The sequence below is a fragment of the Apteryx mantelli genome, chromosome 9 (genome assembly GCF_036417845.1).
Source record: "Apteryx mantelli isolate bAptMan1 chromosome 9, bAptMan1.hap1, whole genome shotgun sequence".
NCBI classification, from domain to species: domain Eukaryota; kingdom Metazoa; phylum Chordata; class Aves; order Apterygiformes; family Apterygidae; genus Apteryx; species Apteryx mantelli.
Window position 1 is genome coordinate 30,281,210 of NC_089986.1, and position 137,076 is coordinate 30,418,285.

General features: G+C 54.0%; 6 protein-coding genes across 10 annotated transcripts; 2 read left to right on the forward strand and 4 right to left on the reverse strand.

Moving 5' to 3' along the window:
* Positions 1–26,523: 26,523 nt before the first annotated feature.
* Positions 26,524–35,256, reverse strand: CRYGS (crystallin gamma S). Of its 3 annotated transcripts, none has more exons than XM_013953818.2 (3): positions 34,919–35,256; positions 29,240–29,482; positions 26,524–26,877 (listed from the first exon to the last, which is right to left on the reverse strand). In XM_013953818.2, exons 1-3 carry the CDS (start codon positions 34,937–34,939, stop codon positions 26,605–26,607), a joined length of 537 nt encoding a protein of 178 aa, XP_013809272.1. In that variant the 5' UTR covers positions 34,940–35,256; the 3' UTR covers positions 26,524–26,604. The 3 variants fall into 3 exon arrangements, with proteins under 3 accessions (XP_013809272.1, XP_067158168.1, XP_067158169.1); XM_067302068.1 differs by lacking the exon at positions 34,919–35,256 and adding an exon at positions 28,937–29,039 and having other exon boundaries at positions 26,749–26,877; positions 29,240–33,077; XM_067302067.1 differs by lacking the exon at positions 34,919–35,256 and having other exon boundaries at positions 29,240–33,077.
* Positions 35,257–37,269: 2,013 nt separating this feature from the next.
* TBCCD1 (TBCC domain containing 1) lies at positions 37,270–47,381 on the reverse strand. Of its 2 annotated transcripts, XM_067302069.1 has the most exons (7): positions 46,936–47,378; positions 46,701–46,850; positions 44,547–44,913; positions 43,391–43,577; positions 42,747–43,244; positions 38,387–38,550; positions 37,270–37,798 (listed from the first exon to the last, which is right to left on the reverse strand). In XM_067302069.1, the coding sequence occupies exons 1-6, from the start codon at positions 47,272–47,274 to the stop codon at positions 38,421–38,423; spliced, it is 1,671 nt and encodes a 556-aa protein (XP_067158170.1). In that variant the 5' UTR covers positions 47,275–47,378; the 3' UTR covers positions 37,270–37,798; positions 38,387–38,420. The 2 variants fall into 2 exon arrangements, with proteins under 2 accessions (XP_067158170.1, XP_067158171.1); XM_067302070.1 differs by lacking the exon at positions 37,270–37,798 and having other exon boundaries at positions 38,393–38,550; positions 42,791–43,244; positions 46,936–47,381.
* A 334-nt stretch (positions 47,382–47,715) lies between these two features.
* DNAJB11 (DnaJ heat shock protein family (Hsp40) member B11) lies at positions 47,716–60,442 on the forward strand. Its single transcript, XM_067302071.1, has 10 exons — positions 47,716–47,940; positions 48,156–48,312; positions 49,935–50,032; positions 50,782–50,914; positions 51,912–52,054; positions 52,630–52,712; positions 53,296–53,353; positions 53,910–54,021; positions 54,446–54,605; positions 59,508–60,442. The coding sequence occupies exons 1-10, from the start codon at positions 47,753–47,755 to the stop codon at positions 59,570–59,572; spliced, it is 1,197 nt and encodes a 398-aa protein (XP_067158172.1). The 5' UTR covers positions 47,716–47,752; the 3' UTR covers positions 59,573–60,442.
* A 9,943-nt stretch (positions 60,443–70,385) lies between these two features.
* PROCR (protein C receptor) lies at positions 70,386–73,820 on the reverse strand. Its single transcript, XM_067302073.1, has 4 exons — positions 73,360–73,820; positions 72,956–73,192; positions 71,311–71,577; positions 70,386–71,194 (listed from the first exon to the last, which is right to left on the reverse strand). The coding sequence occupies exons 1-4, from the start codon at positions 73,412–73,414 to the stop codon at positions 71,082–71,084; spliced, it is 672 nt and encodes a 223-aa protein (XP_067158174.1). The 5' UTR covers positions 73,415–73,820; the 3' UTR covers positions 70,386–71,081.
* A 150-nt stretch (positions 73,821–73,970) lies between these two features.
* Positions 73,971–90,779, forward strand: PFKL (phosphofructokinase, liver type). The gene is made up of 22 exons (XM_067302074.1): positions 73,971–74,099; positions 77,074–77,147; positions 77,836–77,913; positions 79,436–79,625; positions 80,915–81,080; positions 81,177–81,221; positions 81,506–81,614; positions 82,275–82,370; positions 82,469–82,561; positions 83,069–83,194; positions 83,529–83,593; positions 84,280–84,343; positions 84,759–84,905; positions 85,194–85,264; positions 85,463–85,550; positions 86,577–86,729; positions 87,387–87,551; positions 87,933–87,994; positions 88,413–88,524; positions 88,725–88,824; positions 89,413–89,518; positions 89,681–90,779. Exons 1-22 carry the CDS (start codon positions 74,009–74,011, stop codon positions 89,826–89,828), a joined length of 2,349 nt encoding a protein of 782 aa, XP_067158175.1. The 5' UTR covers positions 73,971–74,008; the 3' UTR covers positions 89,829–90,779.
* Positions 90,780–94,757: 3,978 nt separating this feature from the next.
* On the reverse strand, positions 94,758–101,446 carry CFAP410 (cilia and flagella associated protein 410). Of its 2 annotated transcripts, XM_067302076.1 has the most exons (7): positions 101,323–101,446; positions 100,517–100,535; positions 99,694–99,740; positions 98,634–98,863; positions 97,754–97,925; positions 97,009–97,102; positions 94,758–95,882 (listed from the first exon to the last, which is right to left on the reverse strand). In XM_067302076.1, the coding sequence occupies exons 1-7, from the start codon at positions 101,397–101,399 to the stop codon at positions 95,757–95,759; spliced, it is 765 nt and encodes a 254-aa protein (XP_067158177.1). In that variant the 5' UTR covers positions 101,400–101,446; the 3' UTR covers positions 94,758–95,756. The 2 variants fall into 2 exon arrangements, with proteins under 2 accessions (XP_067158177.1, XP_067158176.1); XM_067302075.1 differs by lacking the exons at positions 100,517–100,535; positions 101,323–101,446 and adding an exon at positions 99,960–100,493.
* Positions 101,447–137,076: the final 35,630 nt, after the last annotated feature.

Sequence of the window (137,076 nt, forward strand, 5' to 3'; positions counted from 1 at the left end):
TAGAACATAGCTGGTTACTTACAGATTTTTTCCTAACACGCATTGGTGTCCTAACTAGTCAATAACCGCCTTTGCAAAGCAGCATTAAACCCCACTGGAAGATGTATTACTTATAAGCTGGATCTGCTTGAAAACATGACAGCATAGACCCATGTCCAGTTCCAGGTGTGCAATACCCGTACAGAGCGTTCCCGTCAAATGCTCTGCTCGCATGGTGCTTTGCAGCATGGACACTACTAACAAAACCACCTTGTTTCATCAGCTCAGAGCTGCTGACTTGCATTTCCACCAGCCATGCCTCTCTCTCTCGTGCTCCAGGTCTCCCTTATCTATCTCATCTGATATTTTGGGCACCTTTCTTATTTCTTTCCTCTTAAAGGAAAACAGACCCGAGACTCTGTCAAAATGGGATTTTTTTTCTGGCCTCTACAGTTGTTTTTATGGGCTGCCTCTGAACTTTGTATTCCCCACCATCTTCTACCTGTGGCAAGCATCCAAACTGACAACTCCATTTCAGAGTGAGAGCAACAATGTGGCTGTTCTAAGGGTGGTTTAATCTTTTCAGATGCTTTCCAAGTAGTCTTCAGCTGAGCAAGAAAGCCTGGTTTCTTGATTTTTCTAGATGTGTTTCAGCCACAACTCCCACTTCCAGCCATTTTCCCCTCTCTGAGAATCTTGAAGGAGCCTTCTAGAGTCTCATAACTTGTGTTAAAACAAATCAACTCTTTGTCCTATTTGCTGTTACGTTTCTTAAAGTGACTGCTTTCATTCTTGTTTCACTGTCTTCTTCCAGAGTAGCCCATGAGCAGAGAGGCTTTGGACGTGAAAGCCCACCCAGCTTTGAACAGGACATTGGACTAAAGACCCCCAAAAGCCCATTCCAGCCTGAATTATTTTATGACTCTCTCAATCACCAAGTTGTATCATCAAATGAGAAAAAAAAAAAACAGAGAAAGTCCCTCTGTAAGTTCAGGTACTCCGCTTTCACTCTGTCTCTTCTAGATCACTATCAATCCCATCTTTCTAATGCTGAGAGTATTTCAAGGCACAGGGGAAGCAACTGGCTATAATGAGAACACACTTGGTGAAGCTTCCCCACTGCAAAGCTAGCTCTGAACCAATACAGCAGCTAAGCCCCATCCAGGGGTTTAGGCAGAGCTTTTGTGTTGCATATAGCTTGTATTGAACCTCCAGAAGGATGTCTTCAGAGAGGAAATGCACTGCAAGGTTCACGCTTCAAAGTGCTCACAGTCTGGCTTCAGAGATCTCCTGGCATTACCTGCAGCCTCTCCATCCAGGTCTTTACCTTTCATGCCCTATAATATATCAACACACAAATTAGCATCAGCTTCTCCTGTCCACTAAGGAGTTAATCGAGATCATCAGAATATAGCATGCATGCAAACACAAAAAGAACCATTAATGGCCAAACTCAGAAAAGATCCCAGACTCTGTTACTGCAGTTTTGACCTTTTCTATTTCCTCCATCTTCCTCCACCTCCAAAACATTCATTTTGCTCTTCTCTTTGATGGAACAACTAGCTCAAGCAGTGAAAGGGATAAAATAAACCCAAATAAAAAAAATAAAGAAAATAAAAATAAATCCATAACAAACCCCTTTCAAATATTCACCCTCCAAAGGATAAAGTGATTTCAGTTTTGGTCTGTCTCATTCACTTCCCTCCCCCCCCCCCCCAGGTGTATATACATATCTATATATTTAGAGAGAGGTTTTTTTAGTATTATTATTTAGTTAATATGAATTACAGGCCTCAAGCTGCCTCCCCTCTAAACCCAAAATGAAGAAGCTCTCTTTTTTTTCTCTTTTTTTTCCCTCTTCTTTCCCCCTCACCAACACGATTTACATTCTCAATGTAATGTATTAAAAAGTTGACAGGGCCGAAAGGATTCACATGATGTCGGCTAAGAAACCCAATTTCCATGATGAATTGCCCGGAGCCCCTGAATCACAAACCATTTTTTCCGCTGCTCAGAAGTTGATTTTTTTTTTTTTTAAATCTTCTTAAAGCTTCTCTCCTAATCTTCGGCTAGAAGAGATGGGTGAAAGGATTTTTTTTTCTAAACTAAGGAAAGTATTAGCATCTTGGTTGTTGTGCATCAAATTTGAAAATGCAAGGTTAGTAATATTTCAAATCGGCTACGGTCCAAGCCACTTGATAAGTATGCTTGCTGTCTCTCTCTCTCTCTCTCTCCCCCTCTCTCTAAGTTTGTGTTGGCAGGAGTGCAGCACTACTGCAGTGACTGTGTGCATGTGTGTGCGCATGTGTGTGCGCACTGTGTGCACAGGTAGGGCAGTGGGAAGGGAGTTTCAGACACCCCCCACGTTTACTCTTCATCCCCTCTTTCAGGGGTGGATGATTTCCAGTACAGGAGACCCATCAATTCCCGTTCAATGCTTGCATGATTTGGGACCAGGCAAATGAAGCAACAGCAAAATCCTAACACAAGTACCTACCACATTTCCCTTTTGGAAAAGACCGTTGAACTCTTCCCTGGATGCTGGGATGGGAGCCTGTACTAAAACAGTGTGCCCTGGAGGCAAACTGGTATGTACATTTGTTTTTAAATGAACTCCTTTCCTCCATGGAGCTCCTGGAAAAAAACCTACAGAGAGAAAACTAGTCCTTTTGCCCACCCTAATAAGACATCCAGCCATTCCCGACACTAGGGTCTTTAATGAGATTTTCCTCCCTGGTCCCCTCCTTCCTCAGCACATGGAAAACAAGATGATCAGTGGAGCTGCCTCTGTGCATTAAAGGAAGGACAGTTTCTTCCCCCAACACTGCCACTTCCAGACCATGGCACTCCCATCTCCATCATTTGTAGAGCATCCCTACTGCTTATCCACAAAGGGGGAGTATGTTGGCAGCCAGGGGGTGCAAACATGCTGTAACCAGCTGCCCAGATGCTTGAGGCTTTCAGGAAATGGCTCACTCTGCAAGTGCCGGGTGCAAACCCCAGGAAGATGAAGCAGCGCAAACATTAAGAACTCCCAGGAGCAAGTTCCGCATAAAGTGTGGGGTCAGAGGCAGGGTAAGCAGAGCAAGGTTGCTTCCAGGTAATGCATTGCATTTTTCCCCTTTATGCTCCAAGAGAAAAGGTGTTTGCAACTCTCGGATGCTCAGATAATACTAGTGGGACATGCAGTTGGGTCACAGCACCATGGCCAGGGTCAGCCATGCCTCTTTATCATTGAAGTCGAACAGGACAACAGTCGACAAAAGTAGCCCAGCCATGGTCTCTTAGTGAATAAGAGAGGGAATCTGCAGATCCCCCCAGAGAGTCAGTCTCTGCTTTCCAGGGGCAGGAAAGCCGTCACCAGATCAGACACAGTAATCATACTTCCAGGCACCACTCTCAGCACCAGGAGTCGATCCAGAACACCCAGCATGTGCATGGGATCATCACTGAGCGCTAACAGAGCCAGTAGCTTAAAGATTCGCTGTGCAAAGAAACAAATCCTTCTGTCCATCTTGAATTTGTCTCCTTACCAGTGTCATTTGATGCCCGCTAGATCTTGTAGTGGAAGGGTCCCCAGCCTTCCTTGCCTCTGGGAATATAAAGTTTTTGTAAAGCTGCTTTTGCAGTGATATGACTCATCTTTGCAGACCTCAGTTCTCCGTGCTTGCCTTCTTTGGCATTCTCCATCTCTTTTACTATTTCTCCAGATGCCTAAAGGCAGGGAGTCAATTGTATCCATCATTTTGCATACAAATTCTTCCTGCTGAGAAAAACTCTGCTCTGTAGCCAGAAAAGAAGCTGCCTCAAATGCCAGGTTTTTCTTGCTGGAAGTGGTTCTGTTATAGGTTATTGCCAGAGAGATGCTGGAAGCAGTGAGTCTCTCTTGACCTTGGCAGAGCTACTGCGTGTGCCTCCACTGGCTCTGTGTCATGATTATTCTGTCTCAGCACAGATTCCAGTAGCCTACTTGATTTTTATTCATAAAATCTCTCCCAAAAACCAGAGGAAAGAGTTCAGGAGGTCACTATCAGTGCTCAGAGACCCGAGACCATCATACATTCACTAACAGCTGTTGGAAACAGGTTTGCATCTAGGAGAGATGAGAGAAACCATGGCAGACTAAATGCCTCTAGGATCTGCTTGCAATTGAGTGGGAGGGATTAGAATCAATGGCCCTGGAGTCCTGTGCCTACTGAGTGTGTGACCTACTAGTCAAATGGCTGAAAAGTAAATATCCAGCCATCCCTAGCTATAATCCATCCCAAGCGTGTGGCCTCAGGCCCTCAGGTTTTTTACCTGCTGTTTTCCCACCTACCCTGCCAATTTACACTCCAAGATATCCCTCTCACTTCAAATACCAGCCCTCTTAATTAGAAAAACTATCTCCTTTTCTCCCAGATTCAGCCTCTACCTCGTGCCACCTCAGCACCCATTTCCACCCTTACCTCCAAAAAGCCCACTTTTTAGAGATTATTGCCTTAATCATGAATTTTATCAACACGCTCCAGAAATTCTAGTCCCTTAAGAAAAGCACAGTTTTCTTTGCTGGAGCCATGTTCGTTAGCCCCATCTCATGCACAGCTGTAGGATTTGTGTCTGACAGTCGTCACAATCACTTTCCCTGGTGCTAACATTACTTTCTTTGATGGAGGTGATCCTAAAAATTATAGACCAAAGGCAAGCCTGACACTGGTACAGCAGCTGATGTTAATGAACAACTGCACAAGCGTCAGGCACATTTTAAACTCAGGAGTGCCTTGAGAGCCTCCAGCCTTTAAAGGTTTAGGAAAAACATAGGACAGCAGCAACAGAGCTTAGTAGCCAAGCCCTGTTCTTGCAATCACATCACCAGACTTTGCTTCCCTGGATTTAGCACCAGGAACAAGTATTCGAAGCAGCAGCAGGAGAGGGCTGACCTAGCAAGAACTGATAGGAGCTAATCCAGTCTACTCAGTCTGATGAAGGCCTCCTCCTGTGTCCTGAGCTCTCAATCCCTGCATGGTTCTGCCTCGCCCAGGAGGTGCCGAGGGAGATCCCACATCCCATTGCCCCTCTCCTCCTTCCCTGCTGCTGTCAGTCCTAGAGATGCCCAAAATGATACGCAGCCTCCCTGCCCAGTGAGTGCCCACTGGTCTTAATACCAGCCTTGGTTTTTAACCCACCTGCAAGGTGTCCATCACTGATTTATGCCCCTACCTACTGCCTCCAGCCCAGGCACCTGTGTGCCGAGTCCTGGCCTACTGCCAGCTGCCATCCCAGCCCCGCATCCCAATTCTGTTGTCGACCTTTGACTCTTACGCACAGACTTGGCTGCTCCAGCCCAAGCTCACCTCACAGCTTCACCACCAGACCTCGGTCCTGACCTGGAGCTCCCTGACGCTCTTCACCAGCTCCCTGCATGCCAACCCTGCTGGCGCTTTTTCTGTTGTTTCTGCAGGCTCCCACAACACACCTGTGGGCTCACTGCCACTGAGCACACGTCCAGCAACCGTATCTCCATCATGCTGGGCCCAGGCAGGGCGATGAGGCACACCTGAAGGAGCTGGTTACAGCCCAGGCCAAGATGATGCAGGGAGGCTGAAGGAGAGGTGGGGAGGGCTACCAGGACTCTTAAGAGGGGAGAAACGCTACCTGTGGCTGCTGAAATCTTGCCAGAATCCAGAGGGCAAAGGCATTTGGGTGTGAGACACAGGCCCTGTGTAACTTTAAAAGTTTTCTGATGCATTCCAAGCGCTTGATCAAATTATAACAGGCAGAAAAAGCCCAGAGGATTGGTTTAAAAAAAATCACCAAAACCCAAGTTATAACAGTTCCAGAAGACACCAGGTCAGTTATTGGCACCTTTAGAAGGTACATACTCTTCCCAATACTTGTCCTCTGTGGCTGAAACAATTACTGGCTGTTTTTTATGATATGACTGCTCTGGAATCACCATGTCTGTGAAAACTATTACAACAGGGAGCGCTGACAACCTGCATTTCCCACAGGCATGGACTACTAGTCACAGGATTGACCAGTTCTCACGAGACCTTTGGTAACTGTCAAGTTGCTAGGAAAACACCTTATATTTCGTTCTGTCATCTCACAGACTGGGCAAGTTTAAAGCAGGAGGCCACTGAGATGCCACCAGAAGCCTCAGCTTTTGGATGATGCACGCATGGAAAACAGCAAGAGCATGAAAGCATGAGTCCACTTCCTTCAGCACAGGATAATCAGGGTGCTCCACGTTGGATGTTCAACTTGGAGTTTGCTTCACACCCCAGATTTAAATCTAGTGGCTTTCAGAGCGAGTGCTATCTAGACTTTCTTCCTCATCCAAGAACTCAAAAATGGGGAACAGTAAGTATAGGGAACTGCTCAGGGTTGAAGGAAGGCTGAGGTCCGTACATTACCACATTCCTCAGCAGTGAGCTGTATTCATCTGGGATGCTGCAATTAGGTTGTATTTAGTACTATACATCAGAGAGCAGGAAGAGCAGAGCTGCCCTGTGAGGGGGGGGGGGGGGGGGGGGGATGATCCAGGAGCTATGGATGGTCTCAGCATAGGCAGTGCCCTCACTGAGGAGACACAGTCCTGCAGCACCCGAACACAGCAGGCAATGGAGTCTGCTGGTAATGGGGTCCAGCCACAGTCCCAGACAAGGCAAGGGAACGAACAGGTCCCAGATCCATCCAGGGGGTCCCACCTGGAGCAGCAGAAGAGGGGGCCGGAGGCAGGGCTGGAGACAAGGCAGGGGATCTATCCAGGAGACAAGCTACACACAACATAGGTTCAAGGTCTACCAGGAGACAGGCCAGAGACAGGACTGGAGACAGGCACACCTACAATACAGTTCAGGCCAGGACTGAAGGCCCAGGCCTGAGCTTAAATGGAGCTCCTGGGCCCATGGGCAGAGGGGGTGTTTGTTGGGGTCCCAGGTGAGGCTGCTCAGGGCAATTACAGCCTGTTAGTGCCCTCAGGGCCTGACATTATATCAGGGGTGCCTATAATACTATGACTGAGGATCTTTTTTTCCTTTTTTTTTTTTTTTTTTTAGCAGCTTCTAAATCTAAAGAAATATACAGAGAACACCAAAAAGCATGTATTTGACATAAAACGTACCCAGGCAGTGATTCATCAAGAAGATCACCCTGCTTTTTCAAACTGCAGAGCAGAGACACCTTTCCCATCCTAGGGTCTTCCCCATAGGCTTTTGCCTTTGTTTCTATGAAGGCAAGAAAGATAAGGGAGATACCTCCTGCAGGCTTGTTGCCTATATCCTGCCCAAGGAAATTACCAAGGTGGAAGTGGAAAAAACCCTGTGGACACCTCAGAAGTCACACAGCTGTTAAAAAAAGAGGTCCTTCAGAGCTCCCAGAGCTACATCTGTCTTCTCCACAGGGAGGATTGGTGGGTGCAATCACACCTTTGGAACAGGCTGGTCATTCAACCCATTACAGGCCTTTAAAAGGGACAACAGAAACTGCTTCTCTCTTTGTCAGTTCATGTACCTTCCTGGCAGAGTTTCTGGACAGACCCATCTCTTGCAGAGCCCAGTGCGTGGCTAGGAAAGCGCTGACAAACACCCTTCCTGCTGAAGGCTCCTTTCAAACCTTCTCTCCTTGGGGTCTTCCCAAGCACCTTCCCTCCATCCCATCCTCCTGCCAGAACTCAAACCACACCAGCACTTGGTGCCCCGTTGACACTGCAAAAAACATAGCTCCAACACTGGCTCCTTCCTCACCCCTCTGTCCCACGGTAGGGCCCCCTGCTCCATGCACTAGAGAAGCTGGTTTCCCTGCCTTGCTCAGCCAGTGGATTCGAGGAAGGAGGGAATGAGCTGGTGGACAAGGCCCAGCTAGCTGTTCACGATGTCTCATGTCTACAGTGTGTTGGCTGGGCAGAGCTCATGGTGGATGCACAGGGATTGCAGGCAGCTGCCAGTGACTGCAAAGACAGCAGCAGCCTCCAGCGGCCAGCTGGTAAACAACAGCAGTGTGGCCTCATATCCAGTGTCCTACGGCAAATTCCAGCATGGCCTTGTGTCTGGTGTCCCATGGCAAACACCAGCATGGCCTCGTGTCCAGTGTCCCACAGCAAACACTGGTGTGACCTAACATCTGGCGTCCCACAGCAAACACCAGCATGGCTGTGCATCCAGTGTCCTTGCATGACACAACAGCATGTAGAAGTGTGTGTCACCAAGCCCTACATCAGATCTGAACCCACTGGGATTTGCAGTTGGCCCAAAGCCAGAAGGACACAAATGATATATTTTTTACCAAAAAAGCAGGTTTTTGACAGCAATGGTGTGCTTACCCTTGTGTGAGCAGGAACCAGCCATTTCCCTCTCTGTCTCGGCAGAGCTGAGGTTTAGATGCACAGGGGATGCCCTCGTTTCCTGGGTGTGACCCATGACAACTTCAACCCAGTAACAAGGCACCAAGGCGTGAGCAAGGGCTGTGCAGTGCCTTTGCCAGCCGAGCCCACCCCCAGCAGGGAGGATGACCCCATGTTTCACCATGGTGCAATAAGCCAGCTGGCAGGACCCATGGAAATCTCAGCTGACTTGACCCGGAGAAGAGATCAGGCTCAGCCATCAGCAGGATACGCTCTCGAAGGCAAAATACTCATAAGGGAGTGTCATTACTAGGCTCTGCAATACGTGCCAGGCCTGCTCACTGCAATAGCATACAAGCTCACTGCTCTCACACTGCCTGAGCAGTACTCTGGCCCAACCTAGAGAAATCCTTGCCTTTTTGTCTGGCCCGTCACCTGACATGGATAATTTGGAGGTTCTTGCTCCGAGAATAATGGATAATTTCAGCATCTCGGCTAGCAACTTCAGTTTGCCTGCCTGCCGCCCTTCCTTAGGGTGCTGGCACCTGCCTCCCCTCACCCTTACCAGCTCTCCGCTCTTCAGCCCACCAGAAGTAATCCCAGTTTCACTGCCCTTCACCCTGGTGCAAATGTACGACAGCATTGTCCTTGGCCCCTCTCCTAGGCCAAGCGTGGCCATGTGGGTGGCTGTGGGACCTGGGGTCTCCTCACCCTCGCACAGGACCTCCCGCAGCAGGCAGGAACAGAGACTGCCACCATTGCTGGCTAACCCTATTCTTCCCTCTCCCCCAAGAGGTTGGCCCTTTGGTCCTTGGCATCACCATCCGACTGAGAACCTTCCTCAGTCTTGAGCAAGCCTCATGACAACACCTTACCTGCCCTGGATCCCCAGGTCCTCACACCTTCCCCAGTAGTTTGGGCACCTACCCTTTGTGTTTGCTGGTTGTCCTCCATGAACTGCTCCACAGAGAACATCCCATGGAGGAGAAGCCCACCCAGATGCCTGGAGAAGCTGCAAAAATAGGAGTGGATGAGCTGGTTTTCTTGTTGTCTCATTTTTCTTAGTCCTTTGAAATAATCACAAACATGGCAATTATTGCAAAGATAAAATAGCAAGGATTATGAAATCCTCACAGGCAAAGCTCTCCATCAATTAACTAAATCAATTCTTGCTTTAGAATATAATCCACAACAAGAAGCCACAGCAACAATTAAAAAAAAAACCCCTGACAAATAAATATATTTGTGGAAGAGAAAGGTGGGGAGGAGAGAGAAGAGATTTTATCAGAGAGCAGAATAGTTTTTGGTGGTTGCATGTGAAGCAGAAGTATCACAAAATATCTCAGCAAGGAACATACTAAAACATACTGCTATGCCTGGTGCTCTGGTAGAGGGGTTTCTCCAGAACTTCCTCACTCTGCAATTGGAAACTCGTTACCAATGCTCAGCATAAATTTCTCCCTAGTCAGTTCAGCCCCATTTCTTCCAGTGTCAAAACCTCTTTTAACTTTAATAGCTGCAAACCACTCCAGTGCCTCTGTTTTGGGAGTAAAATAAGCAGCCTGATTCTCAGCCATTCCAAGTCTCCCGCAGCACCTGCAGATGAGGTTGAGTGCTTGCTTGATTGATTAATTACTATTTAAATTAAAGTTATGCCTAGTGACTCCAGGCAGGGATCAAACCTTAACGTCACACGTAGCTGTAATGAACCCGTTCCTCTGCTCTGAGTCACTCCTGTTCATACCGTCCCAAGCTCTTCTGCGACATGGAGCTCAGGGCTTGAATTTCAAAGTGCTTGCCGTGAAACCCATGGCACCTATGTTCTTATATGCAACAGTTGTTGGGTCAAGTCCTTATTTTTGCACTGTTTTTGTCTACCTTCTACCTTTCAGCCCACCCCAGTAGATCTCATCTTTGCTGCATCCTGCCCTGTGATCCAAATGGCACCCGGGAATGATGGGTGCAGCCGAGAAAGGAGCCCTGCTCCTTCCTCCTCCTCCTGGTGTCTGCCAGCAGCTCAAGCAGAGTGCACAGGCTCCCAGGTGAGATTGCAGAGCAGTCATGCCAGCAAGGTGCAGGATGGCAGGATCTCCAGATGAGGAAGACGAGAGCAAGAGATGTCCCCCACACTGCAGGCCCAGGTGGAGATGGCCTCAGAACAGCACCTGTACAATTTACCCACAAAACTATTTAGGCAGCTGATTGGGACCAATGACTAATTCCTTGACTGGATCTTGTTGTCCTCAGGACTCAAGGCTCTGGTGCTTGATCCCAGCTGTCCTTCCTGATGCAGGCAATCCCATTGCCTGGGTGCCTTCTCCTGCCTGCCTGCCCCAGCGCTCCTCAGGCAGTAGCGCCTCCTGCCCTGCTCTGGGCAGGACCCACCAGCAGCAGCCCCTAGCACAAGCCCTCTTCTCTTCCCCAGCCAGGCCTGATGCAAAAAAAAAAAAAAAAAAAAAGCTTTTCACATGAGAAAGCCAACAAAAGGGAATGACCTCGCTTCCTTCCTAGACCTGGCGCATCTTTCAAGTACCGCTCACAGCAAGTTGGTACTCACCAGCCCGGCAGAGGAAAGGCAGGAGAGGAAAGTCTGTGTGCGTCTGCATAAATGCAAGTATGAAAGCAGCTGCGTGAAGCGCAGGTTTCCAGTGCCTCCCATTCAGCCAAGATCGGCCCAGAAAGGGCCAGCGATTTCAACACTGGTTCGGAGACAAGGCCCCAGCAAGGAGGGGAGCCTCTTCCCAGGGTTGCGGTGGGGGTCTGATGGCAGGAGCTCCCATGGATGGGGCAAATGCCAACATGAGGTCAATGACAGGATGCGTGTCCTTGTGGGGCGCCCTGCCACCAACATGCATGAGAAGGACATGGGGGGTGGTGGGCATTGATGAGCCCCATACAGACCCTCGCATCCTCCTCTTTGCTGGAGATGTGCCCACCAAAAGCCGTAGCTCCACATGACACTTGCATTTGCCTCTCTAAAATGGAAGCAAACTGCAGTTCACATGCTTTAGCCTGGCTGGGCACGGAGTTGGTGCCTTCAATAAGGATAAATAGCCATGTTCAGCCAGGTCACTCCCTTGCAGATTAGGGTTTATCACTCATACGAGGCTCTCGTTCCTCTTCACTCACTGCTTCTCTGTCCTTGCTGGGTAACTCACCACGTGAGGCAAGTGTGCTCGCTCCCCACGCATGGTGCAGCACCGGGCACAAAAAAGACTGCAGTCCTAGAAGTGTTGAGACAGCCCTGGGCTAGTCAGGCAGGCAGAGCTGCGTTTCAACCCCCTTTTTCTCCAGTGCTTTGCCTTCCTTTTGAGTTTCAGAGCTCTTCCGCTGTGGTGGAGAGAAACCGTAAGGGACAATCAAAAAGGTTGAGAAAAAGTTGAAAACATTCTTAAATGACAGTTCAGGCTTGAAATGTGAGTCTTCTGTTTGTTTTTCTTTGTAGCTGCACTTGAATATCCCCGCTAATTTTTTTGAATATTGCTGTAGTGTACAGAAGAATTGCTGATGACACATTTTCCTAACGCGCATTACACAAAAGGAGATTATATTTTAGCCTCTTTTAGAGACTATAAAATCAGATTCATCCTAATGAAACAGCAAATAAAAAGGGTTTTCCCTTTTCTTTTTCAATCTCTTGGCATTCTTCCTCTTGTGGTTTTATTCTTCTCCTCCCCCCTCCTCTTTCTTATGTTATCTGTGTTTTCTGCTCATTTCAACTTGATGACATGTTGCTGGGACAACTAAGTCTCGTAACCTTCTTAACTTTGCCATTGTTACTGCCTGGAGTGTATTTAGGAGGAGTGTTTTAATTTCTTTTCGAACGCACAGCGCCTGCCCCGTAGAAAGATATTAGAAACGGAGCAGGGGGGTGGGGGGGGAATCTTTTCTTCTATAAATGTATGCTATTCAAATCATCTCTTTTTTTATTTCCTTTAAGCCCATCATTTGTATGCTGTAGGTCGCTACTTTAAAACCCGGCTCGCGGTTGCTGAAAGGATCACCCGTATAATGATGTCATCCATATTCAGCTGAAATCTCGGCGCTGCTGGAGCCGAGCGCTTCCCTCCCCTCCCCCTGGAAATCCAGCCGCAGGCTCCCAACCGGTCTGCGCTCACCCGTTTTCCCCTAAAATTTCCCTGCAGGAAAGAGCAGGCTCCCTTCACGCGGCGGAGGGACACGGAGGAGGGGGTCCTGGCAGGAGGTGCATGTGTGCCAGCGGGATGGAAAGTCGCCACAAGGCACAACATATGCAGGAATGAGCAGTGAAACCGGCCGTTTTGGAGACACTTCTTATTCCGATTTTGAAAGAAAGGGCCGGTCCTTCCCTGGGGTAGTCCCACACAAGAGAGATGACTGCACTCACCAGGACCAAAGGACCAGCCTTGCTGGTGCTGGGTCCAGCCTGACCGTCCTGGCTCCCTTGCTGCCCAGGGAGAGCCAAGGCCCGCAAACAGGGTTTCGTGGCATCGTGCAAGAAGGTCCCGCGCTCCTAAACCCATGGTTGAGTGCCAGCCAGATGCATCCGCGTCCTTTACAGTTTGACTATATTAAAAATCTAATTGTACACGTGTTGTTCCTGCAATCTCCCACTCTCTTCAGTGTCAGCTTGATGTCTCCCTGACACACTTATTGTACCTGGATCAATGCTCTTTTAACAGCTAATTGATCTTTTATTAACATATAATAAGTTACTTATTAAATCTAAATTAAAGACTTAATTGAGACACTTAATCTAGAGTGGCTCAGTATATCACCCTCATAAGCATAATGTATAATTTAATTAATTGACAGAGCTGATAATAGCATGTCATCTGTCACCATTTCTACTGACCTGGGAGCTGGTTGCAGCCCGAGGATTTTGCCACAGATGCAAATACGGGGCTCTCCCAGGAACGGTGCTATGGGGTTTGGGTTATTCTGCTCAATACACCAGGCATGGACATCTGATTCCCCCTGCTACCAAAATGCATGCGGGGCAAGGGGCTGACCACGCAGGGCTTTATTTCCCCAGTGGTCACTATTTCTTCTGCTCTGGCCAAAATTTGGGCCCATGCACCATTTTTCCAGAACTGGGCACTTAAGTTCCCTCCTGCTGCCACCATCTCACAGCAATGAAGAATTTCATTTTAAAAACTAAAAGATTTAATTTAAAAATATAAAATGGCAAAGGGAGGGCTTTTTAAATAAAAAAATAAAGGTAAAGAGATGATGGTTGGAACAAAATATTCTAGAAGAAAGCTGTTCCCTTGGGGTTTCTTTTCTTTAAGCTTTGCATATTACAATTTGAAATTTTTGTAAAGAGATCCCCATTTTATATTCACATTGGTAGCCTGAATTTAAATATCTCTCTCACCTGAGATTAATACAGGCTTCACCCTGAATTACTTCCCAGCTCTGAAGTACAGCTCTGGAGAGCTCAACTCTCTACAAATTCACTTCTCTTTTAGAGGCATAAAAGCTTATGAAATATAAGAAATATTAAAATAGTGTGTGTGTTGGGGTAGAGAGTGAGGGAAGGGAACCCAGGGTCAGTGAAGGGGGGCTCCTTTGATATGAAAACATACTTTCCTTTAAATGAAATCACAGATCTGTTAGCACAGGACAAGAGACCCTTTAAACTCCAAAGGCAAAAATTTCAGCCTGAAAGATGACAGTCTTTTTTTTTTTTAATTGTCAAGTGCTACAAATGGAGCAGAATGCAATCTGTGTTGTGCATGAATCATTATTTCTGTAGGTAACAGAAAATATCAAGTTTCTCCAGAGCAAAACAACATATTCCCAGCAAATGAGGTTATAAACAAAGCTGAAAATGCTAGCTCCTTATTATGCTAACTCAATATTAACCAAATCCACCTGATGGGGGAAAAGTACCTTGTTTTACATGCTGAGGGCCCATTAGCTAATTGCCATAGAAATCCAGCATTTTATATAATTATTTAACCCTTGTGAAGCCATCAGGCTTTTGGAAGAAGTCCCCTGGGGCAGAAGAGCCACCATCACGGCCGTGGTGTTTGCAAGGGCAGAGACAGGAGAGCATCTCACCCCCCCTCCACCGAGGCCAGCCTGTCCTTGTGGGCATTCGTGAATCCCCCGGCTGCTTTTTCCAGCACTCATTTTTTGACTGGAGCAGTTCGGTGCCATGAAAACAGGCCCCCGCTCACCCTGCTTTCATTCTCTACAGCTGCAGAGAAATCAACCCTACCGGGAAATTTAAGTTGTTGACTTCAACGGGTGATGCTCGAAGACCTGCTGGTCCCAGGTAGCCCCCTCGCACTGTCCCCTGCTACTTCCACACCACCTTCTCCTCCCATTCCCCTCTCTCCTCTTCCCTCCTGGGCATTTTCCTACATCCTCACTCCATCCCTCACCTTGCTCCTAATGGGCAGCATCGCCATCTCCATCCCACCCCGGACCCCACAGCCGCACCGCACCACCACCCTCTCCCAGCTTCTCTCCTCCTCCTGCCATCATGGGTGCTCATGTGCACGGCTCCTGTCCGCTGTCACCAGCTGGCACAGTCCAAAACAGCACCTGTCCCCACCAGGGCTGGGTCAGGAAGGAGAGGAAGCGCGAAGCGATGCTGGAGCAAGGTATTGCAAGATGGGATGTTCTGGAGAGCCAGGTTGGAGAGGGAAGCATTGCCAGCTGGACAGAGTTGCCCAAGTAAGTAATCGGGAGCAGACACATGCTGCAAAACCCCTCTTGCTTGCGAGCCGCGAGCAGAAGATGCTGAGATGGAAATTGTTGGAATCCAATAAGGATGGCAGAGATGGCTCGGCAGAGGCAGCTGGAGCAAAGGCCCCTCATGCTGCCAGCCCCATCCCGGTTCCTCTCCCTGCTCATACTGTGCAGGCTTCCTCCAAGCACCGCTGGTCCATGGCTGATGCTTTAACTCCTGCTGCCAGCCCCTCTAGTTCCGCACCTTCATTCCTGCTCAGATTTTCCTCCCTACATCCTTGTTTTAGAAAGAAAGTTCATTCAGGTCCTACAGAAGTTTTGAGCCAACCATTTTCAGGTGCTACTTCATTATCATAGCTTGACTTGGAAACGCTCTGCAGAGGTATCATCCCACCTTGGAGTTTTGGCGGGAGGGTCTGCTGTGGGCACCACCTGCATGCAGCGGGCTCAGGGATGCCCCAAAGCGCTGCATATGCTTCAGGGCTGTGGTCATAACTGTCACAGCAACCTGCTGGTCTCATGAACTGCTAGCATAGAAGATCTCTCTTCAAACATATCGCTCCAGTAAGAACATTTCTCAAAGGATCCTCAGCATAAAAATCCACCAACCTTTTCCTTGCAGGCACCTGCAGTCTCCAGGGCTGCAGGGCCCCCAGCGCTGCTAAAGCCCCATAAGACACTCCAGTTCACAGGCACTACCAGGCCAAACCCAAAGGGATTGACATGTTCCACACAGGCAGCCCACTGCTACCCTCGCACATCTGGAAGGGGCAGTGCTAGCGTGGAGGAACCTCAGTCCTACCAGGTCCTGCAAATTCTCAGGCCAGTCTGAGATGCACGAGTGGGGTCCTGCTCCTGGATGTCCCGGTGACAAGCATCACTGCCGACCCTGAAGCCTGGCAGTCGCGCTCGGTCTGCAATTCGCCACGTGAGCACCTGGCCTCCCAGAGCTGCTGGAATTAACTGGACAGTCACGTCTTGTAATATTTGGTTAATGATCAATGAAAGATTTGGTCATAGTGCTTTCTCTTTGCAACCACTTTTTTTTATGTATACTATGTATGTATATGTGTGTGTGTGTTTGTGTGTGTGTGTGCATATATGTGTATATATACTGTTTTGAAAGGCACTCATTGCTACGATAGAAGGACTTCTGTGCAGCTGCTCCATTCTGCCAGCTGCAATAAATTTCTTTGCTAGCACTGCTCGTTTGAATCGAATATAGTTTATTTCATTTTAAGAAGTCTTTTTTTTTTCATTTCAGGAAAATGAATGTTAGAGCCAGATAAGAAACTATAGTCTGCTTTCAAGAAGGTTACAAGAAAACTGCATCTTGCATTACTAATCCTTTATCTTTCATGTTAACAAAAAGATTACTGACATATTTTTGAATGAAAGAAAATAAAATAGCAAATGCATCTAAAGAACTGTGTAACTTTCATGCAACACACAAATCAGTTGTTAAACGTGGAAAAAAAAAAGGAGGGGAATGAAGGGAAAACTCATAATACATTTCCCTTTGTAAAGTGAGCAAACCAACTTTCTATAATAAGAGAAACTACTGGAGGACTAGAAGATGCTCTTTTCATAAAGCAAGAACAACGTTATTTTTAACTGGAGGCTGGATTCTGGCGGCAGAGGAGAAAGTCTCCCTCGCCGAGGTCCCTGCCTGGGGTCTCTGCGCGGAGCTCCTGTCCTCCCGCGCGCCCAGGAGCTGCTTCCCCCAGCTCCTTCCACCAGCTTTGGGACACCCGGGAAGCCTTCGTGTCGGCACGTCGCAGCACGGCTGTGGCCAGGTGGCGGATGAGGGAGAAGGTCCCACAGCTCCCAAAACGAGAGCTGTCCTGGGGACGTGGCCCGTGCTGCACCACCTCAGGAGTTACCCTCCACAGTCCCTCTGCGCCCAAAGCTGTCCAGGACGAGTCTTTTGGGGCTTCCTCTCCAAGCGTCCCTGGAAATCACATCCCTGCTCCTCAGCTCTGCTCTTCCGTGAGAAAACAGCCCGCTGCCTTGGCACGCAGCGGTTCATTAGGAAACCCGGGATCGAACTCCCTGACCATTCGGTTCTAAAACCCCTTTGACCAAGAATTCGTTAATCGCCTTGGGCCCAGGACATTCCTTGTTACAAATTTCGCCCGTGTCCCCCAGATAGGCGATGGCGGGTGCCGCTCGCGTCGTGTCCTCGGCAATGCGCTCACGAGCCTGTGAAGCTCTCCCGCCCTTTTAACGACGCTTTGCTCGTTAATAAGTCGCCTGCAACGTTTCCCCGTTAGGAAAGAGCTGTCTGCGACTCGCTTTGGCTTGAGTGAGTAATGATGATCCAAACGCAACCGATAACGTTAGCGAATACGCGGGAGACGCGTTCTGCCCGGAGGACGTGCTGGAGAAGGCCCGAGAGGGAGCGAGTGAGGTGCCTCGCCGCGCCCCGCGCGCCCTCCTCGCCGCTCCCCCGCCGCCGACCTCGGCTCCGACCGCCGCTCTCATCCGGCGCAGAAATCCATTTGACTTTGGGACGTGTTGGTTCGAACCCCCCCCCCCCCCCCGGTCGGCCGATAAGAGCCGGAGCGATCGCAGGCAGCGGCTCGAGGCGGAAGCGGGCAGTCATCGCTGCTTCCGAGGGAGAAAGCGGGAGAAACGCACCTGGCTCATGGGGCAGGTGAGAGGAGATAAGAAGCATCTGGAAGCGTCGGCGGGAGAGAAGGCCGATGGGGAGATAACGCTGAGATGGTGGAGATTGCGCATCGCTTGTGTCAGCAGGGAGGGTTTTAACGAGGAAACAGCACCAGTTCTGGGGCTCTGCAGAGCACCAGGCTGCAGGTGGAGCAAAGGTGATGTGCCACACTGCTGCCGACGACGACGCGGGCGCTGGAGGTGGGCCGTTCCCCGCGTCTTGCCCACGGTCCCAGGGAGACCCCACTCACCCAGCTCCGCATCTCTGCCGCCCCCTTCAAGCAGCTCTCCCCTCGTAACGTGCCCTTGCGCCTGGGCACCCACATGCACCCTCTCCAGCCAGCACCATCTCCAGGAAAAGGCCCGTCCCAGCCTCTCCGAAAGCCCTCCTTTCCCCCGAAGCTTTCACCCAGGACACGGGTGGGAGCGGCAGGGTGTGTGCAGCCACAGCAGCACCGTGGTGTGGGCCTCTGCCAAATGACCTCCTCATCTCCACGGCCTGGGTGTCCGGGCCCCCTAGACACCCTGCGCTCCAGCAGGATGCTGGATATCTTCGCCCGAGGGCTCACAACTCCCTGCCACACTGGTTTTGCCCTTCCTTTTGCACTAGTTGCATTTTTTTTCCCCAAAAAAAGACCGTGTCTCAGCTCTGCACCCAGGTGGGAATACTGTCAACAAAAGGCTCCCCACTGTTGTCTGTGCAGACGTCTCTGCTATGGCCAGGAGGGGATCTGTGGGATCGTGGCTCCTGGAATGGGAATCTTTCCTTGCTAAAACATTCCTGTGCGATTTCAAGGAGGTTGGGACAAAAAGGCGTTGAAACCATATGTAGGAAACCTGCAAAGGAGTCACTTTGGGTGAAAATACTCACCAAACCAGGCAGGAACTCCTTGGGAGCGGTAACACAACAGGTCAGAGGCTCCCAGTGCTTTGCAGGGATGAAGGAGGAGCCCCCACAGTACCGCTCCGAGGCCATTTTTCCTTTCCAGAAAAACAAGTGCTATCTGCTGTGGCTTTCCCTTTGCCCAGGCCAGTCTCTGCCTGTCCACCGGCATGGCGCCCAGCCCAGCATACCCCTTTGGGCAGCACGGAGGCCACAGCTGAAGGTCTTCAGGCACCATGCAGCTATGGAAGAATTTGTTCTTCGAGAAACCACAAGCTCAGGAGACCCAGGAACTGAGCTCATGTCCACTACAGTGAATTGGCTGGCCAAAATCTCATCGGCGCTGGAGACTATCAGAGTGTTTCTTTCTAGAACCGTTCAATGGAGGTCTTCAGCTGTGCCTGTCATGGCAGCACTTTTCACCTAAAAATTGACCTAAATTCAAAGCAGAAAATTTAAACATAGGGGTTAAATAACTCCACTTGTTCTCCTCCCTCCAGATCCAAAGCAATTAGTTTTGGACCCATGAAACAGTCGTTTTGGTTTAAGTTCTCCCAAAATATCCTTGAATTACTCTGTTTTGCCCTTCCCTCATGCTGGCACATTGCTCTGCTTGCACATTGCTCCTCTTGCACATTACTCCACTTGCCCATCACTCCACTTACACAGCAGTTTGCTTGCACATTGCTCCGTTTGCTTGTTGCTCCACTTGCACATCACTCTGCTTGCATGTTGCTTTGCTTGCACATTGCTCCGCTTGCATATCACTCCATTTTTTACATCACTTTGCTTCTGCACATTCCTCCTCTTCCACACTGCTCCACTTGCACATCTCCCTGCTTGTATATTGCTTCACTTGCACACCACTCCTCCTGCACATCGCTCTTCTCATGCATCACTCCTGCTTGAAAATTGCTCCTCTTGCACATCACTTGCGAAGTCTTGTCTGTTCCATTTGCTTCTATTGCCCTCTGCTGGGGACTTTCAAAGGGAAGGCTGATCCCCCGGTCTGTGTTTTTCCCTCTCCATCTCCCTTTGCTGCTTCCAGGGAGCCCCAGAGCCCCAGGATGGACCCAGCCTCCTGTCAGCAGGCTGACTCTTCTCAGCCACCACTACAGGTCCCAGTGAGGCAGCCTTGCACCCGTGGCACCACATGCACACACATGGAAATCTCCAATCCAGAATATGGCCAGCACATTTGGTGGGGAGAGGGATAGCAACGTCTACGAAGGATGGTAAGCAGATATCAGAGTGGGCATCCAGGACATACACGTGAGTACATGGACACATGTGAGACATGAGGCAACTCGGCTCTGTTGTTATTCTACATGAATGATTATACACAGCTTGAAAGCTGTGTGCTCCCAGAGCAGGGGCATACTTGACCCACAAGTTCAAACCAGGACAGACAGAGCCAGTCTTTATCACCTCTTCCTGAAAGACTTTGCTCTGTGCAATTTTTGCATTTCAGCTATTGCAAATGGGAGATATGTAGGGTGGTACGCACATGAGAGGAGAAGAGGCAATGTCTGGAAAGGCCGCATTGGCAAAATCAGTGCGCATGCCATAATCACCTGTGAGGACCTTCAAAGATTGCCAAGATACAATCCAAGGAACTGGGTGAACCTGCAGGGCTGCTGGATTTCAGCAAGGAGGAGTGGAAATGTAGGAGCTGAGGTGGCAGGCCTCCCCAGATCCAGCAGGGTGGAAATGGAAGCTGTGATTTCTCAGGTGGCAGATCTCTGCAGTCCATCTTCCTCCTGCCCCCAGCGTCCACAATCACTGGAAGAGGAGCATTAGTACATCTTTGCCTTGTCTCATTTTATGGACCTGTTGTACATGAATATGTCTAACCTCCTTTTGAACGTGCTGATGCTGTCTGCTGCACCCAAAGTAGAGCATGCTACACTGATAGACCTCTTTGACAAGATCATTGATTTCCAGACAACTGAGTGCAGGAGACCTGGCCTGTGCAGCCTTAGGTGCAGCGTTTGATGCTGAGGTGAGAAGGAAGTTATTAGTGCAAGTGGGGAAGAGAATGACCGGCACAAGACCAGTACAGCAAGCATGGAGTTAAGGTGGAGATGGCAAAGAAGTGTTTCACGAAAGGGAGGTTGCTTGGGTCATTAGTGACCCCATTCATTGATGACCTTCACCAGAGAAGGAAGGGTGAGCGCATTAAATCTTCTCTTGACTCAAAGATGAAGAGCATCAGCAACACAGAGAGAAGAGCCACATAACCCTGAGGATGGGTGTCCCAGGGAAAGGATGAGGCTCCTACACAGAAAGCTCAGGCCATGCATGCAGTGAGTGACAGGGAGGATTTCTGCTGCAAATCTCAAAAGAGGAGGAGAAACATGGGAGCTTGGACTGATCTTGCCATGACTGCGAGTCACCAGAGCTGCGTCACCCTGAAAAAAAGACAAATACAACCCTTGGCTGCATCAAAGCCAATTTTTATTTATTTCCAATATTTTCAATCAATAGAGGAAAAGCAACTGTGTGCCAGGCTGAGGCGGGAGCTCTGACAGAGCTCTCTAAACAGCTTGTGCCTGAGGAGGATGAACAGAAACAAGAGCCACTTCAGAGAGGGACAGCAAAGACACAGTGGTACTGTCAGAGAGTGGAGCCTGAAGCAAGCAGGGTCTGGCCACCTGGCAAAATGACAGGACGCGAGATTTGCTTGTGGGCACACTGAGGAGGCAAATGCCAGGGCCAGAGAGGACAATCTTCATTAAGGGATCACGAAAGGAAGGAGTTTCAAACTGGTCCCGAGATACTTCATTGCTGGTGTCCTAGTGAGCTGGAGCCACACAGATGAGCACCCGTTTTCAGCTGGCAGCTGGTCTGTGTCTGGCAGCAGCTCAGTTATACTGGCGTTTCCTCCAATGAATGCGGTCCTGCACCCACGTGAGAGCAGCTTGGACTGGCTAGGGCACAGGAGAAGGCACCCCTGGGTGTCAGTGATGGGGTGGGGGGACAGCACGTGCTCCAGTCTCATGTGCTTGGGGCTCAGCGGGGATGTGGGCACTTAGGACCCCCTGTCTGCTGCAGCTGGCGGACCCTCGCCCACGAGGCCGGGTGAGGACAGCCTGCAGGGCCCCCCAGCCACACTCCGCTGGTCGCAGGCCAAAACCCCCCGCTGCGGCCCCCATGCTGTCCTGCTCGCTCCATTAGGGCCTGGGAGCAATCTGAGACTTCTGGGGCAAACACGAGTGCGAGTGTCCCGCTGGGGCTGTGCAGCAATCACATCGAGCCCAGGCAGAAACCCGAAGGTGTGATGCTCCGTCACAGAGATAACCGTGCCCCATGCTGGGCTGCCACCAGCCATCTCAGAAAAGGAACAAATGGACAGCCTTCAGAGGAATAGTCTTCATTTCCAACCACATCATTTCTGTCCTCTGGCATAAAGCACCCCCCCCCCCATCTTGTTAATGGCTTTTACATTTTGTCGGCGAAAAGGGGGAGGGAGGAGGGAAGAAAAGTGACTGGAGACCAGTTTCCCTTGAGAATGGAGGGAGTTCAGTGGCAGAGACGCGCTGCAGGGTCAGAAATAGGCTCTTGCTCCATTGCAGGTCTGCACTTTGAGCTGGGGGCTGCCCTCAGCCAGGAAGGGACGGGGGTCTCGGTGGCCACAGGTCCAGCTCTGGTGAGGTGGCAGCCCTGACCCGTCCATGGTCATCCCAGCCAAAGAAGTGCCCCTCTGGTTCAATCAGAGAAGGAGACCTGGGGACAGCAGCTCACCAAGCTCAAGGGGAGGTCGGAGAGAGGAGAAAGGGAAGCCACCAGCATCACGTCCTGCACCGTCACCCCCCAGCACACATGCGGGGTGTTGCAAGGGCCCGGTGCTGGGAACAGTCTGTGGACAGCCAGCCTCGAGGGTGACAGTCCTACCTCCTTCCTAGCAGTGTCACCTCCTGCATGACAGCGGCCTGCTGTTTCTTCCCATCTGGACCTGCTTCTACCAAGCAATGGGAGAAAAAGTTTGGAGAAAAAGCACATAGAAAGCAAGTGGGGAACGAATAGCAGCTGGTCTTTAAGGAGGGTTAAATTGGCTGAGGGGATGGAAATGAGTGTGACTTTAAGATTTCAGCCCTCAGAGGGTGGTTAGGCCCAGCCAGTGATGCACGCTCCAAAAAAGCCATTGGTGCTGGCCAGCTGGCCCAGGTGACAGCTGGCACGTCCTGGCTTTTCCAGAGACCATTTCGCCCCACTTGCAAGGAGATGCATGCCCCAGAGCTGGCGGGGACGGGAACACTTCACCCAGCCCTGGCAGCACAACCACTGCAGGGGGAAAACTCCACTTCTCCGCCTTTCCCCCTCACCCACAGCCAGGGCTGGCCAATGGACCAAGGAGGGGAGACGGACGCCAACATCGCAATTTCTGCTTCGAGACCTCCTCGCACGCCCGATGGATTACAGATGATGGAGGAGAGGGACGCCTTATACCAATTAATTCCCAAAGTGTAATTAACATCTGGGCCAGCTCCGAAGGATCCCCAGCTGCTAACGAAGCATGGCACTGCTTTAATTCCTGTGATGCCCCATCATCTTATTATTAAATCCAGGAATGGGTTCCATCACATTTTCCCTTAAAGGGAAAAAGGAAACAGGGAGAAATGGAGCAGGATTTGTCTCAATGAAATAAGATAGATTAGAGTTTGCGGATAAAGAAAGTAGGGGTGGAGGGGGAGGGGGGTGCAAAATGTGAAATTCCATATGTGTGGGTGCACGCGCATGGGTGTCCGTATATTCTCTTTCGCAATGACCTCCTTCTGCCCCATCCATCAGCCTCGGGTTGGCTTATTCTAACTAGCAGATTCTTTTCTTGTGTATAACAGGCCCATCAGACACAATCTGCATGCCAATTACTGGAGCAGACCCCCTGATACTGAAAAATGGAAATTAGCTGTCAAGCACCGGCATCAGCAGTCTGGGTTGGATTGCCTGCTCTCGCTCGCTCGCTCGCTCGCGCTGTGGCTCATATACATATGCACTCTGTTCTGCGTGCAGCCGCGGCAAGGGAGCCCCCGATGGAAAAAGTAATCTAGAATAATAATAAAAAAGAAATAGCATATTTTATTGTTATTCGCATCGGTTGCCAACATTTGGGGCACAATGCAAAATTCACCAGAGGGCAAGAGCCATTCGGAGAAGGGGAAAAAAAGAAGAAAAAAAAAAAAACAGAGTTGTGATAATTGCATTTTAGTGGTGGGTAGATCAAACGATGTAATGGAAGGACACGCAAAGGAAACGTTACTGTAAGGGCAAACCAAGCAGGCCAGCAGGCGCTTCCTGCCTAGAACGATCCTCCGACTTTCCCCCATCCTTTGTGGACATGCTCAGCCTCAGTAGGGGCACAGGGTGGGCGCAGGCACCCGGACCCTGCAGGGCAGCGGCTGCTGTGCCACCCCTACCTAAAAAAGTCATTCCTTCAAAAAGGGGGCTGGCAATGAGCTCACCGCAAAAAAACGACGGCCAGGCCATGCTCGAGTCAGCACTTTGCCCAAAAAAGTAGCAGGCTCATGGAGGCTCTTGGAGAGCTTTGAGAGGCACCAGCCAGAGAAGGGGAGCTGGAGAGGGTTATCGACAGGGCATATGGGTCATGTACAAACACTCCCAGACCCGGTGCCTTTGGAACTGGCATTGCCTCTTGGAGACCTTCATCCCTCTGCGCTTTCCTGAACTTCTCTGCACTTTGGTCCCTGCAAGAAATACAGCCAGTGGGGCCAGGTCGTTACCTGCTGGTTATGACTGGGCTCTTCCTGCCCGCAGGCTTTTGCTCTGGTTTTGCTCTGACCGGCTGGAGATGGTGGTGGGGAAACAAGAAAGGAGGCACGTGAAAATATCCCCACATTCCTGCTGTCTGGGCTTTAATCAGCTAAGCTCTTCCGAGCCAAATTTCCAGGTTTTGGAACTTTCTTTGCCCTTCTTAATCCACTCCGCACAACCGCACTAAGCCCCCTGTCCCTCAGAGCTAACCGTAATGCAAAATCGTCCTCAGGCTGCGTCACTCAGGACAGAGCAATGGAGAAGAGAGGTGTCCATGGCCCATCTGATTTCCTAGTAACGCTGAGAAAGGAGGCTGAATTTAACCACAGAGGAAAGGACCAAGGTGGGGAGAGAGGCAAAGGAAGGCTGGGGGACACAGGCAGGACGGGGAGATGCACCATCCTCTGCAGGGAAGGAGCGGAAAGGGCAGGGAGCAGGGCAGGGAGCTGCGGCTGGGGTGGTGGCTTAAACTACGGGGTCCTGGCAGCGTTTAAGGAGGAAGAGGAGGAGGAGGAAGGCTCCCTCCAGCCCCACCTTTGCGGATGAAGACGGTCCCGTCTCACCCGTGGCCTCCGCAGCATCCCTGTGCCCATCCGTTGCCCAGCCGGAGAGCCCGTGGGGCTGGAGCTGCCCCTCTCTGCAGCCCCTGCCCCAAGTCCCGCTGGCGGCTCTGCTCACGGGGGGTGGGCTGTAGCGCGGCGGTTTGACAAGCATCACTTAACCTGCCTCCCTGCTCCGTAATAACCTCATACATCAAGCGGGAGGAGACTGCAGAGCATGGCTAGAAGGGCTCTGTTTCTACATCCAATATCATTATCCCAAGTCCCCCGGCCCCTCTGCTTGATATGCAAACAGGCCGCGCATCCCCAGGGTGCCCGGGAGGAGAGGGCCCCGCACCGCGGACATTAGTTATAGCTGCGCGGGGCGGCTGTGCGTGGGCGCGCGGCCGAGGCGCGGGCCCAGCCTGACATCTAGCGGCACTGGGCAAAACGGGGCGCTCCAGCTGGCAGCGACTGGTCCGACTGGGAGCCCCGGCGAGCCCCACGGCAGCCGCCGCGGGCCGCAGCAGGCTGGGGGAGCAGGGTGCCGCGAGCGCAGACACCGCAGCCCCGGTCCCACCGGGAGCTCAGCCCAGCCAAACACGTGCATACCTTGGGGTGCTGCCTGCAGACATCCCCAATTTCCCAGCAAGGCCCTGGCTAGACTGCAGCTCTCCTCTACCCGCAGCTGTGGCTTGGTCTCCTCAGCGCTCCCAGAAGTTGGTGCACTCGCCTACTCTTCCTACACCTTGGCTTTCACTCCTTTCTTTTCACTTTCCCCCCTTCCCCTCTTTCCCTGCATCTCTCGGCAGCCCAGGGACCTCTTCCTTCCTTTCCCCTGCTGCGCTTTGAGATATTTTGTCTCAGGGCAATCCAAAAAGCCTTGCAACAGTGCTTGGTCTAAGCCCTCAGCCCAACACATTCCCAGAGGCAACCACTGCTTCTGTCCGCGTCCCTCTTCTTTCTCCCTTTTAGCTACCCAGATGAATGTGGTGCTTATCCCCATTTTCAGTGCCTGGCTCCTCCGTCTCAGGCCTATAAGGGGTATCCCATTCCTTACGCACTGGATTGCCAGGGCTACAACATCCCCTGTGGAGGCTGCAGCCACCTCCCCTTGCCCTGTCTGGGATACCTGCCTCTAACCTTCGCTTTCCCCTCTGGTCCCTGCGCACCGCCGTCCCCATTGCCCTGTGTATCACGAGAGAGACATGCTCCTTCAGAAAGACACGGCTGCTGCCCGCTGGGGTCCTCTGGGGGCCTCACTGCACGTGGCTCGGGTGCAAAATCAACCTGCGTCAGCAACGCAGCAATTCGGGACCCCCAGGGGTCACGACGGCCCCAGCAACCCACGGCCAGTGCTGAAAACTAGAGTCCTACAGATGTGCTGGGCCAGCAGAGGCTGGCAGCGGGAGCTCAAGCTCCGGCTTTGGGTCCGCCTTTCCCCAGGGACCAGCAGCAGGCTGGAGCGGAGCGGAGGGGAGGGAGCCTGGCTGGAAGGTGACGACAGCGGGAGAGAGGGTGGAGGCAGCCAGGGCTGGCAGAGGGTGTTCCGCGTGGAAGCAGCTCAGCTCCGTGCTGCCTATGCTGGGGCAAGGGAAGGAAGGATACGGCCCCGCTCTGACCTGCACTCAGATCCCTGTGCAGGAGTCGGCCGGGAATAAGCAGGACAGGCTGAATTCAGTGATTCAATCGCTTTATTCATCACCTCCGGTGGCGGAGCGGGGGCCAGCTCGCCCCTGGTACCAATCCTCTCCCCTTCACTCAGCAATGTTGCGGAAAGACTGGACAGCAGCGGTCACGGCGCCCCAGTCAACGGGTTTGCGGTACTCGCCCTTGGGCAGCAGGTACTGCCTGCCCCGGTAGTTGGGGTGCTCGTAGAAAACCCAGACGCCCTCGAGCACCCTGCAGGCATGGATTTCACGGATGTGCCACTCCTCCATGACGGAAGGGCAGTCTTCAGTGGCTTCAAACATCTGCCCGCCGAAGTCCCCCTTCTCAAATACCTGAATGTGGCCCTGGCCTCCACTTGGCTAGAAACAGAGAAGAGAGATTCACAGAGCGCTTGGGGGAGGCATCAACACATCCCTGCCTCTGACCTTCTCCAGCAGCGAAAGGGCCAGACTGGAGCAGAGCTGGGGCACAGCTGGTCTTCGATCAGATGCAGCCCCTGGCCCAAAGCACACCAGGACAGTGCTGAGCGGCTCACGTCGACCCCCAAGACACACAGCAGAGAGGCAGCCAGGGTGATTCTTGCCCAAGCACTGCTTCACGTGTAAAGAGGGAATAAAAGCATCACGCCCAAGCACAGCACTTTCAGCTCAAAACACCCCCTAACACACATTACGCAGCCAAGCCTGCAGATGCCGGGCTCTCCATCCCGGGCAGACTGCCTGTCCCGCTCTTGGCTTTAACCCTTTAGCTGCTCAGCATGAGCATCAGAAGGGGAGAGGCACCCCCTTCACTCCCCCCTCCTCCGGGCGATGAGGAGTTTAATGAGTTAGTGACCCCCGCTGGGTTGTATTACAGGCGAACACAGCACAGGTATTTTCCACTGTGATTTCAAGCGCCGAGTCGCCTGAAGGCACTGCAGCGGTTTTAATCTGCAGCTGCCTGGACATCGTCTTCCCCCGCCTCCCCCGTCTGCTGGAGCCCGCTCTCGTCGCCAGCCCCAGCCAAACTCCGCAGGGTCGTTCAGACCCACGTGCTGCTGCTGCTCCTCCTCAGGGCACTTTGACCCGCACCAGGACCAGGAGAACATGCAGCCTAAAGCCTCCGCGTTTCGTGCTGCTGGAGGAAGCTGTGCTGCCCTTGCACCTCCCATGCGCTCCCACTGCATCCTTTACGGCAGATCAGTGCTCTGAACTGGCTGCAAACTCTCCCTGCCCCAGGCCAATGGATTTACACCTAGCTCGGACCCAGAACAAGCTCAGCGTTAGACTTCCAGATGTAAAAGCAGGGTAAGGATCACAGCAGAACCACCTCCCAGCTGTTTCTGCTGTCAGATCCACTCCCTGTAATAGCAAACTGTGGCTGCGCTACACAACTCAGCAGCACGCAGATCCCTGCCAAAAAGAACCCACAGGAAAATAAAGAAAAAAAAACACAGCAGCATCAGTGCTCAGCATCGCAGCCTTCCCTTCACTGATCCCATCTCCTGCTGGTGGAAGAACAGGTCCTACTAGCAGCTGCAGCAGTGCTTCCCCGTTCTGGGTTAGGAGGGGGAGCAGCACGGTTCCTTCGTTGCAGTAGGAAGGCAGGCACTAACCCGTGCTCTCCTAATTCTGGGAGGCCCCAGTCTGCTCCAAGCATGCCCAAGGAGGGCTTCAGCTCTCCCTCCCACCCCTGCTCACTCCAGGCCTGCTCCTGGGGCAGTTCTCCTTGCGTTGATGCTGCCCCAGAGGCACTTGATGCTGCTCAGATTTGGTCCCTTGAGTCAGAACAGAGTCATGGCTTGCTAGAGGCAAACGAAGTGCCTCTCATTCCTGGGATTAATACCTGGTCTTGGCCAGGCCAAATGACACCAATCCCCAAAGGCAGCTCCACTCCCTGAAGAAGTCTGAACTGGGGGGGATGACATCTGTTCCAGCTGAGTCAGTGGGAAAAGCAGTCAAAGTGCTCTCATCTGTAGCAGAAAGTTCTTAAGTGATGGAGCCAGGGAGAGGGGAAATAGTTTCTCCTTTGGGATCTTTGCAGAGAGGGAAGAACCTGCACCCTCTCTCTGCCAGAGAGTAGGGACAACACAACCAGTGCCCCCAGTAATGCCAGAGCCACACTGAAACTGTGTGGTGGGAAGATGGGGTCCGGCTGGGAACTGGGCCACAGCAGACCACAGTGCATTGAGCTTGCATGGACACTACCCGGGAGTGTGCTATCTGACAGGCAGCAAGTCTGAGGAGAGCTGACTCCCAGAGCTACTCCCGAGAAATCCGCATCCCACTGTTACCAGCCCTGTATCTATTGTCAGAGTTGGATCAGAGAGCAGTAAACCAGGGGAAGGCGAGAGCAAACTTCAGAGCCACCTGCCCGGACAGTCAAGTTCCCGGGGAAACATGTAGGTAAAACTGTTCTGCTGTTCCTGTGGAGACTCACCTACAAAGCAGCCAAAGGGAGCTGCTTTTTCCCATTGCGAACAAGAGTGGAAGAGATTTGCTTTCCTCGCCTTTCCCAGAGCAGGACTTGCATCTCCACAGGACTGCGGGAACCACAGGTTATTGGTGGGAGTTATTGAGGTGCTGCCACAGCAGGGACTTCATGTGCACCCCCCTATAGCTGCCCTCTCCAAGGGAGCTTCCACAGGTCCCCAGGAAGAAGAGTGCCGCTCACAAGCACACTGGAACCCCTTAATGATAGGCATGTAAATTAAACTGCCCCTTGAGAACTGGTCACACTTACCATCTGGATGGTTTTGCACGAGCCAAGACGGTCGTTAAGGCCCATCCAGTGGTGGTAGTCAGGATATTCCCCGTGCGTCAGAACGTACATGTTCCCAGTAAAGTTAGGCCTCTCGTAAGCTACCCAGGTGCCCCCTTCCACCCGGATGGAGTTGCAGCGGCTCAGGTAGGTGTGAAAATCAGGGCAGTCACTGTCGCATTCATAGCAACGGCCTAGGAAATTCTTGTCTTCATAGAAGGTGACCTGCAACGCAAGCAGAGGAGGGAAAGCAGGGAGGTTCCTTATCCCGCTGTACAGAGAAAGGAGTGGGCATCCCACAGAGACAGCCATGAGCCCCATCAGCATCACTACTGGAAGAGCGTTACTCCAAAGCACGTGCTCTCAGCCAGTCCGTAACTCCTATTGCCTCAAACATGAAGAGGAATAGAAAAAAACTAACTTAATTTAGTCCCCAAATTTAGCTTTTCTGGGGATAGGGATATCTTGCCAAGCACTTAGAAGGACATTTACAGTTCTGCCCAAAGCACCAGGCTTCTTTGCTGATATTTCAGTTCCTCCCAGCCTGCCCAAGAGACCACAGGACTAGTCCTTGCAGTGAGAGCAGCTGCAGTGGATTCAAAGAAGTGCTGCAGGACAGGGCCCACTGTCACCAACACAAGATTCACACTCCAGGTTTAAACTTGTTTTACACAGGTGAACAGTTAGGTTATTCTCCTATTATCTAAACTAAAGTTTAAAAGCCAAATCATAATTAGAGATAAGATAAACAATTTCAAATATTAGTAACAGAGGCAAGGCCACGCAGCCTTCAAATCCAGCAGATATTAAGTACACAAAGTCCAAAGGACATCTTACATGCCATATTTAAGAACGTACACATTTGCTGGTCCAAGGTCTCATTTATTAATGGTAAGACTTCTATCCCTAAAGTCCTCCAAACTTCATTTTCAGAATCTTTTTCAGAACCCATATTCTAGCCCCATCATGGCTAGAAATATTTGAAAACAGAGCCCTCAAGAGACATCAAGAAGTCCTGAAGCCCCACAGTGGAGCAGGATCAACTGCATCCAAACTGACCCCGGCTGAAGATTCATCAGCCTGGCCCCTGCACTGTGCACTGCCACCAACTCCTTGCCGTTCCCAGACAGCTCTTTCAGCACTTCGCTGTCCCAACCCAAAACTCCCTTGGTGAAGTCCCTTTCTTCTTTGCAGCAAACACATAAAGTCTATTTTATTTCCTTTCTACATACTCTAGATCAATAGCTACTAAACCACAGCTAAGGGAGCCATAAATAGTTAACATAAATGGTTAACAGACTGTATTAAACTGTTTCATTTATACCGGCTGATTGAGTGTTTGCAGCTAGACCTTTACTGATAAGGGGTGGTGAGGTCTCTCTTTTCACGGGTCATGTTTTCTAGCCCTGCAATTGTTCTCCTTGTCCACCACTCTCTTTCTAGCCTATAGCTTTCTTTCTCAAAAGGCAATGCCAAAAACTGAACAACACGCTCCACCTAAGCTTTTAAAGTGCCAAGAAAAGCAAAAGGAGCATTACACATATCTTATGGATGGCACAGTTCTTTGTACATCCAAGGATGACATCTGCAGTTGGCTTGTTCTGTTTCGGTGCTTTGTTGTTGTTGCAAGTTTGTGCTGACACAAATTGCTGATCCATCATCACGCTTCCTTCTAAAGAGCTGCTTTACAGCCAGGCACCTGATTAAAAAGTGCTTCATTTAAGGCCATTTTTTTCCTGCCTGTTTCAAAATGATCTTGAGAGCTGGTGAGCAAATATATTCTCGTTGCCTGAAGTATCACCAACCCAGCCAGGCTTGGAGAGGTGATGTGCATGTTCTTCATTCCATCCTTGAGAGTCCTTCACAGAAGTATTGCCAAGTCCCATACCCAGGCCAATTTGTACAACCCCATTTTTAGATCCTTCCAAGCAATAATTGTTCATCAAGAGCTGTTCTTTGAAATAAGGGTTTGACTATATCCCTTGCTTGTCTGTCATACTGCGAAGTCAGGCAATGGCAAAAGCATTACTAACATGAAGTTTTGTCACACTTGCTGTTTCTTTCCTCTGCACAATTCTTGTGACTCTTTCCTAGAGGAAATTACATTGATTGACATGAAGCAGTCTCAACAGATCCCTCTCAGCTGCAACCAGTCACCAGCCTATCTTTTACTTTAACAGGAGCTTGTTTGATTACTTATTTCAGCATCTTCAAGAGCTTTACATCGACTTAATTGGCATGCAAGTCCCCAACTCCTTATTTGAAACACAGACAGCATGTGACCTTTTCCAGTCTTCTAGTACAGGATCTGCCCCACATACCTGCCCATTTTTTTAGTAGAATCTCTGGGATTGCCTCAGTCAACTCCCCCAACTGCTCTGGAGAGAACAGCTTTACTACCCATTAAAAAAAGAACAACCAACTCATTCTGTGTTTTTTTCATAGCTTTAGTATTAAGATATTTGATCACCTTTTGCTTCTAGCTAATTGTATTTCATTTATGTGCTTTGACTTCTTGCATTGGTTTAACATTGCTGCTGTTAAAAACACTGTTATCACAGTCTCAGTCTAGTAGCTAGACTCAAATCTAGGACAACCTGCTCACTATTTTTCCATCCACAGAGTTTTCCCAGAGCTAGCTGGGCAGTGTGTCCCCACCAGCCCGAGCAGGTATCTGGGAAGCTGGACTAATCATGCCAGAGGATTTACGTCCTTGGTTTTATGTTCCTTACTTTCAAGAGACTGATCTCTTATTATGAAGGAATGTGCACATACAAAGCAACTTGTCCTCATGCCTCTCCCTCCTGAGCAAGCTATTCCCATGTTCAGTGCAATGGAGAGTTGGTAGATCACTACCACCTTTCCCGCAAACAAACAAAGGTGGTAAAAGGTGCACACTAAAATCTCCAGCTCCTGTTTCCCCACCCTCCTTCCATTGGGGTACAGTTATCCATGCTGGTCAGCTTTTGCCAGCCATGATGCTGCTGTTAGTACAGATCCTGATTCTGAATCTTTTTCCCTAGTGCTATTGCCTAAAATAATCTGCCAGCATAAGCCAAGGCAACATTTGGAGCCCTCCTCACTATGCTTCAGCAGTTACTTGCTGTCAGTAATCCTCTTCTTGATACCAATGGTCAAGGAAGTCACTGCATCCCAGTAACACCCTCTGCAGAGCTGTATGCAAGGATGCCCCTCTTCATGGCTCAGCCGTTATCCTTCACTGGGACAGCTCAAGCTGTCACCCTCCTCAGCCTCATCCCCAGAGCTCTGCAGCCCCTTCCGATCTGCTGTCCCACTTGTGCCTGCACACAGTGAGTGTCCGGTACAACTGAGTAGCTGATGATGAACTCTGCCCAACTTCTGCAAGACCACAGGTCTGGTCTTCCCACAGACAGCGCATCACCCAGGCAGAGGGATGCCTCCTTCTGTCTCACAGGAGGATGATTAATAGCGGGAAGGGGACTGTTCTCTACCACCACTGGTCCTGGCCCCACACGAGTTGCCTTGATTTTGGTGACAGAACCAGCTCCTCCTGCAATGCCCTATCACAGCAACCGTGCTTCATCGGTTAAGTTGGCCTTTTATTTTGTAACTGAATAGGAAGATTCATTTGATGTTCCTTCCCACCCAGACTAACACAACTGAACTTCAGTTTGGCAAAGCCATCTGGTGTTTTTTGGGGGATACTTTCCCTATAAAGCCACATAGACACATAGAAATCTGAGAACACATTAAAGGTATGGCCAAAGAACAGTGACAAACTAAAATCACGGTTCTTTGTTTTATTCTTAGAGCATTTAGAGGAAGACTTAAAGAGATGGCTCCTGCCTACCCATTCTCCACCATAGCTCTTTGTACATACACCCTTAATCCGTTTCAGGTAGAAGAGATGTTCAGACTCAGTGCTTCTCAGCTTTCCTTCAATGATTCAGGCATAAACAGAGCAGACTGATGTTTTTCACCCACAGGATAATGACAGGTGAATTACAGATTTCAATTCCAGATTCAGCGGTTCGTTTCAGCCAAATCTTGCTCAGACACAAATCACCTTCCTTCAGTAAAGCCATCAAGCTGCTCTGCTTACAGCACTATTCTGTAATCGCTCACTGCCCAAACTCTGCTTTGGGGCTTACCTGGTTGATAGTAGATATGCCAAAGCAGATCTTTCTTACACAACCGCAAAATTCTTACTGCCTTGGCCACCTCATAACAGTTATCATCTTTCTTCCCAACATCACTCCTGTTACAAGGAAACTTGTAAGTGGTAACTGCACTGTGTGGTAGTGCCCTCTGCTTTCTAAGAAAACAGCATGGGGGGCAGTGACTCCCTTTCAGGGCAGATCACTTGCTTAAGTTGTGAGAAATACCATGTTTAATTCTCTTTGTCTTTTTCTTCTCTCCTCGAAACGTGTCAAGCAAGAGCATGGCATAGGGGACTGACCCCCAGCACCTTCTTTATGCAATGGTACAGCTCTTCCCACTTACGGTCTAACAGCTACTGGATTAGAAGGAAGCACTACACCATGTTCGGTTTCCAAAGACTGCTCAGAAATAGTCAGGTCGCTCTGAGCCAAGATCCCAGACGAAACATGCAGTGAAGCAGAGACTGAACCCAGATCTTCCATAACACAAGCCAGTGCCTACAAAGCCACTCTACCTCTGAGCTCTCTGACCACTTGGCTCTCACATTCTCCACAGGTTAAGAGGAATGTAATGCAAGAAAAAAACCCCTAATGCAATGGAAAAACATACACTTGTCCATAACATCTTAATAGTTGTTCAACACTTCACTGTAGAGACTGGTCACAAACCCAGAGTTCTCCCCCTTCTTTCCTAGCCATTTATCCCTGCTCCAGTCTCAACCCTGCAATAAGGCCTGTGTGAGCAACCAGCTCAGCTCTGCTAACTTCAAGATGGCTCTGACCCTCTCCAAGTCTAGGGCCAGCAGGTATCAAGATCACTGCACTAGAGCTGGATCCCCCTCCGATGCACCTCTCTCTAGCTAAAGTTCAGCTTTGTGATCTACTTCCTACTCCAGTTTAAACCATCTCTCACAATTCCCCCAAATCACAAGGTCATTTCTCATCCCTCTGGAAATGCTGTTGCCTTTGGTGCTATGGTCATAATTCAGAAATCTGCCTGTCACAGAGGCCACAGCGTAGCCCTTCACCCCACAGTGGAACAGGGTGGTGGCAGCTGCTGCTGTTGTTGGGACTCAGCTCCTCCCAGCAGAGCCTTCCACAAGACTATCCTGCAAATGCAGCTCGTCACGTTCGCAGCTGGCACAGCAGCTTCTGCTTTCAGTTTACAGAGCATCAAGTACTGGAGCATTTTAAAATATCCCCTCACCTGTCACTGGGTTCAACTCTATCCTCTTGCAATACTACATCTAAAGGAAACAGCCAAGATCTAGGAAAGGACTAGGGAGGGCTCAGCTTCAGCAAAACAACACTCCATATTGATTTCAGACACCTCCTATTGCCAACAGATTGATGAAGAGGGAAGCATTCATCAGAACCAAAGGCCTCCACGACTTTCCCCTGAAAAAAATCTGTATTCCTAATTCCTCCTACATCTCCTGTATTTGCAAGCAAGAACAAACACAGTATTTCTGCTCCTTCATTGAAAGGCTATCATGTACAGGCTGCAAAAAAAACTTACCTTGGGTCCAGCTCTGGACATTTTCCGTTCAAGCCAAACTCCCCAGTGCTGGAGGAATGTCAGAAGCTGTTACAAACAGCCAGGATCCGAGGCACCCTTTTTATAATGGGCTCTTTTTAAACCAGACAGCTGCTTTGTCATGAGAATAGGATCCAAAAATTGAGTCAGTGATTCTGAGGCTATAGCCGGTTTCTAGAAAAGCAAACAGGATTATGGAATAAAGGAAGGCTCCGCCGCCCTCTCTTTGTTACCATCTGCTGAGTCAGAACACCAAAACTCTGCCAAACACACTCAAAACACCCAGCCCCCTGCCAAGTCCTGGGGGATGGGGGGTGGCATTTTGGCTGCCTTCTTCCTTTTAAGCATGTTTTAAAAAGCTCTAAAAAGGCCCATCCCTGTTTGTAAGGAAGAGACTCAGTATTAATAGAGAATATTCCCGTGCAATGAAGGATGCAGCTAGGAAATGGTGAATACCTGCTTAGAGCAGATCTGAAGGCTTGCAAAGAACAACCTCTGCTTAGAGGCTCTGCTTCAAAAGCTCACAACAGAAACATCTGTGCAGCAAAGAGGCTGTGTATTTTCACAGCACTCCCTCAGCTGAGCTATATTGCTCCTAATGGTGGCTGACAGTCAGGAAAAAAAGCATTCCTGGTGTTCCCCCCCACACACTCGCAAGGTGAGTGATTTCAGACATGAAATAATAAAGAATGTGCCCAAATTTCTGACAGAATCTGCCAGTGTCACAAATTCAACTCAAAACTCCTACACCAATGCCTGCAGTTTAGGAGAGATCCTTCTTTTAGGCACGCTCCGGCCCACTGTGCAAGGAGGGGGAGGAACGCTGGCTTTTGTACATCCGTGCCCCCCCCAAAGCCATCACGAAAAAACACCTCTGCAGCTATTCACTGCCCCAACCCAAAGGCTTAGTGAAACAAAGGCAAATGAATCTGGCACAGCAGCGCCTGAAACACGCAGGCCTTATTTTAAACCTGTCAGGACAGCCAATCTCGCAACAACAACTCCGTACGCTGTTGCAATTCTACTGACTGCAGCTTCCTACAGCATTTAGATATGACCAGAGACAGAAAGCAGCTCAGCAGCATCTCATTTCCTTCCAGTTCTAGGTGTCTTGAACAACCAACACTGTTGCTCAAAGCTCTTACTGCTAGAGGGCTGTGCGACCGCTCACATTTATTGAAATGCAATAAATTTCAATAATAAATTATTGAAATTTATTGAAATTAGGAGGATCACAGAGTCCAGCCAGGACCTAACTCCTATTGAAAGACAACCCAGCAAGTTCAGTAGGACATTTCCAAGCTCCACTGCGGTCACTTTGCATGTCACTCCTTTAAAAGTTGGTTAAACATATCAAAGTCAGTCTCTTGAATCCTAACTTACACCTATGGCAGTGGGTCAGCCCAGGAAGAAATTGCCATCTCCTCTAAATGTTTGAGACACTTTCCAAGCCAACAGGATGTACTATCAGTAGTACACGCAGTTTTCACATCAGTGAAATCGGTACAACTGTTATATTCATTAAAAAGCACTAAAACAGAAAGCTTTGCATTTCATTAATGAAAACTAGGTGGTTTCAACAGCACTGCAAGCTACAAGCGAAAGCCCAGATCTATGGAAAAAAAGTACCATCACCACAGAAAGCATGCAAACATTATCAAGCAGCATCTGCAACTGGAGCTGGGCAACTACTGCACCATGCCATACACAAACAGCAATGCCAGCATATGGATAAAATGTAAATACTTAAATATAAAATTCGCCTAGTCTTGCCTAATGCTTTAGGATTAAATCATACAATTTTATACAGTATTAAAAACGCAGGTGGAACTACAACTAACATTGGTCCCAGAGAATGAACGGTACAGTGAAATGAAATATATAATTTTTTATATAAATATATACATACACTTATGAAGTATATAATTTTATGCAATTTGTATTTTCCTGTGACTCTCAGTTTGAATAGGTCTTCACAAGTCACATGCAGTTGCTGTGTTCAGTCATCCATGCAATGCCATTGCTTTTTTTGCCTTCCTAATTTAGGTGCTTTGCAATGAGCATGCGTCTCCAAGACAGGTACTACTAGCACAAAACGAGAATGAGATTCACATTCTTTACAAGGAATGTTAATTATTTAAAGATAGGAAACACTGTTTATATCAAAGCGCGGTGCTAGGGCACCCTTCAAAACCTTCAGCTCCACTGCTGTTAAGGAATTAGCACTTTTCTCTCAGCTGACAGGCTCACATTTCATTAAAGCAATAAAGATGCTTGGACCCTTTAACATCCAGAGTAAAGGTAAAACCCTTTCCCTAGAACACATGCCAGACTTATCTGAGAACTTTGTTTTATTGACATTTGTCAAAACAAAGCAAACTTATCAGAAAGGTAATGCCACAAAATCTAAGTGCCATCTTCATATTTTAAAAAAATCTACTGAATAAAAAATTCATAAAAAAATCAAACATTTGTTTTTCACATTTATAAAAACAGTGCAGCTGTCTTGTACCGTAGAGCTGCAAGTGACAGCCAGGACCCTACGTCCAGCTTTACACCAGGCAGAGCTCCTTTGCTGGACACGTGCACACCAAGGACACTGACCGCGACTGCCTCCCAATTACAGGATCAGCAACGCGGGGCAGGCATCATCATCCTCTAGTAACATGCACTTTCTCAGTTATCAAGAGAATAGTTATAGCACATTCCTGGGAAAGCAAAAGTGATTAAAATTCCTAAACCAGCCAATAGTCCAATCCATGCTGAGGGTGGGCATCAGATCCACATCAAGGGTATTCAGCTAGGATGGCCACGAAGTGTTAACGAGAACTGTTTTCAGGATATCACTGTGTTTCCAGAACTCTGTAACAAAGCAGAGGAGCAAGTTTTACTCGCACCGACAAAGTCAATAACTAGCTAAGACTATAATTCAAAACCTGTAATTCTAAGACTAAAGAAAAAAAGCTTTCTAATAGTTTGAAACATGTAATGGCAGAACAGTATGATAAGGGCTTAGCCCTGGTTCCTAAACTATTTCTTCTTGGGAAGAGAGAGAAAGACTACATATTAAGAATTATGTGAAGCCTCACTTAATTCTCTTCTTAAGCAAAGAGAGACAGGTAGGTACGGACATTAATACCCAGCTTCTTCAAAAGCACAGCTGATCAAATAAGAGTTGATGTCAGATTATATACAATATGCCTGCATTCACATACAGATGTCCCCAACAAATCAAACAGCACACATGCAGAGAACAGAGAAGCTGGAGTACACAGAGAACAGATTTAAGAGAAGGCTTTGACTCCAAAATATGAACTAAAACCAAACGCAAGGCTCTTGGGAAGATGACCACTGAACAGCTTCAGACTTCCTTCTCTGCATAGGCTGGGCACACAAACATGGGACCATTCTAGATGTAAAACAAACAAGAGAAACAGGCCCCCTACTCACCCTTCCTTTCCTTTTGTAGTACAGCAACATGATGCTATCCTGCTGCCTGCTTGGAGCCTACTGCAGGAGGGACGAGGCTATCCAGCTGCTGACGATTCCCTGTTTGCACCAGCCATTCGTAGAATTTGTTTTCCACCAGCATCTGGAACTGTTTCCTCTGATGCCTGAAACCCAGCAGAATATCAGCAGGGAAGCATGCAAAGGTCACATTTATCAAAAGAGCATTACACTTCTAAACCTCTTTCCTTGACTACAAAACAAGCCTGCATATGTATCAGCTAAATAGCCGGGCTTTGTTCATGAACTGCCTGTACCAGGAAGAGAAGGTTTTTACCAAGCGAACGTGACGATAATTGTCCCAAAAGGCAGAGCCTGCTGGAGGCAGAAAAGTCATGCAAACTTCCCTGCTCCACTACTACAGGAATCCTGCTCCATAGAACTTCCTTTGCTTTACTTGTAGAACACAGACTGTAACTGTCCCAAAGGGGGGAAAAAAAAAAAAAGACAACTAGTAACTAGTGTTCAAGCACTGAAGACGTGAAATTCTGTTCTGGCAGCATCAGTAAGAGAGAGGATGAAGATTAGGAAATGAATGTGCATGTAAGCGACACTCCTCAAATAATTCTCACTATTGATAATTAATATTTCCCTAGTAAGACTATCAATAACAGGTTAGACCATCTGGCTGAGTCTTTCTGACACTGGTCAGATGACCAAATAAGAGCAAAGCAAGCTCACGGCAGTGTTTCTCTAGAACAGCATCCCAGCTGTCACTGGGTTCAGCTCCAGCGTTTCTCAAGCCAAAGGTGGCATAAGTGTTTAATAGCTCCTCATGAACTTTCTTTGACTTTACACAATTCCTTTCTGAACTCATGCAAAACACAAACATTTTCAATATCCTGTGGAGATTTTATATGTTGAAGTATCTGTTTGCTCTGCACACATTCCTTATTTGATTTGATGCTCCCATTCTGTACTGGAAAAAGCAGCACACCATCCCTACTCATTTTTGTGCCACCCAGTTTCAGGGGGGCCCGACATACCCACACACTTTTTTCACATTAAAGACTCCAAGTCTATTTAATCAGTGTTTACACGGGAGCTATTCTATGCTTTGATAATCCTCGCCGCTTTCTTGAAATCTGCTTCTAAAATAACCCTTCTGTGACGGAGGGGAGAGGGGAAGAACTGCACAGAACACTCAGGACAGTGCACCCGTTCTTGCAGCAGCATTACAGCGTTCTTTATTTTGTTTTTAACTCCTTTTCCTGATCACCCCTAAAACCCAGTTTGCTTTTCTGACCACTGAAGTGCTGATGTGTTCATAGCATTATCTGTTTCAAGGGTACAATCTCTTTTCCACATGGTAACAGCTAGTTCAGAGGCATGTGAAAATAAAATTGTTTCCCTCAATCCCTACATGCATCACTCTACATTTATCTACCTTGAATTTCATCTGTCATTTTACTGCTTGATCTCAATACCAGGAGGCATCTGTAATTCTGCCCAATCAGCTTTCATTTTTAATACCTAAATAACTTAGCAGTGCCAGTGAACTTTGTCATTCCTTTTCATCTATTTTTCAGATCCTTTACAAATACAGAAAACAGCACAGGTCCCAGCACAGGTCCCAGCACAGATCCCCTTGTCCAGTGGCGATGTTAGAAACTGTAAGAGATTTGGGTCTCCCAAAAGCCTTTCAGAAATCCCAAAAGATTATATGTACCACTGGATTAGCCTTCCATATTTATCTGCTGATTTCAGTGAGGCATGACTTCCCTTTACAAAAGGCAGGTTGACTTTTCCGTGGTATATCACGCCTCCTTGGGATCAGTAATTATATTTTCTATTGGCCTTTGATCATTAGCATGGTATAGACACCAGATTTGCAAGCCTGCATCCTCATCATCCCCAGATTCCTCCGTAAAGGCTGGAAAGTAAGAAATGCAGTGCTAGCTCTCAAGTACCAATGCAATTTAAGGAAGAGATTACAAACTACAGTTAAATGGTTATTTTACTCTCAAGTTCTTTTGGAACGTTTTGGTAAATAACACTTGCTCTGGTTTATTGTGTCAATTTATTCTTGTACTGTCACTTTGATTAGAGACATTCACTGACGCATCCCCCAGAAAGAAGGGTCCTAGGATGGGAACTACCCTAAATTCCTCCCTAGTGAATGTGAACACAAAGACAGTCACTTGTTTCTTCTCCAACGGTTTTATCTTCTCCAAGTGCTTATTATATACTTTGATATTATACTGACCCTGAAAAACTTTGTCTGATGGGTTTGGAAAAAGAATAAACAGGATTTTATGCTTCTGCAAGTTGTTCCTCAAGCTCTCTTACTGGTCCTGCCTTACAGTGTTTTTCACATTTAGCCTGGCAGGGTTTACATTCATTTTTCCTTGCCTTCCTCATTCAGATAAAATCAACTTCAATTCAACTAAATTTCAACAAGAAAGATGTCTTCTTATTTCTAACAGTCTCTTTCACCTCACTGGTCAAGCACGGCAGTTTTTTTCTTTCTAGGAGTCTTCCCAAAGCACTTGTTCTCTTTAAACAGGTGGTACTATGTTTGCTCTAAGCTTCCTAGTTGTCTCTCTAGTAGCCTGCAAGGGGAGGCTAAAATATTTTTGTTTTATTGTCAGCTGTCCAGTTTCTTTTCAGCAAGCTTCTACACTTTACGTAGTTTCTCCCCTTTTACGAAATAAACCACTCCATCATCAAGCGCTCGGCTCCTGTGACTGCTGGAAAGGATGTTAAATCTAAGCACATCATCACTATTACCAAACATTAACAGCAAGTTTTTGACAGGGGAAACACCTTTGCAAAACTCTGAGGTGAGAAGCAGCAGTCCTGGCATGGAGGACAACGGCTGGAGAAGCAAGAAGCACCTTAAATGAGGCTGATGGACGAGGCAGACAATTCTAGTACGAGGGCTGAATGTACAACTTTCCTCTCTGCTGCCCTTCAGGACTCAAGGACTGAGAGTTTTGAAGGTGTTTACACCTCTACCACCACCACTACTGGATCACTACTGCTCAGCTCCATCTATGTGGAAATCCTGCCCCAGAACCCTTTCTTTCTTACGGTTGAGCACTTTTTCAAACAGAGGGCTCCTCCACTCTTAGCACAGAGGCACCCGGAGTTCTGAAAGGAATATGGGAAGCTGAGGGATCTACTCCAAAACAAGGACAGACTAAATGGACTAGAACTCCTCAGCTTGATATGATGGGAGTGCTGACAATTTGACCCAACAGCAGTTTCTCATCTTCTGTGTGTCCCACAAGAGAAACTCCTCTGAGACCACTGCTGATCAGCACCCAGTTGCACACCCGTTACAAGTCATCAACTGAGCACAGAACAAGAAAAACATACGCACAGCTCACGTAACGCTTAAGGAACACAACCTGTTTTCATCTCTTCAGACCTTTAAAATTGAATATTTGGGTTTCTATCTCCATTCTGTATTTGCGAAGGAGGCCAGGTACTTTAGAGTGCTGCATCAAAATGGTTCACAAAAGATAAAAGCAGCTAAATCTGAAGTGGTCAGTAGCTGGAGATTTGTAGTCTAGCTGGCCTCAGAAGAAAACATGTCAAAAAAAAAAAGGCAAGGTGAACTTTTTCAGAACTCTGCATAGGTGCTGAGAAGGCAGACAGATGTATATCAGACACAAGATGAGCTAGGATAGGCCTAGTTGGTACACTGAAAACTGGACAGAAGATTCAATGTGATCTGATGAAGAGGACTTTAAAAGCTACGGTCCATAAGGTGATCTGCTATAACAGTCCACACACACCTTCTTAGCTCACCTGAACAACGCATGGAACAGTAATTTAAAGCTTCAATCTGAACGTAAAGGTTGGGCTAAGAAAGATCACTGGTCAGCTGCTGGACAATAATTTGTTGAGCTGTTGTTCAGAGTACAGGCCCAGATCTTACCCACGTCAGCATGCTACGCTGCAAGCAGACCGCAGATGGCAAAGAGAGAGCACCCAACGTGAGATAAGTTGCAAGCTCTCGCTACCAGAATGGATTCCTCACCTCAGGCCCCAGCAGTATACGCACCTGCTTTTTCTTGTGTTTTGCAATTCAGAAAATAAAATCATGACAAAGCCCTTCCTTCAGAGTTACAGTTCTGAATATTATTACTCTCACTATTATAATACCAAAGATCAGGATATCAGGATTACTAATTCCCAGTATTCTAGAAATGGCATGCAAGACGTAGCTCTCACAAAGCAGCCCGTTTCTAAAGCACTTCTGTTGAACCACATCAAACGAAGCTTCTGTTTGCAGGGCTGAGCCGAGCTTCAACACAACTCATGCATTCTACTCCTGCCAGGATGCAACACTCACTTGGTCAGGCCTGCCTCCTTCACAGTTTTCTGCCAGATCTGTACCTTCTGCTCTCGCTGACTCAGTGCCTTCTGGTACGCGTGGGGAAGTCCCCCCGGCGTCTCCGTTGTGTCTCCTTCCATCTCGAAAGGAATTACAAAGGTGTAGAACTCCGAGGGCGGCAGGAGGCGGAAGACACTTGTGTCACTGCTCTCTTTGCACACCAGCATGGGACTGTCCCAGTAGTTCGGCAGAGTGGCCAGGCCCACCTGAGCCATGTGGTCTTCAAGCATCGGATAATGGGTGTGGAAAGGAGCAAAGCTGACTGCTTGGTTACCCGAGAGGATAAGAGGCTGGGTAGGTGTGAGAATGTAAAAAGTACAGCCAGTGGTGGAAGAGAGAGACAAACGATGGCAAACATCAATGACCTTGACATTGTCACAGCTGTGGACATGAATAGATGTCTGCACAGGGCCGAGGACAAAAGTGCTATTCCGGCACTTCTCAATGGTCACAGATCTGTAAAAAAGCAAGAAAAGACACAGTGAGCCAGAAAGGCCGAAACCGGGACTCTTCTAATCAGTTAAGACATCTCACTGCAACTCAGCACGTAAACAGACCTTCTAAATGACATTTGGCTTTGCCTCAGGAGAACAAAAACTCACCGAAGAGGAGAGAGGAGATAAATGAAAGACTCACTGCAGCGATGAATTCTTACATGAGCCCCCACCAAGGTGTCTGAGCTCTTGGCCAACGTCTGTTTGTACACCTGGCTCATTACCACCATGGGGAACACCTCAGGGACGACACGAGTATTGCAGGCAATTTTCGCTCTTCTGGTTGTTCCTTCAACTGCAAAATAAGTTAAACAAGACACTTGAAAAGAATACGATGGCTCACTATCCACATCACTTAGCAACCACACAAGAAAAGAATCAGCCCAAAACTTCATGGACCGTACTGACCGACTGTGTCGCTTCACGCACCAGTCACACCGCCACTAACATCTCCTGGGCAGGAAGGCAGTACGCAGCAGTCAGTAGCTCTAAAAGTCATGGCACATCCCAATCAAAAACCCTTCAAAATTATTCATAAGAGGCCAGAGCCTCCCAGAAACTACCAGATGGACAGACCTGGTCTAGGCATCTCAATTTCCAGAGTCTGTTCCTGAACACAAGGATCTTTCTGCCAGACAAAGACTTAGGGCAAGTTTTTAGCGCTACATTGCAAGTACAGACCACACATTTTAAGACATCCTAAACCAATGAAATGTTCCCTCTACAGCACAATCCTTGAGCAACTTCGCTGTCCCATCTAACACACTGCCACTCTTACTAGTGTACAGTCAAAGTAAACAAAACATTAATCTTAACTTTTTCCTCTAAGGTGAAAGGTGCCTGGCTCCACTGCAATGTCTTTGGGGACATGGGACTATGAGTCCATTCAAAGAGATCTAGATCAGTTCTCAGCTTTGCCACAAACACCCAAGCATCCACAGACAAATCACGTTCTATCCTCTGCATCCAGTTGTACCTGAAAAATGAGGATAGTAATACCAATCTCCCCCAGAAGGGCAACTGAAAATAAAATCACAGACATTCGCTCATAAAAGCGATCAAAGAACCAGAAAGATGCAAACAGATGTCATACAGCACCTTCTAGTCCCTTCCAGACTTGCCCCTAAGCTGTCGCCTTCCCCACCTCCACTGTCAGCAGGAGGAAAAAGAGGTAAATTCACACTCCCCTGCCAGATCCCTGCTCAGGGCAAGGAGCTGAGGCTGAGAAGTTACTTCTGGAAGCAAAGGCGAGGCCTGTAGATACCTTGCTGGGCCCAGGCAAGCTTCTTCCCAGACTTGAGGCACGCAGTCATTCCAAAGGGGTTTGTTGTCAGGCAAGACCGTATCCAACTCTCTAGCTTGGTGAAAGAGAAGGCTTTGGAGATCTTCGAGTAGCCATTTTTCCCATGAAAGGGCTGCCAGAGGGCAAGCTCGTGCAGAGGATGGACAGTCCTAGATTTGTTCACAGTCCCTTCAATAAGAAAGCTGAGGGCACGAACAGCTTCGTGGGAGACCAAACTACTGTGAGCAGAATGGGAGGAGGCAGTGAGCTGGTCTGGCTCCAGCAGCAGTTCCAGCATATCCGAGAGGTGGCTCTGCACGAAGGCTTGGTGGTCCTGATCATTCCAGTTCTTAGTAGGCAGAAAAACAAACGAGAACAAGGTGAGTTCTCACAAAGCTGAAAAGCTTCATCAACATTATTCAAGACATCCTTGCTTACACTAGAATCACAGCAGTTTTAAAAGAAGGAACGCAAGTGAAATGGGGCGTTCTCTCCTTCTCCCCACTGCTTCGGCTGGTCTGCTCTTCCAAGACGTATGAGGAAAATGGACCCATCGAGCAACCCCCAAACCCAGAAAACTGTTTTATTCCAATTCCAGGTACCAAACGTTTCACTCTAATGAGCCGAAATAGGAAACAGATTCCCCTACAATCCTTCCCACACAATTTCAGCCAGACAGTGCTGGCAAGCGAAGGTAGGAAACAAATCAATAGCTGACAGTCAAGGTCTTGCAACGCTCTGTTGGAAGCTCACTGCATCTGTTACAGACCTTCAGATATGACTAAGTACCTTCTTCAGAGAAGTTGCAGGGAAAAAGAGGGCCATTTCTTCACAGGTGAGTGGATCAATAAACTAAATAACCTCTGAAAGAATCATTAGCTCAAATTCTAAAAGGCTTCATACCAAAAAAGAGTGGGAGACTGGAATTATGGCAGACATCAAAAAAGGCAACTTTTGCTGGCCTGTTAACTGCAGAACAAGTAACACACAGCTACGATTATACATTCTCCTCACCCACCGTTAAAGGCTGCAGTTAAAAGGCAGCAACAAGCAGTGCTGGACAGTGTCTTGTCCACAGGCTGACAGGGACCAGCTCACACCAAATAAGCCTCACCAGACCATTTCAAAGGAGCTGATTTTTTGCAGTGCTCCTATCAGGTATCACTGAAACTAGATGCATCTCTTCCTATCTCACAAGAAAAAGTAACACCAGTGGAGACAGTCCCCCATTCGTCACGATCAAAACATCCGGGATGGCTACAATGGCAGCCAAGATGCATCTACTTTCTGTTCATGTAACGGTTAAACTTGAACCAAAAGAAAGCACCAACTTTTAAATGTTGTTGGATGCCACCCCAGAATCACGCAGCTCACAGCTTTATATCAGTTATTGTCATCTCTTTTTTTCCCACTTGTTAAGTCCTTTAGTTTAAAGTTACAAGTTCCTCCTTTTAATCATTTCAGCTTGTCCCAAACTACAGGTCACTGGGTCATATAGCTCCTAACGTCACAGTCAGGACAGAAATCTGCTGAGGTTTGCACCCGGCCTTTATAATGTTGTTGACAATTTGTAATTAATTCTCAAATACAGAGCAGACCATGAGCTGCAGCCAATATATCCGGCTTACCTATTTAGAAATACTTGATGTGGGACATTATTATCTTCACATGATTTACCTACAGCTGACTAGCCAGGTCACCTCTCTGAAATACAACTTAATATAGTTTTCCTAAACACCGCTTTAGGATCCTAATATTTTAACACGGATCATGGGAAAGCAGCCTCCAATAAAAGAAAAGCTTCCTGTTTGGCTACACCCCTCTAACAGAAAAAACAAAAAAGCTGTTGCTGTTTAGAAGGAGAATTAGGAAGATTCAGAGAAAACTTTCAGTTAGTTCCAGATCACAGGAAATTTCTGCGGACAAGTTTCACTGTCTCATAAGTTAAAGCTATAGGGAACATACCAATTTCCTCTCATTTACTGTTTAGTGAAATAGCTCAAATTTGACGGTAACTTAGGCTTTGTAGGAACACTACAGGCAGGGTACACTCTCCCAGCAGCAAAACAGATACTCTTCAGCCTGCCTCCAGGGGAGGCAGCTGCAACGTCAGGAGACCCCGACGCCCCCAAATACCTTATTCTGACTGGCAGCTTTCCCAGTCAGGTTGGGAGACTTGGTCCTGGGGCTGGGCCACTCTTCGCCAATCAGGGACGTTCTCAGAGAAACTTTGTTCAACTGCTGGATGTACAAAAACAGCAGGAACTGCAGGGTGTCTACTGACAACTAGCCGAGGAGGGAAAAAAAAAAACAGAGGTTAAGACGCGCTGCCGTCACCCACGACCGCCCGGCCCGGGGAGGGGGCCCCTGCCTTGCTGCGCTCCCGCTCCAGCTCGTCGGCGCTGCCGCAGGCCGCCTCCGCCTCGGCCCACTCGAGGCGGCGCGGCGGGTCGCGCCGGGCCAGGCTGTCGAAGAGCTCGAAGTAGAGCCAGGCCAGGCCGCGGCCCAGCTGCAGCTTCCCGCAGGCGATGTGGCGCCAGCGCGGCCAGGCCAGGCGCGGGAAGCAGCCCTCGGCGGCCCGCGCCCGCGCGTACGCCGCCATCTTGCGCAGGTAGTGGCGGCCCAGCTTGGCGGGCGGAGGAGCCCGCAGGGCCCCCACCAGGAACGGCTCCGTCTTCACCCACAGCGACACCGGGCCCGCCGCCTCCATGGCGGCCGCCCCGGCGAGGCGAGGCGAGGCGAGGCGCCGCGCAGAGCGCCGCCGCCGCGCCCGCCAACGAGATGGTACCCTCCGTCACGCCTGGAGGACTCCGGGCGGCGCTCCGCCTCCGCCCCGCCCTTTCCTCGAGGAGCCGGCTGCGATTGGCGAGCCGAGCGGGCGCGGAGGCGGGACGAACGCCGCGACTCCTGATTGGCTACCGCCCGCCGCCGGCCTCACCCTGGGCTTGGCGGCTTCCGCTGCGCCGTCGCTCTCCCCTCCTGGAGCTGCGATAGGGCAGGAGCGGCGTGACGCTGCGAGCCGCGATTGGGCCGGCCGGCTCGGCGCTGATGTCGTGGCAGGCGATTGGCCGGCGGCGCCGAGCCGGTGGTGAAGTGTGCGCACCCGATAGGCCGGCGGCGCGCGGGGTTGGGGCGCTGTGCCGCGCTCCCGTTGGCCAGCGGCCGTCGCCGGGCTCCGCTTCATATCTATGGTGACCGGGTCGGGCGGCTCCGGTGCTGCGGGTCCCGGCCGGAGAGCGCCGCCTCCCCCCGCTCCCAGCGGCTGCGCGCGGCGCGGGCGGGCCCGCCCGGAGCCAGGCCGCGCTGCCATGTCCCCCGCCTCGCTCGGCCGCCTCTGCCTCCTGCTGCTCTGCGTGTGCGGCGAGGCCGCCGCCGGGTGAGTCCGCCGGGGCCGCGCCGCCGGGGCCGGGCCTTACCCTCCCCTCAGCGTGCGGCCTGCGCGCCCCCCCCCCCCCCGCGTGGGCCCGTACTCGCGCCCCCCCCCCCCGCGCGGCTCAGAGCGCATGCGCCCCCCCTCCCCCCGCCGGGGCTGCCGGCCCGCCCGGGCCCGGGGCGGCCGCGGTGCTGACGGGCTCCCGTTCCCCCCCGCAGGAGGGACTTCTACAAGATCCTGGGGGTGTCCCGCGGCGCCTCCATCAAGGACATCAAGAAAGCCTACCGGAAACTGGCGCTGCAGCTGCATCCCGACAGGAACCCCGACGACCCCCGGGCGCAGGAGAAGTTCCAGGACCTGGGGGCGGCCTACGAGGTGAGCCCGGGCCGCCGCCGCCCTTGGCGGGTGCTCGCCGGCCCCGCCGCCTCGCGGAGCCCGGTGCCTGCGCGATGTGGGGCAGCGCATCGATGTGGGGCAGAGCATCGCAAGCCCCAGCGTCGCTGCCATGGGAAGGAGGGCTGAGAGGCGAGGCGAAGTCTATAGGTGACTCAAGAGAAGCTTAATGCATCCTCCTGAGGCCTTCCCTGGCAGTAGGAAGGACTGGTGGGGTTCGTGGTAAAGCAAGCTCCAGGTGTGAAGCCTAGCTTGGCCAACAGGTTGTCTCCTGTGACTTTCCGTCCGTAGGAATCAGGGGAACAAGAAGAAACTGAGCCGGTGTTACACCCTTAAGGAGGGCTTCCTAGGAAATGCTAGTATCTCCCTATAAGGTGCTGGTGCAATCCTTCCTCCCCATATTACAAAACTGTATCGAGTTCCAGACACTACACCTAATAAAGAGCAAAGCTAGAGGAGCTCCCTGTGAGATTAGAGTACTTGTGTTGTTCGAGGAAAGTATAAAACCCGCAGCATGCTTAGCCAGAGGAAAATAAAGGCAGAAAGTTCAAGCTTTTTGCTAGTTATTAATAGTTCAGTGTGTGGTGAAGATCGAGGAAAAATAGAGCTGCATCAGCTAAAAGCATTGGCACAGGAACAGTCTGTCTGTACGTATAGATGGGATGTGAGTAATTTTGGCTCACATGAGGTAAAAGGTTTTGGCTTGCCTTTTACTAGGAATATTAAGGTTGGGGGAGAAAAAATTGTTATAGTAGGGAATCATATAAGTGTTAGGAATTTTCTTGTTTCTGTGATAATATGATAGTGTACAAATAATACATTAATATCTAAAATTAATGGAATACTACATTACATAAACCATCATCCATTAGCCAGCAGAGTTGCTTCTTCACATGTTTTTACTCCTCTCCAGCCTTCTGGAAGCTGGCCTGGCAATTGTAGTCTTCCAAAATATAATCAGGAGCTCAGGTCGGGGAGAAAAGGGAAGGAAGACTAAATCTGATCCAGAAACTTCTGGATCTCAGGGGGGGCAGAGCAAAGACCAATACTGAGAAATGGTACATGTATTAGGGTACTTAATTCTGCCTTAATGCTGAAGTTGCTTCTTGTTAACTTTTGCTGCCCTTCAGGAATGAGGGCCAGCATTCTTGCTGTCACAGAGTTACCATATTTGGCAGGTTCAGCTTGGTGGGCAAACTTGCCATCACTGCTAACAGTTGTAAAATACTCTGTGGAGAAATATGCGCTCTGTGTGTGCCTGAAGACCAAGGATGGTATTGCGCGGCTTTTCATGGAGTGTTCAGCTTTGTAGGGCTGACTTGAGTTATTATTCCCTTTTGATTCTTTTTTAAGTCACTATGGTAAACTCTGTAATGTTTGTATCTTGTGTGTTTTGCTGTTCTAATAATAGCTTTTCGCTACTAAATATTTAATTTTCCAGTTCATTCAGCAAGCAAGTCCTAGCCAACACTTCTGTAACATACAGCATTCTGCTGCTTGTCCTTCAGTTAAGAGTACTGGCAAGGTTAATCTCAAAGGCTTGTTTAAATAACCCAGTTCAGCCGTAGATGAATGTCTTGTCCCTTTGCCTTCCCTTTGCTCAGGTGCTGTCGGATGAGGAGAAGAGGAAGCAATATGATGCATATGGTGAAGAGGGATTGAAGGATGGGCACCAGAGCTCCCATGGAGACATCTTCTCACAGTAAGGAGGCTTCGTCCCTTTAGGCTATTCTGTGGTCAGAGCTCTGATTGTACGTTCCGGTCTTTGATCTTCTCCTTTTACCTGTTCAGGAGGGAGATGAAGAGGCACTGATCTCAAGTGTCAGCTGGGTTTTTGAAGAAATAGGCGTACAGCGGACATCCCCCTGTGCTGTTTTCATTTGTGTATCTTGCGTTGGTCCTTTCTCCAAGAATAGTGAATAGGAGCCAGTGTTCTCTTCCTCAACACGTGGCTGTTACTCGCTTGGCAAACTGAATCGCTAATGTGAGCGATGTGTAAGGTGTTGCATTAAACATGTAGGATCTTTTTCATGTTCTCCGACTGATGCTTAACCTGTTGTCGCAGGTCACGAGTGCACTTCGGGGTTCCTTTTATGAAGTAACGCTGTGCTGACTTATACAACAGAGCAACTGTGGAGTTTGTATCATTAGAACCTGAAGGCGCTCGCATGTTGCTCAGTTTGTTTAAGGTCCATTTGTTTCTGCTAGGAGGGAATTTGCTAAAATAATTCATTAAGGTGCTTTTCTCATGTAATCCTTCTGGGTGAGAGCCACCACCGTCTGCCGGTCTGTTTTGAGGAATAGCATTCAGGCTTGCTGTGGAGGAGTTTTACAGAGCGCTGGAAGCAGTTGCCAGGCAGCCTGTCGCTGCTGCCTAGGGGAGCTCTGTTCAGCAAAGCCTTGTCTGATTAGAATTTCTTTCTGAACTAACAGATGTGTTTTACTCCGTAGCTTTTTTGGGGACTTTGGATTCATGTTTGGAGGGAATCCTCGCCAACAAGACAGGAACATTCCCCGAGGAAGTGACATCATCGTGGACCTGGAAGTTACACTGGAGGAGGTTTATTCAGGAAACTTTGTGGAAGTAAGTTTGCTTGCTTGTCTGCTAGTGTCCTCAGTGTGACCTTAAGTTTGAGAATTACTGGCTTGGCCACTGGTGGGAATGATGTGTCTGCAAAAAATGGAACTAAAATAGGTCCTTGTTTTCTGAGTACCTGACAATGAGAGTGGAGGATGTCGTGAGAGTGTTTGCTAGTACTTAACTGAAGAAACAATATGTTTATTCATCTTTGATATCAGAAATTTGCCTATCAAGAGATGCTTCTTGTGATAATAGTTATTATTTATCAGTTGCCAGTGCTTAGCTACTCCCTCTTTGCAGTAGCCTGGTTGAAAAAGACATTATTGGTCTCCCTCTTTATTTGGTGATATTTGAGGCCCATTCGTAGGCTGCAAGCACATAGCTTAATTCTTGTGTTTTCAGCTTTTTTTAAAACCATGTTGTGGGTTTTAATGTCCTCTTTATATGGCCAAATATTTAAATGCAACTTTCTGGATTATGTACCTGGCAAATGGATGGTGCTCTTTCTTTCTGCAAGTTCTATTTATGGTGCTGGCAATCCCTGCATTCTACTTGTTAGAATTTTTGTTGATTTGAGTTTGTGCAAGTGCCTGGGTAAATGGGCAGCTCAAAATGACTTTCCCAGACTGGAATAAGGGAGCTATTGTAATCAAAGGTGTCAAGTGTTTCAGCCTAGCGTTACCTCTCCTATTTAGAAAAACGTGCAGGCAAAAAGAGAAAAAGAAAGCAACTGTAGTGTCAGAGACAATTTTCTGGTGTCTTAGTGTTTTCATGCGTGATTGGCAAGAGGGTGTGAGCTGGAAAGTCTTATCAGGGATGTCTTGGCAAGATCATGTGCAGCTACTGTGGAGGCAGCAGAGAATGGGTAAAAAAAATCAAATTATGTTCAGGTGTCAAATATAGTATCATATTATGTTATTATTAGAGAAATCCAACCCTTTTTGAAGACTCGGGTGTATTGGCCCGTGTGCTTGTGTGAAGCTCTCTTTCTTTCCTGCAGGTTGTTAGAAACAAGCCAGTGGCAAGACAGGCACCTGGCAAACGGAAATGCAATTGCCGGCAGGAGATGAGGACCACCCAGTTGGGCCCCGGACGCTTCCAGATGACTCAAGAAGTTGTTTGTGACGAATGTCCCAATGTCAAGTGAGTATGAGGTTTTACGCTCTTTAGTGCAGTACGAATGTTTAATCAAAACCTGCCACTAGGTGGGGGAAAGTGCCTGCACTACCAGGAAGTCACCGGTAGTTTGAAGAAACTAACCGCAAGTTTCTCATTTCCAAGGAGCCAGTCTTTACCCTTACAGTAGGAGTGGCCAGCTCTAACAGGTGAAATGCTTCCCAATTTGCTCTTTCAGTTCTTTATTCCTTGAACAATAGCTTCTTAGCATAAGTTCCACAACTAAATCTGCATAAACAGAAGCAAAGTTGGACAAGCCCCCAGTTCCCAACTGTGAAGAACTGGGCAGGGAGTACTGTGTCATAGTCGTGCATCCAGATGTTGGTCATTAACTTTGCCTTCTGCACTAGGTGTTAGCGTACAAGAAAGGCAGCACTGCTTGCCCTCCAATCTTGATGTGAGAAGGGAGAGAATGTGTGTTAACTTGGGGGGGGGATGTCCTCATTACACCAGTAAAATAAGTAGGTGCTACCACCTGCTGCGGCTAACACAGCACAACTGTTTGCCTGCTCTTCCTGTTTACCTGCTCTTCCCCTTTACAGGCTTGTGAACGAAGAGCGAACACTAGAAGTGGAGATAGAGCCAGGGGTGAGGGACGGTATGGAATATCCCTTCATTGGTGAAGGTACGTATATGGGCACTGCCACACTGCTCAGCTTTGATTATTTGCTCTGTTCCTGCCACGCAAGGCTGGCCTTCATGGCAGTGTCCAAGCCCTGCCTTGGAGAATCGATCAGAACTAGGTGCTGTATCTCGTGTATGCTGCTGAAGTCCAGGAGCACATTCTTTGCTAAGCCTCAGTAATGCTGTGCTTTGAGATCCACTCCCTTTGCTGGTACTGCGGACACCCTGATATTTCAAAGAATTTGTAGGATCATCTGCTCTAGGCTTCAGTGTGTGGGGGAATTCCCTCCGTCCAAGCAGATGAAATCCTTTAACCTCTAAAGGACAGGCCTCATTAACATGTGGGCAAGTCTTTCAGAAGAGCAGAGAGGTACAAATTCATTGAGGCAACAATCTGAAAATCCTAGGTTCTTTATTAAGAAATATTTATCAGCAAGGTTTTAGCCATGTAAGGATGAAATTGATTTTTTTTTTTTTTTTTGTAACTTATGTGAAGAACAGATCCATAGGGTGTTTAACAGGTTATTTGGTTTTTTGGTTGTTAGTATCTAGCTCCTTTTAGCACAGCTTTTCTTATTTCACAGGTGAACCCCATGTGGACGGAGAGCCAGGTGATTTGCGCTTCCGAATAAAAGTTCTTAAGTAAGTAACCTGCCTAGTTAGACCACTTTGGTTATTATAAACAAAGCTTACAAGCAGTTTTCTGGCTGGTGTTGCCTGCTCTGCTAGCATGTAGCTTGCCCCTCAGCGGAGTTGGTGCAGCTGGTGATCTGGTACTCAGACCTGTGCAGAACGTTTAGCCCCGAGTATGCTAGAGTAGCTGGACTCACCACTGTTAAAATTCTTTGAAGTTATTTCACTTTTTGTTTGGCCTGAATTCTGCAGTAAGTTTTTAGCTCCTGCATGAGTCATGAAATATATATATTTTTTCTTTTTTTCCATAAACTTATATCTCTCTCCCTGTTGTAAGAAAACATACTACTAAGCAAATTGAGTCACACAACTTCTTGACAATGCCTTACCACCCATTGCACTAGAAATAGAAAGGTTATTAGTAGTATGTATTTTAATCAGGAAACTGATGCTGAATTTCATTCATTCTTCATTTCCTTTTTATGTAGGGGGGGGGAATGGGGGAGGGAAGCCAGAGGACCTGTTTCTCCTAAGGGAAAGAAGTTCCAATTTCTCTTCATTACAGGCATCCAGTCTTTGAAAGAAGAGGAGATGACTTGTATACAAACGTGACAATCTCGCTGGTCGAGGCACTTACAGGCTTTGAAATGGATATTGCCCACTTGGATGGGCACAAGGTGAGGCAACAGTTTGCTTTCCTGCTCTGTGTAAACAAACCTTAGCTGCAGGTTTCCTGTGGCCTGGGCTGCTTTGCTCAGGGCTGTTTGTAGCTGCTGGCTGTATTCGTTATCCCCTCTGCTACAGCCTCTAACTGCCAGAGCAATTCTCAGAGACAAAACGGGCCCTTTACAAAGGGGAGCACAGTGCAGGTCTAGGTTCCAGGCTGTCAAAGCAGCCATTACATGTTTTGTCTTAGGTATTGTGAGTACTGTACTGTCATACATCCTAGCAGTAATGCTGCCTTGATCCCTGTGAACATTGCCGACTTTGGCAAGAAATCGGTATCAGTTGTAGTTTTTCAGTGGGTTGGAAAGAGCATTTGGGGTACTGGGGTATGTGCACAGAATAGTAATAATGTTTTGAAATTTCTCTTGTCTCTAGGTTCACATTGTTCGGGATAAAATTACAAAACCTGGGGCCAAGCTGTGGAAGAAAGGAGAGGGTCTTCCAAATTTTGATAACAATAATATCAAAGGCTCACTAATAATAACATTTGACGTGGAATTCCCCAAAGAGCAGCTGACAAACGAACAGCGGGAAGGTGTGTGCTTTAAAAACTCTGTCATAGCAGTGGGCTGCACAGATCTCTCACCAAAGGCGATAAGTGGGTATAACTGAACCAGTGCACATCTGTAGTGGTCAAGAAGGGCTCTCCTGTCCCTGTACCCATTGTACAACACAACCTAGCTGGCCCAATGCCCTGTGAGTAACTTCCACTTGCTATCTTTTTGAAGCAAGCAATCTTGGCTGCTGTAGGGAACCAGATTAGGTTGGATGTGTCACTGCTGGGATGTAGTATTTGGCAAGCCTGTAGTTGGCAGTCTGTCTGAATTGAAGGACTTAGTGGGATTAGCCCCCACCTGCTTTGCCTTTGCTAGAATGGGATCCTAAGCTGTTTTCTGGCCCAAACTTCCACTTTTTTGGAGGCGAGATTTGTGAAAAAACATCTACTGTTAGGGGTAAACAGAGCTGTGCAGCATTAGAAGAAGGATTATTCCTCCCTCCATCTCCCTTCACCAGTAGCACTTTGTTTGCATACCAGGAAGGAGGAGACCATGCAGATGCATAGACCTGTTTGGTAGGGGAGATCTGCTGCCCGGCTTTAGCACTCAGATGGAAGCTCATGGATGAGCCTGGTAAACATCCTAGAATTGGCAGGAGAGTAAATCCTTTACTCTCAGCTTTGAGTCATGGCTGGAAATTCCTCTCTACTTCAGTAGTCTCTGCAGTAGGTTCTGCTGAAGTACTCAAGGCATCAGAGTAGGCATCAAGGGAGCCATCTTCTGCTGTGGGGCAGAGGAGTTCCTGGCGCATACCAGTGTGGCTCTTCTGGACAGAATCCTGGTCTGTCTCAAGAACTCCTTCCTGCTGGCCAAGACCATCATGCTTTCTTATCCTGAAGGTGCCATTTGCTGGATTCTGACAGCTGTCTTGATGGAAGGAAGCAAATGCACAGCAATCCTGGACCCCTCAAGTTTGTAGAAGGAAGCCAAACCCTGGGTGGGGTTATTTCAGTGTTACAGCATGCTACTGCTGCCTGGGCAGCACTGTTCTAACTACAACTTTGAGCCCGGTTCGTAAGGGAATTTCTGCTTTACCTGCAGCTTCTCTGTTGCCTGATCTTCTGTGGCTCTTTCTGCCACAGTTAGTTCCGTGGCTGTTAAGGCTGCGAGGTCTGTGCCTCTGGGCCGTGCTTTAAGTGAACCCGTTTTGTGTTTTTGGCCCCAGTGCTTTCCTGCTTGCACTGAGAACGTGCCAATGGTAACTGCTTGCCCAAGCCTCCATCACAGGCAAGCAGTTCTGCTTCTCCGACATCTGTGCCAAAAACAGAAGCAGTGCCGCTTTGCGTGTTCAGAATATGCTGTCTCACCAGACTGGGTGGTGTTAGTCAACCTGTGCACTGTCTCCCCAGACTAGTAGTTGGCTCAGTGGTGCAAGATACTGATTTATAAAGATTTATAACTCCTCCTGCCCCTCCTTGAGGGGATTTGTCCACCCTATTAGCCACAGTCAGCAAGTATTGTGCTCAGTGAAAACTGCTGAGAGCAGTGACTGCATTGGTGTGAGGTCTCCTGCTACCAGGCTCTGCTGCCGTTCCCCAAACTTCAAAAGGCAGCTCCTCTCAATTACATGTGGCATTCATACATCTGTTGCTCTTGGCAGTTTGTGAAGAGACTGTAGGTAAAAAGCAGTGACAGAAGCCTGCATCTTTCTGTTAAAACTGCTAGCGTGCCTGTACAAATACCCCATGAACAAGAAGATGATGGTACTGGCATGAGCCTGTCTAAGAGGGTATGAAACATCTGAATTCTGAAGTGATTCCACCCATCTTAGGGGAAGGGTGACTGGGTAAGTAGTCAGATATGTTTCTGTATGCTAGAATATTTCCAAACATCTAGGGATTTAAGGAGTTTAAGTGAATAGCTCTGTCCGTGTTGCATGGCAGCAGCTCAGCGTGCACATTCAAGAGAAGGCTGTAGGCCTCGGAATTCAAAACATCCTTCTTTCTTATTGTTGGCACAGGTCCCAATTTCTTATCTCATAACCGTGTGTATGGCTTCTGGGGCAGTCAGGAGATGCTCTGACTCCGAGAGCACTGCTCCGGTCAGCCTGTAGCTCTAGAGTCAGAGAAACAATGTGTTCTCTTTCCTGTCGGTGTGACATCAGGGAATTTGTTGCCTACTGATCAGAGGTGACTTTTTGACTTGCATCTAGTTCTTCTCTACTGATGTTTGTTTATTGTACTTTTTGGAGTTTTGAATCCTGTGCTTTAACTCTAGAGTGTTCAGAGTGTAACAGCAGGCAGTGAAGTGCGCAGATTGTGTTGCAACTTATCATCTGTTAGCAGTGTAAAAAGAAATCTCAAAGTTGGCTCCAGTAAGCATGTTAGGTGTGGTAACACCAAACCTCAGGATTCCTGGTTATCGGAACCAAATCCAGAAAGTTGAGGTTGGGGCCACCCTGTCAAAATATCCTGTGCACTAATGAGGCTATTCTTCAGGCCAGCATGCAGTTACCTAGAGCTAGCTAGCAGAAAACAAGAGGCATGGGAATTTTGCTGATCCCATTTTATTCAGGGCTGCTGGAGCAAACCTTTCTGCAGCTATGTCCTTCCTTTCAAAGAACTTCATAGCCAGAAGACACATCCTCTTACACATCAGCCAGGAAGTGGCTTTGAGTCTCCTCTGGCTGTGGAGGGGAAGTGAACTTACCTTCCACTCCCCTGGAGAATGACCTTTCCTTAGAGATTAGCACCTTTTCTGTAGGGGGGTGCACTTTACCCTCCTTTGAGGGTGTTTCAGGAAGCAGGGAAGAATTCAAGATTCTCTGGGCAAGAGCAAGCAAGAGGGGACATGAAGAGTTCAGTAGCCACTACATCTCTGGCAGAGAGCAATCTCCATTCCAGTCCTTACTTCCAGGACAGTTTTCCAGTATTTTAACAGGGTTACTGTGGCCTTACCTTACACATCAAAACAACAGTCTTAAAGGACAACAGTGTTTGTAGCCAGAATGATCTGAGAGTAGAAAAGCAGGACAAGGTTTGGAGGGAGGTGTATTATCATTTAGTTGGGTCTCCTGAAGAAGGACTTGTATGCCTGAAAGTTTAGTTTTTCTTCACGGGTAATCTTTTGACTTTTAATTACTGATCCTGCGTCTCCTTGTATACATACCTTGCTTAAAGATGACAACCACTGCTGCATTTTCTTGGCAACCTCATCTGATCTGTTCTACAAATGTACAACATCCAGCCCTCCTTCCCCATGTATCTAGCTTCAGTTGCAGAGCAGGTTGATCTGAGACAGGATGCTGATCCCATCTTCTTTCCCACCCCTCTATTCATCTGTCCTCAGTCACTTGTTTCACCCCTTCCTTTGCCTCACTGTTGCACGTAAGTGAGGCAGCCAGGGATGACCAGCACAAAAAAGGTTTGTTTTTTAGGTGCCTAGCTTCATCAGACGGCTCCTGATATGGTTGCACAGGGAGAAGGACAGGAGCATGTGGGAGCAAGTGCAGGACTGCTACAGTCTGGACTCTGGTGGTCATGAGATCACATCCTGGAAAACAGGCCTATTCCTTCCCCTAAGTCAGGTTGAGGTGCAAGCCAACTGCCAGTATGCTTAGTTCTCACAAGGTTGACGCAGGAGCATATCCAATAGCAGGTTGGAATAGCAACTTGACTTAATTTTTTAACTTTAAAACTCCCCATGTGTGGAGTTTTGCTGTCTCGCCGCCTTGGTCCTGCCTGAGCAAGGCCTGTCAGTTCCATTTCTGGGGTGGGTCAGAGCAGAGCTGTGCTGCCATGCCCAGAGGAGCCTGGTGGCCAGGGCTGTGGGTGTGCTGGCAGCATGCCTGCAGGCTGACATTGAAGAGGGAGTCCCCTCTAATTGTCTCTGGAAAAGCAGAGTGATGCATATGTTCTTGCCGGTCTCCTCCCTTGGTCAGTTTTGTGCAGCCTTGACCCTTAAGTAGCGGTAGAGGTATCTCTGTCTCTCCCTGCTGACCCCAGTAGGTGGACTGTTATGGTTTCAGGGCTGAGTCACTTCTCTGTTCTCTTATGTTATCATGCTCTGATAAGAAGTCGATGCTGACAGGACATCGGCACACTCAGTCCTTTGGAATGTTTTATGACTTGGTTTTCTCTGTTGCAGGGGGCAGTATTTGTAAAGGCTGAGTCCAGCCTGGTGATGTAATCTCCTAGACTCCTCTCTAAAGCAGTGGCTTTAGGACCGTAGCCTTGTGTAGTGTACCGAAGTCCGCTGATAGCGAGTTTGCTTCTCTTACCTGCCTTCAGGGTCTGCTTACAGTGGACAACAGCATCCACAGGCACCATGTACCAGTGTGAAAACCTCTGCTCTGTAATCATTCACATTGATTCCTTCTGAATTTGCACACTAGAGGAACCCAACGTAGCCCTTCCAAACTCAGCGCTAGCAGATTTCTCCCTGACTGTAGAGGGAGCATGGGGAGACAGAAATAACCAAAAGCTATTTCTTCTTAGTTGTACTTAGAGTGGCAAAATTGCTCTCAGCTTCAGTAGTGAAGTGGCTCTGGGGGTCAGTTTTATCTGTCACCCAGCTGTGAAGATCTTGAGGTGGTACACTGAGTTTTGAGTTTGTAACAAAATGTTTTTCTGCCTGGATCCATTAGTCCTCTGTGGTCCTGAGTGTATATGAAAGCATTGTTACAGCGTTACTAGCCTTGGTCCTGTTTGTCCTTTTAGGGATGTTGAATGAGCAGGAGTAGAGGTGTTGCACCTCTGCTTTTTTAATAAAGCTCTTGATATGCCAGCACTTTAGACGGCGTTGTTCAGCTGTGTCGGGCCAAGCCTTGAAATGCTGGTGTCACAGTGCCCACAAGTCAGATGTGCAGGTGTAGCGGGAGCAGAGAATGCAGAGTCCCGTTTGTACTGTGCTAAAGCTCGCTCTTTTCTTTTCTTTTGCAGGTCTCAAACAGCTATTGAAGCAAGGATCAGTGCAGAAGGTGTACAATGGATTGCAGGGATATTAGTTTGGAAAAACTGGACTTAATTGTAAATGAAGTCAGATTTGTCTGAAGTCTATTCTCCTGCCCATTGTAGAATGAAAAAGAGGGAGGGTGGGGCAATTGTTGAGGTATATATAACTTTTTTTTTTGTAAACGGTGAAAGTGCTCAGACGAGTTGGGGAAAATTTTACCCTTTTCAGGACATAACTGGTGCTGCCTATAGTGTTCAATGTCCTGGAACAATGAAAAGACTCCTTGAGCAGAAAAAAGTGGGAAAAGGAGTTTTAAATTCCACGCAGATTGGAATTTCTGGTTTTTAAATATATTTTGATGTGACTTTTCTTGGCCATCTCAACATATTTTCGTAGCTTCTCCTGCTTTTTGTCCTTTGTGTCAGTCTCTTCTAAGTTTCTCTTTTTTATCCAAGCCCTTTCTTCCTTTCCCCTTCGAGTCCAGAGTGTGATACTGTTTCAGAATGCGTTTCTGGGGCCAGAGTACAGGTGCTGTTGAGAGTGGACTGCAGGAAGAGCTTTATATGCTGTGTTAGGGCTCCACACGTGGTTGAGAAAGCAGTGGTAATGAGAAGTCTCTTAAGCCTTCTGGATTCTCTTAGCTGCCAAGAAGTCCTCTTGTCCTGAAAGTTAACACTTGGTCTTGATTTTTGAAGTCACAACAACTTTCTGGCTTAGCAAAGACACCTCAGACCTTCTTCATACCGTGGGATTTTGGAAAATAATGGAAATGACTCCTTGTGGTCTTGGTTCTTCCTACTTGCCCCCAACTGTAACTGACAGCTTGGCTGGAAAAGTTCACTTACCTCCTGCACTCTGTCCTCTATGAGGACAGGTGAAGCTAACAGCACAGAAATAAAGATATTTGAGTTGGAATGGCAAACTACCTGGTTATGTATTTAAGCAGAACTGATGCTGGTGTAGCTATGAGTTACTGGACTAATGTAGAAAGGCTCCTGCTGTGATATAAGCATCCAGCTGCTTTAAGTGGTGACACTACAGCAGCTAGTACCAGCTAAAGCTCTGCAGCTGCTTTATTTGAACTGAGGGCCTGGTACATCGGCTGGGAAGTACCTGTGCTGCTGTGGTATGTGTCGTGAAGGCCCTGCTCCCTTAGGCATCCCTGTCAGAAATGTTCACCTCTGCGTGTTCTTTGCTAGTACTTTGGGAGCAGTAGCTAAAAAAAGACTTCAAAGGTGCCGATGTAAGTGAGCCATCTGGCTCATTGCAACATGGATGTAAGCGGCAAAATTGTTCATGCGTGATACAGCAGTCTGCACCTTCCATGCTTTTAGGGACTATGAAGTGGGATCCTTGCAGCAATGGCTTGATAACTCATCCTTTGCCTCCCTCACCTGCGAAATGGATGCTAGGGATGTATGTTTCCACACAAAAATGTTTATTGGGAAGCAGCAGCAGGCAATCCAGGGTTTTCTTGGTTTGTTTATTTTATTTTAACTTAAAATACCTCTGAACGGGGAGAGCTCTGGACCATGCCTGCCTGCTGCCAGCCAGTTGTCTAGCAGTGTCCTACTGAAGCCTCAAATCCTCGCAGAGCAGCAGGAGCTGACGCATCGGAAACGGTGCAGGGAAGGCTTCCTGTTGGATCCTTTAAGCGTTTGCCTTGGCAGAGCGAGGTGGGGGGCTTCGGGAATAGCTGAGAAAGATGGGTGAGCCAAACCCTGGCTGCCAGACATCTAGTTTCAATGCTAGTCTTCCTCAAAATCCTCTCCTGGCTGAGGTTGCTACCTTGAGTGTTAGCCCTTTTGATGACCAGCTTCTTCTAGGCCCAGAGCCAGCTGCCTCCCCCCCGCTTAGCTTTGTTTGATTTCAAAGAAATACACCTCATATCCCCGTGCGTGGGGCTGGTTCCAGTTACATCAGCCCCATGAGGCCACTTACTGATGGCTCCTCTCAGGCGAGTGGCCTTGCCTGTCGTCCTATTCTTCTACTGATGCGAGCCCATACTGCCAAAATTAGCTCTTCCTGAGCTGCTCGCATTGCCTCCGAAGCAGCCTGCATTCAGGTAAGAGCTGTCTGCCTGAAGCTATGAGACTATCTTTCCTCTCATCCTGGTTTTGCCTGGGATTTGTTCCTCCCCTTCGTTTTATAGCGCAGCCCAGACAAAGCGAAAGCAGTTTGCGCCTGCGCCTTGCCTCTGGCGGTCACCAGGTGCTTTCGTTCGGTAGGGACACAGAGGTTTAATAGTGCATCCTGCCCCGGGGAGGAAGGGGGGCAGGTTTGGGGGTGTGCTGAGGGTGCTCATGTCATGGTTAAGGGCAGAGGTGCTACTGTCCTCTCAGCTGAGCCTGCAAGGGTGGCATGGCAATGTCAGCTACTGCAGGACCCAGAACTACAGGCACCATAGACCTATGTTTCCCGTTAAGCTGTGTATGCTTGTTGCTTCTGAACTGATGCAGCAGGCGGCCTCAGCTGAACAACCCTACTGCGTGACCCGAGAGGCCATTCCTGTAGTTGGGGTCTGCAGAAAAGAGGTAGCAATAGGCCATTTCCCTTTTGGCGCTTTTAAAGGCAGGGCTGGCCAAACCAACATACTTTTCTTGGAGCCCGATAGCTGCTTTTATCCAAATAACATTGCCTGCTTCATCAGACACACAGCCTGTTGTGACAAAGCCAAAAAGCTGGGACCTTGCACCAAGATCTCAGCTTCTGTGTGCTTCTGTGCCTGAGGACTTTTTGTAGCTATGGCATAACCTTTCCTATCCCCCACCCCTAGCAGCAGGCAGTGCATTCATTTTGAGCACAAGTACTTGTTCCTGCTGCTGCTTTTCCTTTCCCTGATAATTCTTTTTCTTCCTGTAAGTGTTTTCTTAAGCCATGGATTTGTACTGCTTTGGGAAGCCGTTGCTATATTGAACAGCAACAATAGCAGCTGCAGAAGCAGCAGTTTTTGCCAGGGTGAGACTGAACAGCAAGTCAGCAGGCTCGCTCCCTTGTTTGCGACGCAGGTAATTCAAAGAAACATGAGCCAGGAAGAAAAGCAGGAAGGAGAGAACTGCAAACTCCAAAATCCTACCAGATAATCCCACTTACTTCTGTCTTCCTTTCCTCCACTGCTCCCCTGCTACTACATAGTGTGTCTGCACAGCTGGAGTTCTCCATTTTTCCTACCTTCAAACAAAGCTTCCAGTCTTTCTGTGCTTCCTTTCTTTCCCAGGCAGTAGCGTACATTGGTGCTTCCCAGGGTCCGATTACATCTCATTTGGTCTTGGTCCACTTGCCCAATGGAAGCTTTATATCTTCTAGGATGACTGCAGGTCCTAGAAATGTGTTTCAGGAATGGCTCACAACAAGTTCCTGCCATTTTGAGAAGGGGGTATTTAAATAAGCCTGTGGTCACTAATTGGCTAAAATGGGATCCTGTTTTCTCAAGTGAACATTTCTGATCACTTCCAAAAGTTCTGCATGTTCCTCTAGGTCCTAACCACAGGTTCACTTGGTTCTGCTTCAAGATAATACTGCCCTCATCAACTCTTTGTTGGCACCCTTCAGCTGAATCACTGCCATCCCTGGAAAGCCAAAGGAACGGATGTGACAAGGACTCCAGGGCCACACTGGGGCAAGGACTTGTCTGTCCTGGACAACGCCTGGGAGCGGATATTCTAGCAGATGGGCCAAGGTCAGGTAACTTTTGCAGAGCCCTTTCAGGCCGCTAAGCAAGCGAGCACGTGCCCCTGGCTTAGCATTTTGCATGAAACAACTTTGGATAAAGGAAGGCTGGCAAATTTCTGATTTCAATCCTTTAAAATGTTTATGCAGAAGGAGAAAAGCAACAGAAAAAGCCCAACCTGGAGCCTTTTGGCTCAGGGTGCTGGGTAATAGCTACTCTGTAAGGCTTGACTTTATCACTGGGTCCTTTCTGGTACAGAAAAAAACATGGAGCACGAGAGAGGATGGTGAAGCTTAGCTGCAAGCCAGTCTTTCATTTTCTGAAGTGGGGACCTCACACTCCTGGTTCAGGGTATTGGCACGTATTCCCCTCACTTCTTTTGCTGGGAGAAATACCTCTTATGGAGCATTTGCTCAGAGAAAGTGAGGACTCTTATACTGGGGTCTGATTTCACTGTAAATATTTGTCCTGTGACATGGAAGGAGGGAATAAGTAGTTCAGAGAAAGCATCCTGCTTGGAGAGGTCTATCCCTGATCACTTTAAATATTTGGAAAAGACCACCTGTTTTTCAGCTGCTTGGCTGAGCCGCTTCCCTTACTAGCACAGGTTTGCAAAGGTAGACCTTGGGGTTAAAGTAGGATTCAGTAGTGCCTTTTCCAGAAGGCATCTTGCCAACCAAACTCTTCTCAGGAGAGAGAAAGCAAAGGCAGCTGCCTTAGGCTTGTCCAGTTCTGTCATTGCATGGTTTGGACTTGCTGCATGTGAAGGTGTGTTGCCCATCCCAGACTAGATGTCAAAGCTCTCAGTCCCACAGTTTGGCCAGCTCCTGAACTCTACAAACTGTCGTAAACTGTTTTGGGGCCGTGCAGAGAAGCTTCAGAAAGGGGTACCTGAGTCCTGAGGAGTTGCCTGGTCCCGTGGTGCTTTGTTCCCCAGGTGTGCAGCCAGGCAGAGCTGCTGCCGTCCTGCTTCTCGCCGCAGCAGGTCAAACTCTCAAACAGCATCCACTCCTCTTGTCCTTATCCCAGAGTCGAGGCAGGGAGTGAAAGTGTTCACAAACAGCACAGTTTCCCTTCCACGGAAACTTTTCTGTAAGAACAGTGCAGACTGGTTTGTTTTTTTCCTAAGACCTTGTTATTTTAAAGCACTTATCTATATTTGAACTTTTCTACTTGTAAAAGACGGACAGTGGAGATAAGAGGGAAGAAGCGGCTGATGCCGGGAGAAAGCTGCTCACCTTCTGAAGGTGCTTGAATTTGCAATGCTTGTTCCCAGAGTGCAGCTGCTTAAATGCATGTCTGAAAACCTTGGTGGCATGGTCCCAGTTGGGAAGGGAAGATGAATGGCTCTGAAACTAGGATTCCTCTCTGGGGCATTTTACATGACTTTTAGGTAGCGAACAACATCTCTGCTCCCATGCCATTGCTGTCAGGCTGAGCAGTGCCACAGTCTGCAGGAGCAGCAGCAGTGCTGTTTGCTCACTGTCTCGCAAGAGGACTGTTTGGTCAGACCAAAGTTGTCCTCACCATGCAGATACTGAGGGGACAGCCCATCTGTGGCAGGAAGGGTGGCACCGAGGGCTTTCTGCAATGGACAGTCAATGCTGCATGTTCCAGCTGCATGGTGGTATCCTGTTGCCCAAAAGCCTCCTTTTGTACAGATTGCTAAGTAGCCAGGCTCAATATTGACTCTGGCCAAAAGCCAGTTTTCTCCTCCTGTTTCCTCTGGCTGGGTCCGGCACAGTGACCTGGGAGTTGAAAGGAAAAGGAAGAGGGCAGTGATGGTTCCTGGGCACCCGTACGCCCTACAGCGAAGGACTCAAACATAGTCAGCACAGCTCCTTCCCCTGCTATTAAATATTTTGGGGGATCTGCCAGCTCTTGTGTGGGAGCAGAGGGTTGATGAAAAACAGGTATTGAATCATCCCCAACAGCCTCTGCCTTCCTACATAACTCCTCATTAACACCCCTCCCATAGTCTTGCAAGAACAAAGAGAATTTGATGGATAAGGATGCTGCCACAGGCAGAAGAACTGTTGAACCTTGGGGTGGAGGATGCAAAAGCCAGATGGAAACCTGAGGTTACCTGCTGTGCAAGTAACTGTCTCCTCAGTGGTACAGCGTTGTCCCCAGTCTCATTTGCCTCATGCAGAGTCAGTCATTGCATGTCTAAAAGAAGGCAAATGCACAAATAAAGAAGGCCTAACTGGATAGGGATAATGCGGCAGAAGAAGATCTTTGTGCTTCTAAGAACCCCAAATTCAACGCAGCTCAAAAATATGTTGCCAAAAAAGGCAACTCTTGCTCTAGGAGGACAAGCTAGCGCTGTCTTGAAGTTGCACACGTAACAAATCCACTCACCCCTGCATCAATGAGGCTTACGGCTGCATTAAGAAAGATGGGCTAAAACTGGAAATTCCAGAAGCAAAAACATCTGGGGCTTCACAAATGTGGCTTTTGAGGAAAGCTTGAAAGAACAAAGTTTGTTTAGTCCAGAAAAGAGATGATGATGTCATCCCAGGCACCAAATGTGGAGTGTTTATGAAAATAAGCCCTTCTTCCTGTCCCGATGATGAGGAAAGATGCAACAGCTTAATTTTCGGTAAAGGAGACTTCAACTTGGCGATAGAAAGGAAGTTTGGTGTAGCTGGTACTCCTTGGGGGTAATGTAGGGACACTGCCCAGAGACAGTCCTTGCTCCTGGGAGAACGTGAGCGGTGCTGTGGGGGGTGATCCTGCCCCACAGCAGGGAGAGATGCCAAAGACAGTCCACTGCTTTTGTTCCGGCCCAGCATGTCCATTTTCACAGTAAGTGCTCTTAGCCTGATTTCTGCCCCCCTCCGAGCACCTGTCCCTCATCATGCCTTTCAGCCCAGCCACGGGAGCAGGACTGCAGGCTTGCGTGCGCTGGGCTCGAGCAGGCTGAGCTGTGGGCCTCTCAGGGGTGTTCTCTAGTTGATGCACAAAGTACATCCGTGGCCAAGAGTTTCTTTCCTGGCGATGACTCACATTTTGCTGTTAGCTCGCGGGCTAAAGCCAGGCTCTCCCGGCTCTTGGCATTCTCCAAATGCCCCGGCTTCTGCCTTCTCCATCCCTGTCCGAGTAGTAGCTACAGTTCATCACTGGCTGCAGCAGCTCCTGAAGACATGGCCCTGGGGAAGGAGATGGGCACAGCATGGAGTCCACCAGCTGAGGCTGGGGCTCGGAGCCAAGGCTGCTTTGTGAGCAGCCAGACGGGCTGGAGACTCGTGAAGGACACGACCAGGGGAGGCTGACCTTGCACGGAGCCACAGGAGCTGATGCATAAAAGGCTTTTCCCCAGCAGGAGATGGAGGGGGGAACGACTGGGGACCACACATTCCTGCTAGACTCCGTCGGTGAGACAAGAACATGCTGACTGCGTTTCAAGCACCCAGGATCTCTAAACCCACAAATTAGCAGTCTCCCTTCCCTGTAACTTGAGCCTTGCGTGCCCCAGCGGGAGGCTGGTGTTTGACTATGCTAACCTAATCTCTGAGTCAGGGCCCGAGGAAAAGACTCTGATGTCTGAGCAAGTGCTCTTAATAACAGCGTGTGCTGTCCGTGCGCTGCCCATTGAAAGGAGTTGGAAGGGGATTATTCATTCCCATTATGCTGGTTCTGAATCAAGCAGAGCCGCGGAGGGAAACCCTTAGCCACGGCAAGCTCTGTGAAATACCAGCGCATGGGAGTGCTTTGGTTAAGCCCCCCATGGGACATGTACGAGGGGAAGAGGAAATTCAGTTAATAGTACGCTGGCATCGTCTTACTCACTGGAACAACATACCGTCTTCAACGCTGGGCATCTTATCTCAACAGTTATCCAAAATAAAGATAGCAGAGCTGAGCGATGGAAACTATTTGGCATGTGGAAGAAAAACTTCATATGGCAAGTGATATATAAAAGATCGGGATTGTTTGCTTTAGGGAGATGTTGAACACGGGGCTTGATTAAAGCGCTCCAAAGGAATGCGTGCGGTTGCTTTGCCCTTTTGCAGAAAGCGAAAACCAAAGAGCAAATTGCAAACAACTCTTGTTTGCCAGGATACGCAGTTAAGCGTTGGCATTTGTTCCAAGATAAAATTGAGGGCGGAAGCATGGCCAAATTTGGAAAAGGACAGGCCATGGATGTGGATACCAGCTGCCAAAGAGGTGGTAAATATTTAGGTAGCGCTTTGGAAGAAACACAGATTGCAGCTGCAGCCAGTGATTCCCCGCTTGGGGACCAGGTGGCCATGCCACGTGGCTACAACATGCCGCTGCGCTGCTCCGCGGCAGATGTTGGGGGCTCAGCGAAGAGGGAGTCTGCAGCATGGTGGGGAGCAAAGGTCCTGGGGAGTTGAAGGAAAGAGCGTATTATTGCAATAATCCTTCCTTTCGCTCTCTGCTGTCGTACCTATCCTTGATGCAGGTGCTACCCACCATCAGGGAGGAGGCACTGGGATACAGGGCTGGCTGTTTTGGGCTGTTTTTTCCATGGTCATGGTTCTGGACAGGCATGTTATAGAAAGTTTGGACAAAGTCTGTCACGCCTTTTGCTGCCTTTTTCCACCCTTTTGGTGTTCCCAAGGTCCAAATGTTGCTGCATACCAAGCAGTGCTGCAGGTTGCATTTTGCAGGTGCGTGGAGTCCTGTGCCTGGGCAGTGGGGAGCCGGTGGGCCATGGTTTGGGGTGGGGGACAGATTCCAGCAAGTGGTGCTGGGCAGAGACCAGCTCTGGATTAGCCAGTGCTGGCTGTGATCGCTCTCAAAGGCTCAAGAAGGCAGCAGCAAAGTCAGCTCATCTTCCAAAGCGTGGCAGTGCAGCTGCTTTCTGGAGCGCTTTCCCTCTGCTCTGGCCAGGCAAACCCAGGGGCCCAACAGGCAGGAAAAAGGCTTTTCCAGAGCTGTTTAAAGTAGAGACTTCCTAATCTGTCCAAAAGATGACGCATTTCAAAAGCAAGAAGCAAAACAACCCTGCTGTTCCAGATGCTCCGGTTTCTCCTGCCTGAAGAGTGCCCCGGGCAGCAGCTCTGCTGAAAGCCCATGTCAAACGGCACACTCCTGACCGGAGCCCACTGTGTGCATCCTGCCTCCTGGTCAGCTGATTTTGGGGATCGGGAGGCAGGGCAGGGTATGGAGCAGGTCTTCTGCCCTGCTGTGACAAAGCACCTCGAACGCCGTGGGTGAGTCACCCAGCTGCAATCCAAAGCTATTGGTCTGCAGAGAGGTTTGGTTGAACCCACCTCAACTCTGGCAGATCCCAGCTGGGACCGATCTCCTACGGAGGTAGAGCTGGCTCCTGCCCGCAGTGCGACGGCAAGGAGGAATCCTGCCCCGGCTCCATCCTTGTTTCCAGGTATGGAATCGCATTGCAAAGCCTTGGTGCATTGCCCCTGTTTGCCATTGCTCTCCCACAGGAGCGATGCTCTGCTGCCCAAACAGGAGCAAGGAGAGGCAGCACAGGGAGGCCTCTGCAGGAGAATTGCTCTGGTAAAATGTGCAGGTCTCAGGACTGCAGCATGAAATGTCTTCTGGCACTAGCGTAGGAAGAGCAGGTGCTCTGGAGATGGGCTGGCCCACCTCTCACTGGGGCGGGCAGGCTTTTGGGAGCCCAAGGGCCAGAGAAACCTCCGAGGCTGCCAGCCCCGCAGCTCTGTCTGCACACACCAGCGATTGGAGAGCCGAAAGCAGAGGCCTGCAGGGATGTGAATGCTTTGGTCTCTCCCTGCTGCAAGCGGGTAACAAGTGTTTTCTCTTGGGGAGATGTAGGGATTGCAAGGCTAAGTTTGACCTTCAGAGCAAGCACCCCATCTCCCGATGTCCACGGCGGGGACCCCGCAGCCCCGCAGGGCTTGGCACGTAGCAGAGCTATCAACAAGGCCGCTTGTTGAGATGCTGAGCAATGACATTCATATGTTTTATTGTCACTGTTTTGATTCCTCTTAAATCTTGGCCGGCATTTCTGTTTCGCAAATGAATCCACTAAAGGGTGGGGAGAGCTGTGGCTCCATCACCGACGGACCCGGCTAGGGGAGAGTGAACGCATTGCTCTGGTGGAGGAGCCGGCTGGCTCCAGAGATGGACTCCGGCCAGGGTGACCTGGCAGCTCGAGCAGATGAAATGTGGTCTTTTGAGACCTCTCTCTAACTCCCTTGTTGCAGGCACCGCTATGTCATCTTCCCATCCCATTTCAGTCATGTGTTTTTTTTCCCGTCTTTCCCCGGCCCATCCTTTCTTTTTGTTGGTTGCTTTGACCAGGAGGAAAAGTTATTTAGAAATGAAGGAGCCGGAAATTAAAGCAGGAGAGCTCCTTGTGACTTGCCCCGTGGGCCCTGTGGCCTGCCCAGGTTTGGTGCCCAGAGCTACGTGGTCCTCTGCACGCAAAGCGAGCTGCAGCCAGGCAGTGCTGGTGCTTCCAGCCCTCGTGTTGGCAGAGGAAAGCATGATGTAGTGTTATGCTCAAAATTTTGTAATGGGCAAAAGGGGGGAAAATGGCCAAGAGTTTCTTATTAGCATAAACTGCACAGTCTAATCAGACTCACTATTAGTTCAGGTCTAGTTATTGCAGAAAAGGAAAGAAAGAGAACTGAAACAAAGTCTATCATACAGAAGAAGTAGTTTTTAGCTTTGGGGTTTCCAGTGCCCCGGTGCTCATCACCCCATGCCGTCACTGCTCCGCACCATGTCTGGTGTCCCCCCTTCTCGAGGCCTCTGCTGCCCTACCAGGCTTGTGTTGCTCTAGGCCACAACTTTATAAGAGAGTCAAAAATTGCTCATTCTGCACAGAAAAACTATCTGGTTGCTGCTGTCTCTATTCAACTTTGGTTGTGTCAAGCTTGTGGCTTGATGCTGGCAATGGTCTCCAACAGGGCCACAGTGGGGCGATGAAATGAGACCCTTTACCCCAAAGCCCGGGTTCAATATTTGTTCCACGGTGTCTAGTGGCTCACGCTGAGTCCGGGACGTGGGGTATCTTCGCCGCGAGCCCTCCCTACCTGCAAGGCTGCCGCTCGGCTCGGCCCAACAGCGGGTGCAAAGCCCGCGCCCGAGAGCCGGTGCCGGCAGGGATGCGCCAGGCTCCTCCGGGAGGGCTGCAGCTCCTCTTCCTCCCCGGGGCCTGGCAGCTCCCAGCCTCGCGTCAGCGCGATTCGGGCACGCGGTTAATCAGCGTAATGAAACGCACTGCGAGAACGCATGGAAGGGGAGGATTTTATTACAGAAAATCTCAAAGCGAGGTTATTTTCCACGCGCGCGCGCTCTCATGCCCAGGCACCCGCCAGCACCACGGCGCGCGGGCGCCCAAGGGGTCCGGCCAGGGCTGCGCGTGCACAACGCGGGCGACACGGGCTGCTGGCCATCAGGTCCGCGCTGCGTCTCCTGGATCGGCAACAGCAAGCGGATTTTTTGACAGATCTTCGGTGCCCGTTAGCAGCCTCCTGGGGTCACTCTGCTGGGTCTTCCCTTAACGCCCTCCGGCCTCCTGGGCATGACAAAAACTCACATTCCCCCACCTGATTAACGGCCCACAGGCCGTTCTTCTAACCTTTTTTTGGATGTTTCTTCTGGTGCTTTCGCACCCGCCGCTTCCCATCCATTTTTCATCCATGCCAAGCGGGCAAGCTGCCCGGCATCCTCACGGCGCCGCCCCGGCGTGGGGCCGGTGCCCAGGGCCGGGCGGGATGGTCCCCGGCGCCAGGCAGCGCTGGGCTGGTCGGTCGGAGCCGGGGCGGCGCGGGGAACCCGCCGGCCGAGTCGAGCAGCCAAGTCCGCGGCGGCGGGAGGGCTGCAGCCGGCGCGCTGGTGGCGGAAAGGCCGGGGAGAGGGTGTCCCCTGCCGCCGCGGGGCGATGCGGGGTCCGTCCCCTGCCGCCGCGGGGCGGCCGCGCCGGCCGCTAGCAGCTCCCGCCGGTGCACAAGAAGATGCCCGTGGCCATGCCCACCAGGGCGAAGGCCCCCAGGGTCAGGCCCAGCGCCAGGGGGGTGTGCGACCGGCCGCTCTGTTTTTCTGCGAGAGAGGAAAAACCGCTGGAGGTGAGGAAGACGGGAAGGCCCCCGTGTCCCTCCCGCCCGCCCGTGCGCGGGCCAAGCGCCGGAAGCCCCCGTGCCTGGTGCCGCACGAACCTGCGCCGGCGCTGTGAGCCCTCAGGACGTCCACGCAGGAGGTGTTTAGGAAGTGCTGGAGGGCCTGCGTGGTCTGCGGGTACTTCATGAGCTCCCTGTGGGCGAAGGCGGCCACCGCGTCCCGCCGGGGCCAGCGCCGCTCCCAGGTGGCGGTGGGCACGTGGAAGCTGAGGAAGGCCGTGCCGTTGAGGGCCACCTCGTAGAAGCTGCGGGCCGTGCCGTTGGGGAAGAGGTGGCAGCCCAGGTGGCAGCGCAGGCTCTGGGTGTCTGCGGCGGGCGGAGAGGGAAGGCAGGTCAGGCCCCGCCGGGAACGATCGGCCGGGCCGGAGGAGAGCGCTCCCTCCCTCTGCTCCCTGCCCTCGGTAGCCCTGGAGCCCGTTAAACCCGGGTTGCCATTGCCAGCGTCAGGCCCCAGGCTACGTACTGAGTTTGCGAGGCCTCAGGAGGGAGGCTGGTCAGGTTTGCGCTGTCTGAACGCGTTTTGAACTGCCTTGCAGCTCTGTTTTCACCTGGGTTAGCTGTAGCGGTTTTTCTAATGACCAGGTGGTGATGCTTAATTTGTTTTACTTGTCCGTATCTTTGCATGGCACAACTTTAATTTTATACAGACAGAAGGGGGAGGCAGTTTTTCAACCCAGAATGAGCTATCTATCACCCTCATGCAAGGATGCAGCGTGGAGGAATACAGGCCAGGACAGAAGTGGGGTCACCAGACAACCCCAAGGCTGGAAACCGTTCCTCGATGGCCGGTTAAAGAAATGCAGACCTGCAGCGGGGCAAAGCTGGCTGCGGGGTTACAACGAGAAGAGAGGACAAGTATGCAACCCACGCAAAGCACCCCACGCTCAGTAACTGCAGAGGTAACGCAGAGCAAAGTGCAAAAGTACGTTAGCAAGCACATAGAAATGACCCCAAGCAGATCTGAGAGGTAGGAACAAGAAACCGTCACCCTCAGCATCCCGCTTCTCCCGGCGAAGGACGCGGGATGCAGGCGACTCGTGCGCCCCCCAGCCTGCAGCCAGGGTCCCTAGTGCCCCGAGGGGCAGTGGAGGGTGAGCACAACCGCCGGAAAAGAGATGGACACTAGGGAGTGTGTGTGTAGCCATCTCAGCTGCATCACTGGCCCTGAGGCTCTTTCTATATAGCGGTATTCATTTTTTCTTTCTTTCCTTATCTGCAACAACTACAACTGAAATTGCAATGGTTCTGCCATTAAACTGTTCAGGCTTCAATTATACCACCAAGAAATTCTCGTCTCTATATAGGGGGTGCGTTTCCTTTCTGCAACCGGGTGCCCGTGTCCCCACCCGCTCCCCTCGCTCGGGAGGAGGACACCCTGCCACCCACCTCTCCCTGGACTGCTGTCCCCGCGCCCCGGCAGCACTGCCCAGCAGGGAGGGCTCCCCTTCCGCAGTGTCCCCATCCCCGCGGGGGCCAGTGTCCCCACTCCCGCGGGGGCCAGCGTCCCCATCCCTGCGGGATCCAGCGTCCCCACTCCCGCGGGGGCCAGCGTCCCCACTCCCGCGGGGGCCAGCGTCCCCACTCCCTGCGGGGTCCAGCGTCCCCATCCTCATGCCCCTCCAGGGTCTCGCGTCCCTGTGCCGGTGGGACCCGCGAAGCCTCGCTGTCCCCGGCTGTCGCTCACAGTTGATGGGCCTCTCCCTAGTGATGAGCTGGACCACGCTGCTGAAGTAGTTCAGGTAGGTGACCACGTCCTCCTCCCTGCTGGCCCAGGCGGCCGGCGGCTCCAGCGGCAGCACCTGGCTGACGTTGAACCCCTCCAGGCGGTGGCTGAGCCGGCCGTCGAGCGTGGCGTTGCCCCAGAAGTCGGAGCGGCCGTCGGAGACGCGGGTCAGCTGCAGCATGGTGAAGGCGAGGGGGGCTGCGAGAGAGGCGAGCCGTCACCCGGCGCCGCTCGCCTCCCCGCCGCCTGCCCCGGCTCCCCGCCGGCCCCGAAACCTGCTGGGCGGCCCGAGGCTGGGAGCCGGCGCCCGGCCGCCCCGTGGGCGCTCCCCGTGCGGCCCCGCCGCGACCCGGGGACCCCCTTACCGGCCCGGTCGGCCCCGCAGGCCAGGGCGCCGCAGAGCAGCAAGCAGCGGAGCATCGCGCGGCTCGGGACGGGCCGGGACGGCTCGGGACGGGGACCGCAGCGGGGGCCCGGCCGGCTGGCGGGGACTTAAGCGCGCCGTGCCGGAGGTGGGGCGGGAGGCGGAGGGTGGGAGCCGGGCCAGGTCTCTCCCATTTCCTCAGCCGGAGCCACCCGCACCCCCTCCCTGCCGGACGCGCCGGGGGGCCGGCGGCAGAGCCCGGCCCTGTCCCCGGGACATCCGGCAGCGTGAGCGGGGCGAAGCGGCCGGACCAGGGTCCGAACTCGCCCCGGGCAAACGCGGGAGGGACTGTGAGGCCGCAAGGCGCCTCCGGCCGGGCGCCTGCGCCCTCCTCGCCGCAGCGCGGAGACCAGCTGCGGGCGCCTGCCTCAGTTTCCCCTGTCGGGCACCGCTCCGCCGGGCACCGCGCTCCGCCGGGCCGGGGCGGTACCGATGGGCGGGGCCTCGGAGGGCGGGGCGGGGCCTAGGGGCGGGGCGTTGGGACGCGGGGCTGGGGCGGGGCCTAGGACTGGGGGCGGGGCCTAGGGCGGAGCCTCGGGGCGGAGCGTGGAAGCGGCGGCGGCGGCGGCCGGTGCCGGGGAAGCGCAGCGATGGCGGCGGCGGCGCTGGACCTGGAGAAGCTGCGCATGGCGGGGGCCGGCATGGCCATCGCCGTCCTCACCAGCGGCGGCGACGCGCAAGGTGGGACCGCCGACCCTCCCCCGCCGCCGCCGCCGCCCGGCCCCCGCGACCCCCCCCCCGCCCCGTGCGGGCCCCCCGTCCCTGCCCGTGTCCCCGCTGCGCCGCCGCACCCCCGGGGGGCACCCGGTCCCGGCCCGCCCGGGCCTGGCTCACACGAGTGTCCCCGCGTGGGCCCGGCACCGCGGCGGCGCAGCTGCGTGCGTGTCCGCGGGGGGGCCCCGCCCCCCGGCCGGGTGGCGCTTGTGTCACCCAGGTGCGACCAGCGCCCGCCAGCCGTGTGGCACGTGTGGGTCACCCGGGTGCGCCCAGCCCCCGCCAGCCGTGTGGCACGTGTGTCACCGGCGTGGACCTGTCCCCTTTGTGGCATAACTGCGCGTGTCCCCCGGGTGGGCTCACCCCCACCCCCCCCCCCAGACGTGTGACACACACGTACGTGACTGTGTCACCGCAGGGGCGCAGCAGCCCGCCTGGCCCAGCCCCTGCCGCAGCGTGACACACATGTGTCACCTGCGTGGCCGCTGCGGGTCCAGAGTCCTCCTGCGCCGCCGCCACCTCCGCCGGGGATGGTGCCACCGGCGGGGACAGTGCCGCCGACGTGCCCCGCGGGAGCGCCCGGCCGCCCTCGCGCCCCGCGTCCCCGGGACGCCGCGGCGACGGGGGGGGGACACGGGGACCACCGCGTGGCCGCCCACCTACCCGCCCGCCCCACACCGCGGCCCCGCACCGCGGCCCCGTCCCGCGTGGCATTTGCCGCCGCTTCGTTGCTGGGGTGTGGGACTCCGGGAAGGGCCTTGGTCTGGCTGGACGGACAGACGGATGGACACGTTGCAGCCAGGCCTGAGGGTGCCTGCCTGCCTCCGGACGCCGCTCGGGGCGGCTCGACCTCCGCGCCGCTGCGGCGCTCCTGCGACTGCCGGTGCAGGCAGCCGACCCGGGAGGCAGAGTGCCGTTTCATGCCTGCCGATCCGATAGACACGTAGGCAGCTTGTTTATCCTCCCGCAGCTTAGCCGGCTGTAGGCGCCCCGCTCCAAGGATTAGCCAGAGATAGCGTTAGCTTCTGCTGAGCGCTGGAGTCTGCGGAGCGCCTGCGCCCGGAAGGAGATCTTTCCGCGGCTCCTCAGGACAGCGGATAAATGCTTGCATAATCCTTCCGTGCCGCTCGCCCTTTCTGCCCAGCTCCGCCGGTGCTCTTCTGGCAGGGTGCGGAGGAGCGCCGGACGCGGCTCTCCGTCGCGCGACCGAAGGGCCGCGCCTGGGCCGTTTCTGAGAGCTGAGATAAGGATAGAGCAGAAAACTTGCTTTTATTTCGGGCAATCAAAGCCTCTGTCAGCCTTCAGCGAAATTCCTGAAGAGGAACAAGCGTGGCGCGCGGGTGCTGTTGCAGACAGCGCGCTCCTTCCTCCGGACGCCGGGCAGGCGAGCCGCTTAGCTCCTGGAGGTGGCCCAAGGCGGTCAGGGGTGGCAGAAAGCCGCTGGCAGGCCTCGTCGCCCCGCCTCGCCTCGTGCTTCTTGTCCGCTTGAGCAAGGTGCAATCCGGCGGCAGCGGCGCTGAGCCGTGATCGCAGCCTGGCCGGGCTAAGAGCGAGGCGCGCTCAGTCCTCGCGGCACGCCCTTCCCCGCGGCCTCGTCCCTTCGCTCGTCCCCTCGGCAAAGCTGCCGCTCCGAGGGTGACCTGCGCGGAAGCCGGTGGCGCGTCCCCATCCCTGCTGCCGGCTCGCAGAGGCACCTGCAGCAGCGGAGCGAAGCAGCCCGCGGAGGGCCGCGTGCCGGAGGTTCGGCACGGCACGGCGCGCCGAGCTGGCGCCGCGCTGCAGCGTGATGCCCGTGCGCAACGGGCAGCAGCTGGGGGATGTCGGGGCAGCAAAGGGTCTCGTCTCGGGAGCGCAGCATGCCAGGAGCCTCCCGGGGCTGCAGAGCCGTGATTTTTTTGGGCCGGGACATGTCTGCACGGCCCGTTGCCCGGGGGCATCCGTGTAGCCCATCAGAGCTGCCTGGCTTCCCGGTACCGGACCTGGCCGGTGGTTTCCTCCCCGTGGGGCTGTTTCCTCCGCACGCCGACCATCGCCACGCCGTGGCAGCCTCGCAGCCGCTGGTTGCAATAGGAACTAGGGAAAAACCCGTCCTTGGAGTCCAGCCTGGGGCCGCCAGGCGTGAAAGTCATCACCGCCCGACTCCTGCCCGTGCCGCATGAGGCCGGTTTCCTTGCTTGGGGCTGCTGTGCCGAGGCCCCTTCCCTTTCCCCTCCCGCCCTCCCGCCCTGGGAGGTGAAAACCGGAGGGTCTCCAGGCATGAAGCTGCGTTGCGACATTTCCTCTGGCTCCCAGACCCCTGGCAGCAGCTGAAGAAAGGTTCATTTCCCCTTTTCTCCTTCAAAGAGTGACTGGGGGCCGGGCTCCCAGCCGCTTCCTCCGGCGGGGTGGTGTTGGCCCCGCAGCCTTCCCGCTGCGCTCCCCCTTCCTTCCTCTCCCCCTTGCCCTCGGAGCCACGTGGGACGCCGTGCTCGGGCTGTCCTGGGCCGCTCTTACAGGTTTTCCCAGGACCCGAGTGGTCGTAATGGCTCGCGTTAGGAAAGCCAGATGATGGGTGTTCTCACCGTGCAGGAGGGATCCAGGATGAGGGTGCTGTGATGCTCTTTGATTTAGCCCCGGCTGAGAGGGAATAAGTAGCTATTTACAATGAATTACACCCTCGGGCACAAAAGTCGCTTTCTCGTGTTTAGCTTCTTCACGTGTGTTGAGTTTTCACAGTCGCTTGCTGAGTAATCAGGAGAAGCAATATGCATGAATTCTTCCCCGGGGCTCGGTTGCTCCTCCCTCGAGAGCCTGTCCGAGGGGAAGCGTTGGCTTAGCAGTCGTCTGTCCGTGCTGCGTTTGAGATGCTGCCTGTAAGGCCCGGTCCCGGGTACGTGCTGCTGCGGGTATGCCGAGGCGCTGCCTGCTGGGGGCTGCTCTTTCTCACCTCTTGCCTTTCCAGGTATGAATGCCGCTGTCCGTGCTGTGACCCGCATGGGAATATACGTCGGCGCCAAGGTTTTCCTGATCTATGAGGTTCGATTATCACGTTGCTCTATCCGGGCATGGCTGAGGGGGAAAACAGCCCTGTTCTACCCCGTCTTTGGTGGATAAGTGCCATCGGTGACACCAGACGGGGACACAGACCAGGGCTGGGTTGGACAGCATGTTTCTAAAGAGCCATTCTACAACGTTGCCCCCCAGCGTGGGCAAAGGGGCTGGTCCTGCTTCGGGGGGCCAGCAGTAGACACGGGGGTCTGGTAGTGTCCCCCGTGCCCAGCTCCCCGCTGCCGAGCCCTGGTGGGAGCAGGCACAGCCTTGCTCCCCGCGAGGCCGAACGTCCCGGCCGTGAGGGATGCGCTTTGCCGGGGGACCAGAGCGGCCCCCAGAGCTGCCCGCGCGAACCCTACCTGAGCCACCAAAACGCATCACCCCATGGTCAGCTCTCCCTGGTGCCTTCTGTGTCCAGGAGACCTTTCCAGCTTTGGCCTGCTTGCAGCCCCGTAGCGTGCCAAGCAGGACTAGCAATACCTCCGAGGAGTCTCCCAAGAGCTGGAGCTGCTTCTTGGGAGGAAGCATAGGTGTTGTGTGGTGCCCTTCTCCAGCTCTGCAAAACCCTCCCCTCCTGCCCAGGGCAACGCTTGGCGTCGGGGAACCCGGGCAGGCCTGGGGCCCCCCTGAAGGGCAGCACCTCCTACCCCAGCCTCCGCTTCCTTTGTTGCAGGGTTACGAGGGGCTGGTGGAAGGAGGAGAGAATATCAAGCAAGCAAACTGGCTGAGCGTCTCCAACATCATCCAGCTGGTAAGGCTCGGCGGCCGTTGCTTTGCATGCTCTCTGTATGTATAAAGTCCTCTTAGTCCCTCTGTTTTTGGCCGTGCAGCGTACCGACATCTCTGCTTTTGCTTGCACGGCGTTTTCCTTCTCCTGCTGCTTCGACTCCAATCTTTTTATCCCGTTCTCCGTTGCCTGATTTGTGACCCTCCTAATGGCTCCCCCTGCGCAAACATCCTCGCCTGCCTTCTTGCATCCATTGTCGGCTCCTCTTCAGGCCTCTGCGAGCTGGGATGCCGCGGTGGCTTCGGTCTTGTCCACGTGGCCGGACCACGCTGGGGGCGAGCTGTGCTTGTGGCCTTGTGGGCCGGGGTGGGCCATGGGGTGAGGACGTTGGCTGCTGTCTTGCACGAGCAACAGGTAGAGATGCGTGTCCAGGGACGTGTCCCCCCGGACATCTAACAGTGCTAGCGGGACTACGTCTCCAGCGCGGGATGCGTCAGGGCACAGGGGCCTTCTGGTACGTGCTTGAAACGCAGTCGGGAGGTCACCGCATCGCAGCTTAGAGCCAGGCCGGGGTGGAAGTGCTGCTTTTTGTCAGCCTGTGTTTTTGCCGCTTGCAAGCTGGCAGGGATCTGCCAGAGGGCTGCGCGCTGCTCTTGTGCCTGGAGGCACCTTTCTGAGCCCGCAAGGAAGAGGGTGCGTGGTGGGGCCCGGCACCCGCAGCTCCTTGTGGCTCTGCGACGAGGAGCTCAGCGGAGCAGAGGCCCTGCCTGTCCTTAGCTGTGCCAGGGCCCTCGCGGAAACCCGGGCAAGCGGCTTGCTTGCGCCGCGTGTCCGAGCCCAGGCAGTGCCCCCTGCCTTCGCCGGCAGGCCTGCGCGTCCCGCCAAACGGCTCGCCCTTTTCCAGCTCGTTTTTGAACGCACGCCCCGGGAGGGCCAGGCTGCCTCGGGGGCTCGCTCTGCTGGGCGCCCCGTCGTCGGCCGCCCCGGGGGCCCGTCCGCGTGACGAGGTGCCGCGCGGCGCCCTGCCTCTTGCCGCCCGCGCGAGGAGCCGTTTGCAAGGCAGCCGCCTCGGCGGGCTCCGGCAGGGCAGCTACGCGCGACCCGCTGAGCGCCGTGAGAAATGCAAGCCGGAGCCGGGCGGTCTCCTGCCAAGACGGGACCCGGGGCCGCTTTCCTGCCTGGGAGGCGACCCAGAACAAAGCCCGGACAGACGGTCCCCTGGGGAGGCGGTGGCGCTGGGCTGCCGGAGCGATCGCAAGCCCTTCTCCGCAGGGGTGGCCGTTGCGTCAGCCGCGTCGAAAGCGGAGGTCGGGATGTCTGGCGGAGCGGAGCTGCGCGGCGCGGGGCTGGGCGCAGGCTCCAGGCTCCAGCCCGCGTCCCGAAACGTGTCGGAGCCGCCCTGCCGGCAGCAGGGCAGGGTGCCGCCGCCTGCGGGGCGGACGGCGCCGTGGGGCAGCTGCGGGTTCCTCCTCTCGCTGTGGGAGCCCCCTGGCCCCGCATCGGCACCTCGGGCTGACTCTCGGTTCCTCTCCGCCCCGGTCCGCAGGGCGGCACGATCATCGGCAGCGCCCGCTGCAAGGCCTTCACCACGCGCGAGGGTCGCCTCCGGGCCGCCCGCAACCTCGTGCAACACGGCATCACCAACCTGTGCGTCATCGGGGGAGACGGCAGCCTGACGGGAGCCAACATCTTCCGCACGGAGTGGGGTGGCCTGCTGGAGGAGCTGGTTAGAGACGGTGCGTGCAGCGTGGGGGGCCGGTGCCGGGCTGATAACCCCCGGGTATGGCCGGAGGGGGGGTAGGACCCCCACCCAGCCGAGTGTTTCGGCATGGTGTGGCTAGGAAGTCAGCGGGCTCCCTGTGCACTGGGAGAGCACAAAGCCGAGAGGGAGTGTTTGAGCATCTGTACGGCACAAGGCAGGGTCCCCCCCGACCGAGACCAAGCTTTGCTTTGGCTGGAGCTTTTTACCTCCAAGGATAACTTGTCTGGGTCAGGAAACATCAAAAAACGGCAAATCCCCGCTTCCCTTGGGAGTTTCTTTCAGTAGTCATCCCTCCCCCTCTCCCCCCCCCCCCCATTAAATTAAAATAGATTTCTCTCGTTTTTATTCTGGCCCCAGTTTCCAGCTGCTGGCTGCCATTCCGCCTTTTTGATGTGCTTGAAATCCCGCATGCTTAGGCGATCTTTTAGTCTGAGGTCTGAGTTGCTGAAGTCTCCCTCGCATCTAATAAGAGGGATTGGGAGCCAGGAAGCGCAGCCGCATGCTTGATCCAAAGGGGAAGCTGTTTCTCAGGGCTTGACTGCGCAGTTGCCTCGCTGACATCTTCAAGGGGTTCAATTTCACGAAGGAAATTAGAGAGCAATTAAAAATGGTACAACAGCGGTCAGAAAGTCAAGTGGAAAGCTGGGCCTGGTTAGGTAAGGAATAGAAAGCATAGCCAAAAAGTGTCTCTTGTGGTCTGTAGATCCGGAGAAGACTTTCCTCTCTGGTACTGTGCTCAGTCCTGGCTGCCAGGGGAGAGCCGGGGCCGCACTAGGATGGAGCTGCAAAGGCAGAGGGAGATCTGGAACAGCTTGAGGAAGGAGGGGGGAGACCAGGGCGCGGAGGTCTGTGAAATCGGGGACGTTGTGGCAATGAACAGGGAGGGAAGATCTACAAACCACGAGGCATTTAGCCCGGTCCGTGGACGGCGAGTTTGAAGCGTGCAAAGGAAGGGCTGGATGTGGGGTCAGGGCTGCTGCGCATGTGTTGAAAGGGAGGAAGGGTGGACTTGGTTTTAGAAATCCTTTGGTGGCCAGTCCGTGCCATGGTCCCGCTACAGCCTCCAGGCCAGGGCGGGAGATGGACCCGCTGTGCTGGCTCGTGAGCCGTCGCCGCTTGTCCCATCCCGGCTCTGTCATTCGAGCGAGAGACGCCCAGTTTTTCCTAGCCCAAGCGCCGCCTTGCTCTGCCGGAGACTCTCGCAGGGCTCGGCGCAGCTGCAGACTTGCCCCTCCTAGAAGGCGCCTGCCGTGTCGCCCCCAGGGCAGATCAGCGAGGACGTGGCGAAGGAGTACTGCCACCTGAACATCGTCGGCCTGGTGGGCTCCATTGACAACGACTTCTGCGGCACTGACATGACCATCGGCACCGACTCGGCGCTGCACCGCATCATGGAGGTGATCGATGCGATCACCACCACGGCCCAGAGGTGAGCGAGCCCTCGCCGCCAGCCAGGCGTGCCCTGTCCGTGGGAGCTCGTGGAGAGAGCCCTGATGGCCCTTCTCTCCCCTTGGTCTCTTTGCAGCCATCAGAGGACGTTCGTGCTGGAGGTGATGGGCAGGCACTGCGGGTGAGAGCTCCGGGAGATGGGGAGAATCTTCGGCAAGTGTTGCTTGGGCTGGGGCTGAGGGAGGGAAGAGCAGCCCGGTGCGTGCGGGGTGGTGCTGTGGGGGAAGCCCGCAGCCACATTAAGTGGCCGGGAGGCTGCCCAGGGTCTCCGCTCTGCTCTGCAGTCCAGTGTCACGTCCTGGGCCAGGCACGACGCTGAGGACTGCCCGCGTTGCCCTCCCCACCAGGGTGCTGTCGGTCACCTGGTGCCAGCCAGCGCGATGCTAACGCCCGCTGCCCCTCCAGGTACCTGGCCCTGGTGTCTGGCCTGGCCTCGGGGGCCGACTGGCTCTTCATCCCCGAATCGCCCCCGGAGGACGGCTGGGAGGACCTCATGTGCGAGAGGCTTGGGGAGGTGAGATGGGGGCTCCTTTCCCTGCTGAGAGGGTCGCTTGTACGGTCCAGGCTTTCAGCGCCTCCTTTTGCTCCTGGACCAGAGAGTTCCCACTAGATCCAGGCTGGAATAAATCAGTATTTTGTCCTAAGTCCCGGCTGCTGCAGGACTGGGTCCCCAGGGAGTCTACAAGCCCCCTCTCTGACAGAGCCAGCGCACAACAGACCAGCGCTTGTCCGCTGCCAAGTTTCGGGAGCTGGTGCTATTGTCTCCGTGAAACAGAGCGCTCAGCCGAACGCAAATTGGGCTGCCGCGTGCCGGTGGGCGGCCTGGAAACGTCTGGCGTTGGAGCCCGGTTCACAAAGGCAGCGCTGTCCCCAGCTACCAGAGCTCGCCCGGAGGCAGGGGCCGGCGTCCCGGGGTCGACAGGCGCCTGCCGTGGGCTGCCCGGGGCCGGAGGCGTTCCCGCACAGCCGAGGAATGCCTGCGGGGCAGAGGGCTGGTGGCTTTGGGGAGCTCTCACGCGGCCGCGGCCAGGACTTTCCCGCAGCCGAGCTCCCGGAGGCATGGGCGGGTTTGTGGTGCTGGCGAGGGAAGGAGGCTCGGCCCGAGGCACGGATGAGCTCTGACGCGAGTGCTCTCAGCTAAGCTGGGCTGTCTGGTTTTCTTCCCTTGCGTCAGACACGCAGCAGAGGGTCGCGGCTCAACATCATCATCATCGCAGAGGGTGCCATCGACCGGAACGGCAAGCCCATTTCCTCCAACTACGTGAAGGACGTAAGCGCCCACTTGAGTGCCCTCTCCCCTTTGCCACGGCCAGCGGCTGTGGCCACCTCGTCCCCCTGTCCTGATGGCCTCTTTCCTCTGCTGTGCAGCTGGTGGTCCGGCGCCTGGGCTTCGACACACGGGTGACTGTCCTCGGCCACGTGCAGCGTGGAGGGACGCCATCAGCCTTTGACCGTGTCCTGGTAGGTCTTGCAGGGGGAACAAGGGGAACGTGCTCCTTGGCGTGAGCATGGTGGGGGAGTCCCGGGCCTGTGGGAAGGAGGGGATCAGGCCTTACAGCCTCCAGCATGGGCTGAGAGTGCCGTGGGCCTTGGAGACCCCGTTCCTGGCCTCCCTCTGCCAGCTGCGAAGGACTTGCCAGCTCGGATAATGCTGATGTGCTCCCTGCAGCCTCTGCTGTGCCAGGCAGAATGATGCACCCGTTTCTCTACTCCACCACTAACTTCACTGCTCTTAAATAACCCAGCAGTTCTCTGGCCATAAATCAGACTAATGGAGCTGTGCAAGCAGCCGCGTGACTTCCAAGCGCGTGTTCACCCTTTACAAACATGAGCCCAGGGAAGGTCTCACGTCAGCGGGTCTGACTGCACGACTGGGAGCTTTCCCCAGGCACATCTCCTGCCGGCAAGCATGGACACCAGGAGAGTGTCGGGGCGGTGGCATCATGGGGCTGTGGGTCCCCTTTGCAGAGCAGCAAGATGGGGATGGAAGCGGTGATGGCGCTGCTAGAAGCCACGCCGGACACCCCTGCCTGCGTGGTGAGCCTGTCAGGGAACCAGTCGGTGCGGCTGCCCCTCATGGAGTGCGTCCAGGTGGTGAGTACACGCGAGGCTGCGGCGGGCACGGCGTCCGGGGGCGCAGCTTGGTCTCCCCAGTGTCCGAGGGACTTGGGTGTGTGACAGCGATTAGCTAGGCGAGGAGAGATTCGCGTGTCCATCCGGGAAGATCTACATGGAGCCAGTACATCCCTCCATGGTTATCTGGCCTGTCGAGCCCGTGCACCTGTGTGGTGTCACTGGTTTTGCCATCCTGCCCTGGTTGTTTCTTGGGTAGGGCAGTGGCACCAGGTAATGGGGGTTGGTGGCAGGGGGTTGTCCCGTTCCCCTCACAGTAAGCGTGTGCATTACGTTGCTGTGTGTCTCTCCACAGACAAAGGATGTTCAGAAGGCCATGGACGAGAAGAGGTTTGAGGAGGCCATCCAGCTTCGTGGAAGGTGAGGAGAGGGGTCTCTTGGCTTTACAGAGCACTAAAATTCCCCAGCTGGGTCGGATTGCCCTGCCTCTACCGGGGTGCAGACACTTCCTGGGGGAGGTTTGGCTCCAGCACTAATGTCCCCAGTTTTGAAAGTAGGGTTCAAATATGCCTCCAAAGGGAGAAAACAAAGATCTTTGCGCAGACCCTGACTGGACAGTGAGGTTTTCAGGGCAGCCAGCCCCGGCGTAGTCAGGGGGAGAGGAGGGTGTAGAGAGTTGGCCCGATGGGGCACCTTTGGGCTCTGTGCCCTTTGCTGATGCCCAGTCACGTGTGTGAAGCGATCCAAGTCCCCTTTCCTCACCAAGAGGTTTCTAACATCCCTCTCCGATACGGACTGCTCAGCTGTCCCCTTGGTCTGGGGTACGTGGTGAAGGCACTGGGAGCACGGAGCTGCACCTGGGGCTTGGGAGAGCTCAGCCGGGGGTCCGACTCTTAGCGCAAGAGAGGTCAGGGCAGCCCTAGATGGGAGATGTTGCTGTAATCAGAACCTCCAGACCAGAGGTCATCCCCAGCCATGGAGCTCTCCAGGTTTTCCCTGTCCCCAACTGGCCGCTGTCCCTGAGCCCAGACGTGCCTTGGAGGCGCACATAGGGCTGTGAAGCAGCCCAGTTCCCTCCCTGCTGAGAGCAAGCGTTTTCTTTGCAGGAGCTTTGAAAACAACTGGAACATTTACAAGCTGTTGGCACACCAGAAACCAGCTCAGGAGAAGGTAAGGGGGGGAAGGAGATGCCGAGAGCAGTGGGCTGTCTCCTTGCTTCGTAGCTTCTGCCGTCAGGGAAGCAAATGTGCCCGTGCAACGCAGATCTGGTCAAGGGCGCGAGTGCTCGTGCTGCTCTCCGTGGAGCCCCAAACTCCTCCGTGTGCAGGGTGTGCGTGCAGCCCTGGCCTTGCTCACGTAGCCCTGATGCATGACGAGGGCTGTGGTGGGCCTGATGAAAATGCCGCTTTGGGGATCATCCTGATCTCTTCTGGCTTTGGAAATGAGGAGCACCGAGACACCAGGGTCCTGGCACTCTGTCACTGGGAACTCCCTCCAGCGGTGGCCAGCCCCAGCTCGGTGTCCAGCGCGTAGTGTCTGAGCTCTCACTCCTGACGTGCCCTTCTCCTCCATCCCGTCCCCGCAGAGCCCCTTCAGCCTGGCCATCCTGAACGTGGGCGCCCCTGCCGCGGGCATGAACGCTGCCGTCAGGTCCGCCGTGCGAATCGGGATCTGCCAGGGGCACACCATGTACGTGGTGAACGACGGCTTCGAGGGCTTATCCAAAGGGCAGGTAAATGCGCTGGGTTGGGGATGGTCGAACACCTGGTGAATCCAGCTCGGGTGCTGGCTTCTGACGTGGGTGCAGATCTCTGTGGCTTTCTGCTTCGGTCTGTAGGGAGGTTTTGTCGGAGCTAGGGCTGTGCACGGTGGGTGCCGGCACACAGGCAAGCTGTGCTCACCCCGACCATGTTCAGAGCCGGTGGATGGACATGTGGGTGGGTGCCTTGTGGCATGGGTGGGCCTGGAGGGGGAAGGCCGGGCTGTCACCCGTCTGGAAACCAAACACTGCTCCTTGCAGATCCGCGAGGTGGGCTGGCACGACGTGGCAGGCTGGCTGGGCCGCGGCGGGTCCATGCTGGGCACCAAGCGGTAAGTACTGCGTTAGCCTCGGCGGGCAGCGGGGCACATCTGTGGGCGCTGGCCCCACCATGCCTGCGCTCTGCGTGGTTTGCAGAGGGGACAGCACCCTGGCCGAGCGGTGGGATGGGACCTTGCTGTCATCTGTGGGGAGCAAGCCTGTTTGCAGGGACCAGCTGTGCTGACCCCGCTGTCTCTTCCCCTCTGCAGAACCCTGCCCAAGACGTGCATGGAAAAGATCGTGGAGAACGTGCGGAAATTTAACATCCAGGCCCTCCTGGTCATTGGGGGGTTTGAGGTGCGGGGAAAATCGTCGGTTCTTTTTTTTGATGGAGTGTGTGAGTGGGGGGGAGCTGGGAGTTTAAAATTAGATGGTAGTAATTGAAATGAGAGGGATTCCAGCTGAGATGGGGTCCCCTGTGCGCTTGCACGCCCTACAGCCGGGATAGCGATGGTCCCAGCCCCAGGTGGCTTGCGGTGTAAGTAGAGGAGACAAAGAGCGCATTGTTCTCTGTGTCTGCTGGCTTAGGACCTGAGACCTTGGAGAGGCTGGTGCGAGATAAGGCGGGGAGCTGAGATCTGAGCTGGGGGCACAGTCCAGGTCTTCTGAGCCTGTGCTCCACCGCTCGAGGCACCAAGTGGGTTGTCTGCATCCCAGACCCTGCCAACGCTCGTTAGCTCTTTATCATTACTACCGCTCCGATGAAGACCATGTTTTAACGGAGGGGTGGGGGCGGGGGAGGAAGGACACGTGAGCTGCCACCTGGAAGCAGCACGGCTGGGTGCACGACAGAGCCGGCACTGGGCTCTTGCAGCCGTGCAGCCAAGCGCCTTCTCGCAGCCCACGACCTTTCCTAGCTGCTTGCAGCAGAGCACTTTCCTGGCTGCTTCCCCAGCTGACTTGCAGGCCTGCGCACGAGTGTATGGCCTGCCTGATGCTTGCGGTACCTCCTAATTAAATTCCCGTCCCTGGCCAGCATTCATTCTCTAATTAAACGGTCACTGGTAACTGTGAGTAGTAGGAACACAGATGCTTCCTCTCAGCTCAGACAAGCTTCCTAAAAATGTCAGGGTCCTCGGTGTGCAGCACGGCTCTGCTGGGTCCTCCTGGGCTGGTTCTTCTCTCTGCCCCTGCAGAGCTGTACCTCCTGAGCCGGGGGTGCTCTCGGTGCAGCGCAGGGTCTGCCTGGGGGGTCTGCCGACCCCCTTGCTTTAGGGGGAGACGTGACCAGGCTGGGAGACGTAGATCCGGAGGCAGGTCCCTGGCAAGCTAAGGCCCTGGTGCTCCAGGGCCGGCGAATTTCCAACCCTCTGCTTCTTGCAGGCCTACGAGGGGGTGCTGCAGCTTGTCGAAGCGCGTGGGCAGTACGAGGAGCTCTGCATCATCATGTGCGTGATCCCGGCCACCATCAGCAACAACGTGCCTGGGACCGACTTCAGCCTGGGCTCGGACACCGCCGTCAACGCTGCCATGGAGGTGAGGCGAGCAGGGAGCGGCCTTCAGGGTGGGAGGCAGGTCGCAGCGCCATCCCGCTCCGCAGGAAGCGGAGTCCCATCATGGCAGCGGCTCCTGCGCAGGGGAACGGCAGGGCGGTGTCTGCAAACTCGCAGACCTGTGGCCCCACGGAAACAGCTCTGGCTGACTGCCATGAGCCAGCGCTGCTCCGGGATGCACCCAGAGCGTCCTTTCAGCCCGTGCTGGGCAGAGGTGGGCACAGATACCTTGCGTTGCAGTCCTAGCCCTGAACGGGAAGTGGTCAGACCCCTGAGATCCTGGACAGTCAGGGGGATCTTCCTCCTTCCAGCCCAGGCGCTGCCAAACTGGTGCAGGGGAAGCATTGGTGGGTGAAAATGCAGACTTATACCCACATCCCGTCCCAGCCCTGCCCCAGGTAATGTGCATGCAGGGTACACCATGCCCTGGCAGGTGTTGCCCCATGACCTGTCTCATCTGCGGGATGCAGGCAACTCTGGGGAGAAAGCTGGAGAGGAGAATCTCCTAGTGGCCATTTCGGTCTGTGCAGGTAGCAGCAAAAATGGGGAACTCTCTGCGCGTTTCGCTCCTGTGATCCGGACCCCTCTCGTTCCGGCCTCTGCGCTAACGAGCACCTCATTCCTCCTTTTCCTGGCGCAGAGCTGTGACCGTATCAAGCAGTCGGCATCGGGCACGAAGCGCCGCGTGTTCATCGTGGAGACGATGGGCGGCTATTGCGGCTACCTGTCGACCGTGACGGGCATCGCGGTGGGCGCCGACGCTGCCTACGTGTACGAAGATCCTTTCACCATCCATGACCTGAAGGTGAGCAGGGGAACACGGGCTGGGCTCTGACAGAGCCGTACAACCCCAGCACTGCTGAGCTGTATTTTGGGACTGCAGCGCACGCAGTTATTCGACAGCATTGTTTCATTAAAAAGAAGGAAGCCAGAAAGAAGTGCTTGGGAACAGAGCAGGATTTGGAGGAGTGCGTGTCAGTGCGGGGGGATCTTCAAGGCAACGCCTTAAAGGCGCGCTCAGGGCAATGCCTGTGATGCAGCGTGGTGATGTTAGTGGCTGTGTAGTCTGAAATATAGGAAACAGTAGGATCAGAGGCCCCCCTTGAGAGCCGTCCCGTCTCGCTAGGTTGGCTGCAGAGAGGGGACGAGGTGCTGTTAGGATCACAGCCTGGGGTTTGTCTTGCAGGCCAATGTGGAACACTTGACTGACAAAATGAAGACGGATATCCAGAGGGGCCTGGTGCTGCGGTGAGTCTGTCTCCTCTGCCAAACCGTGTACTGCCAGAGACTGCAGGACGGTCTCCTACCAGCCTGGGAACAAGCCCAGACTGCCCCTGTGCCAGAGAGTGAGCCCAGAGCTGAGCTGGGCAAGCTTCCCTGCTTTCGGGAAGACAGGGAGGGGGGTGGCTGACCTTCTCCCGCTGCACAACGCCCACATGCAGCTGGAGATGGCCCCCAGATGGAGACAGGCTGGGGACTATCTGATCTGGGCCTCCGAGGAAACCCTGAGCTCAGAACGTATCAGGTCAGCCCTGCCCAAAAACCGGTTAGAAAGCTGGGTGAGGAGTTGCAGGCATGTGCGGGGCAGCATGGAGGGACACCTCTAAGGACATCAAATTAAGGAGCAACCACCCCCACCACCACCACCTTCCTTCTGCTCCTCCAGCAACGAGAAGTGCCACGAACACTACACCACCGAGTTCCTCTACAACCTCTACTCCTCCGAGGGCAAGGGCATCTTCGACTGCAGGATTAACGTCCTTGGCCACCTCCAGCAGGTACAGGCGGCTGCAGTGGGGGGCAGGACCGCGCTGGGGGCAGGCACAGAGAGAGACCAGTGGTGGGGCTGTTTGCACCTTGCCCCAGCAGATGCCCTGGGGCAAGCAGCAATTACTGCTGCCGCTGTCTGCTGGGCCGGTGCCGAAGGCACTGAGCAATTCTGCACGTGGGCTTGACGCCAGCGTTTTTCTGCGACCAGGGAGGGGCCCCAACACCCTTTGACCGTAACTACAGCACCAAGCTGGGAGTGAAGGCCGTGCTGTGGATGTCGGAGAAGTTGCAGGAAGTCTACCGCAAGGGTGAGCGAACGGCTGAACTGTGGCACGCGCCTGGCCTGGGCCGATATTCCCGTGCCAGAGCCGGGAGGAACTCCCGGGCAGTTTGCGCCAAGCCCGGCAGGCGTTTTGCCAGCCTGTGAGGCTACAAGATGCCTCGCGCTGCCTGCCCCAGCCCCGTCTTTGGGCAAGCGGTGAGCAGCGGGCAATGTCTCCCTGCTATGCGTGTCTGTCCAGTGGGTCTCCAGGCACATTTCTGCCTGCCGGCCGCTGCCACATCTCCTGTGCACTGGGATGGGAGAGAACAGCCCACTGGGATCAGCAGATGGGCAGGAGGATTGGCCTGCGGTGTTTTTACCTGCCAGGACACATCTGCCAGGCTCCAAAGGCTCCTCTGCACCCTGCTAGCCATGAAGGAGAGGGGTCTTGCCCCTTCCTCGCTGACAGCACGCTCCAGCCCCCACTGGCGAGAGTGGGCTTCCCCCGTGGTTGCCTGCAGCGACTCGTGGCGGCGCTGGTGGAGCCAGGCAGCCCTTGCTGCTGTGCTCTGCGCTGCTCAGGCTGGCTCCTAGCCGCTCCGCCACGTGGTAATGGCCGGCTGTGTCCCCACAGGGCGCGTGTTTGCCAACTCGGCTGACTCTGCCTGCGTGATCGGGCTCAGGAAGAAGGTGGTGGCCTTCAGCCCCGTGACGGAGCTCAAGAAAGTCACTGATTTCGAGTAAGTTCCTGTTCTGATGCCCCTTCTCTCCCCGTGGTTCACCAGTCTCCAGGATGGTGAGTCCAGGGGGACCTTTCTGGACCAGGGTGATGCTTGACGGAAAGCTGTGTCCGCTCCTGGCTGTCCTGCGGGCTATTTGAGAGCTCTGTCCCTCTCTTGCAGACACAGGCTGCCCCAGGAGCAGTGGTGGCTGAACCTGCGGCTCATGCTGAAGATGCTCGCCAACTACCAGATCAGCTTGACGGAGTACATCTCCGGGAAGATGGAGCACGTCACCCGGCGCACGCTCAGCATCGAGAAGGGCTTCTAGTCCTGCCAGCCCAAGCTGTAGTTCCCTGCTCCCTCTCCCTCCCATCTAACACCTCCGGAGTGCCGCATGGCCCAGGACCACGTGCTCGCTCGGAGCACCGCACCAGTGAGTGGGCTGCAGACCTGTGGGATCTCTCAGCCATCCCTGAGCACGCGCCCCCTTCCCCAGGTGCTGCTGAGGGAGCGCTGGGACCCAGGGTTTCAACAGCCAGTACTTTTGCTCCAGACCCTTTAAAGCAGGCAGAGCCTGACCCCGGTTCCTAAAATAGCACAATCATGCCCGAAAACACTGGCCCAGGGTCTGGTCCCTGAGCAGCTGGGGGAAGAAGTGGTATTCCTAGGGCCCAGCTGCACAGCCCAGACCCTTAACCTTCCCCTTTTAGTTTATTCTTACTATTTAATGATCGAGGATCCAGATTCCTTATTTAGCGGCTTGACCGCATGAGCCAACTGCTGCTTTTAGTTCCCTGCCCTCCGAACTGGGAGGGGAGCTGAGGAGGAGAGCTGAGGAAGACACCGTGCCGTTCCAGAGCAGGTAGGGGCCAACCCTGGGGGCTTGCTGCTGCCACATGGGCCCCCAGTAAAGCTTCTTCAGTTTTTCGTGGCCTTGCTGTGTGTGTCGTCTGCGCGTTGCCCACTGGTTCCATCCACCCCAGGTGTTTGCCTGGTGGGATATCTTGAGGGCCTAGCACAGAGCACTGGTCCTGGCAAGCCCCCGCTCCCCAGCCACCTTGCATGACGCTTGGCTCCGACCACTGCCACGTGGCATTTGGTGCTGGTGCCTTTCCGGCCCCAGAGCTGTGCCCTTTTGTGCCAGGTACTCTTTCCATGAGCAGGGCCGTGCCCATCATGACACCGTTGCTCTGTGAATCCCATGTCTTGTACTGTTCATGGCGCTGCTTGTGTCTTCTAGAGATAAAACCTGCTGGAGCCAAATCTGCGTCTCTGGAAACTGGTCATTGCGTGCTGAGTCTCACTAGGGAGGAGAGGGCCTGTGTTTCCCAAGGGTGTGCGAATGCATCGGGGTCCTGCTCCTCTGCCGGTGCCAAGCGAACCTGAGTAGTTCCCATCCCACAACCCCAGGGCTGTGCAGGGCCGTGCCATTGCCAGGACCAGGAGAAAGTGTTAGGATGAGTGAACAGTCCTGTGCTGGGCTGGGACAGTTAGCACAGGCTCGGCAGGACTGCTGATTTCTGGGGAACGGTTGTGGGAAAGCAGGAGCCATCCCCAGTGAGCAAATCCGGGAGGCATTAAGATACGCTTGCTGAAACGTGGGGCTTTCTCTGGAGCTGGATTAATGCAGAGCCAAGAGCTTCCCCAGGAGCGCTGCTGTGTCTTCAAGCCCAGGCCCTGGTCACATCTCCCTCGTCCGCTCTGCTCTGCTCGGGTCTGGAGAGCAGGACCCCCAGGGGCCTCTCCCATGCACAAGTTCACACTGCGCCTTGGCTGGCAACCAGCGGGTGCAAAGTCAGCATCCCTCTGTGGGGAGACTTTGCAACCCTGGACAGAAATCGTTTCTCCCATGTTTTGTTTCCCACCTTCAAAGAAAGTTCAAAACTGATTTATCAACATGACATGTTTGTTTATAACAGAATTTCTCAGGGTGGCTGCCAAGCACTTCAGCTCCTGCTTGCAGTGCTCAGGCCTGGCTCTGAGCTCAGACGCCTTGGCTGATGGCAGACATCTGAGCAGAGCTGATTTCCCAGGGCTTCCACGCCAGCTTCTCCTCCTGGGGCCTGCAGCTGATGGCCTCTGGTCTGTGGGACGTCACCAGCACAAGGACATGTCACAGTCCTTTGGTTTGGACATGCTATTATTCCCCCCCCCAGCTCCACGTGGAGTCTCCCCCTGTAGCAAGTCCCCCTTGATTTGAGGGGCAGCGGTGTGGCCCAGAGCACTGCCATGTTACTTGTTCTGGGCTTTGGACAAAGGTTATAATCCTTCCGCTGTGCATTCAGCTTTGGCAGAGGGGGAAGAGGCAGTAACCAGCCATTGACGGCAGCATCGCAGCTTCTCTCCAGCGTGTATCTGCTTTGGAGACCCCAGGCAGCAGCACCATGTGGCTCCTCACCAGTGCTGGTGAAGGGACTGTGGGAAGGTGGTAGGTAGGAAGCGGCCTCGTCCACCCTCCAGAGTGCTGATTTATGGCCCTGTGCGATGCCTGACACTGCTGAGCTGCCCTGTGGACAGACTGCCTCTGAGCTGCTGCACCCTGTCCTGCTCTTCAGCATCAGCGGGGCTTCTTCAAGCCACTGAAACACAGGTCACGGTCAGAGTCAGCTCCTGCACAGCGCTCGGTTCCCGCACTACCTCACTCCGATCGCTGCGCAGTGGTGGTCCCACAAGTCTGACTCACCATGCCGGGAAGATGGCTTTCCGCCTGGGCCAGAAGCCTCCGAAAGTCCTTGAGAAGCCTTTAAACACAAGTTGTGCTGGATCAGCTCCCACAGGCAGCCAGCTGCTGACAAGAAACACTGCCGGGAAACGTTTGTCCTCGCTGCTCAATCACCCCAGCCGAGGCAGGTCAGGGCACATGCAAATCCTGCTGCAAAGCTACATCGTCGTGCCATGTGCCAGGTGGAGCCTTGCGCCCAGGTGCAGCCAGCAGGCCCTACATGTTTAGCGCCCCTCCAGCACTCCTGCTTCCTGCAGCCTTGCTCTCTCGGAAGCAGGCAGGGCCCTGGAGGGGCTGGGACAGCACAGCAGCAAGTCACTGCACTCCAGTGCCCAGCTTCAGCGTGGGCAGGGATGGATGCAGGTTCCCCGGAGGCCATGCCATCCCTGATTTGTGGTGTGAATGGGAGGAGATGTCCCCAGGCACCCTGACCAACCACATAGCTGGAGGCACTTGAGGACAGGGACACTTTGGCCCTAACCCCAAGTAAGTTCCCCAAAACAGCCTGGAGCGCCAGATTCCTGGTGGGAGGTCAATAGGTGCAGTCCCTCACATCTGCATCCCATTCAAAACCGGGAGTGCATGGAGAGTGAACACAGCTACCCTGAGCCCCTACAGGATGAAGCAAGGTCCTTCATGCCCAGGACCTCCTCCATACGCCACAGCCCTGGCTTCACACTGTCCCTAACACAAGTTACAACACAAAAGCATCAGACCAGCAGCTGGGTCTTCACATCCTGCCTCTTGGGACCTTGAGGGCACAAATAGACCTTAACTGCCCTGACCAGGCTCACCTGGGGCCCTCACCCACATCCCTGCCCACTGGCCATGGGCCTTCAGTCCCCACCTGAGATATACTGTAGGCCCCTGCTTGTGGGCGTTTTATCACGCTTGGCTCCCAGCTCCCTGTCCCTAAGGAAGCAGCCATCCTCACTCCTCCCTGACACCACCTAGTGCAAAAGCTGGGCCGGGCTGTGAGCAAAGCCAATGCAGCACACGCGCTGGTCTGCCATCTCCCCCGCGTGCTGACAGAGCCCTGGAGCTGCCAGAGTACATCAAATGGCATCAAATGCAAAATACATCATTCGGCAGCTTCAGCCCCCAAAGGAGCCTGTGCAGGAGGACCAGGGAGAGCTTCTCTCCAGCAGGAAGCAAGCACCGGCAGCAGATGAGTTGCCTCCTGCAGAGAGTCCCTCCTACTAACCAGTCTCCCCTGCTCCTGCTCTAGCAGCGCTGTCAGAGCAGAGCCACGAGCATCTGACAGCAAAAGGAAGGCTGCCAGGTCTCCAGAGTGAAAAGGGATGAGCCTAAGGGTCAAGTCTACTCCCTGGGCTGTTCGGAGAGCAAGCGGGAGGCTGCGGGGTCATCCCTGCAGCAGGAGGAAGGAGTGGTCAAGATCAGCAAGGGCAGATTGCCTGGCAGCAGGAGCACCAGCACCAGCCAAGTATGACAAGCACAGCACGTAGGCGAAGAACTCCACTTGGGGACAGCTAGGCTGAAGGGGAGCAACGGCCCAATTTCTTAAGCTGAGGGTGCAAAGGAACTGTGCCAGAGCAGCCTCAGGCCTCAGCAGCTGCCAAACGAGCCACCAAGCTCCCTTGATGCAGACAAGTCCCAGACTATGCTTACTTTGTTCACATTCCTCCCAAGAAAGCTGGAGTCTCTGGGCCACGGGGGCGTCTAACTGTGCACAAATTGCAGCTCCTGCATTCCTCCCGTGTGGAAAGGCATGACTTCTGCCGCCTAGCAGGCTGTCAGGATAGCCTGGGAGAAGACATGCCCTCATCACAAGGGCAAGATGCAAACAAGGCGATGGGGAAGTCTCTCTGGCCTTAGCTGTCAAGGGAAGTCAGTATATTATAAATCACACTGACTATTTAAGTGCAATTGGTTTTAATGCAGAATTCACGAACTAAGTGGCAAGGGACAGATTCTCCCCTCTCATGACAAAGCCAACTAAGCAGGCTTGCACACACAGGGCTGTCAAAAATCCGAGCAGCGCTCTTTCCCATCAGCACTATTGAGCGTGCGGAGGTTTGCATGCCCGCACCACCACAGGAGAGCGGAGCCACAAAGGCCACACTGCCCCGCACAGCTTGTGCTCCGGGGGCTGCAGCCGTGTGGCTCCGCGGGCCCACGGTCTCACCTCACAGGTCCCAGAGGCTGTCGCACTAGCCTGCGGCAGGCCTTGCACCTTCGCAGAAGAAAATGCCTTGAGCCCCTGCTCAAAATCTCTTTTGTTTCCTGTATTTGGGTGGACTTGCATAGGCAGAAGACTCTCAACTAGCAAAGTTGGTGTCTTTGAAAAGCAGCTCAGCACTGGAGAGGTGCAAGAGTTATTCTGGTTATCAAACAGCAGCACAGTAGGGGAAGCCATTTAAAGGGTCCAGTGAAGCAGAAGAGAGCAAAGGCTAACAACCCTCCTCCCCCTTTACAGGGGCTGACAATGCAAGCCGAGAACCACACTTAATGGAGCAATGCCCACAGTCAGCAGTTCTCATCATGTTTGTTGACTCCAGCCACAGCTTACGCATCTTAGAGAGAAAATTATTTTTATTTGGTATGTTACAATGTTTTAGTTAGTATTTAACAACTCTGTACAGTTTTAGTAATTCAGCTTCTTCAGCTGAAGAGAAATCCCACCTTTGATTGCTGTGCAGACTGGCCAGTAACGCTTGTCTTGTTTTCTCCTCAACTGCAAAATGCACACGTGTTTTTTATTCCTAGCTTAAGTTTCCTTCAGCTGCTATAAAACTTGCACGCCATGTGGAGGATAAAGCAGACCTGAGCATTCAGCACATGGGACAGAGAAACTTCTGTTTCAGCTAAGTTGCACCAAGCTTTTCTTTAGGCCACCTCATCACCAAGTTAGATGCTGCATATGCTAACAAGGACCAAAAGGAGTCAAGAGTTTAAGATAAACTAAGAATTTGACATTGAGCTTCACAAACTGCCCCAAAGACAGTTCTTAGTCATTATTTGAGGCAGTGTCCCTTTTGACAGGTTTCATAAAAACCAAGTCTTTGTGGTAGAAGCTGCCTTCAAAGTCTGCTACGCACAAAGAGAGGCTGGTACCATGTCAGGCCCAGCTTAAGTTCAAGAGAACAGGCAGTAACCTTTCTAGCCATCAGCAGGCTTTGCCATCCCCCTTTGGAAGCACAGCAGCAGGCACCAGCACCTCTCACTGCACCCCTGCTAGTTTTTGCGTGCCGATTCCCCTGCAGCTCCGACCAAACGACCCCAGCCACGTGAGATACAAACCTAACAGAGCCGGCTATGCAAGCAGGAAAGCTCCCACGAGTCAGATCAGGTGCTGCCAGCCCCACCGAGATATGTACAGCCAAGGGCAGTGTCAGGAGCTAAAGGTGCAACCGCTTTCACAGTGTCCTGTCACAGCCTGCCCGCAGGGAAAGCACAGCGGGACACGCTGCGGTTTGGGCTGCAGCCTGAAATGTGTGGGCAAAATGGTGCCGCTGGTCCAGGGCTGGTTCCCCAGCCCCCAAAGTGCTCTGGGGAGGTTTGTAACGAGCACCATCACTCCTCCTGCAGCTCCTTCTTTCGAAAGGCCTGGAGCCTCCTCCCCGCTGTTTGCTGGACCATCTCCAGCCCCTCTGAGTCCAGTTCCTTCATGAGAAGCAAGATGGCATTCAGGATGTTATTCTGTCAGAACGAGACAGAGATCGCATTATACAAGCATGCTAGTGCCAGCCCTGAGAAGAACAGGGTATTCCGTTTTCAAAGAACTGCTCCTTCTAGGAACTCCTAAAACCTCCGCAGCGGTCTGGAACAGACACCTGCAGCTACAGGGACAGATCCAACCAAGCCCTTGGGACTGACAGGGGCAGAGTCTGCATCTGACGAGCTGAACTGGAATGCAGGAACTTGTCCACCCAGTCCCACACGGACTGCCCAAAGGCCTCTGGCTTCCGGCCACCCATTGAACTGACTTCTGCAAGGAAAAGCATATTTGGCTGAGCAGTCACTTTCTCCCTCCACTGTCGACCGTGTGTAGCATGGGAAAGGACAGGGACCCTCTGATCTGAAGAAGAGGAATAGCTGCTAGAATCGCAAAAGCGCTAGTTGGAAGGGATCCCTGGAGGTCCCCAGCCCAATGTCCCACCAAAGCAAGACTACTGCCAACACCAGACCATTGCTTTGTCAAGCCAAGACTTGAAAAACTCCAGAGACAGAGATTCCACAGCCTCTCTAGGTAACTACACTCCTAGTGAACAGCTTTTTCCTAATGCCCAGCCCAAGTCTCCCAAGCTGTAATCTGTGGCCGTTTCCCCTTGTTACATGTTCTCTTTTCCTGAAGGCCAAAGCCTGCAGTAGTACTTAAGATACTGCAAAGGAATACACTCAAGTAAGCTTAAAACATGAATGAATGAGAGACTGCAGGCAACTAGTATAAGAATGAAGCAGAACATGGTCTAGATCTCACTCTGGCCTTCCAAAACCCATCAAAGTGAGGCACTGAGCCCAGCATACAGCAGCTCTCAGCTGGACTCAGCTTAATAGCCGACAGGTTCATCTCAAGCTGCACCACAGAGGTGTCAGAGGAGCCACCTAAACTCAGCAGCCTCTAGCCCACTAGGCCAACAGCTTGCCAACTGCATTTCAGCTACTGCCCAGCCACCTTAGCACAACCCCAGTGTAAGGGACATGCACATGCTCGTGTGCAGCCAGATCAAGAGTACAAACCCCACCAGGCTTTCTCCCCATTCAGAGGAAAAACATTACACGATTCTTAAAGATGAAAAGCAATCTGGTCTTTAAAGATACTCACCCTCTTCTTTCTGCTGCAGTCTGTCTCTCGTGGTGAAAAGGAGGAAAATTTATCCCTGGGAACAGGCTTCATACCGAGCTGCTCTCGGATTTTGCTAAAGAAGGGAGGAAGAGCAAGCATTATATGACCAGAAGTGAGTGTGTCCACCAAGACAATCCTTTACGATCACAGGCAACCATGCAAGAGGTATGAAGGGTTCAAAGCGCAACTACCCCACACAACACCACTGCCTACAGAACACAACACGCCAAGCAAACCCTCCCCTAGTAAAAGCCTCGCAGTCCTAAAATGTAAATGAGCACAATGTCATAAGGAGTCTGCCCCAGCCCTACCGGGGACGACAGATTCCCATGCCCAACGCTAGCCAGGACTGCAGACTGACCACGTAACACTGCACTGGAACAACACGTACCACAGCACTAATGTGTGCCAAAGCATGTAGCGGAAAAGCTAAGCAGGAATGGACCGGAGCTCACAGTTCAGTGAAGATCCCTCTCTGTCCACACATGCAGCTGACACGCTCGAGAGCAAGTACCCACCTATGGAAGAGCCCGTTTTGCAGATACAGAACCAGACCCACAAGTGCTACTAAACCAGCACAGCTCCACCACGGTAACTGGAACAACAGGAATCTGCACCAGTTGCAGGTCTGGCTCACATAATATTGGGGCTGGCTGGCAGGGTCCTTTCATGCTACACATGAGTTCAGCCCCGAAATCCTAACAGCTCACGAGCAAGCCCTCACTTTGTCTCCTCCAGACTGAAGTTCAGCAGTTCACTCTCAGTCTCTGTTGTGGATTCAGCAGCGCTGGATTCGCTGGACTCGGGGCAGCCGTTCTGCATGTTCTTCCCGGCTGGCGGGGCCGTTATCTCTTCACCATCAACCAGGGCCTGGGACAGTTCTTCCTCTGTCACAGCTGCAAAAGTCAAAACAAAAGCCTACAGGAACGTGCTTTTGCAGGAATGCAGGAACTATAGCAGCTCGGGAAGACAGCATCTGTAGCCAGGAATGTTGCTGCAGAGCTATACCACAACGGTTTTGTCCAACAATTGTACTCTGTGCTTTCTCTACTCTGAAAGCCTTTTGCTTTCATTCTCCTCCTGCAGTAAAACCCACACAAGAGAGCACTGGCAGCTGTCACCAATCTTGCAAAGCCAAGACAGATATCAAGCAGAGATGCAAAGATACCCTACCGTTTCTTGTCTCGGATTTTGCAGGCTCCAAAAGCCAGCACTGCTGCCAGGTGGAAAAGCTGCCCTATTTTTATGACAGCAGATCCAGCTACAGAACCTTTGTTTTGCCAAAGCAAAGGAGGGAGCTCTAAAAACATTAATTAGCAGTACAGTCTCAGCTATAATGAGTCCCTCTAGTGTCAACTCCGGCGTCGCAGGGAACAGAAGGGACAAAACAGCTTGGAAACGATGGATCTCTCAGGGAGGCCACTCAACCCTGCACGGGTCCTGCACAGCTGAGGTATAGCTACTCTACTGTCATGTCAAGGAGGAGGCAAAGGACATAATCCTAACAAGAGGAACCAACAGATCGCTGCTTTCCAGTTCACCCAGACAAGACCCTGCCCAGGGCTTAGGGCTGTTCAGGCCCCCATTCATCTGCAAACACCCACCTTGATTATCAAGCTTCTGCAGGTGGGGTAGGTTACGCAGCACGGTCATTCTGTAACGGTGGGGGTCTGGCCCACAACAGGGATTTTCCGACAGCCACAGGACCCTCAGGCGGGGCAGGTTTTTGAGGTAGAAGAGCTCATTTAGGCTTGCAATGTTGTTCTTCCTCAGATAGAGTTCACTCAGATTCTGGCACTGATTCAGTGGCTCGAGGTCCGAGATGCCATTCACACTGAAGAGAGATCACGAGATCAGAGACCAGGGAGCCTATCCCTCCCTCGCTGCATCATCCAGATGGGAGCAGGACCCCTCTACGACAGCAGCTCTTCAGCCCCCTTTCCTACATCAGCTTAATTTAGGAGCCTCACGCTGGCACAGCGCAGCAAGGGAGGGTGCTGAGGGGCCTACGACATTGCACAGAACACAAAGATAACATTCCATCTTTTTAAGCAGAGAAAAGAATTATAAAAGCAGGCTCACCTCTCTGCTGAACAGGAGAAACGGCCTTTGCTTCCCCCAACCATCCATCACACTTATACCCTTTTCTGCAGCGGTTCCTCAGACTTACTGAAGGAGAACCCATGTAAGATTACCAAGCTAGAAAGCTTAAGACAGCAGAGGCTCTGTGTGATTTCCAGAACACATGGAAGATGGGTGCGTTGGGGGGAGGCTTACGGAAATTAAAAGCCTTGCGAGATCTAAGAAGCATTTCAACAACCGTTCTGCTAACTGGTTCCATACAGAGGCCAAGCAAATCCCATCTAAACTATGGAGTATGACTTAGGGAGCAAAAATCCAAAGAGGTTTGACCACCTCTAGAAACAGCAACTATTTCCCACCTGCAAGTTGAGCAGCAAAGGGAAAGGTGCAGAGGAGCTAGCAGAAAAATAAGCATTTCTGCATGTCTGCTGCTTATGAAATCAGGCAAGAAGAGCCAGGCAGCTCAGACACACAGTCACAGAAAGGCAGTAAGCAACCAAGTGCCAAGACACACACAGCCCTATGAGACATGCGACTGTCGATTGTTCCTGCCCTCTCCATGGCCAGCAGTCTGGTAGTTACCTGAACGTGATCACCTCAATGTTGGGCAAATCCCGGCATATCGATATCTAGGCAGCAAAAGACAGAAACAATAAGCAATACTCCCAGAATAAATAAATAAATAAAAACTATTTAAATCGCGCACAGGCAATGTAACCGCAAGAACGGGAATTTAAGGTTACTTCAGTCTCACCCAAGCTTAACACAACCAAGCGGGATTTGCTGCCACACTCAGTAACCCCTCCACCCTCTCCACCAAGACCTGGAAACAACAGAAACAAGCCAACATCACACTGGTCTTCTGGCCCAGCAGCTCTGCAGCCTCTGTGCTCCTTTCCAGCCATTGCGCATGAGAAGGGACTTCCTCCATCCTAGATAACCCTTCCATACGAAGGGCACATGACCATAATCAAGTCCTGGGCAGGCACATCAGGACTCAGGACTTCAGGGTCCCACTCTCAAGGGCAAAAAGCCTCTTCCAGGCCCTTCAAGACTCATTTTCCAGGCGCTCCAAGCAACCCTTTGGGCATTAGATGCTAAGCAGTCCCGCGAAGTGCTGCAGCTCCCTGCTAGAGGGTCAGCCCAAACCGAGGCCCCCGCTTTCCCCAGCACCCTGCCACCAGCTCCCCATCGCCGCTCGGCCACCAGCCAGGACAAGGCTTTCCCCGAGGAGCAGTGCAGGCCGCGGGGTGCGCGCCGGGGCCCGGGGCAGCAGGGCAGCGCTGCCGGTCGCTCCCCACACCCCGGGGCCTGGGCTGAGGCCCCCGAGCGCCGCTCCTCCGTCACGGGCCCAGCCGGGCGCGGAGAGCAGCGAGGCCGCAGCGGTGGCCGCAGCGGTGCTCACGTCGGTGAGGCAGCTGCCCCTGCGGGACGAGAGCCGGGGGTCACGGCGGGGCCCGGCCCCCCCCGCCGCGCCGCCCGCACCGGGGGCCGCATCCTTTCCCTCCCGCCACAGGCTGCTCCCCTCCCAGCCCCACAGTCTGCCACGGACCCCCACGGCCCCCCCAGTCTGCCACAGACCCCCACGGCCCCATGCACCCCCCCAAGGCCTGCTTGCCCCCCCCCAGGACCCCTCCATGGCCTGCTTGTCGCCCAACGGCCCCCCAAGCCCCAGTGCACCCCCCAAGGCCTGCTTGCCCCCCCCCCCAGGACCCCTCCATGACATGCTTGTCACCCAACAGCCCCCCATGCGCCCCCCAAGGCCTGCTGTCCCCGCCACAGCCCACTGCACCCCCCCAGACCAGTTTCCCCCCTCACCCAGGATCCCCCCACGGCCTGCTTCTCCCCCCGCAGCCCCCCACGGCCCACTCCACCCCGCTAGGGCCTGCTCGTCCTCCCCAAACCCCCCAAAGTCCACTCTGCCCCCCAAGCTTGCTTGCCACCCCCCCCCAGGATCCCCCCACAGCCCGCTACACCCTCCCACGGCCTGCCTGGCCCCCAGACCCCCCACGGCCCGCTGCACCCCCCAAGGCCCTGTGCCGCCCCCCCCCCCCCGGACCCGTCTGCAGCCTCCTGCTCCCCCCCACGGCCCCGCGCGCCCGCTGCGCCCCCCCAAGGCCGCCCCGCCCCTCTGCAGGCCCAGGCCGCCCCCCCAGGCCGCTTCGCCCCCCGGGCCCCCCCCGGCGAGGCGCGGGGCCGCCCGGTGCCCACCAGCAGTTGAGGCGGCGGACGCCGTCGAGGGCGGCGGCCTTGGCGCGGCCCAGCACGGCCGCCCGCGTCAGCCTCATGGCGGCGCCGCCGCCGCCTCCTGCCGTCGCCGTCGCCAGGGACCGCGGCGGCCGCGCTCCGCCCCCGGGCGGCGCCGGGGAGGGACCGAGCCGCCTCCAGCGGGGCCGCGCCGGGCGCCCGGCGCCTCCCGGTGCCGCTCGCGGGCTTCGGCGCCTCCTGCCGAGCCGAGCCGGGCCGAGCCGGGCCGGGCCGAGCCGGGCCGGCGCGGGGCCTCTCCGCCCCCGCCGTGACGGCCGCTCGGGCAGGAGGCGCTGGCGGCGCTTGGAGAGAGGCCCGGCCCTGGGGGGCTCCGCGCCCTCCCGGGGCTGCCGCGAGGCGGGGGGGGCATTTGGGGCAGGAGCCGCCGTGCCCCCGGAGGGCTTCCTGGGGGCGAAGCCTCTGGAAGGGTCGCTCCACACCTCTGCCTCGTGGCAGAGCTCAAATCCCACCGTGGAGCGGCTTGACAAGTTGTGCTTTTCTTAAGAAAAAAAAAAAAGAAAAGAAAAAAAGAAAGAAAAAAAAAGGGGTGGAGGAAAGACAGTGAAGGCGCTCCTGCTCTCTCGGGCAGAAATCGTTGTCCAGTTCACCAACACAACTCTGGCTGAGTTTGGTCCCCCCTGACGGTTGGCAGCATTCGGCTTGCGCTGACCAGCAAAGGTGCTGAGGGAACCCTCCGTGCCTTCAGGCAGGTCGCTGAGGAGCAACAAGCTGAACAGCATCGGAGCCAGGAGTGACCCCGGGGTACGCCGCGAGCTACAGGCCCCCGGCTAGACTTTGCACCGTGGATGCCAACCCTCTGAGCTCTGCCATTCAGGCAGCTTTCAATCCACCTGCCTGTCTTGCCTGTGAGGATGGTGGAGGAGAAGGGCCAAAAGCCTTGCAGAAGTTGACAGGACCAAGAGACAGTGCTCTGGCCTCATCAACCGACACAGTCATTTCAGCACAGAAGGCTCTGAGGTGGGAGGGTGCCAGGGGGCTTGGGGCAGGGCACCACAAAGGCCTTGGGCCAAGGATGCTTGGAAGGAGGGAGAAAAGGCAGCGTGGACAAGAAAACCTTGGCAGGACCTCCTGGAGAGTCCTCTGCCTTTTCCCCAGGCCTCTTCCTATGCCCAGGAGGCCGAGGCTGGTGTCAACCTTGGAGGGGGACACGGGCACAGGATGCCCCAAACGGGTTGCACCTGCCAGGAGGAAAACACACAGGTGGTGCCGGAGGTCTCTAGCGCAGCCACTGCTGGAGCAGCCCAGGGAGCCATGAGCTTCTGGAGATGAGGCCAAGTGCTGCCGGGCAGCTTGGGGCCCCCCAGCACCCTGCCCCTTTCATCCTGCCCTGCCCCGTCGTTCCCAGGACATGGGCCAGGCACCCGCATCAGCAGCCTGCGCCACGCAATGCCGCTGGAGGCCACTTGACATCTGCCCTGCCCTCCCCGTCTGGCCACTTCTGACCTCGCCTAGGGACGCTTTGGCTTTGCCCCTCTTGTGTCCAATACAGCCGCAGACACTCGACAAGTTGTGCTTTTTGACAACAAGCAGGAAACGCCAACTCCTCAATGCAGAACAGGCATCTTTATGGTGCCAGGGTGGCAGGTGGAGGAAAGAGAGGGAAGGTTGTGCTGGACTCTTTGGCACAAAAAGCTGTCCGCTTCACCAGCACACCTCTGACCGCATTTGGTCCCCCTGAGGGCTGGCAACCTTTGCCTTGAACTCTGCCGAAAGAGGAGAGCAGGAGGAACAACTGGGCAAGGCTGAGCTTTGCCGTAACTTCCAGCCCCCCACTGCCAGCCAAGCCGAGGCAAAGCCGGGCACAGTCGCGAGCAGCCACGGCCCCACGCAGAAAGAGCCCAAGCAAAGGCGCCGGCTGAAGCCTGCTCTGCACGGCGCTGTGCAAGGCCAGGGCTGCTGCCGGAGGCTGGGGGTCTTCTGGGTGTGGCGCCGAGAGCCCTGTGACGGCAGCAGAGAGCTCCTGTGACTGCCGTGACATCACTGTTGGAGGCAGCCGCACGGGCGGGACGCCCTCACTTTGCCCCGAGCTCCCCGCTGGGCGGCACGCGAGGCGTCCAGGGCCCGGCAGGGCGACCGACGGCTTTGCGTTTGGGGCTTTGCTCTGCGGCCAGCAGCAGCTCTGCCTGGCTGACTCGGGGGCTGTGGACCCCGCGCGGCTGCTGTGCTGCGGCCGGGGGCGCCCAGAGGGTGCCGGCGCTTTGGGCAGCCCTGCAGGTGCACGGGGGGTTCCCCGTTGGGCACGGAGGGACTGACGTGTGCAGGTGAGCTGTGCTGCTGCAAGGCAGGCAGGCAGCGTGGCCGGCAGTGGCGGCTGCGGGCGCTGCTTGGCACTGCCTCGATGCAACACTGCAGGGTGAGGATGGGGGGGGGAGATGTCACCCCCACAACGTAGCCCGTAGCCCATAGCCTGTAGCCCAGCCGGTCCCTTTGCCACAGCCTTGCTTGCCCTCGCTGGGTGGGGACGACCTTCTGCCGGGACCTCCCCTGCTTGAGGGGAAGCGTTGCTGGGGAAAGCCAGAGCCGGTTGGGGGGGGGTCTTTCTGGGGGGTCTTTAGGCTTCCTTGCAAATGGGCCTTGTGCTGCTTCATGGCAGCCTTCAAGAAGCCTGTGCAGCTCTTTGGCTCTCCCCTTCCACAGCTTTGCTGCTTTCTCCTGCCTTCGTCTCGAGGACAGGTCACGAGCTCTAGGTCTCTCTCCTTTGCAGAACATGACATTGTCAGAAGAAGACTTTACGGGCAATGGTGGCTCTTGTCCTGGTGCCAGCACAAGCCACCCAGAGCAGGCAACACTGCTGGAGACCTCTGAAGATCTGCTGTGCCCCATCTGCCTGGACACAGCGGACAACGCCGCCTACGTGGCCTTCTGCATGCACCGCTTCTGCTTTGGCTGCATCCGGCAGTGGTCAGCCACCAGAGCCGAGTGCCCGCTCTGCCAGCGGCCTTTCACCTCCATCCTGCACACGGTGCGAGCTGACAACGACTTTGAGGAGTACCGCCTGGGGCGCTCCCACAGCAGCTCGTCCGCTGGCCATGCAGGAAGGAGATTTCGTTCCCGCTCTGCGGCAAGGAGGAGGCACCGTTCATCAGTGCACCAGCACAGCAGCTCCTCCACCAGTGACATTGCCCACAGCAGCTCCTCCGCTGGCCATGGAGGAGGGAGATCTCCTTCCCACTCGGCAGCAAGAAGGCGGCACCGTTTGTCAGTGCACCAGCACAGCAGCTCCTCCAGCAGCGACAGGGCCCACAGCAGCTCCTCCACCATCAACAGTGCCCACAGCAGCTCCTCCACCACTGACAGTGCCCACAGCAGCTCCTCCACCATCAACAGTGCCCACAGCAGCTCCTCCACCATCAACAGTGCCCACAGCAGCTCCTCCACCAGTGACAGTGGCCACAGCAGCTCGTCCGCTGACCTTCGAGGAGGGAGATTTCGTTCCCGCTCTGCTGCAAGGAGGCGGCACCATTCTTCAGCGCACCGGCACAGCAGCTCCTCCAGCAGCGACAGTGGCCATGCTGCGGCCTCCGAGAGGTCCCGAAGCAGGTCCCCGCCGAGGCACAACCAGGATGGCCACCGCCACCTCCGGCACGCAGCGAGGGGCTACGACCCCGCAGGGAGGAGCAGGCGGCGACGGAGCGGGGCTCACGCCACTGCTCCTGCTGGCCCTTGGGAAAGACCCCCAGGCAGCGGCCCATTGCGGAGCAGGTCGCGCAGCGCTGGCGGCAGCAGGAGACGGGAAGCAGCTTCTCCAGGCTGGCACCAGCACGCCTCCCCGTCGTGGCGCCACCAGGCCCCTGGGCGGGAGGACGCTCCGGGGCCCTCCTACGCCAGTGCTGCACGGGCTCCTGCGCCAACAGCTTCTCGCGGGGAGACCTCGGAGAGCTCTGCCCGTGAGTCGGCCAGCTCTGCCCCCGCAGCGCACACCCGGCCCCCGGTGCGGGGCCAAGCACGGCAGGAGCAGCGAAGGAGGCGCAGCAGCAGAAGGCGGCGCAGCAGGCGCCCGGAGCCTTCCCCTGCCCGAGAGAGCCACCGCAGCAGGTCGCCCAGGCGAGGCGACGAGCAGGCCCCCTCGGGGACGACTGAGCGCCGTCAACAGGGACGACTCCAGCAGAGCTGGGATTTCTCCGGGGAAAGGCGCAGAGCACGGGGCCCATCCCGGCGGAGGTCCCGCAGCCGTCCCAGGCGCAGGGGCTGGTAGCACAGCATGCAAAAGGAGCAAGCCCAAAGCTTGGCCCTTGCCAGCGCCCTCCAGGGCAGCGCAGCGCAGCGCAGCGCAGCGCAGCGCAGCGAGCCCCGGGAAAGAAAAGGACCTTGAGATGGTGGTGCTAGTGCTGCTGAGTAAAAAGGGTTTTCCTTATGCTTCAGAGGAATTGCCTGTGTCTCATCGTGTGCCCCTTGCCTCTTGTGCTGTCACTGGGTCCTGCTGGGAAGAGTCTGGCTCCGTCTTCCAAACCCCCAGCCCCCAGTGCTGTCCCAAAGCGGGCATTCCTTACCCGCTGTGCAATAAATCAACCTACACACCGAGTCAAGAGATCCTTTTATTTCGAGAGTGCGCAAAATCGGGGGCTAGGTGGTAAATCCACAAAGCTAGCACACCAAGGATTTCTCTATCATTCTAGTTATGCACTTTTCTAACTTCTAACTTCTCCGAGAGGAGGTCGTTTTTGTATTTGTGGATTCTTTTCACAGCACACCAAACACTCTTTTACAATCCCGTCAGCATATTTTTGCATTCGTGCACCTATAGCCTATTTCTTGATGCTAGTTAGCATAGCATCGGCTCCCATATGCGTTTCTTGGTGGCTCCTCTTCATTCATTCTCTCACCAATGGAGCAGTCAGTATCCCTTGGCCGCTCTCAGTAGTCCACCATCCATCTTTAGACTTTGTGTACTTCAGTGATTTGGCTAGTTGATCATCTTTCCAGAGGTTTTTTTGGGGGTGGGGCGGGGCAGGTCGATCAAAATCGTCTTGGCTGGAACTAAAGCGCCCATTATCCCCGTTAGGGCAATTTTCTCCGCAGCGTCACCTGCCTTTCTGCTTCCTGTCACTCTCTCCGTTTGTCCCTCTTGATGGGCTTTGCAATGCATAATTGCTACCATCTTTGGTTCTGGCACTGCCTGTAACAACGTCACAATCTCCGGCCCATATTGAACAGGAGTCCCTTGGGAGGACAGGGAACCTCTCTCCTTCCATATTGCTCCACGCGCATGAACCACCCCAAAGGCATATTCAGAATCTGTATAAATAGCGACCTTTGTCCCTTTAGCCCCTTCTAAGGCTCGACTTAAAGCAATCATTTCTGCTTTCTGGGCAGAGGTATTTGGGGGTAAAGCGGATGATTCTGCCTCCCCTTGCAAAGTCACCACTGCATATCACTGCATATCAAGGCAGCTTGGTATTGAACCAATCTGCTCGGTGAAAGCCAGTGATGTCCTTCCGGGTCTAATACCGCGAAAACGGCATGAGGCACCTATCAGTTTCCGTGCCTCTTTAATCAAGAACACTGTTGCGCCAACTGCTCTGAGGCATGCTGGCCATCCTTTACTCACATCATCCAGTTGTTTAGAAAAGTAGGCTACTGGTCGGCTCTTCCATTCTCCCAAGGTCTCTGTCAAAACTCCTATTGCTACGTGTTGTCGCTCATGCGCATAGAACGCATCCACATACTGCAGCAAAGGAGCAGGAGGATTCCTACCTTGCCAGTCCTCCAGTTCCTTAGCAAGCCCATTAGCAAAGAGCCTTGGGCTCTTCTTAAATCCTTGCGGTAGCACACTCCAGCAAAGTTAAGTTTTCCGACCCGTGCTAGGGCTTTCCCATTCAAAGGCGACTAGTTTTTAACATCAACAGTTATTCGGTTGATTTCTCTTCAGTCTTGTCCTAATGGCTATTCCTGGGTGTGGGGGTTTTTTGCTGCTAAAATAGGGGGATTAGACTCCGACTGACATTCTTGCAATAGTCCATTTGGGACAAAGGCATTTATCAAAGGTTCCAAACCTTGCCTGGCCTCTAACTTAATAGGATGTTGTTTTTTTCTTACCGCTTGTGCTCCAGGTTTCAATTCAACTTTTACCGGTGTTGCATTCGCTGCTCGTCCAGGCTTCCCGGTGGCCCATACGAAGGCCTTTACGGCATCCAGGATTGCATTGGGAATTCCCGCCCTTTGCAACTGCTTCTCGCTTATCACGCAGAACTGGGCTCTCCAAGCCCTTTCCTTTGGCACATGGAACTGTATCAATTGATCAGAAAAGGTTAGCTGAGCCCTTAGTTTACACAACAAAACTCGTCCGAGGAGAGGCAAGGGGCACTCTGGCAGATAGAAAGACTTATGAGTTCAAGTTATATCTCTGGTTGTGCATTCCACGGGCTTTAAAAATGGTTTCAAAGCATGCTTTCCCATGACCCCAGCAACTGCCAGATGAGTTTTACTTCAAGCTCCTTTACAACTCGTAAGCACAGAGTACCTCGCTCCGGTGTCTATTAAAAAGTCTATAGTTTCCTTCCCCAGCTTTCCTGGAAGCAGGGCATCGGCTGGGGACGCTTCAAAAAGTTCCCCCGCTTCCCTTCAATCCCAATTGAAGGGTTTCTAGCCCTCCGGCTATTAAATGCCCTCCGGGACCCAGCCCCCCTTTCACCATTGCTTTCTGAAATTCCCTCTTCTGGGGGCCTGCTTTCTCCCACCGCACCCCTTCTGCACTTTGGGGACGCTCGCTCTCCCAATGCCCTTCTTCTTTACAATACGCACATTGAGTTGGTCCTCATGTTCCCGGTCTTCTAGGGCTGCGGTTATATCCGCGACCCCTTCCTCTTCCTACTAATCCTCCCTTACCTCGTCCTCTGCCTCTTCCAGAATTTCCTGCAACAGCAGCTGCTAGTAGAGAAGCTTGTAACCTTCGATCCTTCTCTTTCTCTTTCAGTTTTTCTCCTTTTCTCTACTTCCTCCCTAGTATTCTACAAGCTATTTCTATTACTTGTGAAATCAACATACCTCCTACCCCATCCACTTGCTGTAGCTTTCGCCTAATGTCTGCTGCTGACTGCCCGATAAACAAACAACATAGGAAACATTTTCCTGTTGGCTTCATCCTCCGGATCCAAATCAGCCCATTTCCTAGCACTTTCACAGAGTCTGTCATAGAATGATGAGGGGTCTTCACGCCCCCCCTTGCCTTCTTTCATACAACTTGGACACGTTCTTTAGTTTTGGAACCCCGCGCCTAACTCCCTACAGGATCAACTGTTGATATTGTCTAAACATTGCTTTCCCAGCACTGATATTGGGATCCCATTCTGCTCCTGATTTGGGCACGTGTCTTTCAGGCTCATTATCAACATTTCGTCGTCCGTTTTCCTCCCCAGCCTTTTCCAATATGAAACGTTTCTCCTCCGTAGACAAGAAAGTGTTTAGTAAAGCCTGGACATGGCTCCAGTTGGGATTATGTGTAACCATAATTGTTTCTAACAACTGATACATTTTCTCTGCGTTTTCTCAACAAGACCCTACAGGTTGCTTCCAATTTAGCAAATCGGGGGTTGTAGAAGGCACATGCACAAATACCGGCAACCCTTCTGGCCCTATCGCTTGCCGAAGCGGTGCCTGCGTTACTGGTCGTTGTGCTCTAGTTCTTCCTGCTATTCCCGTTTCAGCATCGCATGGTGATTCCCCATCACTCTTTGATTCTTCTTTTTTACTTTTAGCTACTAACATTTGCACTTCCTCTGGTTCCTCAAACTCTTTAATACAACCTTTCCCGATGTCACATACAGAACAACATTCCCACCTCCGTTTCTCCTGCCCCTTTTCAGCCAAGACGTATAGACCATTAGAGGCATTAGCCATCAATTTACAGTTTTTCCTCACCTCATAATCGTTTTGTAAAGTGAAAAACAAATCCACATATGGTACTTCATCCCATTCTCCCAACCTTCTACAAAACAACATTAACTGCAAAAGAGTATTATAATCCCAAGTTCCATTGTCAGGCCATTTTTCCTCGTCCTCTAAGTTATACATAGGCCACCATTGATTACAACACCGTTTCAATCTGATTTCCATTAGGGCATCCCCCATTAGGGCATCCCCACCAAAGTTCTTCCAGTTTTTCAGGATGCATCCTAAGGGAGAACAAAGGGCTATCTCAGCAGAGCAAACCCACCCCAGGGCATAATTATTTTCCAGAATTCCTTAACCAAGACCTCGTACGCTCGGCTATTTAGGAAGAGAGCCCCCTGCTGCTTCTTCCTCTGCGGCCACATGTAGAAGCCAATGCTACTCTTGCACTCCTTCAATGGAGCGACCTCTGTAGAGCTACAGAAACACAATCAACCTTTGCTCCCTCTATCGATATCTCTCTTTCAGCGTTGCACCGTCGTGTCGTTCACTGTCCCGCCGCAGAGCTGCAACCACCCGAGTCCCCGATCAAAAGGTCGGTGCATGCTGGAGTCCCCGCAGCTCTTGGGCTCCCCGGCAAGCGCAGCGAGTCGAGCCGGGCAAGGCTTGCCCCATCTGTATGTGAGGGCTTATGGGCCTGGCGTCAGCGGCTCAGAGCCTGGGGCTCGGCTCCCAGCGCCTTGGAAGACCTCTCCTGACAGCCCCCCAGCGTGGGCACACACACGACCATCACCGTGCTGAAAGCATCCCCTGTTCCCAGCCACCCCACGACCCTGAGGACACAGATCTCGCTCGGCCACCAGCTCCCAGCTCCTACACGCTCAGGGCTCAGAGCAGGGCTCGGGCACAGCAGCAGCCCCACATGCCCTGCGCCAGGCCCACCAAGGCTTTTCCTTCCTGCTCTCGGGGCCAGACGCCTCCTCTCTGGCGCTCCGTCGTGGCTCCCGGCCCCAGCACCAGCCACCACCTCCCCAGCACGGCCGGGCACCCGGGAACGGCCCCCCTGCTGTTGGCAGAGGAGGGAGGACTTGCCAGGGGATGGCGGCCTTTTGCCTGGAGCCAGCAAAAGCTACTGCAGCAGGCACTGCTGGAGGAGGCCACTTGAGATCTGCCCTGCCCTCCCTTTCTCAGCACTTCTAACCTCGACTAGGGAGGCTTTGGGGTTTTTCCCCTTGTGTCAAATACAGCCGCAGACACTCGACAAGTTAGTTGTGCTTTTCTTGAAAAAAGAAAAAAGAAAAGGGAAAAAAAGCCCCAACTCCTCAATGCAGAACAGGCATCTTTATGGTGCCAGGGTGGCGGGTGGAGGAAAGAGAGGGAAGGTTGTGCTGGACTCTTTGGCACAAAAAGCTGTCCGCTTCACCAGCACACCTCTGACCGCATTTGGTCCCCCTGAGGGCTGGCAACCTTCGCCTTGAACTCTGCCGAAAGAGGAGAGCAGGAGGAACAACTGGGCAAGGCTGAGCTTTGCCGTAACTTCCAGCCCCCCACTGCCAGCCAAGCCGAGGCAAAGCCGGGCACAGTCGCGAGCAGCCACGGCCCCACGCAGAAGGAGCCCAAGCAAAGGCGCCGGCTGAAGCCTGCTCTGCACGGCGCTGTGCAAGGCCAGGGCTGCTGCCGGAGGCTGGGGGTCTTCTGGGTGTGGCGCCGAGAGCCCTGTGACGGCAGCAGAGAGCTCCTGTGACTGCCGTGACATCACTGTTGGAGGCAGCCGCACGGGCGGGACGCCCTCACTTTGCCCCGAGCTCCCCGCTGGGCGGCACGCGAGGCGTCCAGGGCCCGGCAGGGCGACCGACGGCTTTGCGTTTGGGGCTTTGCTCTGCGGCCAGCAGCAGCTCTGCCTGGCTGACTCGGGGGCTGTGGACCCCGCGCGGCTGCTGTGCTGCGGCCGGGGGCGCCCAGAGGGTGCCGGCGCTTTGGGCAGCCCTGCAGGTGCACGGGGGGTTCCCCGTTGGGCACGGAGGGACTGACGTGTGCAGGTGAGCTGTGCTGCTGCAAGGCAGGCAGGCAGCGTGGCCGGCAGTGGCGGCTGCGGGCGCTGCTTGGCACTGCCTCGATGCAACGCTGCAGGGTGAGGATGGGGGGGGGGGAGATGTCACCCCCACACCGTAGCCCGTAGCCCATAGCCCATAGCCCGTAGCCCAGCCGGTCCCTTTGCCACAGCCTTGCTTGCCCTCGCTGGGTGGGGACGACCTTCTGCCGGGACCTCCCCTGCTTGAGGGGAAGCGTTGCTGGGGAAAGCCAGAGCCGGTTGGGCGGGGGGGTCTTTCTGGGGGGTCTTTAGGCTGCCTTGCAAATGGGCCTTGTGCTGCTTCATGGCAGCCTTCAAGAAGCCTGTGCAGCTCTTCGGCTCTCCCCTTCCACAGCTTTGCTGCTTTCTCCTGCCTTCGTCTCGAGGACAGGTCACGAGCTCTAGGTCTCTCTCCTTTGCAGAACATGACAGCGTCAGAAGACTTTCGAGGCAACGGCGGCTCTTCCCCGGGCGCCAGCACGAGTCGGCTGCCTCAGGCAACAGCGCCGGATGCCTCTGAAGACCTGCTGTGCCCCATCTGCCTGGACACAGCGGACAACGCCGCCTACGTGGCCTTCTGCATGCACCGCTTCTGCTTTGGCTGCATCCGGCAGTGGTCAGCCACCAGAGCCGAGTGCCCGCTCTGCCAGCGGCCTTTCACCTCCATCCTGCACACGGTGCGAGCTGACAACGACTTTGAGGAGTACCGCCTGGGGCGCTCCCACAGCAGCTCGTCCGCTGGCCATGCAGGAGGGAGATTTCGTTCCCGCTCTGCGGCAAGGAGGAGGCACCGTTCGTCAGTGCACCAGCACAGCAGCTCCTCCACCAGTGACATTGCCCACAGCAGCTCCTCCGCTGGCCATGGAGGAGGGAGATCTCCTTCCCACTCGGCAGCAAGAAGGCGGCACCGTTTGTCGGTGCACCAGCACAGCAGCTCCTCCACCACTGACAGTGCCCACAGCAGCTCCTCCACCACCGACAGTGCCCACAGCAGCTCCTCCACCATCAACAGGGCCCACAGCAGCTCCTCCACCATCAACAGGGCCCACAGCAGCTCCTCCACCAGCGACAGTGCCCACAGCAGCTCCTCCACCACTGACAGTGCCCACAGCAGCTCCTCCACCACTGACAGTGGCCACAGCAGCTCGTCCGCTGACCTTCGAGGAGGGAGATTTCGTTCCCGCTCTGCTGCAAGGAGGCGGCACCATTCTTCAGCGCACCGGCACAGCAGCTCCTCCAGCAGCGACAGTGGCCATGCTGCGGCCTCCGAGAGGTCCCGAAGCAGGTCCCCGCCGAGGCACAACCAGGATGGCCACTGCCACCGCCGGCACGCAGCGAGGGGCTACGACCCCGCAGGGAGGAGCAGGCGGCGACGGAGCGGGGCTCACGCCACTGCTCCTGCTGGCCCTTGGGAAAGAACCCCAGGCAGCGGCCGATTGCGGCGCAGGTCGCGCAGCGCTGGCGGCAGCAGGAGACGGGAAGCAGCTTCTCCAGGCTGGCACCAGCACGCCTCCCCGTCGTGGCGCCACCAGGCCCCTGGGCGGGAGGACGCTCCGGGGCCCTCCTACGCCAGCGCTGCACGGGCTCCTGCGCCAACAGCTTCTCGCGGGGAGACCTCGGAGAGCTCTGCCCGTGAGTCGGCCAGCTCTGCCCCCGCAGCGCACACCCGGCCCCCGGCGCGGGGCCAAGCACGGCAGGAGCAGCGAAGGAGGCGCAGCAGCAGAAGGCGGCGCAGCAGGCGCCCGGAGCCTTCCCCTGCCCGAGAGAGCCACCGCAGCAGGTCGCCCAGGCGAGGCGTCGAGCAGGCCCCCTCGGGGACGACTGAGCGCCGTCAACAGGGACGACTCCAGCAGAGCTGGGATTTCTCCGGGGAAAGGCGCAGAGCACGGGGCCCATCCCGGCGGAGGTCCCGCAGCCGTCCCAGGCGCAGGGGCTGGTAGCACAGCATGCAAAAGGAGCAAGCCCAAAGCTCGGCCCTTGCCAGCGCCCTCCAGGGCAGCGCAGCGCAGCGCAGCGAGCCCCGGGAAAGAAAAGGACCTTGAGATGGTGGTGCTAGTGCTGCTGAGTAAAAAGGGTTTTCCTTATGCTTCAGAGGAATTGCCTGTGTCTCATCGTGTGCCCCTTGCCTCTTGTGCTGTCACTGGGTCCTGCTGGGAAGAGTCTGGCTCCGTCTTCCAAACCCCCAGCCCCCAGTGCTGTCCCAAAGCGGGCATTCCTTACCCGCTGTGCAATAAATCAACCTACACACCGAGTCAAGAGATCCTTTTATTTCGAGAGTGCGCAAAATCGGGGGCTAGGTGGTAAATCCACAAAGCTAGCACACCAAGGATTTCTGTATCATTCTAGTTATGCACTTTTCTAACTTCTAACTTCTCCGAGAGGAGGTCGTTTTTGTATTTGTGGATTCTTTTTACAGCACACCAAACACTCTTTTACAATCCCGTCAGCATATTTTTGCATTCGTGCACCTATAGCCTATTTCTTGATGCTAGTTAGCATAGCATCGGCTCCCATATGCGTTTCTTGGTGGCTCCTCTTCATTCATTCTCTCACCAATGGAGCAGTCAGTATCCCTTGGCCGCTCTCAGTAGTCCACCATCCATCTTTAGACTTTGTGCACTTCAGTGATTTGGCTAGTTGATCATCTTTCCAGAGGTTTTTTTGGGGGTGGGGCGGGGCAGGTCGATCAAAATCGTCTTGGCTGGAACTAAAGCGCCCATTATCCCCGTTAGGGCAATTTTCTCCGCAGCGTCACCTGCCTTTCTGCTTCCTGTCACTCTCTCCGTTTGTCCCTCTTGATGGGCTTTGCAATGCATAATTGCTACCATCTTTGGTTCTGGCACTGCCTGTAACAACGTCACAATCTCCGGCCCATATTGAACAGGAGTCCCTTGGGAGGACAGGGAACCTCTCTCCTTCCATATTGCTCCATGCGCATGAACCACCCCAAAGGCATATTCAGAATCTGTATAAATAGCGACCTTTGTCCCTTTAGACCCTTCTAAGGCTCGACTTAAAGCAATCATTTCTGCTTTCTGGGCAGAGGTATTTGGGGGTAAAGCGGATGATTCTACCTCCCCTTGCAAAGTCACCACTGCATATCCGGCCTTCTGTTCTCCCCTGACGGTAAAGCTGCTTCCATCCGCAAACAGTTCCCATTCAGGATTGGTCAGGGGCTCCTCTGTCAGGGCAGGCCGGCTGGAATGAACTTGCTCAATCGCCTGCAAACAGTCATGTTCCAATTCTCCTTCCTGGTTGATCGGGAGCAATGTTGCCGCATTCAAAACGCAAGATACCTGTAAAGAAACATCACCCTGGTCAATTAAGGCGGCTTGGTATTGAACCAATCTGCTTGGTGAAAGCCAGTGATGTCCTTCTGGGTCTAATACCGCGAAAACGGCATGAGGCACCTATCAGTTTCCATGACTCTTTAATCAAGAACACTGTTGCGCCAACAGCTCTGAGGCATGCTGGCCATCCTTTACTCACATCATCCAGTTGTTTAGAAAAGTAGGCTACTGGTCGGCTCTTCCATTCTCCCAAGGTCTCTGTCAAAACTCCTGTTGCTACGTGTTGTCGCTCATGCGCATAGAACGCATCCACATACTGCAGCAAAGGAGCAGGAGGATTCCTACCTTGCCAGTCCTCCAGTTCCTTAGCAAGCCCATTAGCAAAGAGCCTTGGGCTCTTCTTAAATCCTTGCGGTAGCACACTCCAGCGAAGTTGAGTTTTCCGACCCGTGCTAGGGCTTTCCCATTCAAAGGCGACTAGTTTTTAACATCAACAGTTATTCGGTTGATTTCTCTTCAGTCTTGTCCTAATGGCTATTCCTGGGTGTGGGGGTTTTTTGCTGCTAAAATAGGGGGATTAGACTCCGACTGACATTCTTGCAATAGTCCATTTGGGACAAAGGCATTTATCAAAGGTTCCAAACCTTGCCTGGCCTCTAACTTAATAGGATGTTGTTTTTTTCTTACCGCTTGTGCTCCAGGTTTTAAATCAACTTTTACCGGTGTTGCATTCGCTGCTCGTCCAGGCTTCCCGGTGGCCCATACGAAGGCCTTTACGGCATCCAGGATTGCATTGGGAATTCCCGCCCTTTGCAACTGCTTCTCGCTTATCACGCAGAACTGGGCTCTCCAAGCCCTTTCCTTTGGCACATGGAACTGTATCAATTGATCAGAAAAGGTTAGCTGAGCCCTTAGTTTACACAACAAAACTCGTCCGAGGAGAGGCAAGGGGCACTCTGGCAGATAGAAAGACTTATGAGTTCAAGTTGTATCTCTGGTTGTGCATTCCACGGGCTTTAAAAATGGTTTCAAAGCATGCTTTCCCATGACCCCAGCAACTGCCAGATGAGTTTTACTTCAAGCTCCTTTACAACTCGTAAGCACAGAGTACCTCGCTCCGGTGTCTATTAAAAAGTCTATAGTTTCCTTCCCCAGCTTTCCTGGAAGCAGGGCATCGGCTGGGGACGCTTCAAAAAGTTCCCCCGCTTCCCTTCAATCCCAATTGAAGGGTTTCTAGCCCTCCGGCTATTAAATGCCCTCCGGGACCCAGCCCCCCTTTCACCATTGCTTTCTGAAATTCCCTCTTCTGGGGGCCTGCTTTCTCCCACCGCACCCCTTCTGCACTTTGGGGACGCTCGCTCTCCCAATGCCCTTCTTCTTTACAATACGCACATTGAGTTGGTCCTCATGTTCCCGGTCTTCTAGGGCTGCGGTTATATCCGCGACCCCTTCCTCTTCCTACTAATCCTCCCTTACCTCGTCCTCTGCCTCTTCCAGAATTTCCTGCAACAGCAGCTGCTAGTAGAGAAGCTTGTAACCTTCGATCCTTCTCTTTCTCTTTCAGTTCTTCTCCTTTTCTCTACTTCCTCCCTAGTATTCTATAAGCTATTTCTGTTACTTGTGAAATCAACATACCTCCTACCCCATCCACTTGCTGTAGCTTTCGCCTAATGTCTGCTGCTGACTGCCCGATAAACAAACAACATAGGAAACATTTTCCTGTTGGCTTCATCCTCTGGATCCAAATCAGCCCATTTCCTAGCACTTTCACAGAGTCTGTCATAGAATGATGAGGGGTCTTCACGCCCCCCCTTGCCTTCTTTCATACAACTTGGACACATTCTTTAGTTTTGGAACCCCGCGCCTAACTCCCTACAGGATCAACTGTTGATATTGTCTAATCATTGCTTTCCCAGCACCGATATTGGGATCCCATTCTGCTCCTCATTTGGGCATGTGTCTTTCAGGCTCATTATCAACATTTCGTCGTCCGTTTTCCTCCCCAGCCTTTTCCAATATTAAACGTTTCTCCTCCGTAGACAAGAAAGTGTTTAGTAAAGCCTGAACATGGCTCCAATTGGGATTATGTGTAACCATAATTGTTTCTAACAACTGATACATTTTCTCTGCGTTTTCTCAACAAGACCCTACAGGTTGCTTCCAATTTAGCAAATCGGGGGTTGTAGAAGGCACATGCACAAATACCGGCAACCCTTCTGGCCCTATCGCTTGCCGAAGCGGTGCCTGCGTTACTGGTCGTTGTGCTCTAGTTCTTCCTGCTATTCCCGTTTCAGCATCGCATGGTGATTCCTCATCACTCTTTGATTCTTCTTTTTTACTTTTAGCTACTAACATTTGCACTTCCTCTGGTTCCTCAAACTCTTTAATACAACCTTTCCCGATGTCACATACAGAACAACATTCCCACCTCCGTTTCTCCTGCCCCTTTTCAGCCAAGACGTATAGACCATTAGAGGCATTAGCCATCAATTTACAGTTTTTCCTCACCTCATAATCGTTTTGTAAAGTGAAAAACAAATCCACATATGGTACTTCATCCCATTCTCCCAACCTTCTACAAAACAACATTAACTGCAAAAGAGTATTATAATCCCAAGTTCCATTGTCAGGCCATTTTTCCTCGTCCTCTAAGTTATACGTAGGCCACCATTGATTACAACACCGTTTCAATCTGATTTCCATTAGGGCATCCCCACCAAAGTTCTTCCAGTTTTTCAGGATGCATCCTAAGGGAGAACAAAGGGCTATCTCAGCAGAGCAAACCCACCCCAGGGCATAATTATTTTCCAGAATTCCTTAACCAAGACCTCGTACGCTCGGCTATTTAGGAAGAGAGCCCCCTGCTGCTTCTTCCTCTGCGGCCACATGTAGAAGCCAATGCTACTCTTGCACTCCTTCAATGGAGCGACCTCTGTAGAGCTACAGAAACACAATCAACCTTTGCTCCCTCTATCGATATCCCTCTTTCAGCGTTGCACCGTCGTGTCGTTCACTGTCCCGCCGCAGAGCTGCAACCACCCGAGTCCCCGATCAAAAGGTCGGTGCATGCTGGAGTCCCCGCAGCTCTTGGGCTCCCCGGCAAGCGCAGCGAGTCGAGCCGGGCAAGGCTTGCCCCGTCTGTATGTGAGGGCTTATGGGCCTGGCGTCAGCGGCTCAGAGCCTGGGGCTCGGCTCCCAGCGCCTTGGAAGACCTCTCCTGACAGCCCCCCAGCGTGGGCACACACACGACCATCACCGTGCTGAAAGCATCCCCTGTTCCCAGCCACCCCACGACCCTGAGGACACAGATCTCGCTCGGCCACCAGCTCCCAGCTCCTACACGCTCAGGGCTCAGAGCAGGGCTCGGGCACAGCAGCAGCCCCACATGCCCTGCGCCAGGCCCACCAAGGCTTTTCCTTCCTGCTCTCGGGGCCAGACGCCTCCTCTCTGGGGCTCCGTCGTGGCTCCCGGCCCCAGCACCAGCCACCACCTCCCCAGCACGGCCGGGCACCCGGGAACGGCCCCCCTGCTGTTGGCAGAGGAGGGAGGACTTGCCAGGCGATGGCGGCCTTTTGCCTGGAGCCAGCAAAAGCTCCTGCAGCAGGCACTGCTGGAGGAGGCCACTTGAGATCTGCCCTGCCCTCCCTTTCTCAGCACTTCTAACCTCGACTAGGGAGGCTTTGGGGTTTTTCCCCTTGTGTCAAATACAGCCGCAGACACTCGACAAGTTGTGCTTTTCTTGAAAAAAGAAAAAAGAAAAGGGAAAAAAAGCCCCAACTCCTCAATGCAGAACAGGCATCTTTATGGTGCCAGGGTGGCGGGTGGAGGAAAGAGAGGGAAGGTTGTGCTGGACTCTTTGGCACAAAAAGCTGTCCGCTTCACCAGCACACCTCTGACCGCATTTGGTCCCCCTGAGGGCTGGCAACCTTCGCCTTGAACTCTGCCGAAAGAGGAGAGCAGGAGGAACAACTGGGCAAGGCTGAGCTTTGCCGTAACATCCAGCCCCCCACTGCCAGCCAAGCCGAGGCAAAGCCGGGCACAGTCGCGAGCAGCCACGGCCCCACGCAGAAAGAGCCCAAGCAAAGGCGCCGGCTGAAGCCTGCTCTGCACGGCGCTGTGCAAGGCCAGGGCTGCTGCCGGAGGCTGGGGGCTTTCTGGGTGTGGCGCCGAGAGCCCTGTGACGGCAGCAGAGAGCTCCTGTGACTGCCGTGACATCACTGTTGGAGGCAGCCGCACGGGCGGGACGCCCTCACTTTGCCCCGAGCTCCCCGCTGGGCGGCACGCGAGGCGTCCAGGGCCCGGCAGGGCGACCGACGGCTTTGCGTTTGGGGCTTTGCTCTGCGGCCAGCAGCAGCTCTGCCTGGCTGACTCGGGGGCTGTGGACCCCGCGCGGCTGCTGTGCTGCGGCCGGGGGCGCCCAGAGGGTGCCGGCGCTTTGGGCAGCCCTGCAGGTGCACGGGGGGTTCCCCGTTGGGCACGGAGGGACTGACGTGTGCAGGTGAGCTGTGCTGCTGCAAGGCAGGCAGGCAGCGTGGCCGGCAGTGGCGGCTGCGGGCGCTGCTTGGCACTGCCTCGATGCAACACTGCAGGGTGAGGATGGGGGGGGAGATGTCACCCCCACAACGTAGCCCGTAGCCCGTAGCCCATAGCCCGTAGCCCAGCCGGTCCCTTTGCCACAGCCTTGCTTGCCCTCGCTGGGTGGGGACGACCTTCTGCCGGGACCTCCCCTGCTTGAGGGGAAGCGTTGCTGGGGAAAGCCAGAGCCGGTGGGGGGGGGGTGTCTTTCTGGGGGGTCTTTAGGCTGCCTTGCAAATGGGCCTTGTGCTGCTTCATGGCAGCCTTCAAGAAGCCTGTGCAGCTCTTCGGCTCTCCCCTTCCACAGCTTTGCTGCTTTCTCCTGCCTTCGTCTCGAGGACAGGTCACGAGCTCTAGGTCTCTCTCCTTTGCAGAACATGACAGCGTCAGAAGACTTTCGAGGCAACGGCGGCTCTTCCCCGGGCGCCAGCACGAGTCGGCTGCCTCAGGCAACAGCGCCGGATGCCTCTGAAGACCTGCTGTGCCCCATCTGCCTGGACACAGCGGACAACGCCGCCTACGTGGCCTTCTGCATGCACCGCTTCTGCTTTGGCTGCATCCGGCAGTGGTCAGCCACCAGAGCCGAGTGCCCGCTCTGCCAGCGGCCTTTCACCTCCATCCTGCACACGGTGCGAGCTGACAACGACTTTGAGGAGTACCGCCTGGGGCGCTCCCACAGCAGCTCGTCCGCTGGCCATGCAGGAGGGAGATTTCGTTCCCGCTCTGCGGCAAGGAGGAGGCACCGTTCATCAGTGCACCAGCACAGCAGCTCCTCCACCAGTGACATTGCCCACAGCAGCTCCTCCACCAGTGACATTGCCCACAGCAGCTCCTCCACCACTGACAGTGCCCACAGCAGCTCAACACCACTGACAGTGCCCACAGCAGCTCCTCCACCATCAACAGGGCCCACAGCAGCTCCTCCACCATCAACAGTGCCCACAGCAGCTCCTCCACCAGCGACAGTGCCCACAGCAGCTCCTCCACCATCAACAGGGCCCACAGCAGCTCCTCCACCACTGACAGTGCCCACAGCAGCTCCTCCACCACTGACAGTGCCCACAGCAGCTCCTCCACCATCAACAGGGCCCACAGCAGCTCCTCCACCATCAACAGGGCCCACAGCAGCTCCTCCACCATCAACAGGGCCCACAGCAGCTCCTCCACCACCGACAGTGCCCACAGCAGCTCCTCCACCATCAACAGGGCCCACAGCAGCTCCTCCACCACTGACAGGGCCCACAGCAGCTCCTCCACCAGTGACAGTGGCCACAGCAGCTCGTCCGCTGACCTTCGAGGAGGGAGATTTCGTTCCCGCTCTGCTGCAAGGAGGCGGCACCATTCTTCAGCGCACCGGCACAGCAGCTCCTCCAGCAGCGACAGTGGCCATGCTGCGGCCTCCGAGAGGTCCCGAAGCAGGTCCCCGCCGAGGCACAACCAGGATGGCCACCGCCACCTCCGGCACGCAGCGAGGGGCTACGACCCCGCAGGGAGGAGCAGGCGGCGACGGAGCGGGGCTCACGCCACTGCTCCTGCTGGCCCTTGGGAAAGAACCCCAGGCAGCGGCCGATTGCGGCGCAGGTCGCGCAGCGCTGGCGGCAGCAGGAGACGGGAAGCAGCTTCTCCAGGCTGGCACCAGCACGCCTCCCCGTCGTGGCGCCACCAGGCCCCTGGGCGGGAGGACGCTCCGGGGCCCTCCTACGCCAGCGCTGCACGGGCTCCTGCGCCAACAGCTTCTCGCGGGGAGACCTCGGAGAGCTCTGCCCGTGAGTCGGCCAGCTCTGCCCCCGCAGCGCACACCCGGCCCCCGGCGCGGGGCCAAGCACGGCAGGAGCAGCGAAGGAGGCGCAGCAGCAGAAGGCGGCGCAGCAGGCGCCCGGAGCCTTCCCCTGCCCGAGAGAGCCACCGCAGCAGGTCGCCCAGGCGAGGCGTCGAGCAGGCCCCCTCGGGGACGACTGAGCGCCGTCAACAGGGACGACTCCAGCAGAGCTGGGATTTCTCCGGGGAAAGGCGCAGAGCACGGGGCCCATCCCGGCGGAGGTCCCGCAGCCGTCCCAGGCGCAGGCCCTGGTAGCACAGCATGCAAAAGGAGCAAGCCCAAAGCTCGGCCCTTGCCAGCGCCCTCCAGGGCAGCGCAGCGCAGCGCAGCGAGCCCCGGGAAAGAAAAGGACCTTGAGATGGTGGTGCTAGTGCTGCTGAGTAAAAAGGGTTTTCCTTATGCTTCAGAGGAATTGCCTGTGTCTCATCGTGTGCCCCTTGCCTCTTGTGCTGTCACTGGGTCCTGCTGGGAAGAGTCTGGCTCCGTCTTCCAAACCCCCAGCCCCCAGTGCTGTCCCAAAGCGGGCATTCCTTACCCGCTGTGCAATAAATCAACCTACACACCGAGTCAAGAGATCCTTTTATTTCGAGAGTGCGCAAAATCGGGGGCTAGGTGGTAAATCCACAAAGCTAGCACACCAAGGATTTCTGTATCATTCTAGTTATGCACTTTTCTAACTTCTAACTTCTCCGAGAGGAGGTCGTTTTTGTATTTGTGGATTCTTTTTACAGCACACCAAACACTCTTTTACAATCCCGTCAGCATATTTTTGCATTCGTGCACCTATAGCCTATTTCTTGATGCTAGTTAGCATAGCATCGGCTCCCATATGCGTTTCTTGGTGGCTCCTCTTCATTCATTCTCTCACCAATGGAGCAGTCAGTATCCCTTGGCCGCTCTCAGTAGTCCACCATCCATCTTTAGACTTTGTGCACTTCAGTGATTTGGCTAGTTGATCATCTTTCCAGAGGTTTTTTTGGGGGTGGGGCGGGGCAGGTCGATCAAAATCGTCTTGGCTGGAACTAAAGCGCCCATTATCCCCGTTAGGGCAATTTTCTCCGCAGCGTCACCTGCCTTTCTGCTTCCTGTCACTCTCTCCGTTTGTCCCTCTTGATGGGCTTTGCAATGCATAATTGCTACCATCTTTGGTTCTGGCACTGCCTGTAACAACGTCACAATCTCCGGCCCATATTGAACAGGAGTCCCTTGGGAGGACAGGGAACCTCTCTCCTTCCATATTGCTCCATGCGCATGAACCACCCCAAAGGCATATTCAGAATCTGTATAAATAGCGACCTTTGTCCCTTTAGACCCTTCTAAGGCTCGACTTAAAGCAATCATTTCTGCTTTCTGGGCAGAGGTATTTGGGGGTAAAGCGGATGATTCTGCCTCCCCTTGCAAAGTCACCACTGCATATCACTGCATATCAAGGCAGCTTGGTATTGAACCAATCTGCTCGGTGAAAGCCAGTGATGTCCTTCTGGGTCTAATACCGCGAAAACGGCATGAGGCACCTATCAGTTTCCGTGCCTCTTTAATCAAGAACACTTGCGCCAACTGCTCTGAGGCATGCTGGCCATCCTTTACTCACATCATCCAGTTGTTTAGAAAAGTAGGCTACTGGTCGGCTCTTCCATTCTCCCAAGGTCTCTGTCAAAACTCCTGTTGCTACGTGTTGTCACTCATGCGCATAGAACGCATCCACATACTGCAGCAAAGGAGCAGGAGGATTCCTACCTTGCCAGTCCTCCAGTTCCTTAGCAAGCCCATTAGCAAAGAGCCTTGGGCTCTTCTTAAATCCTTGCGGTAGCACACTCCAGCAAAGTTGAGTTTTCCGACCCGTGCTAGGGCTTTCCCATTCAAAGGCGACTAGTTTTTAACATCAACAGTTATTCGGTTGATTTCTCTTCAGTCTTGTCCTAATGGCTATTCCTGGGTGTGGGGGTTTTTTGCTGCTAAAATAGGGGGATTAGACTCCGACTGACATTCTTGCAATAGTCCATTTGGGACAAAGGCATTTATCAAAGGTTCCAAACCTTGCCTGGCCTCTAACTTAATAGGATGTTGTTTTTTTCTTACCGCTTGTGCTCCAGGTTTTAAATCAACTTTTACCGGTGTTGCATTCGCTGCTCGTCCAGGCTTCCCGGTGGCCCATACGAAGGCCTTTACGGCATCCAGGATTGCATTGGGAATTCCCGCCCTTTGCAACTGCTTCTCGCTTATCACGCAGAACTGGGCTCTCCAAGCCCTTTCCTTTGGCACATGGAACTGTATCAATTGATCAGAAAAGGTTAGCTGAGCCCTTAGTTTACACAACAAAACTCGTCCGAGGAGAGGCAAGGGGCACTCTGGCAGATAGAAAGACTTATGAGTTCAAGTTGTATCTCTGGTTGTGCATTCCACGGGCTTTAAAAATGGTTTCAAAGCATGCTTTCCCATGACCCCAGCAACTGCCAGATGAGTTTTACTTCAAGCTCCTTTACAACTCGTAAGCACAGAGTACCTCGCTCCGGTGTCTATTAAAAAGTCTATAGTTTCCTTCCCCAGCTTTCCTGGAAGCAGGGCATCGGCTGGGGACGCTTCAAAAAGTTCCCCCGCTTCCCTTCAATCCCAATTGAAGGGTTTCTAGCCCTCCGGCTATTAAATGCCCTCCGGGACCCAGCCCCCCTTTCACCATTGCTTTCTGAAATTCCCTCTTCTGGGGGCCTGCTTTCTCCCACCGCACCCCTTCTGCACTTTGGGGACGCTCGCTCTCCCAATGCCCTTCTTCTTTACAATACGCACATTGAGTTGGTCCTCATGTTCCCGGTCTTCTAGGGCTGCGGTTATATCCGCGACCCCTTCCTCTTCCTACTAATCCTCCCTTACCTCGTCCTCTGCCTCTTCCAGAATTTCCTGCAACAGCAGCTGCTAGTAGAGAAGCTTGTAACCTTCGATCCTTCTCTTTCTCTTTCAGTTCTTCTCCTTTTCTCTACTTCCTCCCTAGTATTCTATAAGCTATTTCTGTTACTTGTGAAATCAACATACCTCCTACCCCATCCACTTGCTGTAGCTTTCGCCTAATGTCTGCTGCTGACTGCCCGATAAACAAACAACATAGGAAACATTTTCCTGTTGGCTTCATCCTCCGGATCCAAATCAGCCCATTTCCTAGCACTTTCACAGAGTCTGTCATAGAATGATGAGGGGTCTTCACGCCCCCCCTTGCCTTCTTTCATACAACTTGGACACGTTCTTTAGTTTTGGAACCCCGCGCCTAACTCCCTACAGGATCAACTGTTGATATTGTCTAATCATTGCTTTCCCAGCACCGATATTGGGATCCCATTCTGCTCCTCATTTGGGCATGTGTCTTTCAGGCTCATTATCAACATTTCGTCGTCCGTTTTCCTCCCCAGCCTTTTCCAATATGAAACGCTTCTCCTCCGTAGACAAGAAAGTGTTTAGTAAAGCCTGGACATGGCTCCAATTGGGATTATGTGTAACCATAATTGTTTCTAACAACTGATACATTTTCTCTGCGTTTTCTCAACAAGACCCTACAGGTTGCTTCCAATTTAGCAAATCGGGGGTTGTAGAAGGCACATGCACAAATACCGGCAACCCTTCTGGCCCTATCGCTTGCCGAAGCGGTGCCTGCGTTACTGGTCGTTGTGCTCTAGTTCTTCCTGCTATTCCCGTTTCAGCATCGCATGGTGATTCCTCATCACTCTTTGATTCTTCTTTTTTACTTTTAGCTACTAACATTTGCACTTCCTCTGGTTCCTCAAACTCTTTAATACAACCTTTCCCGATGTCACATACAGAACAACATTCCCACCTCCGTTTCTCCTGCCCCTTTTCAGCCAAGACGTATAGACCATTAGAGGCATTAGCCATCAATTTACAGTTTTTCCTCACCTCATAATCGTTTTGTAAAGTGAAAAACAAATCCACATATGGTACTTCATCCCATTCTCCCAACCTTCTACAAAACAACATTAACTGCAAAAGAGTATTATAATCCCAAGTTCCATTGTCAGGCCATTTTTCCTCGTCCTCTAAGTTATACGTAGGCCACCATTGATTACAACACCGTTTCAATCTGATTTCCATTAGGGCATCCCCACCAAAGTTCTTCCAGTTTTTCAGGATGCATCCTAAGGGAGAACAAAGGGCTATCTCAGCAGAGCAAACCCACCCCAGGGCATAATTATTTTCCAGAATTCCTTAACCAAGACCTCGTACGCTCGGCTATTTAGGAAGAGAGCCCCCTGCTGCTTCTTCCTCTGCGGCCACATGTAGAAGCCAATGCTACTCTTGCACTCCTTCAATGGAGCGACCTCTGTAGAGCTACAGAAACACAATCAACCTTTGCTCCCTCTATCGATATCCCTCTTTCAGCGTTGCACCGTCGTGTCGTTCACTGTCCCGCCGCAGAGCTGCAACCACCCGAGTCCCCGATCAAAAGGTCGGTGCATGCTGGAGTCCCCGCAGCTCTTGGGCTCCCCGGCAAGCGCAGCGAGTCGAGCCGGGCAAGGCTTGCCCCGTCTGTATGTGAGGGCTTATGGGCCTGGCGTCAGCGGCTCAGAGCCTGGGGCTCGGCTCCCAGCGCCTTGGAAGACCTCTCCTGACAGCCCCCCAGCGTGGGCACACACACGACCATCACCGTGCTGAAAGCATCCCCTGTTCCCAGCCACCCCACGACCCTGAGGACACAGATCTCGCTCGGCCACCAGCTCCCAGCTCCTACACGCTCAGGGCTCAGAGCAGGGCTCGGGCACAGCAGCAGCCCCACATGCCCTGCGCCAGGCCCACCAAGGCTTTTCCTTCCTGCTCTCGGGGCCAGACGCCTCCTCTCTGGGGCTCCGTCGTGGCTCCCGGCCCCAGCACCAGCCACCACCTCCCCAGCACGGCCGGGCACCCGGGAACGGCCCCCCTGCTGTTGGCAGAGGAGGGAGGACTTGCCAGGCGATGGCGGCCTTTTGCCTGGAGCCAGCAAAAGCTCCTGCAGCAGGCACTGCTGGAGGAGGCCACTTGAGATCTGCCCTGCCCTCCCTTTCTCAGCACTTCTAACCTCGACTAGGGAGGCTTTGGGGTTTTTCCCCTTGTGTCAAATACAGCCGCAGACACTCGACAAGTTGTGCTTTTCTTGAAAAAAGAAAAAAGAAAAGGGAAAAAAAGCCCCAACTCCTCAATGCAGAACAGGCATCTTTATGGTGCCAGGGTGGCGGGTGGAGGAAAGAGAGGGAAGGTTGTGCTGGACTCTTTGGCACAAAAAGCTGTCCGCTTCACCAGCACACCTCTGACCGCATTTGGTCCCCCTGAGGGCTGGCAACCTTCGCCTTGAACTCTGCCGAAAGAGGAGAGCAGGAGGAACAACTGGGCAAGGCTGAGCTTTGCCGTAACATCCAGCCCCCCACTGCCAGCCAAGCCGAGGCAAAGCCGGGCACAGTCGCGAGCAGCCACGGCCCCACGCAGAAAGAGCCCAAGCAAAGGCGCCGGCTGAAGCCTGCTCTGCACGGCGCTGTGCAAGGCCAGGGCTGCTGCCGGAGGCTGGGGGCTTTCTGGGTGTGGCGCCGAGAGCCCTGTGACGGCAGCAGAGAGCTCCTGTGACTGCCGTGACATCACTGTTGGAGGCAGCCGCACGGGCGGGACGCCCTCACTTTGCCCCGAGCTCCCCGCTGGGCGGCACGCGAGGCGTCCAGGGCCCGGCAGGGCGACCGACGGCTTTGCGTTTGGGGCTTTGCTCTGCGGCCAGCAGCAGCTCTGCCTGGCTGACTCGGGGGCTGTGGACCCCGCGCGGCTGCTGTGCTGCGGCCGGGGGCGCCCAGAGGGTGCCGGCGCTTTGGGCAGCCCTGCAGGTGCACGGGGGGTTCCCCGTTGGGCACGGAGGGACTGACGTGTGCAGGTGAGCTGTGCTGCTGCAAGGCAGGCAGGCAGCGTGGCCGGCAGTGGCGGCTGCGGGCGCTGCTTGGCACTGCCTCGATGCAACGCTGCAGGGTGAGGATGGGGGGGGGGGAGATGTCACCCCCACAACGTAGCCCGTAGCCCATAGCCCGTAGCCCAGCCGGTCCCTTTGCCACAGCCTTGCTTGCCCTCGCTGGGTGGGGACGACCTTCTGCCGGGACCTCCCCTGCTTGAGGGGAAGCGTTGCTGGGGAAAGCCAGAGCCGGTGGGGGGGTCTTTCTGGGGGGGGTCTTTAGGCTGCCTTGCAAATGGGCCTTGTGCTGCTTCATGGCAGCCTTCAAGAAGCCTGTGCAGCTCTTCGGCTCTCCCCTTCCACAGCTTTGCTGCTTTCTCCTGCCTTCGTCTCGAGGACAGGTCACGAGCTCTAGGTCTCTCTCCTTTGCAGAACATGACAGCGTCAGAAGACTTTCGAGGCAACGGCGGCTCTTCCCCGGGCGCCAGCACGAGTCGGCTGCCTCAGGCAACAGCGCCGGATGCCTCTGAAGACCTGCTGTGCCCCATCTGCCTGGACACAGCGGACAACGCCGCCTACGTGGCCTTCTGCATGCACCGCTTCTGCTTTGGCTGCATCCGGCAGTGGTCAGCCACCAGAGCCGAGTGCCCGCTCTGCCAGCGGCCTTTCACCTCCATCCTGCACATGGTGCGAGCTGACAACGACTTTGAGGAGTACCGCCTGGGGCGCTCCCACAGCAGCTCGTCCGCTGGCCATGCAGGAGGGAGATTTCGTTCCCGCTCTGCGGCAAGGAGGAGGCACCATTCGTCAGTGCACCAGCACAGCAGCTCCTCCACCAGTGACATTGCCCACAGCAGCTCCTCCGCTGGCCATGGAGGAGGGAGATCTCCTTCCCACTCGGCAGCAAGAAGGCGGCACCGTTTGTCGGTGCACCAGCACAGCAGCTCCTCCACCACTGACAGTGCCCACAGCAGCTCCTCCACCACCGACAGTGCCCACAGCAGCTCCTCCACCACTGACAGTGCCCACAGCAGCTCCTCCACCATCAACAGGGCCCACAGCAGCTCCTCCACCAGCGACAGTGCCCACAGCAGCTCCTCCACCAGCGACAGTGCCCACAGCAGCTCCTCCACCACTGACAGTGCCCACAGCAGCTCCTCCACCACTGACAGTGCCCACAGCAGCTCCTCCACCACTGACAGTGCCCACAGCAGCTCCTCCACCATCAACAGGGCCCACAGCAGCTCCTCCACCATCAACAGTGCCCACAGCAGCTCCTCCACCAGCGACAGTGCCCACAGCAGCTCCTCCACCACTGACAGTGCCCACAGCAGCTCCTCCACCACTGACAGTGCCCACAGCAGCTCCTCCACCACTGACAGTGCCCACAGCAGCTCCTCCACCATCAACAGGGCCCACAGCAGCTCCTCCACCACTGACAGTGCCCACAGCAGCTCCTCCACCAGCGACAGTGCCCACAGCAGCTCCTCCACCACTGACAGTGCCCACAGCAGCTCCTCCACCACTGACAGTGCCCACAGCAGCTCCTCCACCACTGACAGTGCCCACAGCAGCTCCTCCACCACTGACAGTGCCCACAGCAGCTCCTCCACCATCAACAGGGCCCACAGCAGCTCCTCCACCACTGACAGGGCCCACAGCAGCTCCTCCACCAGTGACAGTGGCCACAGCAGCTCGTCCGCTGACCTTCGAGGAGGGAGATTTCGTTCCCGCTCTGCTGCAAGGAGGCGGCACCATTCTTCAGCGCACCGGCACAGCAGCTCCTCCAGCAGCGACAGTGGCCATGCTGCGGCCTCCGAGAGGTCCCGAAGCAGGTCCCCGCCGAGGCACAACCAGGATGGCCACCGCCACCTCCGGCACGCAGCGAGGGGCTACGACCCCGCAGGGAGGAGCAGGCGGCGACGGAGCGGGGCTCACGCCACTGCTCCTGCTGGCCCTTGGGAAAGAACCCCAGGCAGCGGCCGATTGCGGCGCAGGTCGCGCAGCGCTGGCGGCAGCAGGAGACGGGAAGCAGCTTCTCCAGGCTGGCACCAGCACGCCTCCCCGTCGTGGCGCCACCAGGCCCCTGGGCGGGAGGACGCTCCGGGGCCCTCCTACGCCAGCGCTGCACGGGCTCCTGCGCCAACAGCTTCTCGCGGGGAGACCTCGGAGAGCTCTGCCCGTGAGTCGGCCAGCTCTGCCCCCGCAGCGCACACCCGGCCCCCGGCGCGGGGCCAAGCACGGCAGGAGCAGCGAAGGAGGCGCAGCAGCAGAAGGCGGCGCAGCAGGCGCCCGGAGCCTTCCCCTGCCCGAGAGAGCCACCGCAGCAGGTCGCCCAGGCGAGGCGTCGAGCAGGCCCCCTCGGGGACGACTGAGCGCCGTCAACAGGGACGACTCCAGCAGAGCTGGGATTTCTCCGGGGAAAGGCGCAGAGCACGGGGCCCATCCCGGCGGAGGTCCCGCAGCCGTCCCAGGCGCAGGCCCTGGTAGCACAGCATGCAAAAGGAGCAAGCCCAAAGCTCGGCCCTTGCCAGCGCCCTCCAGGGCAGCGCAGCGCAGCGCAGCGAGCCCCGGGAAAGAAAAGGACCTTGAGATGGTGGTGCTAGTGCTGCTGAGTAAAAAGGGTTTTCCTTATGCTTCAGAGGAATTGCCTGTGTCTCATCGTGTGCCCCTTGCCTCTTGTGCTGTCACTGGGTCCTGCTGGGAAGAGTCTGGCTCCGTCTTCCAAACCCCCAGCCCCCAGTGCTGTCCCAAAGCGGGCATTCCTTACCCGCTGTGCAATAAATCAACCTACACACCGAGTCAAGAGATCCTTTTATTTCGAGAGTGCGCAAAATCGGGGGCTAGGTGGTAAATCCACAAAGCTAGCACACCAAGGATTTCTGTATCATTCTAGTTATGCACTTTTCTAACTTCTAACTTCTCCGAGAGGAGGTCGTTTTTGTATTTGTGGATTCTTTTTACAGCACACCAAACACTCTTTTACAATCCCGTCAGCATATTTTTGCATTCGTGCACCTATAGCCTATTTCTTGATGCTAGTTAGCATAGCATCGGCTCCCATATGCGTTTCTTGGTGGCTCCTCTTCATTCATTCTCTCACCAATGGAGCAGTCAGTATCCCTTGGCCGCTCTCAGTAGTCCACCATCCATCTTTAGACTTTGTGCACTTCAGTGATTTGGCTAGTTGATCATCTTTCCAGAGGTTTTTTTGGGGGTGGGGCGGGGCAGGTCGATCAAAATCGTCTTGGCTGGAACTAAAGCGCCCATTATCCCCGTTAGGGCAATTTTCTCCGCAGCGTCACCTGCCTTTCTGCTTCCTGTCACTCTCTCCGTTTGTCCCTCTTGATGGGCTTTGCAATGCATAATTGCTACCATCTTTGGTTCTGGCACTGCCTGTAACAACGTCACAATCTCCGGCCCATATTGAACAGGAGTCCCTTGGGAGGACAGGGAACCTCTCTCCTTCCATATTGCTCCATGCGCATGAACCACCCCAAAGGCATATTCAGAATCTGTATAAATAGCGACCTTTGTCCCTTTAGACCCTTCTAAGGCTCGACTTAAAGCAATCATTTCTGCTTTCTGGGCAGAGGTATTTGGGGGTAAAGCGGATGATTCTGCCTCCCCTTGCAAAGTCACCACTGCATATCACTGCATATCAAGGCAGCTTGGTATTGAACCAATCTGCTCGGTGAAAGCCAGTGATGTCCTTCTGGGTCTAATACCGCGAAAACGGCATGAGGCACCTATCAGTTTCCGTGCCTCTTTAATCAAGAACACTTGCGCCAACTGCTCTGAGGCATGCTGGCCATCCTTTACTCACATCATCCAGTTGTTTAGAAAAGTAGGCTACTGGTCGGCTCTTCCATTCTCCCAAGGTCTCTGTCAAAACTCCTGTTGCTACGTGTTGTCACTCATGCGCATAGAACGCATCCACATACTGCAGCAAAGGAGCAGGAGGATTCCTACCTTGCCAGTCCTCCAGTTCCTTAGCAAGCCCATTAGCAAAGAGCCTTGGGCTCTTCTTAAATCCTTGCGGTAGCACACTCCAGCAAAGTTGAGTTTTCCGACCCGTGCTAGGGCTTTCCCATTCAAAGGCGACTAGTTTTTAACATCAACAGTTATTCGGTTGATTTCTCTTCAGTCTTGTCCTAATGGCTATTCCTGGGTGTGGGGGTTTTTTGCTGCTAAAATAGGGGGATTAGACTCCGACTGACATTCTTGCAATAGTCCATTTGGGACAAAGGCATTTATCAAAGGTTCCAAACCTTGCCTGGCCTCTAACTTAATAGGATGTTGTTTTTTTCTTACCGCTTGTGCTCCAGGTTTTAAATCAACTTTTACCGGTGTTGCATTCGCTGCTCGTCCAGGCTTCCCGGTGGCCCATACGAAGGCCTTTACGGCATCCAGGATTGCATTGGGAATTCCCGCCCTTTGCAACTGCTTCTCGCTTATCACGCAGAACTGGGCTCTCCAAGCCCTTTCCTTTGGCACATGGAACTGTATCAATTGATCAGAAAAGGTTAGCTGAGCCCTTAGTTTACACAACAAAACTCGTCCGAGGAGAGGCAAGGGGCACTCTGGCAGATAGAAAGACTTATGAGTTCAAGTTGTATCTCTGGTTGTGCATTCCACGGGCTTTAAAAATGGTTTCAAAGCATGCTTTCCCATGACCCCAGCAACTGCCAGATGAGTTTTACTTCAAGCTCCTTTACAACTCGTAAGCACAGAGTACCTCGCTCCGGTGTCTATTAAAAAGTCTATAGTTTCCTTCCCCAGCTTTCCTGGAAGCAGGGCATCGGCTGGGGACGCTTCAAAAAGTTCCCCCGCTTCCCTTCAATCCCAATTGAAGGGTTTCTAGCCCTCCGGCTATTAAATGCCCTCCGGGACCCAGCCCCCCTTTCACCATTGCTTTCTGAAATTCCCTCTTCTGGGGGCCTGCTTTCTCCCACCGCACCCCTTCTGCACTTTGGGGACGCTCGCTCTCCCAATGCCCTTCTTCTTTACAATACGCACATTGAGTTGGTCCTCATGTTCCCGGTCTTCTAGGGCTGCGGTTATATCCGCGACCCCTTCCTCTTCCTACTAATCCTCCCTTACCTCGTCCTCTGCCTCTTCCAGAATTTCCTGCAACAGCAGCTGCTAGTAGAGAAGCTTGTAACCTTCGATCCTTCTCTTTCTCTTTCAGTTCTTCTCCTTTTCTCTACTTCCTCCCTAGTATTCTATAAGCTATTTCTGTTACTTGTGAAATCAACATACCTCCTACCCCATCCACTTGCTGTAGCTTTCGCCTAATGTCTGCTGCTGACTGCCCGATAAACAAACAACATAGGAAACATTTTCCTGTTGGCTTCATCCTCCGGATCCAAATCAGCCCATTTCCTAGCACTTTCACAGAGTCTGTCATAGAATGATGAGGGGTCTTCACGCCCCCCCTTGCCTTCTTTCATACAACTTGGACACGTTCTTTAGTTTTGGAACCCCGCGCCTAACTCCCTACAGGATCAACTGTTGATATTGTCTAATCATTGCTTTCCCAGCACTGATATTGGGATCCCATTCTGCTCCTCATTTGGGCATGTGTCTTTCAGGCTCATTATCAACATTTCGTCGTCCGTTTTCCTCCCCAGCCTTTTCCAATATTAAACGTTTCTCCTCCGTAGACAAGAAAGTGTTTAGTAAAGCCTGGACATGGCTCCAATTGGGATTATGTGTAACCATAATTGTTTCTAACAACTGATACATTTTCTCTGCGTTTTCTCAACAAGACCCTACAGGTTGCTTCCAATTTAGCAAATCGGGGGTTGTAGAAGGCACATGCACAAATACCGGCAACCCTTCTGGCCCTATCGCTTGCCGAAGCGGTGCCTGCGTTACTGGTCGTTGTGCTCTAGTTCTTCCTGCTATTCCCGTTTCAGCATCGCATGGTGATTCCTCATCACTCTTTGATTCTTCTTTTTTACTTTTAGCTACTAACATTTGCACTTCCTCTGGTTCCTCAAACTCTTTAATACAACCTTTCCCGATGTCACATACAGAACAACATTCCCACCTCCGTTTCTCCTGCCCCTTTTCAGCCAAGACGTATAGACCATTAGAGGCATTAGCCATCAATTTACAGTTTTTCCTCACCTCATAATCGTTTTGTAAAGTGAAAAACAAATCCACATATGGTACTTCATCCCATTCTCCCAACCTTCTACAAAACAACATTAACTGCAAAAGAGTATTATAATCCCAAGTTCCATTGTCAGGCCATTTTTCCTCGTCCTCTAAGTTATACGTAGGCCACCATTGATTACAACACCGTTTCAATCTGATTTCCATTAGGGCATCCCCACCAAAGTTCTTCCAGTTTTTCAGGATGCATCCTAAGGGAGAACAAAGGGCTATCTCAGCAGAGCAAACCCACCCCAGGGCATAATTATTTTCCAGAATTCCTTAACCAAGACCTCGTACGCTCGGCTATTTAGGAAGAGAGCCCCCTGCTGCTTCTTCCTCTGCGGCCACATGTAGAAGCCAATGCTACTCTTGCACTCCTTCAATGGAGCGACCTCTGTAGAGCTACAGAAACACAATCAACCTTTGCTCCCTCTATCGATATCCCTCTTTCAGCGTTGCACCGTCGTGTCGTTCACTGTCCCGCCGCAGAGCTGCAACCACCCGAGTCCCCGATCAAAAGGTCGGTGCATGCTGGAGTCCCCGCAGCTCTTGGGCTCCCCGGCAAGCGCAGCGAGTCGAGCCGGGCAAGGCTTGCCCCGTCTGTATGTGAGGGCTTATGGGCCTGGCGTCAGCGGCTCAGAGCCTGGGGCTCGGCTCCCAGCGCCTTGGAAGACCTCTCCTGACAGCCCCCCAGCGTGGGCACACACACGACCATCACCGTGCTGAAAGCATCCCCTGTTCCCAGCCACCCCACGACCCTGAGGACACAGATCTCGCTCGGCCACCAGCTCCCAGCTCCTACACGCTCAGGGCTCAGAGCAGGGCTCGGGCACAGCAGCAGCCCCACATGCCCTGCGCCAGGCCCACCAAGGCTTTTCCTTCCTGCTCTCGGGGCCAGACGCCTCCTCTCTGGGGCTCCGTCGTGGCTCCCGGCCCCAGCACCAGCCACCACCTCCCCAGCACGGCCGGGCACCCGGGAACGGCCCCCCTGCTGTTGGCAGAGGAGGGAGGACTTGCCAGGCGATGGCGGCCTTTTGCCTGGAGCCAGCAAAAGCTCCTGCAGCAGGCACTGCTGGAGGAGGCCACTTGAGATCTGCCCTGCCCTCCCTTTCTCAGCACTTCTAACCTCGACTAGGGAGGCTTTGGGGTTTTTCCCCTTGTGTCAAATACAGCCGCAGACACTCGACAAGTTGTGCTTTTCTTTAAAAAAGAAAAAAGAAAAGGGAAAAAAAGCCCCAACTCCTCAATGCAGAACAGGCATCTTTATGGTGCCAGGGTGGCGGGTGGAGGAAAGAGAGGGAAGGTTGTGCTGGACTCTTTGGCACAAAAAGCTGTCCGCTTCACCAGCACACCTCTGACCGCATTTGGTCCCCCTGAGGGCTGGCAACCTTCGCCTTGAACTCTGCCGAAAGAGGAGAGCAGGAGGAACAACTGGGCAAGGCTGAGCTTTGCCGTAACATCCAGCCCCCCACTGCCAGCCAAGCCGAGGCAAAGCCGGGCACAGTCGCGAGCAGCCACGGCCCCACGCAGAAAGAGCCCAAGCAAAGGCGCCGGCTGAAGCCTGCTCTGCACGGCGCTGTGCAAGGCCAGGGCTGCTGCCGGAGGCTGGGGGTCTTCTGGGTGTGGCGCCGAGAGCCCTGTGACGGCAGCAGAGAGCTCCTGTGACTGCCGTGACATCACTGTTGGAGGCAGCCGCACGGGCGGGACGCCCTCACTTTGCCCCGAGCTCCCCGCTGGGCGGCACGCGAGGCGTCCAGGGCCCGGCAGGGCGACCGACGGCTTTGCGTTTGGGGCTTTGCTCTGCGGCCAGCAGCAGCTCTGCCTGGCTGACTCGGGGGCTGTGGACCCCGCGCGGCTGCTGTGCTGCGGCCGGGGGCGCCCAGAGGGTGCCGGCGCTTTGGGCAGCCCTGCAGGTGCACGGGGGGTTCCCCGTTGGGCACGGAGGGACTGACGTGTGCAGGTGAGCTGTGCTGCTGCAAGGCAGGCAGGCAGCGTGGCCGGCAGTGGCGGCTGCGGGCGCTGCTTGGCACTGCCTCGATGCAACGCTGCAGGGTGAGGATGGGGGGGGGGGAGATGTCACCCCCACAACGTAGCCCGTAGCCCATAGCCCGTAGCCCAGCCGGTCCCTTTGCCACAGCCTTGCTTGCCCTCGCTGGGTGGGGACGACCTTCTGCCGGGACCTCCCCTGCTTGAGGGGAAGCGTTGCTGGGGAAAGCCAGAGCCGGTGGGGGGGTCTTTCTGGGGGGGGTCTTTAGGCTGCCTTGCAAATGGGCCTTGTGCTGCTTCATGGCAGCCTTCAAGAAGCCTGTGCAGCTCTTCGGCTCTCCCCTTCCACAGCTTTGCTGCTTTCTCCTGCCTTCGTCTCGAGGACAGGTCACGAGCTCTAGGTCTCTCTCCTTTGCAGAACATGACAGCGTCAGAAGACTTTCGAGGCAACGGCGGCTCTTCCCCGGGCGCCAGCACGAGTCGGCTGCCTCAGGCAACAGCGCCGGATGCCTCTGAAGACCTGCTGTGCCCCATCTGCCTGGACACAGCGGACAACGCCGCCTACGTGGCCTTCTGCATGCACCGCTTCTGCTTTGGCTGCATCCGGCAGTGGTCAGCCACCAGAGCCGAGTGCCCGCTCTGCCAGCGGCCTTTCACCTCCATCCTGCACACGGTGCGAGCTGACAACGACTTTGAGGAGTACCGCCTGGGGCGCTCCCACAGCAGCTCGTCCGCTGGCCATGCAGGAGGGAGATTTCGTTCCCGCTCTGCGGCAAGGAGGAGGCACCGTTCATCAGTGCACCAGCACAGCAGCTCCTCCACCAGTGACATTGCCCACAGCAGCTCCTCCACCAGTGACATTGCCCACAGCAGCTCCTCCACCACTGACAGTGCCCACAGCAGCTCCTCCACCACTGACAGTGCCCACAGCAGCTCCTCCACCATCAACAGGGCCCACAGCAGCTCCTCCACCAGCGACAGTGCCCACAGCAGCTCCTCCACCAGCGACAGTGCCCACAGCAGCTCCTCCACCACTGACAGTGCCCACAGCAGCTCCTCCACCACTGACAGTGCCCACAGCAGCTCCTCCACCATCAACAGGGCCCACAGCAGCTCCTCCACCATCAACAGTGCCCACAGCAGCTCCTCCACCAGCGACAGTGCCCACAGCAGCTCCTCCACCACTGACAGTGCCCACAGCAGCTCCTCCACCACTGACAGTGCCCACAGCAGCTCCTCCACCATCAACAGGGCCCACAGCAGCTCCTCCACCATCAACAGTGCCCACAGCAGCTCCTCCACCAGCGACAGTGCCCACAGCAGCTCCTCCACCATCAACAGGGCCCACAGCAGCTCCTCCACCACCGACAGTGCCCACAGCAGCTCCTCCACCATCAACAGGGCCCACAGCAGCTCCTCCACCACTGACAGTGCCCACAGCAGCTCCTCCACCACTGACAGTGCCCACAGCAGCTCCTCCACCATCAACAGGGCCCACAGCAGCTCCTCCACCACTGACAGTGCCCACAGCAGCTCCTCCACCAGTGACAGTGGCCACAGCAGCTCGTCCGCTGACCTTCGAGGAGGGAGATTTCGTTCCCGCTCTGCTGCAAGGAGGCGGCACCATTCTTCAGCGCACCGGCACAGCAGCTCCTCCAGCAGCGACAGTGGCCATGCTGCGGCCTCCGAGAGGTCCCGAAGCAGGTCCCCGCCGAGGCACAACCAGGATGGCCACCGCCACCTCCGGCACGCAGCGAGGGGCTACGACCCCGCAGGGAGGAGCAGGCGGCGACGGAGCGGGGCTCACGCCACTGCTCCTGCTGCCCCTTGGGAAAGACCCCCAGGCAGCGGCCGATTGCGGAGCAGGTCGCGCAGCGCTGGCGGCAGCAGGAGACGGGAAGCAGCTTCTCCAGGCTGGCACCAGCACGCCTCCCCGTCGTGGCGCCACCAGGCCCCTGGGCGGGAGGACGCTCCAGGGCCCTCCTACGCCAGCGCTGCACGGGCTCCTGCGCCAACAGCTTCTCGCGGGGAGACCTCGGAGAGCTCTGCCCGTGAGTCGGCC

What these genes read in the sequence shown, in the direction of transcription:
- CRYGS (XM_067302067.1), bottom strand. Translation starts at nt 29,584, where the DNA reads ATGCTGATGGGGCTCATGGCTGTCTCTGTGGGATGCCCACTCCTTTCT. An exon ending in CGTGCAAAACCATCCAGATG is followed by an intron (nt 26,878 to 29,239) that starts GTAAGTGTGACC and finishes CTCTGTTTCTAG; the next exon opens with CCAAGTGGAGGCCAGGGCCA.
- CFAP410 (XM_067302076.1), bottom strand. Translation starts at nt 101,399, where the DNA reads ATGAGGCTGACGCGGGCGGCCGTGCTGGGCCGCGCCAAGGCCGCCGCC. An exon ending in ATTGAGGTGATCACGTTCAG is followed by an intron (nt 98,864 to 99,693) that starts GTAACTACCAGA and finishes ATCTCTCTTCAG; the next exon opens with TGTGAATGGCATCTCGGACC. An exon ending in GCAGAAGCTTGATAATCAAG is followed by an intron (nt 97,926 to 98,633) that starts GTGGGTGTTTGC and finishes TGACTTTTGCAG; the next exon opens with CTGTGACAGAGGAAGAACTG.
- PFKL (XM_067302074.1), top strand. Translation starts at nt 74,009, where the DNA reads ATGGCGGCGGCGGCGCTGGACCTGGAGAAGCTGCGCATGGCGGGGGCC. An exon ending in AGGTTTTCCTGATCTATGAG is followed by an intron (nt 77,148 to 77,835) that starts GTTCGATTATCA and finishes CCTTTGTTGCAG; the next exon opens with GGTTACGAGGGGCTGGTGGA. An exon ending in AAGAAAGTCACTGATTTCGA is followed by an intron (nt 89,519 to 89,680) that starts GTAAGTTCCTGT and finishes CCTCTCTTGCAG; the next exon opens with ACACAGGCTGCCCCAGGAGC.
- TBCCD1 (XM_067302069.1), bottom strand. Translation starts at nt 47,274, where the DNA reads ATGGAGGCGGCGGGCCCGGTGTCGCTGTGGGTGAAGACGGAGCCGTTC. An exon ending in TGGAGCGGGAGCGCAGCAAG is followed by an intron (nt 46,851 to 46,935) that starts GCAGGGGCCCCC and finishes CTCCTCGGCTAG; the next exon opens with TTGTCAGTAGACACCCTGCA. An exon ending in GCTTGCCTGGGCCCAGCAAG is followed by an intron (nt 43,578 to 44,546) that starts GTATCTACAGGC and finishes CTTATTTTGCAG; the next exon opens with TTGAAGGAACAACCAGAAGA.
- PROCR (XM_067302073.1), bottom strand. Translation starts at nt 73,414, where the DNA reads ATGCTCCGCTGCTTGCTGCTCTGCGGCGCCCTGGCCTGCGGGGCCGAC. An exon ending in CTGCGGGGCCGACCGGGCCG is followed by an intron (nt 73,193 to 73,359) that starts GTAAGGGGGTCC and finishes CCTCTCTCGCAG; the next exon opens with CCCCCCTCGCCTTCACCATG. An exon ending in TAGGGAGAGGCCCATCAACT is followed by an intron (nt 71,578 to 72,955) that starts GTGAGCGACAGC and finishes CGCCCGCCGCAG; the next exon opens with ACACCCAGAGCCTGCGCTGC.
- DNAJB11 (XM_067302071.1), top strand. Translation starts at nt 47,753, where the DNA reads ATGGTGACCGGGTCGGGCGGCTCCGGTGCTGCGGGTCCCGGCCGGAGA. An exon ending in CATGGAGACATCTTCTCACA is followed by an intron (nt 50,033 to 50,781) that starts GTAAGGAGGCTT and finishes TTTACTCCGTAG; the next exon opens with CTTTTTTGGGGACTTTGGAT. An exon ending in TTCCGAATAAAAGTTCTTAA is followed by an intron (nt 53,354 to 53,909) that starts GTAAGTAACCTG and finishes TCTTCATTACAG; the next exon opens with GCATCCAGTCTTTGAAAGAA.